The sequence below is a fragment of the Salmo salar genome, chromosome 02 (genome assembly GCF_965601325.2).
Source record: "Salmo salar chromosome 02, fSalSal1, whole genome shotgun sequence".
Taxonomy (NCBI): Eukaryota; Metazoa; Chordata; class Actinopteri; order Salmoniformes; family Salmonidae; genus Salmo; species Salmo salar.
In genome coordinates this window covers 82232694-82375065 of record NC_138292.1, presented here as the reverse complement: position 1 = coordinate 82375065, position 142372 = coordinate 82232694, and the positions used below count along the sequence as shown (strand labels likewise).

Here is a 142372-nt window from a genome sequence, read left to right as displayed (position 1 = left end):
CAGCCAGTTAACTGGTTAGAGGGGAACCTGTAGAACACAGCCAGTTAACTGGTTAGAGGGGAACCTGTAGAACACAGCCAGTTAACTGTTTAGAGGGGAACCTGTAGAACACAGCCAGTTAACTGGTTAGAGGGGAACCTGTAGAACACAGCCAGTTAACTGGTTAGAGGGGAACCTGTAGAACACAGCCAGTTAACTGGTTAAAGGGGAACCTGTAGAACACAGCCAGTTAACTGGTTAGAGGGGAACCTGTAGAACACAGCCAGTTAACTGGTTAGAGGGGAACCTGTAGAACACAGCCAGTTAACTGGTTAGAGGGGACACCTTTTTGTTAATTACTCCTATCGTCATCACATTGAAATCAAACTAACACTATTCAAAGGCCAGACGGAATCTGAGAATCATTTTTATTTCACTCGTTAGAAGAGAATTTGCTGAAGACAAGTCACCTACATTTTTGAAACGTGGGATTGAGATTCTGGAAGGCTGCTGAAACGCAGAAGGAAAACAAATCAGTTGCTTTTTGTTATTTAACTTGTTTAATTCTACATAGGAGTAGTATAGAAAGTGGTCACATAGTGACTGTGCAGCAGCCCGTTCATTACACTTCCCCAATAAGAGATCAAACACTTTTGTTAAACACATGATGCTTTGTGTAGCTGTAATCTTACTTCAGGAAACAACTTGCTGCATTTTGTCTTGTTCTCTGAAGAATAGGTAAAGTCAATCAATCGATCAAATGTATTTATAAAGTCCTTCTGACATCAGCTGATGTCACATGTTGCTGCACAGAAACCCAGCCTAAAACCCCAAACAGCAAGCAATGCAGGTGTAGAAGCACGGTGGCTAGGAAAAACTCCCTAGAAAGGCCAGAACCTAGGAAGAAACCTAGAGAGGAACCAGCCTATGAGGGGTGGCCAGTCCTCTTCTGGCTGTGCCAGGTGGAGATTATAACAGAACATGGCCAAGATATAGATGACCAGCAGGGTCAGATAATAATAATTATCATCGTTGTGATTAGTGATGCATTTACATCTGTCCCTCACCCCAAGATGTTCAAATGTTCATAGATGACCAGCAGGGTCAAAGTGAAGAAAAAGGAATGCCAAAGTTCATAGCAGCCATTTATTATAAAGGAGCTTTGTATTTAATCTTATTAAAAGTAAAATAAAGTGGTATGTATTAACATATGGATTCAATTTGAATTAAATAGAATTAAAACATTAACTCTTACTATAGCAATTATAAAATATTCTACATGATTTCATTTACAATATGAGCCCATGAAATAAGATACAAATAAGCAAAGTTCATCGCACATACATCACAGCTGTACTGCTTCTTTCCAGTGTGACTCCTACTAGTGTGTCTTACCAGAGAGCATGAGTGAGTGAAGTTCATACAACATACATCTCAGCTTTAGGGCTTCTCTCAAGAGTGAACGCGTCTGTGCTTAGTCAGGTTTGTTGACTGAGTGAAGCTCTTCCCACACTGGTCACAGCGGTATGGTTTCTCTCCGGTGTGTACTCTAATGTGTATTTTCAAATCACCTGGATGAGCGTATCTCTTCCCACATTGATCACAGCTGTAAGGCTTCTCACCTGTGTGTCTGCGCATGTGTACTTTCAGGGTGCTTCTTCGAGAAAAACTCATTCCACAGACAGAGCAATGAAAAGGTTTCTCTCCTGTGTGTGTACGCATGTGTTCATTCAGGGCCGTGGCATCTTTGCAGCTCTTCCCACATTGATCACAGCTGTAAGGTTTCTCTCCAGTGTGTAGACGCTTGTGAATAGTCAGGGCTCCCAAACGAGCAAAGCTCTCCCCACACTGATCACAGCTGTAAGGTTTCTCTCCAGTGTGTACACGCTTGTGTTTAGTCAGGGAATCCGAACAAGCAAAGCTCTTCCCACACAGACCACACCTGAAAGCTTTCTCTCCTGTGTGTACACGCTTGTGTTTAGTCAGGGAACCTGAACAAGCTAAGATCTTCCCACACAGACCACACCCGTAAGGGTTCTCTCCTTTGTGTGATCGCTCGTGCTCTATCAACTTTGCTGGTGTATAGAAGCTCTTCCCACAGTCTGAGCAGAGGTAGGGCTTCTCTCCTGAGTGTGTTAGCTTGTGTGCGGCCAAGCAGTTTGGCCGAGTGAAGCCCTTTCCACATTGATCACAACTATGAGGCTTCTCTCCAGTGTGTGTTAACTTGTGTTCAGTCAGGTAATCAGTTCGAGCAAAACTCTTCCCACATTGATCACAGCTATAAGGTTTCTCTCCTGTGTGTGTTCGCTTGTGTATAATCCGCTGTCCTGATGTACAGAAACTCTTCCCACATTGATCACAGCCATATGGTTTCTCTCCTGTGTGTATTCTCTGATGTCTCTTTAGGTCTCCTAAATGAGGGAAACTCTTCTCACATACATCACAGCTATAAGGTCGCTGGATCTCTTTCAACCCTGGAGCCTTCCCAGATGATAAGACCCTCCCACTGAGCGAACGACCATTTGGGTTGTCCCCTGTGAAACAAAGACATGAGATAAGGTTCCTCATTATGTACCAAAGTATTTAACAATTAACTCATGTTGAAGTATCTTCCCCACCCAACACAGATGAGCTGCTATACAACACTGAATAGTTACGTTTAGCAAATATGGGTCAATTAATAAATATTGACCAATCAATGAACTGTTACAGAAGCAGATTGTCTTCTAATACACACCATTCTTCTTACCTGAATCATCATCAGACTGGCTGTGCATCATGGGTACCCCAGTAGATTCTTCCTTTATCTTTCCTGTGTGGGTTCCCTCTCCACCTGCCTGACTTCTCCCGCTGCCTGCCTCGTTTCTCCCGCCGCCTGCCTCGTTTATTCCGCAGCCTGCCTCGTTTATTCCGCAGCCTGCCTCGTTTATTCCGCAGCCTGCCTCGTTTATTCTGCAGCCTGCCTCGTTTCTCCCGCCGCCTGCCTCGTTTCTCCCGCCGCCTGCCTCGTTTATTCTGCCGCCTGCCTCGTTTCTCCCGCCACCTGCCTCGTTTTTCTCTCTGCCTGTGTGGGTTTTCTGATGACTCGTCAGGTTTCCTGACTGAGCGAATCTCTTGGGTTTCTCGCTGGCGTGGGCACATATGTGCTTTGTCAATTCACCTGCATGAGTGTATCTCTTCCCACATTGATCACAGATGTAAGGCCTCTCTCCTGTGTGTGTACGCATGTGTTCATTCAGGGCTGTGGCATCTTTGCAGCTCCTCCCACATTGATCACAGCTGTAAGGTTTCTCTCCAGTGTGTAGACGCTTGTGAATAGTCAGGGCTCCCGAACGAGAAAATATTTTCCCACACAGACCACAGCTGTAAGGTTTCTCTCCTGAGTGTACACGCTTGTGAATAGTCAGGGGTCCAGAATGAGCAAAACTCTTCCCACAATGATCACAACTGTAAGATTTCTCTCCTGTGTGTACTCTTTGGTGTCTTTGTAGGTTTCCTGACTGAGTGAAACTCTTCTCACATACATCACAGCTATAAGTTCGCTGGATCACTTTCAACCCTGGAGCCTTCCCAGATGATAAGACCCTCCCACTGAGCGAACGACCATTTGGGTTGTCCCCTGTGAAACAAAGACATGAGTTAAGGTTCCTCACTATGTACCAAAGTACTTAACAATGAACTAGTGTTGAAGTATCTTCCCCATCCAACACAGATGAGCTGCTATACAACACTGAATAGTTACGTTTAGCAAATATGGGTCAATTAATAATTATTAATTAACTGTTACAGAAGCAGATGGTAGTCTAATATTTTTTGCTTCTTGACCCACCGATACAGATGTATTGAGTCACAACCAACCAATAAGGGTTGAGTGGTGAAAACACATATACATACACAGCCATGGAACTGAAAGAACATGTTGCAGTTTAAGATAATTTCCTACAATTCTACCCATTGTGACATGGCTAATGCTGTATTCCTATGCTCAAACATAACCTGATTGTCTAGGAGCTTTATCCCTTTCAAAGTTCTCATAGATTAGAGATATATATATATATATATATACACACACACACACACACACATAATTTGTTTCTACATATTCTATTTGGTTTCAGTCGTTTACACTGACAGCGCTCTTCCATCCCGGAAATCTATTTATAAAATGTATTTTTAAGCATTGCTATTTTCATCCTGTGACCCACATGGACCCCTGCCGCGACCCCATTCTTCTTACCCATTTCGTCATCATCAGACTGGCTGGGACTCATGGGTCCCACACTAGATTCTTCATGTATCTTTCTGATGTCATCTTTCAGTCGGAGTAACCAAGACATTCCCTGCTCCTCCGAATTGACTGAATCTGCATTTTCCCACATTTCCTCCATGATTTTACGGCGCAAAGAGCGATGGTGCTTTCCTTTAACTTGGGAGCCATCTATTCCACAGCGTTCACACAGGTAAAGTAAATTATCCTCGGATAGAGGGTGTAAACTCTGTTCGATTTCTTCCAACAATGCTTCCTTCTCTCCACTCATATTGTCCTGCTGGTGGGAACAATGACAATGCAGTCAATGGCAAGACAGCAGGAAGTCCATACACTTTAGATGACCTGTAGTAGAAGAAGAAAGCAGGAAGTCCATACACTTTAGATGACCTGTAGTAGAAGAAGAAAGCAGGAAGTCCATACACCTGTAATAGAAGAATGATACATCACAACACAGTATTAATACACAGTACGGCTGGGTATGAGGTTCTCATCTATCAACAGGTATATATGTAGTATACCCAAGATTGTGTTGGTTTGACTTTTAGAAGAGAGCAAATGGTAGGTGCTGCCACGGCTATTGTCCCAGTTTCATTGATTTCAATACAATATTGATGTGAGTGATTAATTTGTGCGCACTATAGATTACATTAGAAAAAGCTAATCAATTTCAGTCTGGAGTGACCGCTTGGTAAATGTTGGTGCGTGAGTAGTTAAGATACTTGTATTTTGTTAAATTGTGTAGTAACAAAATACAACTAATCTGAGCACAAGAGCGACACGTGTTTGTAAGGAGTCATTTGTATGTCTTGGTCTTCAACGTATCACGACTCATTTCAGCATATTGACGATGAATTTGGACATTTAAAACCGGTGTTTTGACACTTTGCTATCATTACAGGAAGCAGCAACAGTATAAAATGTCAACTTATTTTTTTCAACAGGATTCTACTTAAATCAGGTAAAAAAAAAAAAACTGCAATGATTTATTGACTTTGATGATATTAGTTAAATCGTGAAAATGTCATCTTGAGACACCTTCTCCAGAAGAAGAAAATAAAGAAAGTTGTAGGGAGGGCGAACGCACAGGCTGCTGTGTAGCCACTATGACAACTCTTTGTAGAACTCCTGGTTAAAATGGTTCAACTCTCTAAAATGGTTAAACTCTAAAATGGTTAGTTTCATTGAAGTACACCATCCAAAGTGTGATTAATAACTTCACCATGCTCAAAGGGATATTCAATGTCTGCTTGGGTTAGTCGAGGTAATATGTACATGTAGGTAGAAGTAAAGTGACTAATGCATAGATAAACAGTGAGTAGCAGCAGCACAAAAAAGGGGGTTAATACAAATAGTCCGGGTAGCCATTTGATGAACTGTTCAGGAGTCTTATGGCTTGGGGGTAGAAGCTGTTCAGCAGTCTTATGGCTTGGGGATAGAAGCTGTTCAGCAGTCTTATGGCTTGGGGATAGAAGCTGTTCAGCAGTCTAATGCCTTGGGGGGGTAGAAGCTGTTAAGGAGCCTTTTGGACCTAGACCTGGCGCTCCGGTACCGCTTGCCGTGCGGCAACCTCTGTAGCGCATTGCGGTCGGATGCAGGTCTCTGACCTCATCCCTATCAGCTGTCTCATCGTTGTCGGTGATCCGGCCTACCACCGTTGTGCCGTCTGCAAACTTAATGATGGTGTTGGAGTCGTGCTTGGCCACGCAATCGTGGGTGAACAACGAGTACAGGAGGGGACTAAGCACGCAACCCTGAGGGTCTACCATGTTGAGGATCAGCGTGGCAGATAGGTTGTTGCTTACCCTTACCACCTGTGGGTGGCCCGTCAGGAAGTTCAGGATCCAGTTCCAGAGGAGGTGTTTAGTCCCAAGGTCCTTAGCAATGAGCTTTGAGGGCACTATGGTGTTCAACACTGAGCTGTATGTGTTCCTTTTGTCCAGGTGTGAAAGGGCAGTGTGGTGCAATAGAGATTGCGTCATCTGTGGATCTGTTGGGGCAATACTTTCAAAGCTACAGACGTGAGTGCTACGGGTTGGTAGTCATTTAGGCAGGTTACCTTGGTGTTCTTGGGCACAGGGACTATAGTGGTCTGCTTGAAACGTGGAGGTACAGACTCGGTCAGGGACAGGTTGAAAATGTCAGTGAAGACAGTTGCCGTTTGTCAGCGCATGCTCTGCGTACACGTCCTGGTAATTCGTGTGGCCCTGCGGCCTTGTGAATGTTGAACTGTTTAAAGGTCTTACTGATATTGGCTACAGAGAGCGTGATCTACCAGTCATCCAGAACAGCTGGTGCTCTCATGCATGCTTCAGTTTTGCTTGCGCACATAGAAGTCTTTTAGCTCGTCTGGTAGGCCCGTGTCACTGGGCAGCTCGCAAATGAGCTTCCCTTTGTAATACGAGTGTTAGAGCCGGTGTAGTAGGATGAAATCTTAGTCCTGTATAGATGCTTTGCCTGTTTGATGGTTCGTCGGAGGGCATAGCGGGATTTCTTATAAGTGTCTGGATTAGTGTCCAGCTCCTTGAAAGCGGCAGCTCTAGCCTTTAGCTCATGCGGTTGTTCCCTGTAATCCATGGCTTCTGGTTGGGATATGTACGTACGGTCACTTTGGGGATGACGTCAACGATGCACTTATTGATGAAGCCGGTGACTGATGTGGTATACTCCTCAAAGCCATCAGGTGAATCCCGGAACATATTCCAATCCGTGTTAGCAAAACAGTCCTGTAGCTTTGCATATGCGTCATCTGACCACTTCTGTATTGAGCGAGTCACGGGTACTTCCTGCTTTAGTAGGATAGAATTATGGTCAGATTTGCCAAATGGAGGGCGAGCTTTGTATACGTCTCTGTGTGGAGTAAAGGTGGTCTAGAGTTTTTTCCCCCCTCTGGTTGCACATGTGACATGCTGGTATAAATTAAGTCAAACAGATTTGAGTTTCCCTGCATTAAAGTCCCCGACCACTAGGAGCACCAGTTCTGGATGAGGATTGCCTTGTTTGCTTATGGCCTTATACAGCTCATTGAGTGCGGTCTTAGTGCCAGCATTAGTTTGTGGTGGTAAATAGACAGCTACAAAAAAATGTAAATAAACTCTTGGTAAACAGTGTCGTCTACAGCTTATCATGAGGTACTCTATCTCAGTTGAGCAAAACCTTGAGACGTCTTTAATATCAGAGATCGCGCACCAGCTGTTATTGACAAATACACAGTCCACCACCCCTCGTCTTACTGGAGGTAGATGGTCTGTCTTGCCGATGCACGGAAAATCCAGCCAACTGTATATTATCCATGTCGTCATTCAGCCACGACTCAGTGAAGCGTAAGATATTACCGTGTTTAATGTCCCGTTGGTAGGATAGTCTCGAACAGAGCGCGTCCAGTTTATTCTCCAATGATTGCACGTTCGTCAATAGGACAAATGGTAGAGGCGGTTTACCCACTTGCCGAAGGACTCTCACAAGACACCCGGATCTGTGGCCCCTGGAACAGTAAGTCCTTTGCATACGACTCACCTCCAGTTCGAGGTGAGTAATCGCTGTTCTGATAAGTATAAGCACTTTATGGTCATAAGAGCTGGTGGCAGAAACAATATTTAGAAAATGTGTTAAACAAGCCGGAAGAAAAGACTACAAATGGTTAGTAGCCCATAAACGGAAGCCATCCCCTCCGGCGCCATCATTATAATTTTTTTAGGTAGTAAATTGTATCTTTAGGTTTTCAATATCACGAACTGTTCCTGCGTATTGGTTATGGAGTGACATTAAAACTGTTAATGTGTTATGACATTAGGCTATTTATCAAAATGTCTCGTGAACAGGAAGCAATGACAGCATACTTTTCAACGTACGTTTTATAACGTACTTTTTATCAAGTAAAAACTGCTGAATGATTCCAAAAACGTGATTTATTTATTTTGATGATAATCAGATATCTCCAAAACGGCTTTGTCTTGCTTATTTATAGCCAAATTAGGGAACTCTGAGATCTCGACTAATGACGTAATTTCAACATGGACGCAACCAAATCAACTACAAAAATCTTTGGTATTTTGGCAGGAATTCATAACGTCGTTTAAAGGCATTGACTGGAAAATAAAACCTTATGGTTGATTTGAGCTATTCAGATTTTAAAGGGAACAAACAGTATCAGGCTAACGTTAGCTAACATGCGCCGACGAGTAGTTGGGCGGGAACATAACTTCCGGGTGATAGTCGCACTGCCGTGTTTGTTTGCACTTAACAAAACTCTAATTAGTAACATTGTCGTCATAAATAGCTAGACTGCAAACAGTCGTCCTTGAGTGCACTGCAACTGGCCAACTCACCAGATTCCTTGTAGAAAATCCCGGCTAGCTTGCTAACGTATTTTTTCCACGCTAGCTATATCTATTCAATTAAGGCTAATGGTCCTTTACGACGTCCAAACAAAGTTATCCTGTGGCTGATGTATTTCGGAAATTCAGAGGAGGATACCTTGCTTAAAGGCTAGTACTAGCTCGACTCGTTCAGCTTCCATATTTAGCAGGGTAGAAACTTCCGCTTTGACTGGCGTTGTTATGGTCAGTCACACAGGCCAGAGAAATCGAGTATCGATTTAGAAGAATGGGTAGGAAAAATCTACTCTCTATTCTACACTTATACAGTGCCTTCAGAAAGTATTCACACCCTTTGACTTATTTAGTTGTCTTACAGCCTGAATTAAAAATTGATTAAATATATGTTTGTCTCACCCATCTATACACAATACCCCATCATGACCAAGTGAAAACATGTTTTTAGCAATTTTAGCTAATTGATTGAAAATTAAATACGGACATATCAAATTTACATAAGTATTCACACCCCAGAGTCAATGCTTTGTAGAAGCACCTTTGGTGGTGATTACAGCTTTGAGTCGTCTTGGGTATGTGTATATCAGCTTTGTGTCGTCTTGGGTATGTGTATATCAGCTTTGAGTCATCTTGGGTATGTGTGTATCAGCTTTGAGTCATCTTGGGTATGTGTGTATCAGCTTTGAGTCATCTTGGGTATGTGTGTATCAGCTTTGAGTCGTCTTGGGTATGTGTGTATCAGCTTTGAGTCGTCTTGGGTATGTGTGTATCAGCTTTGAGTCGTCTGGGTATGTCTGTATCAGCTTTGCACATCTGGATTTGGAGATTTTCTCCCTTTCTTCCTTGAATATCTTCTCAAGCTCTGTTAGGTTAGATGGGGCACAGCGTGAACAGCAATCTTCAAGTCTTTCCACTGATTTTCAATGGGATTCAAGTCTGGGCTTTGGCTGGGCTACTCAAGGACTTTTACATTCTTGTTCTGAAGCCATTCCAGCATTGCTTTCGCTGTATGCTTGGGTCATTGTCCTGTTGGAACGTAAATCTCCGCCCCAGCCTAATGTCGTTTGCACTCTGAAGCAAGTTCTCATCAAGGATTTGCCTGTATTTGGCTCCATTAATTGTCCCTCTATCCTCACCAGTCTTCCAGTCCCTGCTACTGAAAAGCATCCCCATAGCATGATGCTGCCACCACCATGCATCAAGGTATGGATGGTGTTAGACGGGTGATGAGCTATGCCTGGTTTTCGACATAGAGCTTGCATTCAGGCTGAAGAGTTACATGTTTGTCTCATCAGACCACATAATATTTTGACTTATGCTCTGAGTCTTTCAAGTGCCTTTTTGCAAACTCCAGGCCTGCTGTCATGTAACTTTTTTATTTTTCTCAGGAGTGGCTTCCATCTTCAGGAGTGGCTTCAATCTGGCCATTCTCCCATAAAGCCCAGATTGGTTGAAGTGCTGTAGAGACTGCTGTCCTTCTGTCAGGTTCTCCCATCCCAGCAAAGGAATTCTGTAGTTCTGTCAGAGTGGTCATTGGGTTCTCCGTCACCTCCCTACCCACATGGAAACTGGAGATATTTTTTTACATCACTGGTTAGAGGACAACCTGCAGAAGACAGGCGGACACATTTCAATGTGTTGCGTTTTGATTCAAGTGGGTCGCACATCACGATTAGTGTAACACTACACTTTTTTGTTCATCACTCCTATCAATTTCACCTTGAAATCAAAATAGCACTACTCAAAAGCCACACCGAATCTGAGAATAACTTTTACATCACTGGTTAGAAGATAATTATTTGAAGACAGTCATCTAAATTCTAGAATGTCGGATGGAGATTCTGGAAGGCTGCCTGAAACGGGGGAGGAAACAAATAAGTTGCTTTGGTATTTAACTTGTTTCATTTGACATAAGATATCAAAACCGCTAAGGGTTGGGAAAGTACAGTGCCTTCGGAAAGTATTCAGACCTATTGACTTCTTCCACATTTTATTACGTTACAGCCTTATTCTAAAATGGATTAAATAAAATAAAAAAAACAGCAATCTACACACAATACCCCATAATGACAAAGCAAAAAAAGGCTTTTAGAAATTTTTGCAAACAGAAATATCTTATTTACATAAGTATTCAGACCCTTTGCTATGAGACTCAGAATTGAGCTCAGATGCATCCTGTTTCCATTGATCATCCTTGAGATGTTTTTACAACTTGACTGGAGTCCACCTGTGGTAAATTCAATTGATTGGACATGATTTGGAAAGGCACACACGTCTATATAAGGTCCCACAGTTGGCAATACATTTCAGAGCAAAACCGAGCCATGAGGTCGAAGGAATTGCCCTTCTGCAGAGAAGAATGGGAGAAACTCCTCAAATACAGGTGTGCCAAGCTTGTAGCATCACACCCAAGACTCGATGGTGTGATCGCTGCCAAAGGTGCTTCAACAAAAGTACTGAGTAAAGGGTTTGAATACTTATGTAAATGTGATATTTCCGTTTTTTTTTAAGATATTAGCAAAAATGTCAAAAAAAATGGTTTTGCTTTGTCATTATTGGGCATTGTGTGTAGATTGATGAGGAAAAAAACTATTTAATCAATTTTAGAATAAGGCTGTAACATAACAAAATGTGGAAAAAGTCAAGGGGTCTGAATACTTTCGAAGGCACTGTATTTGAGTGATAGTTTATTGGTGTGTGGCCAGTGATTTTTTACAGTGTCCCGCATTATTCATAGCATTTGAGTTTGAAATTGACAGTAGCGTTCTAAGACCTGCAACCGCCAAGCGTACCAAAACCAAAGATATTGATCTGTTTTATTAAGCAATCGATTGTGTCATCGCGATAACTATAAACTTTTACATTAACAGCACCAATCTGAGGTAAAAATGATGTCTAATTAACCTAAATTCGATGTGATCAAAACGTGAGCTTGCGTAATGTAGTTGAAACGTATGGTGTCCATTTGGATCAAAACATCAAGGAAAGACAGCGCAATATAAAATAATCTAATATGTACAAATAAATCAACATTTCAATTTAGGATGATAATATTATGTTACCCACTTTACAGAAAACATCTATATCTCACGAGTTTAACCGTTTGCAGAGTAAAAAAAAAAAAATTGCTTCTATGCACAATTTAACAGAGCTCCCATAGTGACGGTGCAGCCCGTTCATTAGTCTTTCCCCAATAGGAGATACAAAACTATTGTGTGTCTACGTGGATGATGTTTCGTGTAGCTAATCTTACTTTAGGTTTAAAAAAATACATTTTTAGTTGTTCTCAGAAGAATAAGTTTAAAAAAAGAATGCCAAAGTTTATAGGAGCTTCGTATTTATTCTCATTAAAAACAAAAATACAGGGGCATGTATTAACTACAAGCACATATGCGTTCAATTTTAATTAAATTACAACATGAACTCTACCTATTGAATTACAACATGAAAACTCGACCTATAACATTGAATTACAACATGAAAACTGTACCTATAACATTGGCAAAGCATTCTACATTATAACATTATTTTAATTGACAATATGAACCCGTTTTGAAAGTGACTGTCTCTCAGTCATCTTAAGATGAAAGCACTAACAGTAGGTCGTAAAGTAAATATAACCCCTCAACATGCCATCAAACCAACACACAAAACTTACTCTTCTCTATTTTTACAAATGATTTGCCATTTGTCTTACAAGAAGCTAAAATTACTATGTATTGCTGACGACTGCAGACTCTACACATCAGCACCTACAGCCAGGGAGCTCACGGAGACTCTTAGCAAGGACTGACAGAATCAACTGGACTTAAATACATCTAAAAAGCATTGTATTTGGTTCAAACCATTCTCTTAGACCTAAACCTCAACTGGGGTGTGTATCCATTGAACAACTTGAAGTTATCACGGTCAAGTCATATTGACTAAGTCGTTGTTTAGATGGGGTGAAGTTATCACGGTCAAGTCATATTGACTAAGTTGTTGTGAAGATGGGGTGAAGTTATCATGGTCAAGTCATATTGACTAAGTTGTTGTGAAGATGGGGAGGGGTGTGTCTGTGTTTTTGACACAAAGATTAACTGTACTAGTTGTCCAGGCTCTGGTCTTGTCCCATCTTGATGACTGTCTGGTAATATGGTGCAGAAAAGAAAGACCTAGCAAACCTGGCTCAAAACAAAGCAGCACGCCTTGCCCTTTAACTACACACATATAACTAACATCAACAACATGGATGATAGTCTTTTATGGTTGAGGAGAAATTGACTACTTCTTGTCTTAAGAAATATTTGTGTGATGAAAACACCTAACCACTTGTATAATGTATTTGTATACACTTCAGGACAGACAAAGTGCCTTCAGAAAGTATTCAGACCCCTTGATTTATTCCACATTTTGTTACGTTACAGCCTTATTCTAAAATGGATTAAATTGTTTTCATCATCAATCTACACACAATACCCCATAATGACAAGGCAAAAAAACAGACTTTTTTCCAAATTGTTGCAAATTTATACAAATAAAATAAAAAACTGACATCACATTTACATAAGTATTCAGACCCTTTAATCAGTACTTTGTTGAAGCACCTTTGGCAGCGATTATAGCCTTGAGTTTTATTGGGTATGACGCTAACCTATATTTGGAGAGTTTCCCCCATTCTTCTCTGCAGATCCTCTCAAGCTCTGTCAGGTTGGATGGGGAGCGTCGCTGCACAGCTATTTTCAGGTCTCTCCAGAGATGTTAGATCGGGTTCAAGTCCGGTCTCTGGCTGGGCCACTCAAGGACATTCAGAGACTTGTCCCGAAGCCACTTCTGCGTTGTCTTGGCTGTGTGCTTAGGGTCATTGTCCTGTTGGAAGGTGAACCATGCCCCAGTCGGAGGTCCTAAGCAGGTTTTCATCAAGGATCTCTCCATTCATCTTTCCCTCGATTCTGACTAGTCTCCCAGTTCCTGCTGCTGAAAAACATCCCCACAGCATGATGCTTGTTTCTCATGGTCTAAGAGTCCTTTAGGTGCCTTTTGGCAAACTCTAAGCGGGCTGTCATGTGCCTCTAACTGAGGAGTGGCTTCCACCTGGACACTCTACCATAAAGGCCTGATTGGTGGAGTGCTGCAGAGATGGTTGTCCTTCTAGAAAGTTCTCCCATCTCCACAGAGGAACTGTGGAGCTCTGTCAGAGTGACCATCGTGTTCTTGGTCACCGCCCTGACCAAGGTCCTTCTCCCCCAGGGTCTGAATACTTCCCAAATACACTGTAGATACCCCACCAGACACACCAGTGAGTTTCTTCACAGTACCAAAACCGTGAAAAATGGGGATCCAAAATCCTGTAGCTAATGGGGATCTAATAAACTAAACTCACAGCAGACCACACATCTGTAATGTCTCTCTCCAGTGTGTGTTCGCTGATGCATCTTCAACTGTGAGTTTGTGTGTGTTCAGTCAGGTAATCCGCTCGAGCAAAACTTATCCCACATTGATCACAGCCCTCTCCCCTGTGTGTTAGCATGTGTCTAGTCAGTTGTACTGCCTGACGGAAAACTGTTTCCACATATAGCACAGAGGTATGGTTTCTCTCCTGAGATTTCAAAAAGCCTTATGTTGGTATAACTCTTTCCACACAGAGCATTGGAAAGGCTTCTCTCCAGTGTGTGTTAGCTTGTGTAAGCCGTGCGGCCCCCGTCTAAACGGGCGAAAGCGGTGATGGAGGAGCGCCCTTCTCAAATGTAACAGTAATCTGCATCGCTCGGTCAAGCCAGCATGGTGCATCGTCCAGAAACATACATATCTTTTCCATAAAATTGATGCTCAAATGAGTTTTCATTGAGAAGGCAGATAAAATGATTTTATCAAAAGCAATCACTTCTTGCTTTTGAAAACACAGAATCCTAGTCATTACTCCACAAGCTTAAATATATGTCACTTTTGTTTTGAGCCGACTTTGCCATGGGCTTTCCTGGTTCTAAAACGAATGCAATCACCTTTCACCAGATGCAAACACTTCGCACCGGGGCAACCCAGGCGAGATTATCGAATCCCCTCATTGATCAAAGCTTCTAAAAGATTTCTCTCCCGTGTGTGTTCTCTTGTGCCTTGTCAGTTGTACCGTTTGACGGAAACTCTTTCCACATATAGCACAAACATAAGGTTTCTCTCCTGTGTGAATTCTCTGGTGTATAGTCAGTGTTCCTAATGTAGTGAAACTCTTCCCACATTGATCACAGACATATGGTTTCTCTCCTGTATGTGTTCGTTTGTGTTCAGTCAGGGAACCAGCTTCAGCAAAACTCTTCTCACATTGATCACAGTTATATGGTTTCTCTCCTGTGTGTGTTCGCTTGTGTATAGTCAGTTGTCCTGACTGACGGAAACTCTTTTCACATACAGCACAGACATATGGTTTCTCTCCTGTGTGTATTCTATGGTGTATAGTCAGTGCTCCTAAGGTAGTGAAACTCTTCCCACATTGATCACAGACATAAGATTTCCTTCCTGTGTGTGTTCGCTTGTGTTCAGTCCTGGAATCAGCTCGAGCAAAACTCTTCCCACATTGATCACAGCGATAAGATTTCTCTCCAGTGTGTGTTAGCTTGTGTTTAGTCAGTTGCCCTGGCTGACGAAAACTCTTCCCACATTGATCACAGCCATATGGTTTCTCTCCTGTGTGTATTCTCTGGTGTCTCTTTAGGTCTCCTAAATGTGGGAAACTTTTCTCACATACATCACAGCTATAAGGTCGCTGGATCTCTTTCAATCCTCGAGCCTTCCCAGATGATAAGACCCTCCCACTGAGCGAGCGACCGTTAGGGTTGTCCCCTGTGAAACAAAGACATGAAGTTAAGGTTCCTCATATGTACCAAAGTATTTCACAATGAACTAGTGTTGAAGTATCTTCCCCACCCAACACAGATGAGCTACTATACAACACTGAATAGTTACGTTCAGCAAATATGGGTCAATTAATAAATATTGACCAATCAATGAACTGTTACTGAAGCAGATTGTCTTCTAATACACACACACCATTGTTCCTACTTGATGACATCGAATCTGAATCTCCCTCTCCATCGTTGTCCTCCACGTTCCATTCTTCGTCGCAGTCTGTAGCATCATCATCAGACTGGCTGGGACTCATGGGTGCCACAGTAGATTCTTCATGTATCTTTCTGATGTCATCTTTCAGTCGGAGTAACCAAGACATTCCCTGCTCCTCCGAATTGACTGAATCTGCATTTTCCCACATTTCCTCCATGATTTTACGTCTCAACGAGCGATGGTTCTTTCCTTTAACTTGGGAGCCATCTATTCCACAGCATTCACACAGGTATCGTAAATTATCCTCTGTTAGAGGATGTAAACTCTGTTCGATTTCTTCCAGCAATGCTTCCTTCTCTCCACTCATGTTGTCCTGCTGGTGGGAACAATGACAATGCAGTCAATGGCAAGACAGCAGGAAGTCCATACACTTTAGATGACCTGTAGTAGAAGAAGAAGACAGCAGGAAGTCCATACACTTTAGATGACCTGTAGTAGAAGAAGAAGACAGCAGGAAGTCCATACACTTTAGATGACCTGTAGTAGAAGAAGAAGACAGCAGGAAGTCCATACACTTTAGATGACCTGTAGTAGAAGAAGAAGAAGACAGCAGGAAGTCCATACACTTTAGATGACCTGTAGTAGAAGAAGAAGAAGACAGCAGGAAGTCCATACACTTTAGATGACCTGTAGTAGAAGAAGAAGAAGACAGCAGGAAGTCCATACACTTTAGATGACCTGTAGTAGAAGAAGAAGAAGACAGCAGGAAGTCCATACACTTTAGATGACCTGTAGTAGAAGAAGAAGAAGACAGCAGGAAGTCCATACACTTTAGATGACCTGTAGTAGAAGAAGAAGAAGACAGCAGGAAGTCCATACACTTTAGATGACCTGTAGTAGAAGAAGAAGAAGACAGCAGGAAGTCCATACACTTTAGATGACCTGTAGTAGAAGAAGAAGAAGACAACAGGAAGTCCATACACCTGTAGTAGAAGAAGACAGCAGGAAGTCCATACACCTGTAGTAGAAGAAGACAGCAGGAACACTTTAGTTGATAAATAACTACTACAGATTGTCATCTATCAACAGGTATGGAAGTATTCCCAAGTTCGTTGTGGTCGGTCTTTTTAGAAGAGGACAAACGGCAGATGTTTCTGCGGCTATTGTCCCATTTTCATTGATTTCGATGCGAGTGATTAATATGCGCGCTATTTATTACAGTAGAACAAACTAATCAATTTCAGTATGGAGTGACCGCTTGGTAAATATTGGTGCGTGAGCAGTTTTTAAAAGGTAGTATTTTAGCAAAATACAAGTAATCTGAAGTGTGATACGTGTATGTAGAGAGGAATTTATATGTCTTGGTCTTCAACAAAATCACAATTTATTTCAGCATATTGATGAATTTGGACATTTAAAACCTCTGATTAATTTACGAGACAGGGTCTATAAGGTTGGGGATACGGTCCAATGACTGTAGCCCACCTGCTAACACTTAGCCTGTTGTTTTATGGTACAATCATTTATTTTATTTCGCGTGCCGGGCCCGACATGAACGCTGGGCCCGTAAAAACGTGTCAGTCAGGCCAGTGGATCTCGCAAGTCACTCCCATGACAGGGCCAGTAACTTTTCCGCGCATTTTTGCGTTCCAGTTCAACATTTTCCTGCTCTGACGCAGTCTACACACGTAAATGTCATGCTATTTGTAGCTGAGCAATACGATTGGCCGTTCATTCAAGCACCACCATGCTCCCACGAGTCACAACTTCTGGAGCAGAGTACACAAGTTGATGCCTCCACACAGCACACACCAGCTGTCTTCTGGAGCTCTACATTGATCTGGTACTGGTACTCCCTGTATATAGCTGCTCATTGATCTGGTACTCCCTGTATATAGCTCCACATTGATCTGGTACTGGTACTCCCTGTATATAGCTCCACATTGATCTGGTACTCCATGTATATAGCTGCACATTGATCTGGTACTCCCTGTATATAGCTCCACATTGACCTGGTACTGGTACTCCCTGTATATATAGTGGGGGGAAAAAGTATTTGATCCCCTGCTGATTTTGTACGTTTGCCCACTGACAAAGAAAGGATCAGTCTATAATTTTAATGGTAAGTTTATTTGAACAGTGAGAAATAGTATAACAAACATTTCCAGAAAAACGCATGTCAAAAATATTATAAATTGGTTTGCATTTTAATGAGGGAAATAAGTATTTGACCCCCTCTCAATCAGAAAGATTTCTGGCTCCCAGGTGTCTTTTATACAGGTAACGAGCTGAGATTAGGAGCACACTCTTAAAGGGAGAGCTCCTAACTGCAGCTTGATACCTGTATAAAAGACACCTGTCCACAGAAGCAATCAATCAATCAGATTCCAAACTCTCCACCATGGCCAAGACCAGAGAGCTCTCCAAGGATGTCAGGGACAAGATTGTAGACCTACACAAGGCTGGAATGGGCTACAAGACCATCGCCAAGCAGCTTGGTGACAACAGTTGATGCGATTATTCGCAAATGGAAGAAACACAAAAGAACTGTCAATCTCCCTCGGCCTGGGGCTCCATGCAAGATCTCACCTCGTGGGGTTGCAATGATCATGAGAACGGTGAGGAATCAGCCCAGAACTACACGGGAGGATCTTGTCAATGATCTCAAGGCAGCTGGGACCATAGTCACCAAGAAAACAATTAGTAACACACTACGCCGTGAAGGACTGAAATCCTGCACCGCCCGCAAGGTCCCCCTGCTCAAGAATACATATACAGTGCCTTGCGAAAGTATTCGGCCCCCTTGAACTTTGACCTTTTCCCACATTTCAGGCTTCAAACATAAAGATATAAAACTATTTTTTTGTGAAGAATCAACAACAAGTGGGACACAATTATGAAGTGGAACGAAATTTATTGGATATTTCAAACTTTTTTAACAAATAAAAAACTGAAAAATTGGCCGTGCAAAATTATTCAGCCCCCTTAAGTTAATACTTTGTAGCGCCACCTTTTGCTGCGATTACAGCTGTAAGTCGCTTGGGGTATGTCTCTATCAGTTTTGCACATCGAGAGACTGAAATTTTTGCCCATTCCTCCTTGCAAAACAGCTCGAGCTCAGTGAGGTTGGATGGAGAGCGTTTGTGAACAGCAGTTTTCAGTTCTTTCCACAGATTCTCAATTGGATTCAGGTCTGGACTTTGACTTGGCCATTCTAACACCTGGATATGTTTATTTGTGAACCATTCCATTGTAGATTTTGCTTTATGTTTTGGATCATTGTCTTGTTGGAAGACAAATCTCCGTCCCAGTCTCAGGTCTTTTGCAGACTCCATCAGGTTCTCTTCCAGAATGGTCCTGTATTTGGCTCCATCCATCTTCCCATCAATTTTAACCATCTTCCCTGCCCCTGCTGAAGAAAAGCAGGCCCAAACCATGATGCTGCCACCACGTTTGACAGTGGGGATGGTGTGTTCAGGGTGATGAGCTGTGTTGCTTTTACGCCAAACATAACGTTTTGCATTGTTGCCAAAAAGTTTGATTTTGGTTTCATCTGACCAGAGCACCTTCTTCCACATGTTTGGTGTGTCTCCCAGGTGGCTAGTGGCAAACTTTAAACGACAGTTTTTATGGATATCTTTAAGAAATGGCTTTCTTCTTGCCACTCTTCCATAAAGGCCAGATTTGTGCAGTATACGACTGATTGTTGTCCTATGGACAGAGTCTCCCACCTCAGCTGTAGATCTCTGCAGTTCATCCAGAGTGATCATGGGCCTCTTGGCTGCATCTCTGATCAGTCTTCTCCTTGTATGAGCTGAAAGTTTAGAAGGACGGCCGGGTCTTCGTAGATTTGCAGTGGTCTGATACTCCTTCCATTTCAATATTATCCCTTGCACAGTGCTCCTTGGGATGTTTAAAGCTTGGGAAATCTTTTTGTATCCAAATCCGGCTTTAAACTTCTCCACAACAGTATCTTGGACCTGCCTGGTGTGTTCCTTGTTCTTTATGATGCTCTCTGCGCTTTAAACGGACCTCTGAGACTATCACAGAGCAGGTGCATTTATACGGAGACTTGATTACACACAGGTGGATTCTATTTATCGTCATTAGTCATTTAGGTCAACATTGGATCATTCAGAGATCCTCACTGAACTTCTGGAGAGAGTTTGCAGCACTGAAAGTAAAGGGGCTGAATAATTTTGCACGCCCAATTTTTCCGTTTTTTTATTTGTTAAAAAAGTTTGAAATATCCAATAAATTTCGTTCCACTTCATGATTGTGTCCCACTTGTTGTTGATTCTTCACAAAAAATTACAGTTTTATATCTTTATGTTTGAAGCCTGAAATGTGGCAAAAGGTCAAAGTTCAAGGGGGCCGAATACTTTCGCAAGGCACTGTACATGCCCATCTGAGGTTTGCCAATGAACATCTGAATGATTCAGAGGACAACTGGTGAAAGTGTTGTGGTCAGATGAGACCAAAATGGAGCTCTTTGGCATCAACTCAACTCGCCGTGTTTGGAGGAGGAGGAATGCTGCCTATGACCCCTAGAACACCATCTCCATCGTCAAACATGGAGGTGGAAACATTATGCTTTGGGGGTGTTTTTCTGCTAAGGGGACAGGACAATTTCACCGCATCAAAGGGACGATGGGACGGGGCCATGTACCATCAAATCTTGGGTGAGAACCTCCTTCCCTCAGCCAGGGCATTGAAAATGGGTCGTGGATGGGTATTCCAGCATGACAATGACCCAAAACACAAGGCCCAGGCAACAAAGGAGTGGCTCAAGAAGAAGCACATTAAGGTCCTGGAGTGGCCTAGCCAGTCTCCAGACCTTAATCCCATAGAAAATCTGTGGAGGGAGCTGAAGGTTCGAGTTGCCAAACGTCAGCCTCGAAACCTTAATGACTTGGAGAAGATCTGCAAAGAGGAGTGGGACAAAATCCCTCCTGAGATGTGTGCAAACCTGGTGGCCAACTACAAGAAACGTCTGACCTCTGTGATTGCCAACAAGGGTTTTGCCACCAAGTACTAAGTCATGTTTTGCAGAGGGGTCAAATATTTATTTCCCTCATTAAAATGCAAATCATTTTATAACCTTTTTGACATGCGTTTTTCTGGATTTTATTTGTTGTTATTCTGCCTCTCACTGTTCAAATAAACCTACCATTAAAATTATAGACTGATCATTTCTTTGTATGTGGGCAAACGTACAAAATCAGCAGGGGATCAAATACTCCCCCCCCCCCCCCCCACTGTAGCTCCACATTGATCTGGTACTGGTACTCCCTGTATATAGCTCCACATTGATCTGGTACTGGTACTCCCTGTATATAGCTCCACATTGATCTGGTACTGGTTCTCCCAGTATACAGCGCAATTCTGTATTTTATTTTATTACTCATGTTACTATTTTATTTTTAAAGTAAAGTCTACACCAGTTGTAATTGCCACGTGACAAATAAAATTTAAACACTGTAAAACGTGTGAAAAAATGTGATCAGTGTTATAAATTGAAAATCTAATCTGGCATTAAAAATGTGCCAGAGGCCACCAAAATACGATTTGTTTTCACAAAACAAGCTCTAATTCACCCCCCAAAATGATATTGATGATATTTAGTGAAATCGTGCAAATGAGTTTGTCTTGCTTAACATTAGCGTCTTGGGGCTATCAGTCTCCTGATCTAAAGAAGGGAACTCAGATCGACTAATTACGTAATTTCAACATTGCCGCAACCAAATCAATTACAGAAATCTGCTGCTATTTCTGCAGCTATTCAGAACGTAGTTTAAAGGCTGCGACATGAAAATTAAAACTAGGGTTGATTTGAGCTGATCATCTTTTTAAACAGGGCATTATCAGACTAGCTAACGTTCACCGACATAGTTGGGCGGGAACTTTCGGGTAATAGTCAGTCCCCACCCATTAGGCAGGATTAGGTGGCCGACAAGTGTGGCTAATTGATGAGGGCGGTATTTTCTGAGCTAAACTGAACAAGACGCACCTCCAACAACACATAACAGCTCACATAATTCTGCCCAAAAACAATGACAATTTCTCTCACCCAAGTGGTATATGGGGTATTTAGGTGAGCGCTGAAGTCACCCCATGATTAGCAGTGCCCGTTTTTGTTACACACTACCGGTCAAAAGTTTTAGAACACCTACTCATTCAAGGGTTTTTCTTTATTTTTACTATTTTCTACATTGTAGAATAATAGTGAAGACATCAAAACTCTGAAATAACACATATGGAATCATGTAGTAACCAAAAAAAGTGTGAATTTGCCAATCTTGGTGTTCTCTGGCAAATGCCAAACTTCCTGCACGGTGTTGGGCTGTAAGCACAACCCCCACCTGTGGACGTCGGGCCCTCATACCACCCTCATGGAGTCTGTTTCTGACCGTTTGAGCAGACACATGCACATTTGTGGCCTGCTGGAGGTCATTTGGCAGGGCTCTGGCAGTGCTCCTCCTGCTCCTCCTTGCACAAAGGCGGAGGTAGCGGTCCTGCTGCTGGGTTGTTGCCCTCCTACGGCCTCCTCCACGTCTCCTGATGTACTGGCCTGTCTCCTGGTAGCGCCTCCATGCTCTGGACACTACGCTGACAGACACAGCAAACCTTCTTGCCACAGCTCACATTGATGTGCCATCCTGGATGAGCTGCACTACCTGAGCCACTTGTGTGGGTTGTAGACTCCGTCTCATGCTACCACTAGAGTGAAAGCACCGCCAGCATTCAAAAGTGACCAAAACATCAGCCAGTTAGCATAGGAACTGAGAAGTGGTCTGTGGTCCCCACCTGCAGAACCACTCCTTTATTGGGGGTGTCTTGCTAATTGCCTATAATTTCCACCTGTTGTCTATTCCATTTCCACAACAGCATGTGCAATTTATTGTCAATCAGTGTTGCTTCCTAAGTGGACAGTTTGATTTCACAGAAGTGAGATTGACTTGGAGTTACATTGTGTTGTTTAAGTGTTCCCTTTATTTTTTTGAGCAGTGTATATTTGAGATTTGAGATTCTTCAAAGTAGCCACCCTTTGCACACTCTTGACATTCTCTCAACCAGCTTCACCTGGATTGCTTTTCCAACAGTCTTGAAGGAGTTCCCACATATGCGGAGCACTTGTTGGCTGCTTTTCCTTCACTCTGCAGTCCGACTCATCCCAAACCATCCTAATTTGGTTGAGGTCGGGGGATTGTGGAGGCCAGGTCATCTGATGTAGCACTCCATCACTCTCCTTCTTGGTCAACTAGCCCTTACACAGCCTGGAGGTGTGTTTGGTCATTATCCTGTTGAAAAACGAAAGATTGTCTAAGCCCGAACCAGATGGGATGGCGTATCGCTGCAGAATGCTGTGTTAGCCATGCTGGTTAAGTGTGCGTTGAATTCTAAATCACAAACATTGTCACCAGACAAGCACCCCCACACCTCCTCCTCCATGCTTTACGGTGGGAAATATACATGCAAATCATCCGTTCACCCACACCACGTCTCACAAAGACACTGCGGTTGGAACCAAAAATGTCCAATTTGGACTCCAGACCAAAAGAAAACATTTCCACCGGTCTAATGTCCATTGCTTGTGTTTCTTGGCCCAAGCAAGTCTCTTTATATTATTGGTGTCCTTTAGTAGTAGTTTCTTTGCAGCAATTCAACCATGAAGGCCTGATTCACACAGTCTCCTCTGAACAGTTGATGTTGAGATGTGTCTGTAACTCCGTGACGCATTTGTTTGGGCTGCAATTTCTGAGGCTGGTAACTCTAATGAACTTATCCTCTGCAGCAGAGGCAACTCTGGGTCTTCCATTCCTGTGGCGGTCCTCGAGAGCCAGTCTCATCAAAGTTCTTGAAGGTTAGTCAATATGGAAAATTTCATGTCTTAAAGTAATGATGGACAGTCGTTTCTCTTTGCTTCTTTGAGCTGTTCTTGCTATAATATGGACTTGTTATTTTACCAACTAGGGCTATCTTCTGTACACCCCCACCTTGTCACAACACAACTGATGGCTCAAACGCATTAAGAAGGAAAGAAATTCCACAAATTAACTTTTAACAAGGCACACCTGTTAATTGAAATGCATTCCAGGTGACTACCTCATGAAGCTGGTTGAGAGAATTCCAAGCGTGTGCAAAGCTGACATCAAGGAAAAGGGTGGCTATTTGAAGAATCTCAAATCTCAAATATATTTTGATTTGTTGAACACTTTCTGGTTACTACATGATTCCATATGTGTTATTTCATAGTTTTGATGTTTTCACTATTATTCTACAATGTAGAAAATAGTAAAAATAAAGAAAAACCCTGTAATGGGTAGGTGTCTCCAAACCTTTGACTGATACTGTATATAGATTGATTTTCTTATTTTCTTTAAAACAACAATACACAGACAATACAAATGGCCGCACACATCAGAGGGTCAGAAGGTGTTCTGGTCAGTGAGTGCTCATTCCCCCACTCGCCCTGAGACATCGACAAGGCCCCGCCCAGGCCCAAAGGGATTTTTCAAGCGTGGGACTTGGCACGCCCAGGCGGGCACGGAAGTGAGCGCACCCATAACTACCAGGACCAGCAGACACACCGCTCACAGCATGAATCTACCAGGACAAGCAGACACACCGCTCACAACATGAATCTACCAGGACCAGCAGACACACCGCTCACAGCATGAATCTACCAGGACCAGCAGACACACCGCTCACAGCATGAAACTACCGGGACCAGCAGACACACCGCTCACAGCATGAAACAAAAACACTAACCATAAATAGCTAAATGTCAAACATTTATACTGTACATTTGCGTTTATAATTTTTCCAACACTCATCAATTCCACCCTTCAGACAGCATCAGATCAACCCATCTTTCCCAGGAAATCATCATTCTACCATTTCCTCTCGCAATACATCCTTCCATTCTCCCATGGTGTCTCACTAGGGACTTCAACCCCGCCATCTGCAATATTTCTGACCAAACGTCCCCAAAAATAAACATTTAACCCAAGAGCACAATGATATTTCCTGTTGACTGACGGTGGTCCTTCAAGTCTCCCAGCTATATAGTGTGCAGGACCAACCACACCCTGATATTGTTCCTGAACCTGACTCCAGGAACTAGACACCTACTGGACAGTAGGGCTGGGCGATATATCAATTTCATTTGATTTATTCTAATGTATGTTTTTGCAAAAGATTACAAATGCCTGTATAGCAGAATCAAGTAATTTTTTTTTTTTTTATGAGCGTTTATGTCCGCTTGTTCTCATCTTGTCTTTTTGGTCCTTCTGTGCTGTGTGCACTTTCTCCATTTACATCAGATATCTGTATATAATGACGAAATGCTCATGTCTCTTCCCTAACAACAGGAGTTGTTGTCCCAAAGTGAAGGCAGGCAACAAGCTTAGGTTCAAAATAAGCACATAGAAACACATTGGGCTAATTTTGGCGAGTGAAACCTCTCTCTCGGCTTCTTTCTCCCAAGTCCCTACCACTCACAACAACAAAGATGAGAGATCACTTCTTCATCGCTGACAAGCAGTTTCAACTCGCTATTTGCATTTGAGGTTTGGTCTAACACTCAGTCATATGGACACTGAAACACATGGAGACATTATTTTACTGTAATAGAGGAGACGTTAACCTTTCGAACCAATCCCCGTTCATGTTTCAACTCCTCACATTTCAAGCAGAGCAGACTACTAAAACAGATGCCAAAATGCTCATTTTGTTACAAGCGCATTACAGTACCATGCACCGCTAGCAGCATTTTAGTCAAATAAAGACTGTTATACTGGCTGTTTAGTCTGTGTTTTATGAATGTGCAATAAGAATAAAACAATTATATAAGGAATTGGCAAATCTTTCTCATTCTGAGAAATAAGGTAGGCCACTTGGTTTCAACATGTGAACAAAGTGGACAGGCTAGCATGCTGTTCAAACAGCTGGAGACTGACTGAAAGCTGTGTTTTTATAACAATTCAACTGCTATGCCTTGTTAGCTAGCACAGATTCTAAACTTGAAATATAAATATGAGTTGGCTACTCACTAGCACGTGGGCTTGTGCTGGAGAGACTTTATGAGACCAGTGTTAATGTTCTATAATGCCTGCTACATTATTAGTGAATGTGCATTATGCATGGTTCTGGTTAAAGTTGTAGCAAAAAGGGCATTTGTATAGACAGACCTGAAAGCCAGATCAGTGATAGCATAAAAAAAGCAGGTACAACTATTTTATTAAATTATTAGTGGGTCTTTTCGTTGTGGAAGGAATATATTCAGCCTTGGTATAATTTCACAAGCTCTGAATTCATTCAATTATTTCTCACCGTTTTTAAATGCAGTGTATTTTACCTTTAAAATTGTACAACAAAGCTTATTTAGAGGATAACATTTTAAAATATCAAGATATATCGTGAGTCGCCCATAAATTTGAACATAAACGGAGATATGAGTATTGAGCCATATCACCCAGACGTAAAGGACAGTACCAAAGAGACACTATTGAGCCATATCACCCAGACGTAAAGGACAGTACCAAAGAGACACTATTGAGCAATACCACCCAGCCCTAAAGGACAGTACCAAAGAGACACGCTATTGAGCAATACCACCCAGCCCTAAAGGACAGTACCAAAGAGACAGGCTATTGAGCAATACTGCCCAGCCCTAAAGGACAGTACCAAAGTGACAGGCTGTTGAGCAATACTGCCCAGCCCTAAAGGACAGTACCAAAGAGACACGCTATTGAGCCAGACTGCCCACACCTAAAAGGACAGTACCAAAGAGACAGGCTATTGAGCCAGACTGCCCACACCTAAAAGGACAGTACCAAAGAGACAGGCTATTGAGCCATACCACCCAGCCCTAAAGGACAGGACCAAAGAGACATGCTATTGATTCTTTGTCCGCATGGCAGAGTCTGCACCGGTCTGTCTGTTCAATACCCCATATATACTGAGAATTATTTCTGGAGAGAATTTTATATTATAGCTTAAATTTAAAATAACGAATTGATGCATCTGTTTTGTTTAACAGCTCAAACCCGTTGCCATGGTATTGGGACATCGAAGATCTGTTTTATGCGGCTTAGTTGTCAACCCTCTTGACTGTAAGTGAAACATACATTTTATGATTTATAATGAGTCATTTTAAGTCATTTTTGATTCTTATTGGTGGCAGACAAACTAATTAATTATTTTCGCAAAATATTTAGCTGGTCCGTGCTTCTCCAGGGTGCTGTTGGAGAGATGCACCGCTATGGCGCTCCATCAACGTTCCGTCAAAAAATAATCTATGACAATGTCGTGAATCAGACACTTTTTACATCATGCATGCACGCTTCTCCGATCAAATAGCCTAAACAAAATTGAGGCAATAAAAAAAGCTATTCAGTGTGAATGACATTTTAACAAATACTACATCCTAAAAATCAGACCTGCTGTCCAGGAGTTTCACCCTGCGGGCTAAATCATGATAATCAGTGATTACAAGTTTATATTTCTTAATGGTTTTTGACGAACTGATCATAGCAAAAAAAATACAATAGTTCAGCATTTCCTGCTGTGTAAATACATTGACTCATTGCAAATAGGCTCACTGATAAAAAAAAATTGGGTAGCTGATATTCAGAGCTTAAACAGCCAACATGATTAGTCACGGGAATCAGGACTAATAACACAATGGAAATGTCTGTTTTACAAACGGTACCACTCAGACACTGACTACACTATTCTAGTTTTGCGGAGGGCGGCTTTTTTGTTGTTGTTGTCTCGTCTAGAGCGGCAGAACGGCCAGGACCGGGCCTGCACTGCCGTGTTTGTTCACGAACCACTAAACTGGAATTATTGACGATATCGTCATATCTAGACTGTCAACATTCGTCATTCTTAAGTGCATAAAACATTAATCCGCCTACAGCTGTTGTTGAACAGAAGCTAGCTATTTAACTCACCAAATTCCTTGTAGAAAAGCCAGCTAGCTAGCAAGCTAACGTAGTTAGCAAGTCCTCCTTTTTTTCCACGTGGAAAATGAGGTAGCTAGCTAGCTTTATCTCGTCAGTTTTGGCTAATGATCCTTTATGACTTTCAAACAAAGTTGTCCTGTGGCTGTTGCATTTTGGAGATTGAAAATATGATATATTTATAGTAGGCTACAAGCACGAACGTTTCAGCTACTCTCTTGCAAGGTAGCGACTTCCGCTTTGACTGGCGTTGTTGTTGTTCTTCTTCTACGGTATGATGGCGGTCCGCAAACAAGTGTCAGGTGCATGCCGCCACCTACTGTACGAGTGGTAAACGATAGAAGAAGGAAAAAACTCCGTTGTTGGAAAATAAACATTAAAAACCTATCCTACTCCGTCTGTCACAGTCCAATTCAAGTCACATCCTGACAACGGCTCAGCGGCCTGTAAGGACAGAACATTCTGTGACAGGATTTCTTGCAAGGCCTCGGCTGTAAACTCAGAGTCACAAAAGAGCGTTCTGTATGCACTAACAATGACTAAAATGTTCTCTGATTTCTTCTTTGTTATGTGCTGCGTAGTTTATGACGAGGCACTAAATGCTACAAAGGCCAACTTTTTCACGTGCAATATATCAGGATCCCTTGGTTGCCGAGAAACATTCACTGGTGCAGGCTCTATTACCATCGCGTCTTCAACGCCACTCACCCCTTCCACTCTTCTCACCGCCTCCAGATCGGAGACACACTGGACATCCCTCACTCTTGCCACCTCTGTCTCCTTCCCCCTAACGGGACAATCCGGGAAATGAAGGTGCATGTTCGCCACTTACAGTTGTAGCATTACCTCAGCTGGCATGCGATATTCTTCCCGTCTGCATACATTTGACACGTGACCAAATCTTTTTGCATTTATGACACTAGAGGGGTTTGTGCACAAAAGCTCTTACAGGATATTTCAAAAATCCTAACTTTACATGAGAAGGGAGAGACTTTTCAGCGAAGAACAGTAGTATGGATGAAGTCAATTTCCTTACTCCATCCACCATACCCGTCAATTGACATGAACCAATCACTTCACCTGCTTCCTCGGCTAGGTAGCCTAGTGCTTAGAGCGTTGGACTAGTAACCCGAAAGGTTGCAAGATCAAATCCCTGAGCTGACAAGGTAAAAATCTGTTGTTCTGCCCCTGAACAAGGCAGTTAACCCACTGTTCCTAGGCCGTCATTGAAAATAAGAATTTGTTCTTAACTGACTTGCCTGGTTAAATAAAGGTGAAATAAAAAAATATAATCTGCATTCGCCACCCTAGAGATAACCTCCTTGACAGGTGCCCTGCTTTGGAAATCAGTACACATTACATTCAAGTGTCTTTTTGAGGCGCAAAGCACGCTTCTTCTGCCCCAGCGGAAAAAATCTGAGTAAGCCCCAGGAGGACATTCCCCCATTGACCTACTAACGCTCTCTTCCAAATCTATCGAAAAGGCTCTGATCTTACATTTAGCCTCACCTCTACCCAGTGGAGCCCGAAGATCTATTGCATCACATTTTAGCGCCCTTTTTTGGCTATTTTATTTGGACACTATTGCATTTGGCAAAGTGTCAAATAAACAATATAGCTGGTTCATAAAAGCCAACTCACTGACCTAAAACAGGAGAAGCCTGTTACCTTTTTAGGAACATCTCTACCAAGAGAATTTAACAGGAACTGTGCTATTAACATAAGTAATGTACATGTATAAATTGCATGGGCATTAATGATAAGAATAAATAAAAGGGAGGACTGGGTGGTGGCAGAGCCATATTACTGTACTATAGAGTTGGTTCAATGCAGTTCTGTCTGAACGTTCTGAGAGCTCCACCTTCTCCATAGCTGAATAAAGGCACTCACATGGTAGCCCTTCTAAAACCTGGCCGAACTCTCTCTCTCTCTGTATATGCCTCAGGGTGGTGGTAGTTGATGATGTCATCTCTAACAGGTATCTAGTCTTCACATAGAATGATGTGGTTCTTTACAACAACGGTGTGATTCACATAGGAAATGTACAAGTATAAAATGCATGAATAATATTAGGTGTGGTACCAAGATTTAACTGTGACTGAACTGAGGAGTCAAAACAATAAATGGTCACGCACACTCCATGTAACTCAATGATTTTAATGAACCAATGTTTCTGTACACAGTGTCTTAAGTCATCTTAAAGCAGATAAAAGTATATGAGGCTATTTTATTCCATTTCTGACCACACCTCAATTTAAAAAGCCATTTTCTATCGAGGAAAAAAAAAAAGGTTAGTATTTAATCTATTAAAACTGAATTCAGAATCTGTAGAGCTGGATTCAGGCGCAGGTGCGGGAAAAGAGGTCAGTGGAATGCAGGACGCTGTGACGCCGTCATTGGCTCACATTCAACAAATCTGATCTAACTAAAGTGGATATATTCATCAAATCCGTCATATGATTTACGTAACAGGCCCACAAAGTGGTTACTTTAGTCCGATTTAGATATATTTGTCTGTTTCCTCTGCATAACATTTTTGAAGTTGTCCCTTTTCCTGTTTAGAAGAAGTAACTGCTAACTCCTGTTGTTATGAGCTTGTAGCATACACAAATCGCCGATGGCAGTCAAAGTCCTTTTGTTACTATAATGCAGTTGATTGGTGATGATGACATGAACATGTGTTGGGGGTTGACATCCATATAAGCATTATACTCCGATTTTTACCTCAACATATAGTGAGGGGACCATGAGGAGATTCGGGATCTTTCCCCCATGGCATCTTTCTCCCACCTGTGTCCATGGCATTTCTATTGTTTTGGTCGAGTTCCATCGATCTCTTTACCGCATATATATAACAGATAGGTGTCATAATTTCCTAGTGCTAGAGTCGTCCAGGAGCGGAACTTAGGACTTTTCTTTGTTTATAGAGGGTTCTGGAACTGATCCCAGGGAGGGAGATGGATCTGGAACTTTGTGCTGTTCAGAGTTTATCGAGGGTTCTGTTACTTTGGGCTGTTCAGATTTATTTGAGGGTTCTGGAACTGCTGCTGGGGAGGCAGATCTGTACACACTTCACCTGCTGCGTGTGATTTCTGGTGCACTTTCAGTGTTCCTGTTCTAGCAAAGCTCTTTCCACACTCTCCACAGATGTATGGCTTCTCTCCTGTGTGTGTTCGCATGTGATCTTTCAAGTGTTGTGAATGAGCAAATTTCTTCTCACACTGATCGCAGATATGAGGTTTCTCTCCAGTGTGTATTCGCAGGTGTGCTTTGAGTTGTTGTGAATGAGCGAATCTCTTCTCACACTGATCACAGACAAACGGCTTCTCTCCAGTGTGTGTTCTCATGTGTGATTTCAGGTGTTGTGGTTGAGTGAATTTCCTCTCACACTGATCACAGCTAAATGGCTTCTCTCCTGTGTGCGTTCGCAGGTGTTCTTTCAGGTGTTGCGAATGACCAAATTTCTTCCCACATTGATCACAGCCGTAAGGTTTCTCTCCAGTGTGCATTCTCTGGTGAACTTTCAACCTTCCTGATTCACGGAAGCTCTTCCCACACTGGTCACAACAGTACGGTTTTTCTCCTGTATGAGTCAGCTTATGTTTAATCAGGGTTCCTGACAGAGCGAAACTTTTCCCACATAGATCACAGCTATAAGGCTTCTCTCCCGTGTGTGTCCTCCGATGGTTAGCCAGGGTATGTGATTCAAAGAAACTCTTCCCACAATCCGCACAGCTATAAGGCTTCTCTCCTGCATGTTGTTTTCGCTTGTGCTTTGCCAGGGATCCCGGATTGACAAAGCTCTGCCCACACTGATCACAGACATACGGTTTCTCTCCTGTGTGCGAACGACGGTGGCTGGCCAGTAGTCCTAACTGAGAAAAGCTCTTCCCACACTTCTCACAGCTGTAGGGTTTCTCTCCAGTGTGTGTTCGCTGGTGTCGGATGAGATTGAAGGCTACGTTAAAAGTCTTCCCACATACATCACAGCTATGAGGTTTCTCTCCAGTGTGTGTTCTCAGATGAGTTGCCAGGCTTCCTGACTGAGTGAATGTCTTCCCACACTGATTACAGCTGTAAGGATTCTCTCCAGTGTGTGTTCGCTGAGTCACTTCCAACTGTCGAGGCTTCCCAGCTTCATGGCAGTCTGCAGCGTCCCCGTCACCATCAGACTGGCTGGGACTCGAGGACACGCTGCTCGATGCACTGGAGCTCATGGTTACATGTCTACCATCCTCCTGTATACCTCTGATGTCCTCTTTCAGTTGGAGTAACCAAGACGTTGAATCCTCATTTTCCCAGATTTCCTCCATGATTTGACGCCGCAGCGTGCGTTCACTGTTTTCTTTACCTTTGAACCGATCCTTGGAGCCTATTCCACAACGAACGCACAGGTAACATAAGTTGTCCTTGGTTAGAGTGTATAAACTCTGTTCCAGTCCATCCAACAGCTTGTCCCTCTTTCGACTCATGTTGTCCTGCTCATGTGGCAACAACAGCAATGCAGTCAATGGAAAGACAGCAGGAAGTCCATACACTTTAGATGACCTGTAATAGAAGACAGCAGGAAATAAATGAACTGTAAAAGACAGCAGGAAGTCCATACACTCTAGATGACCTGTAGTAGAAGAAGGATAGTGTCAAAATATATACATCCAATACTTCGATGCTTACTGATAACACGTTACCGATTGAATATTTCCACAGCATTTCAAGTTTTGATGTGAAACCAACATGCTGTTGTCATATCAATGAATGCTTTTAATGTATATTGTATGTTTATATAACATTTATATTTAGAGGCTATTGATCTCAACACTTTACACTCTAGCCCGTAAACGGGTTGAAAATGGCAGATTAGGTCACTGATAAGGGAAAACATTGGAACACAGTGGCTGTACAGTAACATTCTATACATGTCAGAGCTCAGAGCTGTATGAGATTCAACTGATAGACGCTCTAAAACGTGAGAACCACACACAACATGATCTCACCCACATCCCTCCTGCTAATTGGGACTTCTGCGCATTGTGTCGTCTGAGTAAGGGGAATGCTGTAGATCAAGAGGTCTCGATGTGTTCTGAGATGTTAAGGGTTAGAATAAATACCGCTCTGATGTCATTCATATAAGCATCTTGGAGATGCAGGGTGAAGATGGAGATGCAGGGCTGGGTTCCAAACAAGAAAACTACAAGTGCTTGCTTCAGTTCCTCAATGGCAAAGCTAGGAGAGCTTAAAAAAATAATAATTAAAGATGGCTCTTTCGTTGAGTCAAAGTGCATTGAAATTACTTAGTAAGTGTGCACACATTGAAGAGGTGTGTGTCCACTTGGAGACACCAGTTAGTCCTCTTACTGAAACCCTTGTCATTTTTGGGGTCTTAGTTGCACCTACCCTAGCCCTTGATCCTGACTCTCAGTTGCATTACACATAAGAGTAATTGGATGAAGGCATCTTCTGTACAGGGGAGTTTTGTTAATAGCCCTGATGCTTGGTCTGAACATTAACACACAACACTTACGGTAAGGTTTTGGATAGCATAAGGACCTTATCTTTCATATCAGCGAGAAATAATAAATAAAAATGTTTTTTTTTAAAAAAGGTTAAATTGATGCACACCTTTATAGGGTTTGTGTTCCCACACGGCCATATCTCCATGTTACAGCAGCGTGTTTACAGAAAACAGACGGAAGACAGCGTGGACTACATGCTCTAAGACGGAAGACGGAAGCCACAAACGTAACCGGTTAAAACAGTAAGTATTTCGCATTTGTGAAATTATTTTGATGTGATATGAAAGTCGAGAGATTTATGTTTCCAGAACCGTACCGCAATTGAGCGATTCACATTTATATGTAGTATTTGGCTCTTTTTGGCTTCCAGAGCCAATTCAATCTTTAAAAACAGAAGATGTAAGGTTCTTGGACTATTGAGTAACGTTAGACTCCTTTAGTCCAATACTGAGCTACACCTACCCCAAATTGAGCATGAATATTCTAATTATGTTCCTGAATGTATCCAGAGTATTTTAGGGTGTTATAAAGAGAGAACCATAGATGTTATTTATATAATACTATCTACTGTGTTCTGTGTAGCTATGTTCTAATCATATATTCTAATATCTAAAAAAAAAAAATGTCTGGAGGGAACCATTTTAAGGGAACGAATCTCATTTCGTGACGTAAATTTACTCAAATTGTCTCTAGAACATTACTATATCATACGTGTATAATAAAATAAAACATGTTGAGAAGCTTTGCTTGAATAAGACACAAATAAACCTTCCACTATTCTATAAAGACGCGTCCTGTAAAGTCATACATTTACCGCACATATTCATTGAGTTGGCGTTGCTTACTTAACTTACAGTTAGCTAACGATAGCATGCTAACTCACCAGCAGTAAAAGGCCAAGTCCAAAGTTTCCACGGGATGACCGTTACTTTCGTTGACGTTCAGATTGAATTGTCGTTACTCGGAGGTCAGTTTGTCGATGTACTTTATAGATCGAGTGTATGAAGTATGCCCAGCACAGAATATTTGGTGAAGAATCGCCAGAGTCGGCCGGAAGCGGAGTGACTTCCGCTTGCCTATGGCCACTTCTTCTTCTATGATATAATGGCGGTCCGCAAACCAACGTTAAAGGTGCATGCCGCCACCTACTGTGCTGGAGTGGGTGGTCAATCACGGTTTACAACATTTCTAAATCCTTCTACCTAACTCAGTATTTCTTGAGAAAAAAAAAGAGCCTACTAACTTCTAATAGACCCTCCCCCATCCCCCAAATCCCTTCCAACCTCAATGACCCTATACTTCAATCTCTTAAACACTCTCTTAAACACACTTACAACAATATAACAACACATACTCCACCGTTTCATCGACCATACACTCGAGACACAAACCATTCACATGCTTGCCAACCAGATGTAATGACAAGTTCAATGTACAATGTCCAAAGCACAATCGAGCAAACACCACCTCTTCCTTTACATCTTGGTCCACAACCTTTCTTTAGAGGGCATATAAATGCCAGCCCTTGGGCTCAGAGTTCCATCTCTTCTGCCACATATCTATCAAAATGGCTCTGATCTTACATTTGGCCTCATCTCTACCCAGTGGAACATTGATATCAATTATATCTCATTTCAAAACTCTTTTGGCTAACTGGTCTACAATTTCATTCCCTTCCACACCCGAATGTCCTGGGACCCAGCAGAATCTCACTAATACACCCATTCTCTCAATTCTCCATAATAACATTAATACCACCAATAGTAGGTCACTACTATTAGATTGACCAAATTATAAACTATTCAATACAGACAGAGAATCTGAGCATACTATAATTCATTGTTTTACACCGTATATTCAAAGGCATCTCACCTGCCTCCACTAGTAAGGCACAGATACAGATGTTGATTGTCTGGTCAAATCAACTGATCATGACCTGGGGCTGTATATCCACCGCCTATTTGTCAGAAGGTGAGTGTAGCTGGTGTCACGCCCTGACCGTAGAGAGCCTTTTTATTTCTCTATTTGGTTAGGTCAGGGTGTGATTTGGGTGGGCATTCTACCTTATTGTATTTCTATGTTAGCCTGATATGGTTCCCAATCAGAGGCAGCTGTCTTTCATTGTCTCTGATTGGGGATCATATTTAGGCAGCTTGTTCCCACTGGGTTTTTGTGGGATCTTGTTTTTGTATAGCTGCTTTTAAGCCTGCAGAACTTTACGTTCATTTTTGTATTTTGTTGTTTTGACGGTGTTCATTTTAATAAAGGAAAAAATGTTTGCCAACCACGCTGCACCTTGGTCTCCTTCTTACGACGGACGTAACAGCTGGTGCATGAAGTCAGGCGCAGGAGAGCAAAATGAGTGAGCAACGTACCTTACTCATAATCAAGGTAACAAATACACTTGACCAAATACGCACGGGTGAAAACGGCACCCGTCAAAAAACCAGCCATCATGAACCGACATGAACATAGAAACAATCAGGCACAAAAAAACATGGGGGAAACAGAGGGTTAAATACATGAACATGTAATTGGGGACTGAAAACCAGGTGTGTAGAAAACAAAGACAAAACCAATGGAAAATGAAAGGTGGATCAGCGACGGCTAGAAGACCGGCGACGTCGACCGCCGAATGCCACCCGAACAAGGAGAGGGACCGACTTCGGCGGAAGTTGTGACACTATTAAGGCTGAACACATCTCAAATCGACATCTAAAGAAGACTCGATAGTATCTCTTTTCTTATATACATTAGCATGAGCATTTAAAATCTCACACCTGTGTTGCTAATAAAATACAATTTTATTGGTCACATACACATGGTTAGCAGATGTTATTGCGAGTGTAGAAAAATGCTTGTGCTTCTAGCTCTGACAGTGCAGTAATATCTAACAATTCCACAACAAATACCTAATACAAACAAATCTAAGTAAGGAATAAAAATATATAAATATATGGATGAACAATGTTAGAGCAGCATAGGCAAGCTGCAATAGATAGCATAGAATACAGTATATACAAATGAGATGAGTAATGCAAGATATGTAAACATTATTAAAGTGGCATTATTAAAATGACTAGTGTTCCGTTTATTAAAGTGGCCAGTGATTTCAAGTCTGTATGTAGGCAGCAGCCTCTCTGTGCTAGTGATGGCTGTTTAACAGTCTGATGGCCTTGAGATAGAAGCTGTTTTTCAGTCTCTCGGTCCCAGCTTTGATGCACCTATACTGACCTCGCCTTCTGGATGGTAGCGGGGTGAACAGGTAGTGGCTCGGGTGGTTGTTGTCCTTGATGATCTTTTTGACCTTCCTGTGACATTGGGTGCTGTAGGCATCCTGGAGGGCAGGTAATTTGCCCCCGGTGATGCGTTGTGCAGACCTCACTACCCTCTGGAGAGCCCTGCGGTTGTGGGCAGTGCAGTTGCCGTACCAGGCGGTGATACAGCCGACAGGATGCTCTCAATTGTGCATCTGTAAAAGTTTGTGAGGGTTTTAGGTGACGACACATTTCTTCAGCCTCCTTTCTGTGTGGGTGGACTGTCTGTGTGGGTGGACCATTTCAGTTCGTCAGTGATATGTACGCAGAGGAACTTAACACTTTCCACCTTCTCCACTGCTGTCCTCTGCTATAAACGCTGCTGACAGCACAGGCACTTCGAGTGTTGAGAACGTGAAGAGGGTGAAGGTAGTGAAAAACTAAAGTAATGATGTGTCGGAAGTGGAAAGTTGTAATCATGTTTGATGCGACCACAGGGTCTCAACTACACCCTATTCGATTAACCAATGTCGTTAAGAGATAGGGGAAGTCACATTAGCCCGGTTCGTTGGTAATGGTAGACTGTTAATATTCTGTGCTGACCATGTTCAGCGAGGGAAGATTCTGAAAATGAAAACTCTCAATGGGAAGAAAATCACAAGTCATGTCCCTGGAGCTTCGGCTAGGCTGAGGTTGTGTATAACATTAGCAGTGTGGTTAGATTTAGGTTTTAAATCTGATTTTAAGAAGAGAATTGTAGAAATATGCAGTGTTTATGACTTTATGGCTGTGGTAACGGCCCATGCTATCTGGAATCCCTGGGACGTCCATACCACACTACAACATTGCAGTTGACATTTAAAATGGTAGTGGGTAGGTTTAAGGCTAGGGACATCCCAAGGATCCCAGATAGCACAAAGCATGTGGTAACTAGTGACGACTCTCCTCCTGCGGATCTGGTTGAAAATGCATAACATGGCGTGGCTATGTCACCTACGGTGGTTGCCATACAAACACATCCACCCACACTCATCATCATTGCAGCCAACCTGATAACAAATATGTTAAACCAATGACAGTTTGTGGGTCAACTTTTATTAGTCACAAAAGACATTGACAACATTGCGATAAGGATAATGGCAGATCTGTTGCTAGAGACTGGGTTAGGATTAGGCCGAAACATTTTATATAGTTTATTAGTAATAAACATTTAGGGTTAGGATTAGGCCTAAACATTTATATAGTTTATTAGTAATAAACACTTAGGGTTAGGATTAGGCCTAAACATATATAGTTTGTTAGTGATAAATATTTAAGGTTAGGGTTTGAAATAAACATTTATACAGTTGTGTCGTGCATAAGAACAGCCCTTAGCCGTGGTATATTGGCCATATACCACACCCCCTGGGCCTTATTGCTTAATTATAGACCTGTTCAATAGCACTACTTCAAAATAACACATTTCAAAACAGCTAATTTCACATTTAGAAAAAAGGTTTTCTACTAACTCAGATCTGATTCCAGATCTATTGAAGACTGCCCTCACAGATCACTGTCAAATCACAAAGCTCCAGCACAGAGATTGATGTCCTGATTAGTCAATTAATCATTCAACCATTCAATCAATAAAATAATCATTCAATATAGCCAATGAATGAGCTGGTGGAGCAGCAGAGCCACCGTGGCACTCCCAGCAGCCTGACAGGAAGCTCCTGTGGAGGGAAACAGACGTTAAACAACACCTTAAAAATCTGTTTCTAACACGCGCACACACACAGAAACACAAACAAACAAACACACCTCTAGCAGCACAGTCATGTAGGACCTCCACCTCCACTGTGTGATTGGCTTTTCCAATACAGTTCAAAGCCATGAGGGTGTAATTCCCAGCATCCTCTCTGCTCAGGTGTGTGGGCGGGGTCAGCACCTGTCCGTCTCTCAGCCAGGTGACCGATGGGAGGGGATTGCCTCTGACATCACAAGTTAGCCCCTCCCCCGCTCGCACCTGCAGCTTGGCAGAACAGCAGAACTCAGGAGCGACTGGGGGGGAGAGAAAGGATACGAAACTTCAGTGAAACAACCATATTATAATCATCATCATGACCTCATAATTACATCCCATCATTTGATACCGTCATCTTTACAACCATCATAGCCACAGTACTGATCTGTACAGGTAGACATTACCAATCAAGTCACGAATCACCAGATGGACTCACAGTGCACGGTGGTGTTGAGGCATTCTGATTCCATTACAGGAGGAGGTTGGGGTCCCTGTGGTCCCAGATCCAACATGGCTGAACAACACAACTGGGCCCCGTCATCAACACTAGTGGGGGAGAACTGCAGGGAAAAGCTCCCATTCACTGGTTCCCTAATGTCATTGTTCAGTTGTTGTGTGTATAACACTGTCTGTTCACCATTGGTAGAGAGTTTGAAGAAGGTCACTCTGAGGTGCTCAATTGGAGCGGTGTTCTGGACAACACAATGCAGAGAGTACTGATGCCCCTCAACCACGGGACCAGAGTGGTTTAAATATCTGATGGATACTCTGTCTGGAAGCTCTGTGGAGGAAGGGAAACACACACCCACCATTGAAATGAACAGAGTGTGTTTCTGGTCAGTTACTAACAGGTTTCTGGTCAGTGTGTTACTAACAGGTTTCTGGTCAGTGTGTTACTAACAGGTTTCTGGTCAGTGTGTCACTAACAGGTTTCTGGTCAGTGTGTCACTAACAGGTTTCTGGTCAGTGTGTCACTAACAGGTTTCTGGTCAGTGTGTCACTAACAGGTTTCTGGTCAGTGTGTCACTAACAGGTTTCTGGTCAGTGTGTTACTAACATGTTTCTGGTCAGTGTGTTACTAACAGGTTTCTGGTCAGTGTGTTATTAACAGGTTTCTGGTCAGTGTGTCACTAACAGGTTTCTGGTCAGTATGTTACTAACCGGTTTCTGGTCAGTGTGTTACTAACAGGTTTCTGGTCAGTGTGTTACTAACAGGTTTCTGGCCAGTGTGTCACTAACAGGTTTCTGGTCAGTTACTAACAGGTTTCTGGTCAGTGTGTTACTAACAGGTTTCTGGTCAGTGTGTTACTAACAGGTTTCTGGCCAGTGTGTCACTAACAGGTTTCTGGTCAGTTACTAACAGGTTTCTGGTCAGTGTGTTACTAACAGGTTTCTGGTCAGTGTGTCACTAACAGGTTTCTGGTCAGTGTGTCACTAACAGGTTTCTGGTCAGTGTGTACTAACAGGTTTCTGGTCAGTGTGTTACTGACAGGTTTCTGGTCAGTGTGTCACTAACAGGTTTCTGGTCAAGTGTGTTACTAACAGGTTTCTGGTCAGTGTGTTACTAACAGGTTTCTGGTCAGTGTGTTACTAACAGGTTTCTGGTCAGTGTGTCACTAACAGGTTTCTGGTCAATTACTAACAGGTTTCTGGTCAGTGTGTTACTAACAGGTTTCTGGTCAGTGTGTTACTAACAGGTTTCTGGTCAGTGTGTCACTAACAGGTTTCTGGTCAGTTACTAACAGGTTTCTGGTCAGTGTGTTACTAACAGGTTTCTGGTCAGTGTGTTACTAACAGGTTTCTGGTCAGTGTGTCACTAACAGGTTTCTGGTCAGTTACTAACAGGTTTCTGGTCAGTTACTAACAGGTTTCTGGTCAGTGTGTTACTAACAGGTTTCTGGTCAGTGTGTTACTAACAGGTTTCTGGTCAGTTACTAACAGGTTTCTAGTCAGTGTGTTACTAACAGGTTCCTGGTCAGTGTGTTACTAACAGGTTTCTGGTCAGTGTGTTACTAACAGGTTTCTGGTCAGTGTGTTACTAACAGGTTTCTGGTCAGTTACTAACAGGTTTCTAGTCAGTGTGTTACTAACAGGTTTCTGGTCAGTGTGTTACTAACAGGTTTCTGGTCAGTGTGTTACTAACAGGTTTCTGGTCAGTGTGTTACTAACAGGTTTCTGGTCAGTGTGTTACTAACAGGTTTCTGGTCAGTGTGTCACTAACAGGTTTCTGGTCAGTGTGTCACTAACAGGTTTCTGGTCAGTGTGTCACTAACAGGTTTCTGGTCAGTGTGTCACTAACAGGTTTCTGGTCAGTGTGTCACTAACAGGTTTCTGGTCAGTGTGTTACTAACATGTTTCTGGTCAGTGTGTTACTAACAGGTTTCTGGTCAGTGTGTTATTAACAGGTTTCTGGTCAGTGTGTCACTAACAGGTTTCTGGTCAGTATGTTACTAACCGGTTTCTGGTCAGTGTGTTACTAACAAGTTTCTGGTCAGTTACTAACAGGTTTCTGGTCAGTTACTAACAGGTTTCTGGTCAGTGTGTTACTAACAGGTTTCTGGTCAGTGTGTCACTAACAGGTTTCTGGTCAGTGTGTCACTAACAGGTTTCTGGTCAGTTACTAACAGGTTTCTGGTCAGTGTGTTACTAACAGGTTTCTGGTCAGTGTGTCACTAACAGGTTTCTGGTCAGTGTGTTACTAACAGGTTTCTGGTCAGTGTGTTACTAACAGGTTTCTGGTCAGTTACTAACAGGTTTCTGGTCAGTGTGTTACTAACAGGTTTCTGGTCAGTGTGTTACTAACAGGTTTCTGGTCAGTGTGTCACTAACAGGTTTCTGGTCAGTTACTAACAGGTTTCTGGTCAGTGTGTTACTAACAGGTTTCTGGTCAGTGTGTTACTAACAGGTTTCTGGTCAGTGTGTCACTAACAGGTTTCTGGTCAGTTACTAACAGGTTTCTGGTCAGTGTGTTACTAACAGGTTTCTGGTCAGTGTGTTACTAACAGGTTTCTGGTCAGTGTGTCACTAACAGGTTTCTGGTCAGTTACTAACAGGTTTCTGGTCAGTTACTAACAGGTTTCTGGTCAGTGTGTTACTAACAGGTTTCTGGTCAGTGTGTTACTAACAGGTTTCTGGTCAGTGTGCACTAACAGGTTTCTGGTCAGTGTGTTACTAACAGGTTTCTGGTCAGTGTGTTACTAACAGGTTTCTGGTCAGTGTGTTACTAACAGGTTTCTGGTCAGTGTGTTACTAACAGGTTTCTGGTCAGTTACTAACAGGTTTCTAGTCAGTGTGTTACTAACAGGTTTCTGGTCAGTGTGTTACTAACAGGTTTCTGGTCAGTGTGTTACTAACAGGTTTCTGGTCAGTGTGTTACTAACAGGTTTCTGGTCAGTGTGTTACTAACAGGTTTCTGGTCAGTGTGTTACTAACAGGTTTCTGGTCAGTGTGTTACTAACAGGTTTCTGGTCAGTGTGTTACTAACAGGTTTCTGGTCAGTGTGTTACTAACAGGTTTCTGGTCAGTTACTAACAGATTTCTGGTCAGTGTGTTACTAACAGGTTTCTGGTCAGTTACTAACAGGTTTCTGGTCAGTTTTTTACTAACAGGTTTCTGGTCAGTGTGTTACTAACAGGTTTCTGGTCAGTTACTAACAGGTTTCTGGTCAGTGTGTTACTAACAGGTTTCTGGTCAGTGTGTTACTAACAGGTTTCTGGTCAGTGTGTTACTAACAGGTTTCTGGTCAGTGTGTCACTAACAGGTTTCTGGTCAGTGTGTCACTAACAGGTTTCTGGTCAGTTACTAACAGGTTTCTGGTCAGTGTTACTAACAGGTTTCTGGTCAGTGTGTTACTAACAGGTTTCTGGTCAGTGTGTTACTAACAGGTTTCTGGTCAGTTACTAACAGGTTTCTGGTCAGTGTGTTACTAACATGGTTTCTGGTCAGTGTGTTACTAACAGGTTTCTGGTCAGTGTGTTACTAACAGGTTTCTGGTCAGTGTGTCACTAACAGGTTTCTGGTCAGTTTACTAACAGGTTTCTGGTCAGTGTGTTACTAACAGGTTTCTGGTCAGTGTGTCACTAACAGGTTTCTGGTCAGTTACTAACAGGTTTCTGGTCAGTGTGACTAACAGGTTTCTGGTCAGTGTGTTACTAACAGGTTTCTGGTCAGTGTGTTACTAACAGGTTTCTGGTCAGTGTGTTACTAACAGGTTTCTGGTCAGTGTGTTACTAACAGGTTTCTGGTCAGTGTGTTACTAACAGGTTTCTGGTCAGTTACTAACAGGTTTCTGGTCAGTGTGTTACTAACAGGTTTCTGGTCAGTGTGTTACTAACAGGTTTCTGGTCAGTGTGTTACTAACAGGTTTCTGGTCAGTTACTAACAGGTTTCTGGTCAGTTTTTTAGTAACAGGTTTCTGGTCAGTGTGTTACTAACAGGTTTCTGGTCAGTTACTAACAGGTTTCTGGTCAGTGTGTTACTAACAGGTTTCTGGTCAGTGTGTTACTAACAGGTTTCTGGTCAGTTACTAACAGGTTTCTGGTCAGTGTGTTACTAACAGGTTTCTGGTCAGTTGTTACTAACAGGTTTCTGGTCAGTGTGTTACTAACAGGTTTCTGGTCAGTTACTAACAGGTTTCTGGTCAGTTTTACTAACAGGTTTCTGGTCAGTGTGTTACTAACAGGTTTCTGGTCAGTTACTAACAGGTTTCTGGTCAGTGTGTTACTAACAGGTTTCTGGTCAGTGTGTTACTAACAGGTTTATGGTCAGTGTGTTATTAACAGGTTTCTGGTCAGTGTGTCACTAACAGGTTTCTGGTCAGTATGTTACTAACAGGTTTCTGGTCAGTGTGTTACTAACAAGTTTCTGGTCAGTTACTAACAGGTTTCTGGTCAGTTACTAACAGGTTTCTGGTCAGTGTGTTACTAACAGGTTTCTGGTCATTTACTAACAGGTTTCTGGTCAGTGTGTCACTAATACTAACAGGTTTCTAGTCAGTGTGTTACTAACAGGTTTCTGGTCAGTGTGTTACTAACAGGTTTCTGGTCAGTGTGTTACTAACAGGTTTCTGGTCAGTGTGTCACTAACAGGTTTCTGGTCAGTTACTAACAGGTTTCTGGTCAGTGTGTTACTAACAGGTTTCTGGTCAGTTACTAACAGATTTCTGGTCAGTGTGTTACTAACAGGTTTTTGGTCAGTTACTAACAGGTTTCTGGTCAGTTACTAACAGGTTTCTGGTCAGTGTTTTACTAACAGGATTCTGGTCAGTGTGTTACTAACAGGTTTCTGGTCAGTTACTAACAGGTTTCTGGTCAGTGTGTTACTAACAGGTTTCTGGTCAGTTACTAACAGGTTTCTAGTCAGTGTGTTACTAACAGGTTTCTGGTCAGTGTGTTACTAACAGGTTTCTGGTCAGTGTGTTACTAACAGGTTTCTGGTCAGTGTGTCACTAACAGGTTTCTGGTCAGTTACTAACAGGTTTCTGGTCAGTGTGTTACTAACAGGTTTCTGGTCAGTTACTAACAGATTTCTGGTCAGTGTGTTACTAACAGGTTTTTGGTCAGTTACTAACAGGTTTCTGGTCAGTTACTAACAGGTTTCTGGTCAGTGTTTTACTAACAGGATTCTGGTCAGTGTGTTACTAACAGGTTTCTGGTCAGTTACTAAGAGGTTTCTGGTCAGTTACTAACAGGTTTCTGGTCAGTTACTAACAGGTTTCTGGTCAGTTACTAACAGGTTTCTGGTCATTGTGTTACTAACAGGTTTCTGGTCAGTGTGTTACTAACAGGTTTCTGGTCAGTGTGTTATTAACAGGTTTCTGGTCAGTTACTAACAGGTTTCTGGTCAGTGTGTTACTAACAGGTTTCTGGTCAGTGTGTTACTAACAGGTTTCTGGTCAGTTACTAACAGGTTTCTGGTCAGTGTGTTACTAACAGATTTCTGGTCAGTGTGTCACTAACAGGTTTCTGGTCAGTTACTAACAGGTTTCTGGTCAGTTACTAACAGGTTTCTGGTCAGTGTGTTACTAACAGGTTTCTGGTCAGTGTGTTACTAACAGGTTTCTGTTCAGTTACTAACAGGTTTCTAGTCAGTGTGTTACTAACAGGTTTCTGGTCAGTGTGTTACTAACAGGTTTCTGGTCAGTGTGATACTAACAGGTTTCTGGTCAGTGTGTTACTAACAGGTTTCTGGTCAGTGTGTTACTAACAGGTTTCTGGTCAGTGTGTTACTAACAGGTTTCTGGTCAGTGTGTTACTAACAGGTTTCTGGTCAGTTACTAACAGGTTTCTGGTCAGTGTGTTACTAACAGGTTTCTGGTCAGTGTGTCACTAACAGGTTTCTGGTCAGTGTGTTACTAACAGGTTTCTGGTCAGTGTGTTACTAACAGGTTTCTGGTCAGTGTGTTACTAACAGGTTTCTGGTCAGTTACTAACAGGTTTCTAGTCAGTGTGTTACTAACAGGTTTCTGGTCAGTGTGTTACTAACAGGTTTCTGGTCAGTGTGTTACTAACAGGTTTCTGGTCAGTGTGTTACTAACAGGTTTCTGGTCAGTGTGTTACTAACAGGTTTCTGGTCAGTGTGTTACTAACAGGTTTCTGGTCAGTGTGTTACTAACAGGTTTCTGGTCAGTGTGTTACTAACAGGTTTCTGGTCAGTGTGTTACTAACAGGTTTCTGGTCAGTGTGTCACTAACAGGTTTCTGGTCAGTTACTAACAGGTTTCTGGTCAGTGTGTTACTAACAGGTTTCTGGTCAGTGTGTTACTAACAGGTTTCTGGTCAGTTACTAACAGGTTTCTGGTCAGTTACTAACAGGTTTCTGGTCAGTGTGTTACTAACAGGTTTCTGGTCAGTGTGTTACTAACAGGTTTCTGGTCAGTTACTAACAGATTTCTGGTCAGTGTGTTACTAACAGGTTTCTGGTCAGTTACTAACAGGTTTCTGGTCAGTTTTTTACTAACAGGTTTCTGGTCAGTGTGTTAATAACAGGTTTCTGGTCAGTTACTAACAGGTTTCTGGTCAGTGTGTTACTAACATGTTTCTGGTCAGTGTGTTACTAACAGGTTTCTGGTCAGTGTGTTATTAACAGGTTTCTGGTCAGTGTGTCACTAACAGGTTTCTGGTCAGTATGTTACTAACAGGTTTCTAGTCAGTGTGTTACTAACAAGTTTCTGGTCAGTTACTAACAGGTTTCTGGTCAGTTACTAACAGGTTTCTGGTCAGTGTGTTACTAACAGGTTTCTGGTCAGTTACTAACAGGTTTCTGGTCAGTGTGTCACTAACAGGTTTCTGGTCAGTTACTAAAAGGTTTCTGGTCAGTTACTAACAGGTTTCTGGTCAGTGTGTTACAAACAGGTTTCTGGTCAGTGTGTTACTAACAGGTTTCTGATCAGTTACTAACAGGTTTCTGGTCAGTGTGTTACTAACAGGTTTCTGGTCAGTTACTAACAGGTTTCTAGTCAGTGTGTTACTAACAGGTTTCTGGTCAGTGTGTTACTAACAGGTTTCTGGTCAGTGTGTTACTAACAGGTTTCTGGTCAGTGTGTCACTAACAGGTTTCTGGTCAGTTACTAACAGGTTTCTGGTCAGTGTGTTACTAACAGGTTTCTGGTCAGTTACTAACAGATTTCTGGTCAGTGTGTTACTAACAGGTTTTTGGTCAGTTACTAACAGGTTTCTGGTTAGTTACTAACAGGTTTCTGGTCAGTGTTTTACTAACAGGATTCTGGTCAGTGTGTTACTAACAGGTTTCTGGTCAGTTACTAAGAGGTTTCTGGTCAGTTACTAACAGGTTTCTGGTCAGTTACTAACAGGTTTCTGGTCAGTTACTAACAGGTTTCTGGTCATTGTGTTACTAACAGGTTTCTGGTCAGTGTGTTACTAACAGGTTTCTGGTCAGTGTGTTATTAACAGGTTTCTGGTCAGTTACTAACAGGTTTCTGGTCAGTGTGTTACTAACAGGTTTCTGGTCAGTGTGTTACTAACAGGTTTCTGGTCAGTTACTAACAGGTTTCTGGTCAGTGTGTTACTAACAGATTTCTGGTCAGTGTGTCACTAACAGGTTTCTGGTCAGTTACTAACAGGTTTCTGGTCAGTTACTAACAGGTTTCTGGTCAGTGTGTTACTAACAGGTTTCTGGTCAGTGTGTTACTAACAGGTTTCTGGTCAGTTACTAACAGGTTTCTGGTCAGTGTGTTACTAACAGGTTTCTGGTCAGTGTGTTACTAACAGGTTTCTGGTCAGTGTGTTACTAACAGGTTTCTGGTCAGTGTGTTACTAACAGGTTTCTGGTCAGTGTGTTACTAACAGGTTTCTGGTCAGTGTGTTACTAACAGGTTTCTGGTCAGTGTGTTACTAACAGGTTTCTGGTCAGTGTGTTACTAACAGGTTTCTGGTCAGTTACTAACAGGTTTCTGGTCAGTGTGTTACTAACAGGTTTCTGGTCAGTGTGTTACTAACAGGTTTCTGGTCAGTGTGTCACTAACAGGTTTCTGGTCAGTTACTAACAGGTTTCTGGTCAGTTACTAACAGGTTTCTGGTCAGTGTGTTACTAACAGGTTTCTGGTCAGTTACTAACAGGTTTCTGGTCAGTTACTAACAGGTTTCTGGTCAGTGTGTTACTAACAGGTTTCTGGTCAGTTACTAACAGGTTTCTGGTCAGTGTGTTACTAACAGGTTTCTGGTCAGTGTGTTACTAACAGGTTTCTGGTCAGTGTGTTACTAACAGGTTTCTGGTCAGTGTGTTACTAACAGGTTTCTGGTCAGTGTGTTACTAACAGGTTTCTGGTCAGTTACTAACAGGTTTCTGGTCAGTGTGTTACTAACAGGTTTCTGGTCAGTGTGTACTAACAGGTTTCTGGTCAGTTACTAACAGGTTTCTGGTCAGTGTGTTACTAACAGGTTTCTGGTCAGTGTGTTACTAACAGGTTTCTGGTCAGTTACTAACAGGTTTCTGGTCAGTGTGTTACTAACAGGTTTCTGGTCAGTTACTAACAGGTTTCTGGTCAGTGTGTTACTAACAGGTTTCTGGTCAGTGTGTTACTAACAGGTTTCTGGTCAGTGTGTTACTAACAGGTTTCTGGTCAGTGTGTTACTAACAGGTTTCTGGTCAGTTACTAACAGGTTTCTGGTCAGTGTGTTACTAACAGGTTTCTGGTCAGTGTGTTACTAACAGGTTTCTGGTCAGTTACTAACAGGTTTCTGGTCAGTGTGTTACTAACAGGTTTCTGGTCAGTGTGTTACTAACAGGTTTCTGGTCAGTTACTAACAGGTTTCTGGTCAGTTACTAACAGGTTTCTGGTCAGTTACTAACAGGTTTCTGGTCAGTGTGTTACTAACAGGTTTCTGGTCAGTTACTAACAGGTTTCTGGTCAGTGTGTTACTAACAGGTTTCTGGTCAGTGTGTTACTAACAGGTTTCTGGTCAGTGTGTTACTAACAGGTTTCTGGTCAGTTACTAACAGGTTTCTGGTCAGTGTGTTACTAACAGGTTTCTGGTCAGTGTGTTACTAACAGGTTTCTGGTCAGTGTGTTACTAACAGGTTTCTGGTCAGTTACTAACAGGTTTCTGGTCAGTGTGTTACTAACAGGTTTCTGGTCAGTGTGTTACTAACAGGTTTCTGGTCAGTGTGTTACTAACAGGTTTCTGGTCAGTGTGTTACTAACAGGTTTCTGGTCAGTGTGTTACTAACAGGTTTCTGGTCAGTTACTAACAGGTTTCTGGTCAGTGTGTACTAACAGGTTTCTGGTCAGTGTGTTACTAACAGGTTTCTGGTCAGTGTGTTACTAACAGGTTTCTGGTCAGTGTGTTACTAACAGGTTTCTGGTCAGTGTGTTACTAACAGGTTTCTGGTCAGTGTGTTACTAACAGGTTTCTGGTCAGTGTTTACTAACAGGTTTCTGGTCAGTGTGTTACTAACAGGTTTCTGGTCAGTTACTAACAGGTTTCTGGTCAGTGTGTTACTAACAGGTTTCTGGTCAGTGTGTCACTAACAGGTTTCTGGTCAGTTACTAACAGGTTTCTGGTCAGTGTGTTACTAACAGGTTTCTGGTCAGTGTGTTACTAACAGGTTTCTGGTCAGTGTGTTACTAACAGGTTTCTGGTCAGTTACTAACAGGTTTCTGGTCAGTGTGTTACTAACAGGTTTCTGGTCAGTGTGTTACTAACAGGTTTCTGGTCAGTTACTAACAGGTTTCTGGTCAGTGTGTTACTAACAGGTTTCTGGTCAGTGTGTACTAACAGGTTTCTGGTCAGTGTGTTACTAACAGGTTTCTGGTCAGTGTGTACTAACAGGTTTCTGGTCAGTTACTAACAGGTTTCTGGTCAGTGTACTAACAGGTTTCTGGTCAGTGTGTTACTAACAGGTTTCTGGTCAGTGTGTTACTAACAGGTTTCTGGTCAGTGTGTTACTAACAGGTTTCTGGTCAGTGTGTTACTAACAGGTTTCTGGTCAGTGTGTTACTAACAGGTTTCTGGTCAGTTACTAACAGGTTTCTGGTCAGTTACTAACAGGTTTCTGGTCAGTGTGTTACTAACAGGTTTCTGGTCAGTTACTAACAGGTTTCTGGTCAGTGTGTCACTAACAGGTTTCTGGTCAGTTACTAACAGGTTTCTGGTCAGTTACTAACAGGTTTCTGGTCAGTGTGTTACTAACAGGTTTCTGGTCAGTGTGTTACTAACAGGTTTCTGGTCAGTTACTAACAGGTTTCTGGTCAGTGTGTTACTAACAGGTTTCTGGTCAGTTACTAACAGGTTTCTGGTCAGTGTGTTACTAACAGGTTTCTGGTCAGTGTGTTACTAACAGGTTTCTGGTCAGTGTGTTACTAACAGGTTTCTGGTCAGTGTGTTACTAACAGGTTTCTGGTCAGTGTGTTACTAACAGGTTTCTGGTCAGTGTGTTACTAACAGGTTTCTGGTCAGGGACACGGTTTCTGGTCAGTTACTAACAGGTTTCTGGTCAGTGTGTTACTAACAGGTTTCTGGTCAGTGTGTTACTAACAGGTTTCTGGTCAGTGTGTTACTAACAGGTTTCTGGTCAGTGTGTTACTAACAGGTTTCTGGTCAGTTACTAACAGGTTTCTGGTCAGTGTGTTACTAACAGGTTTCTGGTCAGTGTGTTACTAACAGGTTTCTGGTCAGTGTGACTAACAGGTTTCTGGTCAGTGTGTTACTAACAGGTTTCTGGTCAGTGTGTTACTAACAGGTTTCTGGTCAGTGTGTTACTAACAGATTTCTGGTCAGTGTGTTACTAACAGGTTTCTGGTCAGTTACTAACAGGTTTCTGGTCAGTTACTAACAGGTTTCTGGTCAGTGTGTTACTAACAGGTTTCTGGTCAGTGTGTTACTAACAGGTTTCTGGTCAGTTACTAACAGGTTTCTAGTCAGTGTGTTACTAACAGGTTTCTGGTCAGTGTGTTACTAACAGGTTTCTGGTCAGTGTGTTACTAACAGGTTTCTGGTCAGTGTGTTACTAACAGGTTTCTGGTCAGTGTGTTACTAACAGGTTTCTGGTCAGTGTGTTACTAACAGGTTTCTGGTCAGTGTGTTACTAACAGGTTTCTGGTCAGTTACTAACAGGTTTCTGGTCAGTGTGTTACTAACAGGTTTCTGGTCAGTGTGTCACTAACAGGTTTCTGGTCAGTTACTAACAGGTTTCTGGTCAGTGTGTTACTAACAGGTTTCTGGTCAGTGTGTTACTAACAGGTTTCTGGTCAGTTACTAACAGGTTTCTGGTCAGTTACTAACAGGTTTCTGGTCAGTGTGTTACTAACAGATTTCTGGTCAGTGTGTTACTAACAGGTTTCTGGTCAGTTACTAACAGATTTCTGGTCAGTGTGTTACTAACAGGTTTCTGGTCAGTTACTAACAGGTTTCTGGTCAGTTTTTTACTAACAGGTTTCTGGTCAGTGTGTTAATAACAGGTTTCTGGTCAGTTACTAACAGGTTTCTGGTCAGTGTGTTACTAACATGTTTCTGGTCAGTGTGTTACTAACAGGTTTCTGGTCAGTGTGTTATTAACAGGTTTCTGGTCAGTGTGTCACTAACAGGTTTCTGGTCAGTATGTTACTAACAGGTTTCTAGTCAGTGTGTTACTAACAAGTTTCTGGTCAGTTACTAACAGGTTTCTGGTCAGTTACTAACAGGTTTCTGGTCAGTGTGTTACTAACAGGTTTCTGGTCAGTTACTAACAGGTTTCTGGTCAGTGTGTCACTAACAGGTTTCTGGTCAGTTACTAAAAGGTTTCTGGTCAGTTACTAACAGGTTTCTGGTCAGTGTGTTACAAACAGGTTTCTGGTCAGTGTGTTACTAACAGGTTTCTGATCAGTTACTAACAGGTTTCTGGTCAGTGTGTTACTAACAGGTTTCTGGTCAGTTACTAACAGGTTTCTAGTCAGTGTGTTACTAACAGGTTTCTGGTCAGTGTGTTACTAACAGGTTTCTGGTCAGTGTGTTACTAACAGGTTTCTGGTCAGTGTGTCACTAACAGGTTTCTGGTCAGTTACTAACAGGTTTCTGGTCAGTGTGTTACTAACAGGTTTCTGGTCAGTTACTAACAGATTTCTGGTCAGTGTGTTACTAACAGGTTTCTGGTCAGTGGTACTAACAGGTTTCTGGTCAGTTACTAACAGGTTTCTGGTCAGTGTTTTACTAACAGGATTCTGGTCAGTGTGTTACTAACAGGTTTCTGGTCAGTTACTAAGAGGTTTCTGGTCAGTTACTAACAGGTTTCTGGTCAGTTACTAACAGGTTTCTGGTCAGTTACTAACAGGTTTCTGGTCATTGTGTTACTAACAGGTTTCTGGTCAGTGTGTTACTAACAGGTTTCTGGTCAGTGTGTTATTAACAGGTTTCTGGTCAGTTACTAACAGGTTTCTGGTCAGTGTGTTACTAACAGGTTTCTGGTCAGTGTGTTACTAACAGGTTTCTGGTCAGTTACTAACAGGTTTCTGGTCAGTGTGTTACTAACAGATTTCTGGTCAGTGTGTCACTAACAGGTTTCTGGTCAGTTACTAACAGGTTTCTGGTCAGTTACTAACAGGTTTCTGGTCAGTGTGTTACTAACAGGTTTCTGGTCAGTGTGTTACTAACAGGTTTCTGGTCAGTGTGTTACTAACAGGTTTCTGGTCAGTGTGTTACTAACAGGTTTCTGGTCAGTGTGTTACTAACAGGTTTCTGGTCAGTGTGTTACTAACAGGTTTCTGGTCAGTGTGTTACTAACAGGTTTCTGGTCAGTGTGTACTAACAGGTTTCTGGTCAGTGTGTTACTAACAGGTTTCTGTCAGTGTGTTACTAACAGTTTCTGGTCAGTTACTAACAGGTTTCTGGTCAGTGTGTTACTAACAGGTTTCTGGTCAGTGTGTTACTAACAGGTTTCTGGTCAGTGTGTTACTAACAGGTTTCTGGTCAGTGTGTCACTAACAGGTTTCTGGTCAGTTACTAACAGGTTTCTGGTCAGTGTGTTACTAACAGGTTTCTGGTCAGTGTGTTACTAACAGGTTTCTGGTCAGTGTGTTACTAACAGGTTTCTGGTCAGTTACTAACAGGTTTCTGGTCAGTGTGTTACTAACAGGTTTCTGGTCAGTTACTAACAGGTTTCTGGTCAGTGTGTTACTAACAGGTTTCTGGTCAGTGTGACTAACAGGTTTCTGGTCAGTGTGTTACTAACAGGTTTCTGGTCAGTGTGTTACTAACAGGTTTCTGGTCAGTTACTAACAGGTTTCTGGTCAGTGTGTTACTAACAGGTTTCTGGTCAGTGTGTTACTAACAGGTTTCTGGTCAGTGTGTTACTAACAGGTTTCTGGTCAGTTACTAACAGGTTTCTGGTCAGTGTGTTACTAACAGGTTTCTGGTCAGTGTGTCACTAACAGGTTTCTGGTCAGTTACTAACAGGTTTCTGGTCAGTTACTAACAGGTTTCTGGTCAGTGTGTTACTAACAGGTTTCTGGTCAGTGTGTTACTAACAGGTTTCTGGTCAGTTACTAACAGGTTTCTGGTCAGTGTGTTACTAACAGGTTTCTGGTCAGTGTGTTACTAACAGGTTTCTGGTCAGTGTGTTACTAACAGGTTTCTGGTCAGTGTGTTACTAACAGGTTTCTGGTCAGTGTGTTACTAACAGGTTTCTGGTCAGTTACTAACAGGTTTCTGGTCAGTGTGTTACTAACAGGTTTCTGGTCAGTGTGTTACTAACAGGTTTCTGGTCAGTGTGTTACTAACAGGTTTCTGGTCAGTGTGTACTAACAGGTTTCTGGTCAGTGTGACTAACAGGTTTCTGGTCAGTTACTAACAGGTTTCTGGTCAGTGTGTTACTAACAGGTTTCTGGTCAGTGTGTACTAACAGGTTTCTGGTCAGTGTGTTACTAACAGGTTTCTGGTCAGTGTGTACTAACAGGTTTCTGGTCAGTGTGTTACTAACAGGTTTCTGGTCAGTGTGTTACTAACAGGTTTCTGGTCAGTTACTAACAGGTTTCTGGTCAGTTACTAACAGGTTTCTGGTCAGTTACTAACAGGTTTCTGGTCAGTGTGTTACTAACAGGTTTCTGGTCAGTGTGTTACTAACAGGTTTCTGGTCAGTTACTAACAGGTTTCTAGTCAGTGTGTTACTAACAGGTTTCTGGTCAGTGTGTTACTAACAGGTTTCTGGTCAGTGTGTTACTAACAGGTTTCTGGTCAGTGTGTTACTAACAGGTTTCTGGTCAGTGTGTTACTAACAGGTTTCTGGTCAGTGTGTTACTAACAGGTTTCTGGTCAGTGTGTTACTAACAGGTTTCTGGTCAGTGTGTTACTAACAGGTTTCTGGTCAGTGTGTACTAACAGGTTTCTGGTCAGTGTGTTACTAACAGGTTTCTGGTCAGTGTGTTACTAACAGGTTTCTGGTCAGTTACTAACAGGTTTCTGGTCAGTGTGTTACTAACAGGTTTCTGGTCAGTGTGTCACTAACAGGTTTCTGGTCAGTTACTAACAGGTTTCTGGTCAGTGTGTTACTAACAGGTTTCTGGTCAGTGTGTTACTAACAGGTTTCTGCAGTTACTAAAGTTTCTGGTCAGTTACTAACAGGTTTCTGGTCAGTTACTAACAGGTTTCTGGTCAGTGTGTTACTAACAGGTTTCTGGTCAGTGTGTTACTAACAGGTTTCTGGTCAGTTCTGGTCAGTGTGTTACTAACAGGTTTCTGGTCAGTTACTAACAGGTTTCTGGTCAGTGTGTTACTAACAGGTTTCTGGTCAGTGTGTTACTAACAGGTTTCTGGTCAGTTACTAACAGGTTTCTGGTCAGTGTGTTACTAACAGGTTTCTGGTCAGTGTGTTACTAACAGGTTTCTGGTCAGTTACTAACAGGTTTCTGGTCAGTTACTAACAGGTTTCTGGTCAGTGTGTTACTAACAGGTTTCTGGTCAGTGTGTTACTAACAGGTTTCTGGTCAGTTACTAACAGGTTTCTGGTCAGTGTGTTACTAACAGGTTTCTGGTCAGTGTGTTACTAACAGGTTTCTGGTCAGTGTGTTACTAACAGGTTTCTGGTCAGTGTGTTACTAACAGGTTTCTGGTCAGTGTGTACTAACAGGTTTCTGGTCAGTGTGTTACTAACAGGTTTCTGGTCAGTGTGTTACTAACAGGTTTCTGGTCAGTTACTAACAGGTTTCTGGTCAGTGTGTTACTAACAGGTTTCTGGTCAGTGTGACTAACAGGTTTCTGGTCAGTTACTAACAGGTTTCTGGTCAGTGTTTACTAACAGGCGGCAGCTAACAGGTTTCTGGTCAGTGTGTTACTAACAGGTTTCTGGTCAGTTACTAACAGGTTTCTGGTCAGTTACTAACAGGTTTCTGGTCAGTGTGTTACTAACAGGTTTCTGGTCAGTGTGTTACTAACAGGTTTCTGGTCAGTGTGTTACTAACAGGTTTCTGGTCAGTTACTAACAGGTTTCTGGTCAGTGTGTTACTAACAGGTTTCTGGTCAGTTACTAACAGGTTTCTGGTCAGTGTGTTACTAACAGGTTTCTGGTCAGTGTGTTACTAACAGGTTTCTGGTCAGTGTGTTACTAACAGGTTTCTGGTCAGTGTGTTACTAACAGGTTTCTGGTCAGTGTGTTACTAACAGGTTTCTGGTCAGTGTGTTACTAACAGGTTTCTGGTCAGTGTGTTACTAACAGGTTTCTGGTCAGTGTGTTACTAACAGGTTTCTGGTCAGTGTGTTACTAACAGGTTTCTGGTCAGTGTGTTACTAACAGGTTTCTGGTCAGTTACTAACAGGTTTCTGGTCAGTGTGTTACTAACAGGTTTCTGGTCAGTGTGTCACTAACAGGTTTCTGGTCAGTTACTAACAGGTTTCTGGTCAGTTACTAACAGGTTTCTGGTCAGTGTGTTACTAACAGGTTTCTGGTCAGTGTGTTACTAACAGGTTTCTGGTCAGTTACTAACAGGTTTCTGGTCAGTGTGTTACTAACAGGTTTCTGGTCAGTGTGTTACTAACAGGTTTCTGGTCAGTGTGTTACTAACAGGTTTCTGGTCAGTGTGTACTAACAGGTTTCTGGTCAGTGTGTTACTAACAGGTTTCTGGTCAGTGTGTTACTAACAGGTTTCTGGTCAGTGTGTTACTAACAGGTTTCTGGTCAGTGTGTTACTAACAGGTTTCTGGTCAGTTACTAACAGGTTTCTGGTCAGTGTGTTACTAACAGGTTTCTGGTCAGTGTGTTACTAACAGGTTTCTGGTCAGTGTGTTACTAACAGGTTTCTGGTCAGTGTGTTACTAACAGGTTTCTGGTCAGTTACTAACAGGTTTCTGGTCAGTTACTAACAGGTTTCTGGTCAGTGGTACTAACAGGTTTCTGGTCAGTGTGTTACTAACAGGTTTCTGGTCAGTGTGTTACTAACAGGTTTCTGGTCAGTTACTAACAGGTTTCTGGTCAGTGTGTTACTAACAGGTTTCTGGTCAGTCCGGTCGGTCGTACTAACAGGTTTCTGGTCAGTGTGTTACTAACAGGTTTCTGGTCAGTGTGTTACTAACAGGTTCTGGTCAGTTACTAACAGGTTTCTGGTCAGTTACTAACAGGTTTCTGGTCAGTGTGTTACTAACAGGTTTCTGGTCAGTGTGTCACTAACAGGTTTCTGGTCAGTTACTAACAGGTTTCTGGTCAGTTACTAACAGGTTTCTGGTCAGTGTGTTACTAACAGGTTTCTGGTCAGTGTGTTACTAACAGGTTTCTGGTCAGTGTTACTAACAGGTTTCTGGTCAGTGTGTTACTAACAGGTTTCTGGTCAGTGTGTTACTAACAGGTTTCTGGTCAGTGTGTTACTAACAGGTTTCTGGTCAGTGTGTTACTAACAGGTTTCTGGTCAGTGTGTTACTAACAGGTTTCTGGTCAGTGTGTCACTAACAGGTTTCTGGTCAGTTACTACCAGGTTTCTGGTCAGTGTGTTACTAACAGGTTTCTGGTCAGTTACTAACAGATTTCTGGTCAGTGTGTTACTAACAGGTTTCTGGTCAGTTACTAACAGGTTTCTGGTCAGTTTTTTACTAACAGGTTTCTGGTCAGTGTGTTACTAACAGGTTTCTGGTCAGTTACTAACAGGTTTCTGGTCAGTGTGTTACTAACATGTTTCTGGTCAGTGTGTTACTAACAGGTTTCTGGTCAGTGTGTTATTAACAGGTTTCTGGTCAGTGTGTCACTAACAGGTTTCTGGTCAGTATGTTACTAACAGGTTTCTGGTCAGTGTGTTACTAACAAGTTTCTGGTCAGTTACTAACAGGTTTCTGGTCAGTTACTAACAGGTTTCTGGTCAGTGTGTTACTAACAGGTTTCTGGTCAGTTACTAACAGGTTTCTGGTCAGTGTGTCACTAACAGGTTTCTGGTCAGTTACTAACAGGTTTCTGGTCAGTTACTAACAGGTTTCTGGTCAGTGTGTTACTAACAGGTTTCTGGTCAGTGTGTTACTAACAGGTTTCTGGTCAGTTACTAACAGGTTTCTGGTCAGTGTGTTACTAACAGGTTTCTGGTCAGTTACTAACAGGTTTCTGGTCAGTGTGTTACTAACAGGTTTCTGGTCAGTGTGTTACTAACAGGTTTCTGGTCAGTGTGTTACTAACAGGTTTCTGGTCAGTGTGTTACTAACAGGTTTCTGGTCAGTTACTAACAGGTTTCTGGTCAGTGTGTTACTAACAGGTTTCTGGTCAGTGTGTTACTAACAGGTTTCTGGTCAGTGTGTTACTAACAGGTTTCTGGTCAGTGTGTACTAACAGGTTTCTGGTCAGTTACTAACAGGTTTCTGGTCAGTTACTAACAGGTTTCTGGTCAGTGTGTTACTAACAGGTTTCTGGTCAGTGTGTTACTAACAGGTTTCTGGTCAGTTACTAACAGGTTTCTGGTCAGTGTGTACTAACAGGTTTCTGGTCAGTTACTAACAGGTTTCTGGTCAGTGTGTTACTAACAGGTTTCTGGTCAGTTACTAACAGGTTTCTGGTCAGTGTGTTACTAACAGGTTTCTGGTCAGTTACTAACAGGTTTCTGGTCAGTGTGTTACTAACAGGTTTCTGGTCAGTTACTAACAGGTTTCTGGTCAGTGTGTTACTAACAGGTTTCTGGTCAGTGTGTTACTAACAGGTTTCTGGTCAGTGTGTTACTAACAGGTTTCTGGTCAGTGTGTTACTAACAGGTTTCTGGTCAGTGTGTTACTAACAGGTTTCTGGTCAGTGTGTTACTAACAGGTTTCTGGTCAGTTACTAACAGGTTTCTGGTCAGTGTGTTACTAACAGGTTTCTGGTCAGTGTGTTACTAACAGGTTTCTGGTCAGTTACTAACAGGTTTCTGGTCAGTGTGTTACTAACAGGTTTCTGGTCAGTGTGTTACTAACAGGTTTCTGGTCAGTGTGTTACTAACAGGTTTCTGGTCAGTGTGTTACTAACAGGTTTCTGGTCAGTGTGTTACTAACAGGTTTCTGGTCAGTTACTAACAGGTTTCTGGTCAGTGTGTTACTAACAGGTTTCTGGTCAGTTACTAACAGGTTTCTGGTCAGTGTGTTACTAACAGGTTTCTGGTCAGTGTGTTACTAACAGGTTTCTGGTCAGTGTGTTACTAACAGGTTTCTGGTCAGTGTGTTACTAACAGGTTTCTGGTCAGTTACTAACAGGTTTCTGGTCAGTGTGTTACTAACAGGTTTCTGGTCAGTTACTAACAGGTTTCTGGTCAGTGTGTTACTAACAGGTTTCTGGTCAGTTACTAACAGGTTTCTGGTCAGTTACTAACAGGTTTCTGGTCAGTGTTTACTAACAGGTTTCTGGTCAGTGTGTTACTAACAGGTTTCTGGTCAGTGTGTTACTAACAGGTTTCTGGTCAGTTACTAACAGGTTTCTGGTCAGTGTGTTACTAACAGGTTTCTGGTCAGTGTGTTACTAACAGGTTTCTGGTCAGTGTGTTACTAACAGGTTTCTGGTCAGTGTGTTACTAACAGGTTTCTGGTCAGTTACTAACAGGTTTCTGGTCAGTGTGTTACTAACAGGTTTCTGGTCAGTTACTAACAGGTTTCTGGTCAGTGTGTTACTAACAGGTTTCTGGTCAGTGTGTTACTAACAGGTTTCTGGTCAGTGTGTTACTAACAGGTTTCTGGTCAGTGTGTTACTAACAGGTTTCTGGTCAGTGTGTTACTAACAGGTTTCTGGTCAGTGTGTACTAACAGGTTTCTGGTCAGTTACTAACAGGTTTCTGGTCAGTGTGTACTAACAGGTTTCTGGTCAGTTACTAACAGGTTTCTGGTCAGTGTGTTACTAACAGGTTTCTGGTCAGTTACTAACAGGTTTCTGGTCATTGTGTTACTAACAGGTTTCTGGTCAGTGTGTTACTAACAGGTTTCTGGTCAGTGTGTTACTAACAGGTTTCTGGTCAGTTACTAACAGGTTTCTGGTCAGTGTGTTACTAACAGGTTTCTGGTCAGTGTGTTACTAACAGGTTTCTGGTCAGTTACTAACAGGTTTCTGGTCAGTGTGTTACTAACAGGTTTCTGGTCAGTGTGTCACTAACAGGTTTCTGGTCAGTTACTAACAGGTTTCTGGTCAGTTACTAACAGGTTTCTGGTCAGTGTGTTACTAACAGGTTTCTGGTCAGTGTGTTACTAACAGGTTTCTGGTCAGTTACTAACAGGTTTCTGGTCAGTGTGTTACTAACAGGTTTCTGGTCAGTGTGTTACTAACAGGTTTCTGGTCAGTGTGTTACTAACAGGTTTCTGGTCAGTGTGTTACTAACAGGTTTCTGGTCAGTGTGTTACTAACAGGTTTCTGGTCAGTGTGTTACTAACAGGTTTCTGGTCAGTTACTAACAGGTTTCTGGTCAGTGTGTTACTAACAGGTTTCTGGTCAGTGTGTTACTAACAGGTTTCTGGTCAGTGTGTTACTAACAGGTTTCTGGTCAGTTACTAACAGGTTTCTGGTCAGTGTGTTACTAACAGGTTTCTGGTCAGTGTGTTACTAACAGGTTTCTGGTCAGTTACTAACAGGTTTCTGGTCAGTGTGTTACTAACAGGTTTCTGGTCAGTGTGTTACTAACAGGTTTCTGGTCAGTGTGTTACTAACAGGTTTCTGGTCAGTGTGTCACTAACAGGTTTCTGGTCAGTTACTAACAGGTTTCTGGTCAGTTACTAACAGGTTTCTGGTCAGTGTGTTACTAACAGGTTTCTGGTCAGTGTGTTACTAACAGGTTTCTGGTCAGTTACTAACAGGTTTCTGGTCAGTGTGTTACTAACAGGTTTCTGGTCAGTGTGTTACTAACAGGTTTCTGGTCAGTGTGTTACTAACAGGTTTCTGGTCAGTGTGTTACTAACAGGTTTCTGGTCAGTGTGTTACTAACAGGTTTCTGGTCAGTGTGTCACTAACAGGTTTCTGGTCAGTTACTAACAGGTTTCTGGTCAGTGTGTTACTAACAGGTTTCTGGTCAGTTACTAACAGATTTCTGGTCAGTGTGTTACTAACAGGTTTCTGGTCAGTTACTAACAGGTTTCTGGTCAGTGTTTTACTAACAGGTTTCTGGTCAGTGTGTTACTAACAGGTTTCTGGTCAGTTACTAACAGGTTTCTGGTCAGTGTGTTACTAACAGGTTTCTGGTCAGTGTGTTACTAACAGGTTTCTGGTCAGTGTGTTACTAACAGGTTTCTGGTCAGTGTGTCACTAACAGGTTTCTGGTCAGTGTGTTACTAACAGGTTTCTGGTCAGTGTGTTACTAACAGGTTTCTGGTCAGTTACTAACAGGTTTCTGGTCAGTTACTAACAGGTTTCTGGTCAGTGTGTTACTAACAGGTTTCTGGTCAGTTACTAACAGGTTTCTGGTCAGTGTGTCACTAACAGGTTTCTGGTCAGTTACTAACAGGTTTCTGGTCAGTTACTAACAGGTTTCTGGTCAGTGTGTTACTAACAGGTTTCTGGTCAGTGTGTTACTAACAGGTTTCTGGTCAGTTACTAACAGGTTTCTGGTCAGTGTGTTACTAACAGGTTTCTGGTCAGTGTGTTACTAACAGGTTTCTGGTCAGTGTGTTACTAACAGGTTTCTGGTCAGTGTGTTACTAACAGGTTTCTGGTCAGTGTGTTACTAACAGGTTTCTGGTCAGTGTGTTACTAACAGGTTTCTGGTCAGTTACTAACAGGTTTCTGGTCAGTGTGTTACTAACAGGTTTCTGGTCAGTTACTAACAGGTTTCTGGTCAGTGTGTTACTAACAGGTTTCTGGTCAGTTACTAACAGGTTTCTGGTCAGTTACTAACAGGTTTCTGGTCAGTGTGTTACTAACAGGTTTCTGGTCAGTGTGTTACTAACAGGTTTCTGGTCAGTTACTAACAGGTTTCTGGTCAGTGTGTTACTAACAGGTTTCTGGTCAGTTACTAACAGGTTTCTGGTCAGTTACTAACAGGTTTCTGGTCAGTGTGTTACTAACAGGTTTCTGGTCAGTGTGTTACTAACAGGTTTCTGGTCAGTTACTAACAGGTTTCTGGTCAGTGTGTTACTAACAGGTTTCTGGTCAGTGTGTTACTAACAGGTTTCTGGTCAGTTACTAACAGGTTTCTGGTCAGTGTGTTACTAACAGGTTTCTGGTCAGTGTGTTACTAACAGGTTTCTGGTCAGTGTGTTACTAACAGGTTTCTGGTCAGTTACTAACAGGTTTCTGGTCAGTGTGTTACTAACAGGTTTCTGGTCAGTGTGTTACTAACAGGTTTCTGGTCAGTTACTAACAGGTTTCTGGTCAGTGTGTTACTAACAGGTTTCTGGTCAGTGTGTTACTAACAGGTTTCTGGTCAGTGTGTTACTAACAGGTTTCTGGTCAGTGTGTTACTAACAGGTTTCTGGTCAGTGTGTTACTAACAGGTTTCTGGTCAGTGTGTTACTAACAGGTTTCTGGTCAGTGTGTTACTAACAGGTTTCTGGTCAGTTACTAACAGGTTTCTGGTCAGTGTGTTACTAACAGGTTTCTGGTCAGTGTGTTACTAACAGGTTTCTGGTCAGTGTGTTACTAACAGGTTTCTGGTCAGTGTGACTAACAGGTTTCTGGTCAGTGTGTTACTAACAGGTTTCTGGTCAGTTACTAACAGGTTTCTAGTCAGTGTGTTACTAACAGGTTTCTGGTCAGTGTGTTACTAACAGGTTTCTGGTCAGTGTGTTACTAACAGGTTTCTGGTCAGTGTGTCACTAACAGGTTTCTGGTCAGTTACTAACAGGTTTCTGGTCAGTGTGTTACTAACAGGTTTCTGGTCAGTTACTAACAGATTTCTGGTCAGTGTGTTACTAACAGGTTTTTGGTCAGTTACTAACAGGTTTCTGGTCAGTTACTAACAGGTTTCTGGTCAGTGTTTTACTAACAGGATTCTGGTCAGTGTGTTACTAACAGGTTTCTGGTCAGTTACTAAGAGGTTTCTGGTCAGTTACTAACAGGTTTCTGGTCAGTTACTAACAGGTTTCTGGTCAGTTACTAACAGGTTTCTGGTCATTGTGTTACTAACAGGTTTCTGGTCAGTGTGTTACTAACAGGTTTCTGGTCAGTGTGTTATTAACAGGTTTCTGGTCAGTTACTAACAGGTTTCTGGTCAGTGTGTTACTAACAGGTTTCTGGTCAGTGTGTTACTAACAGGTTTCTGGTCAGTTACTAACAGGTTTCTGGTCAGTGTGTTACTAACAGGTTTCTGGTCAGTGTGTCACTAACAGGTTTCTGGTCAGTTACTAACAGGTTTCTGGTCAGTTACTAACAGGTTTCTGGTCAGTGTGTTACTAACAGGTTTCTGGTCAGTGTGTTACTAACAGGTTTCTGGTCAGTTACTAACAGGTTTCTAGTCAGTGTGTTACTAACAGGTTTCTGGTCAGTGTGTTACTAACAGGTTTCTGGTCAGTGTGTTACTAACAGGTTTCTGGTCAGTGTGTTACTAACAGGTTTCTGGTCAGTGTGTTACTAACAGGTTTCTGGTCAGTGTGTTACTAACAGGTTTCTGGTCAGTGTGTTACTAACAGGTTTCTGGTCAGTGTGTTACTAACAGGTTTCTGGTCAGTTACTAACAGATTTCTGGTCAGTGTGTTACTAACAGGTTTCTGGTCAGTTACTAACAGGTTTCTGGTCAGTGTGTTACTAACAGGTTTCTGGTCAGTGTGTTACTAACAGGTTTCTGGTCAGTTACTAACAGGTTTCTGGTCAGTGTGTTACTAACAGGTTTCTGGTCAGTGTGTTACTAACAGGTTTCTGGTCAGTGTGTTACTAACAGGTTTCTGGTCAGTGTGTCACTAACAGGTTTCTGGTCAGTTACTAACAGGTTTCTGGTCAGTGTGTTACTAACAGGTTTCTGGTCAGTGTGTCACTAACAGGTTTCTGGTCAGTTACTAACAGGTTTCTGGTCAGTGTGTTACTAACAGGTTTCTGGTCAGTTACTAACAGGTTTCTGGTCAGTGTGTTACTAACAGGTTTCTGGTCAGTGTGTTACTAACAGGTTTCTGGTCAGTTACTAACAGGTTTCTGGTCAGTGTGTTACTAACAGGTTTCTGGTCAGTGTGTTACTAACAGGTTTCTGGTCAGTTACTAACAGGTTTCTGGTCAGTGTGTTACTAACAGGTTTCTGGTCAGTGTGTTACTAACAGGTTTCTGGTCAGTGTGTTACTAACAGGTTTCTGGTCAGTGTGTTACTAACAGGTTTCTGGTCAGTGTGTTACTAACAGGTTTCTGGTCAGTGTGTTACTAACAGGTTTCTGGTCAGTTACTAACAGGTTTCTGGTCAGTGTGTTACTAACAGGTTTCTGGTCAGTGTGTTACTAACAGGTTTCTGGTCAGTGTGTTACTAACAGGTTTCTGGTCAGTGTGTTACTAACAGGTTTCTGGTCAGTTACTAACAGGTTTCTGGTCAGTGTGTTACTAACAGGTTTCTGGTCAGTGTGTTACTAACAGGTTTCTGGTCAGTTACTAACAGGTTTCTGGTCAGTGTGTACTAACAGGTTTCTGGTCAGTTACTAACAGGTTTCTGGTCAGTTACTAACAGGTTTCTGGTCAGTTACTAACAGGTTTCTGGTCAGTGTGTTACTAACAGGTTTCTGGTCAGTTACTAACAGGTTTCTGGTCAGTGTGTTACTAACAGGTTTCTGGTCAGTGTGTTACTAACAGGTTTCTGGTCAGTGTGTTACTAACAGGTTTCTGGTCAGTGTGTTACTAACAGGTTTCTGGTCAGTGTGTACTAACAGGTTTCTGGTCAGTTACTAACAGGTTTCTGGTCAGTGTGTTACTAACAGGTTTCTGGTCAGTGTGACTAACAGGTTTCTGGTCAGTTACTAACAGGTTTCTGGTCAGTTACTAACAGGTTTCTGGTCAGTGTGTTACTAACAGGTTTCTGGTCAGTGTGTTACTAACAGGTTTCTGGTCAGTGTGTTACTAACAGGTTTCTGGTCAGTGTGTTACTAACAGGTTTCTGGTCAGTGTGTTACTAACAGGTTTCTGGTCAGTGTGTTACTAACAGGTTTCTGGTCAGTTACTAACAGGTTTCTGGTCAGTGTGTTACTAACAGGTTTCTGGTCAGTGTGTTACTAACAGGTTTCTGGTCAGTGTGTTACTAACAGGTTTCTGGTCAGTGTGTTACTAACAGGTTTCTGGTCAGTGTGTTACTAACAGGTTTCTGGTCAGTTACTAACAGGTTTCTGGTCAGTGTGTTACTAACAGGTTTCTGGTCAGTGTGTTACTAACAGGTTTCTGGTCAGTGTGTTACTAACAGGTTTCTGGTCAGTGTGTTACTAACAGGTTTCTGGTCAGTGTGTTACTAACAGGTTTCTGGTCAGTGTGTTACTAACAGGTTTCTGGTCAGTGTGTTACTAACAGGTTTCTGGTCAGTGTGTTACTAACAGGTTTCTGGTCAGTTACTAACAGGTTTCTGGTCAGTTACTAACAGGTTTCTGGTCAGTGTGTTACTAACAGGTTTCTGGTCAGTGTGTTACTAACAGGTTTCTGGTCAGTTACTAACAGGTTTCTGGTCAGTTACTAACAGGTTTCTGGTCAGTTACTAACAGGTTTCTGGTCAGTTACTAACAGGTTTCTGGTCAGTGTGTTACTAACAGGTTTCTGGTCAGTGTGTTACTAACAGGTTTCTGGTCAGTGTGTTACTAACAGGTTTCTGGTCAGTTACTAACAGGTTTCTGGTCAGTGTGTTACTAACAGGTTTCTGGTCAGTGTGTTACTAACAGGTTTCTGGTCAGTTACTAACAGGTTTCTGGTCAGTGTGTTACTAACAGGTTTCTGGTCAGTGTGTCACTAACAGGTTTCTGGTCAGTTACTAACAGGTTTCTGGTCAGTTACTAACAGGTTTCTGGTCAGTGTGTTACTAACAGGTTTCTGGTCAGTGTGTTACTAACAGGTTTCTGGTCAGTGTGTTACTAACAGGTTTCTGGTCAGTGTGTTACTAACAGGTTTCTGGTCAGTGTGTTACTAACAGGTTTCTGGTCAGTGTGTTACTAACAGGTTTCTGGTCAGTTACTAACAGGTTTCTGGTCAGTTACTAACAGGTTTCTGGTCAGTTACTAACAGGTTTCTGGTCAGTTACTAACAGGTTTCTGGTCATTGTGTTACTAACAGGTTTCTGGTCAGTGTGTTACTAACAGGTTTCTGGTCAGTGTGTTACTAACAGGTTTCTGGTCAGTTACTAACAGGTTTCTGGTCAGTGTGTTACTAACAGGTTTCTGGTCAGTGTGTTACTAACAGGTTTCTGGTCAGTTACTAACAGGTTTCTGGTCAGTGTGTTACTAACAGGTTTCTGGTCAGTGTGTCACTAACAGGTTTCTGGTCAGTTACTAACAGGTTTCTGGTCAGTTACTAACAGGTTTCTGGTCAGTGTGTTACTAACAGGTTTCTGGTCAGTGTGTTACTAACAGGTTTCTGGTCAGTTACTAACAGGTTTCTGGTCAGTGTGTTACTAACAGGTTTCTGGTCAGTGTGTTACTAACAGGTTTCTGGTCAGTGTGTTACTAACAGGTTTCTGGTCAGTGTGTTACTAACAGGTTTCTGGTCAGTGTGTTACTAACAGGTTTCTGGTCAGTGTGTTACTAACAGGTTTCTGGTCAGTTACTAACAGGTTTCTGGTCAGTGTGTTACTAACAGGTTTCTGGTCAGTGTGTACTAACAGGTTTCTGGTCAGTGTGTTACTAACAGGTTTCTGGTCAGTTACTAACAGGTTTCTGGTCAGTGTGTTACTAACAGGTTTCTGGTCAGTGTGTTACTAACAGGTTTCTGGTCAGTTACTAACAGGTTTCTGGTCAGTGTGTTACTAACAGGTTTCTGGTCAGTGTGTTACTAACAGGTTTCTGGTCAGTGTGTTACTAACAGGTTTCTGGTCAGTGTGTTACTAACAGGTTTCTGGTCAGGTTACTAACAGGTTTCTGGTCAGTGTGTTACTAACAGGTTTCTGGTCAGTGTGTTACTAACAGGTTTCTGGTCAGTGTGTTACTAACAGGTTTCTGGTCAGTTACTAACAGGTTTCTGGTCAGTGTGTTACTAACAGGTTTCTGGTCAGTGTGTTACTAACAGGTTTCTGGTCAGTGTGTTACTAACAGGTTTCTGGTCAGTTACTAACAGGTTTCTGGTCAGTGTGTTACTAACAGGTTTCTGGTCAGTGTGTTACTAACAGGTTTCTGGTCAGTTACTAACAGGTTTCTGGTCAGTGTGTTACTAACAGGTTTCTGGTCAGTGTGTTACTAACAGGTTTCTGGTCAGTGTGTTACTAACAGGTTTCTGGTCAGTTACTAACAGGTTTCTGGTCAGTGTGTTACTAACAGGTTTCTGGTCAGTGTGTACTAACAGGTTTCTGGTCAGTTACTAACAGGTTTCTGGTCAGTTACTAACAGGTTTCTGGTCAGTGTGTTACTAACAGGTTTCTGGTCAGTGTGTTACTAACAGGTTTCTGGTCAGTGTGTTACTAACAGGTTTCTGGTCAGTGTGTTACTAACAGGTTTCTGGTCAGTGTGTTACTAACAGGTTTCTGGTCAGTGTGTTACTAACAGGTTTCTGGTCAGTTACTAACAGGTTTCTGGTCAGTGTGTTACTAACAGGTTTCTGGTCAGTGTGTTACTAACAGGTTTCTGGTCAGTGTGTTACTAACAGGTTTCTGGTCAGTGTTACTAACAGGTTTCTGGTCAGTGTGTTACTAACAGGTTTCTGGTCAGTTACTAACAGGTTTCTGGTCAGTGTGTTACTAACAGGTTTCTGGTCAGTGTGTTACTAACAGGTTTCTGGTCAGTGTGTTACTAACAGGTTTCTGGTCAGTGTGTTACTAACAGGTTTCTGGTCAGTTACTAACAGGTTTCTGGTCAGTGTGTTACTAACAGGTTTCTGGTCAGTTACTAACAGGTTTCTGGTCAGTGTGTTACTAACAGGTTTCTGGTCAGTGTGTACTAACAGGTTTCTGGTCAGTTACTAACAGGTTTCTGGTCAGTGTGTTACTAACAGGTTTCTGGTCAGTGTGTTACTAACAGGTTTCTGGTCAGTTACTAACAGGTTTCTGGTCAGTGTGTTACTAACAGGTTTCTGGTCAGTTACTAACAGGTTTCTGGTCAGTTACTAACAGGTTTCTGGTCAGTGTGTTACTAACAGGTTTCTGGTCAGTGTGTTACTAACAGGTTTCTGGTCAGTGTGTTACTAACAGGTTTCTGGTCAGTGTGTTACTAACAGGTTTCTGGTCAGTGTGTTACTAACAGGTTTCTGGTCAGTGTGTTACTAACAGGTTTCTGGTCAGTGTGACTAACAGGTTTCTGGTCAGTGTGTTACTAACAGGTTTCTGGTCAGTGTGTTACTAACAGGTTTCTGGTCAGTTACTAACAGGTTTCTGGTCAGTTACTAACAGGTTTCTGGTCAGTGTGTTACTAACAGGTTTCTGGTCAGTGTGTTACTAACAGGTTTCTGGTCAGTTACTAACAGGTTTCTGGTCAGTGTGTTACTAACAGGTTTCTGGTCAGTGTGTTACTAACAGGTTTCTGGTCAGTGTGTTACTAACAGGTTTCTGGTCAGTGTGTTACTAACAGGTTTCTGGTCAGTGTGTTACTAACAGGTTTCTGGTCAGTGTGTTACTAACAGGTTTCTGGTCAGTGTGTTACTAACAGGTTTCTGGTCAGTGTGTTACTAACAGGTTTCTGGTCAGTGTGTTACTAACAGGTTTCTGGTCAGTGTGTTACTAACAGGTTTCTGGTCAGTTACTAACAGGTTTCTGGTCAGTGTGTTACTAACAGGTTTCTGGTCAGTGTGTTACTAACAGGTTTCTGGTCAGTTACTAACAGGTTTCTGGTCAGTGTGTTACTAACAGGTTTCTGGTCAGTTACTAACAGGTTTCTGGTCAGTGTGTTACTAACAGGTTTCTGGTCAGTGTGTTACTAACAGGTTTCTGGTCAGTGTGTTACTAACAGGTTTCTGGTCAGTTACTAACAGGTTTCTGGTCAGTGTGTTACTAACAGGTTTCTGGTCAGTGTGTTACTAACAGGTTTCTGGTCAGTTACTAACAGGTTTCTGGTCAGTGTGTTACTAACAGGTTTCTGGTCAGTGTGTTACTAACAGGTTTCTGGTCAGTTACTAACAGGTTTCTGGTCAGTTACTAACAGGTTTCTGGTCAGTGTGTTACTAACAGGTTTCTGGTCAGTGTGTTACTAACAGGTTTCTGGTCAGTTACTAACAGGTTTCTGGTCAGTTACTAACAGGTTTCTGGTCAGTGTGTTACTAACAGGTTTCTGGTCAGTGTGTTACTAACAGGTTTCTGGTCAGTTACTAAGAGGTTTCTGGTCAGTTACTAACAGGTTTCTGGTCAGTTACTAACAGGTTTCTGGTCAGTTACTAACAGGTTTCTGGTCATTGTGTTACTAACAGGTTTCTGGTCAGTGTGTTACTAACAGGTTTCTGGTCAGTGTGTTACTAACAGGTTTCTGGTCAGTTACTAACAGGTTTCTGGTCAGTGTGTTACTAACAGGTTTCTGGTCAGTGTGTTACTAACAGGTTTCTGGTCAGTTACTAACAGGTTTCTGGTCAGTGTGTTACTAACAGGTTTCTGGTCAGTGTGTCACTAACAGGTTTCTGGTCAGTTACTAACAGGTTTCTGGTCAGTTACTAACAGGTTTCTGGTCAGTGTGTTACTAACAGGTTTCTGGTCAGTGTGTTACTAACAGGTTTCTGGTCAGTTACTAACAGGTTTCTGGTCAGTGTGTTACTAACAGGTTTCTGGTCAGTGTGTTACTAACAGGTTTCTGGTCAGTGTGTTACTAACAGGTTTCTGGTCAGTGTGTTACTAACAGGTTTCTGGTCAGTGTGTTACTAACAGGTTTCTGGTCAGTGTGTTACTAACAGGTTTCTGGTCAGTTACTAACAGGTTTCTGGTCAGTGTGTTACTAACAGGTTTCTGGTCAGTGTGTTACTAACAGGTTTCTGGTCAGTGTGTTACTAACAGGTTTCTGGTCAGTTACTAACAGGTTTCTGGTCAGTGTGTTACTAACAGGTTTCTGGTCAGTGTGTTACTAACAGGTTTCTGGTCAGTTACTAACAGGTTTCTGGTCAGTGTGTTACTAACAGGTTTCTGGTCAGTGTGTTACTAACAGGTTTCTGGTCAGTGTGTTACTAACAGGTTTCTGGTCAGTGTGTTACTAACAGGTTTCTGGTCAGTGTGTTACTAACAGGTTTCTGGTCAGTGTGTTACTAACAGGTTTCTGGTCAGTGTGTTACTAACAGGTTTCTGGTCAGTGTGTTACTAACAGGTTTCTGGTCAGTGTGTTACTAACAGGTTTCTGGTCAGTTACTAACAGGTTTCTGGTCAGTGTGTTACTAACAGGTTTCTGGTCAGTGTGTTACTAACAGGTTTCTGGTCAGTGTGTTACTAACAGGTTTCTGGTCAGTTACTAACAGGTTTCTGGTCAGTGTGTTACTAACAGGTTTCTGGTCAGTGTGTTACTAACAGGTTTCTGGTCAGTGTGTTACTAACAGGTTTCTGGTCAGTTACTAACAGGTTTCTGGTCAGTGTGTTACTAACAGGTTTCTGGTCAGTGTGTTACTAACAGGTTTCTGGTCAGTGTGTTACTAACAGGTTTCTGGTCAGTGTGTTACTAACAGGTTTCTGGTCAGTGTGTTACTAACAGGTTTCTGGTCAGTGTGTTACTAACAGGTTTCTGGTCAGTGTGTTACTAACAGGTTTCTGGTCAGTGTGTTACTAACAGGTTTCTGGTCAGTGTGTACTAACAGGTTTCTGGTCAGTGTGTTACTAACAGGTTTCTGGTCAGTTACTAACAGGTTTCTGGTCAGTGTGTTACTAACAGGTTTCTGGTCAGTGTGTACTAACAGGTTTCTGGTCAGTGTGTTACTAACAGGTTTCTGGTCAGTGTGTTACTAACAGGTTTCTGGTCAGTGTGTTACTAACAGGTTTCTGGTCAGTGTGTACTAACAGGTTTCTGGTCAGTTACTAACAGGTTTCTGGTCAGTGTGTTACTAACAGGTTTCTGGTCAGTGTGTACTAACAGGTTTCTGGTCAGTGTGTTACTAACAGGTTTCTGGTCAGTTACTAACAGGTTTCTGGTCAGTTACTAACAGGTTTCTGGTCAGTGTGTTACTAACAGGTTTCTGGTCAGTGTGTTACTAACAGGTTTCTGGTCAGTTACTAACAGGTTTCTGGTCAGTTACTAACAGGTTTCTGGTCAGTTACTAACAGGTTTCTGGTCAGTTACTAACAGGTTTCTGGTCAGTGTGTTACTAACAGGTTTCTGGTCAGTGTGTTACTAACAGGTTTCTGGTCAGTGTGTTACTAACAGGTTTCTGGTCAGTGTGTTACTAACAGGTTTCTGGTCAGTGTGTTACTAACAGGTTTCTGGTCAGTGTGTTACTAACAGGTTTCTGGTCAGTTACTAACAGGTTTCTGGTCAGTGTGTTACTAACAGGTTTCTGGTCAGTGTGTTACTAACAGGTTTCTGGTCAGTTACTAACAGGTTTCTGGTCAGTGTGTTACTAACAGGTTTCTGGTCAGTGTGTTACTAACAGGTTTCTGGTCAGTGTGTTACTAACAGGTTTCTGGTCAGTTACTAACAGGTTTCTGGTCAGTGTGTTACTAACAGGTTTCTGGTCAGTGTGTTACTAACAGGTTTCTGGTCAGTGTGTTACTAACAGGTTTCTGGTCAGTGTGTTACTAACAGGTTTCTGGTCAGTGTGTTACTAACAGGTTTCTGGTCAGTGTGTTACTAACAGGTTTCTGGTCAGTTACTAACAGGTTTCTGGTCAGTTACTAACAGGTTTCTGGTCAGTGTGTTACTAACAGGTTTCTGGTCAGTGTGTTACTAACAGGTTTCTGGTCAGTGTGTTACTAACGAGGTTTCTGGTCAGTTACTAACAGGTTTCTGGTCAGTGTGTTACTAACAGGTTTCTGGTCAGTGTGTCACTAACAGGTTTCTGGTCAGTTACTAACAGGTTTCTGGTCATGTGTACTAACAGGTTTCTGGTCAGTGTGTTACTAACAGGTTTCTGGTCAGTGTGTTACTAACAGGTTTCTGGTCAGTTACTAACAGGTTTCTGGTCAGTGTGTTACTAACAGGTTTCTGGTCAGTGTGTTACTAACAGGTTTCTGGTCAGTGTGTTACTAACAGGTTTCTGGTCAGTGTGTTACTAACAGGTTTCTGGTCAGTGTGTTACTAACAGGTTTCTGGTCAGTGTGTTACTAACAGGTTTCTGGTCAGTGTGTTACTAACAGGTTTCTGGTCAGTGTGTTACTAACAGGTTTCTGGTCAGTGTGTTACTAACAGGTTTCTGGTCAGTGTGTTACTAACAGGTTTCTGGTCAGTTACTAACAGGTTTCTGGTCAGTGTGTTACTAACAGGTTTCTGGTCAGTGTGTTACTAACAGGTTTCTGGTCAGTGTGTTACTAACAGGTTTCTGGTCAGTGTGTTACTAACAGGTTTCTGGTCAGTGTGTTACTAACAGGTTTCTGGTCAGTTACTAACAGGTTTCTGGTCAGTGTGTTACTAACAGGTTTCTGGTCAGTGTGTTACTAACAGGTTTCTGGTCAGTGTACTAACAGGTTTCTGGTCAGTGTGTTACTAACAGGTTTCTGGTCAGTGTGTTACTAACAGGTTTCTGGTCAGTGTGTTACTAACAGGTTTCTGGTCAGTTACTAACAGGTTTCTGGTCAGTGTGTTACTAACAGGTTTCTGGTCAGTTACTAACAGGTTTCTGGTCAGTGTGTTACTAACAGGTTTCTGGTCAGTGTGTTACTAACAGGTTTCTGGTCAGTTACTAACAGGTTTCTGGTCAGTTACTAACAGGTTTCTGGTCAGTGTGTTACTAACAGGTTTCTGGTCAGTGTGACTAACAGGTTTCTGGTCAGTGTGTACTAACAGGTTTCTGGTCAGTGTGTTACTAACAGGTTTCTGGTCAGTGTGTTACTAACAGGTTTCTGGTCAGGTTACTAACAGGTTTCTGGTCAGTGTGTTACTAACAGGTTTCTGGTCAGTGTGTTACTAACAGGTTTCTGGTCAGTTACTAACAGGTTTCTGGTCAGTTACTAACAGGTTTCTGGTCAGTTACTAACAGGTTTCTGGTCAGTGTGTTACTAACAGGTTTCTGGTCAGTGTGTCACTAACAGGTTTCTGGTCAGTTACTACCAGGTTTCTGGTCAGTGTGTTACTAACAGGTTTCTGGTCAGTTACTAACAGATTTCTGGTCAGTGTGTTACTAACAGGTTTCTGGTCAGTTACTAACAGGTTTCTGGTCAGTGTGTTACTAACAGGTTTCTGGTCAGTGTGTTACTAACAGGTTTCTGGTCAGTTACTAACAGGTTTCTGGTCAGTGTGTTACTAACAGGTTTCTGGTCAGTGTGTTACTAACAGGTTTCTGGTCAGTGTGTTACTAACAGGTTTCTGGTCAGTGTGTTACTAACAGGTTTCTGGTCAGTGTGTTACTAACAGGTTTCTGGTCAGTGTGTTACTAACAGGTTTCTGGTCAGTGTTACTAACAGGTTTCTGGTCAGTGTGTTACTAACAGGTTTCTGGTCAGTGTGTTACTAACAGGTTTCTGGTCAGTTACTAACAGGTTTCTGGTCAGTGTGTTACTAACAGGTTTCTGGTCAGTGTGTTACTAACAGGTTTCTGGTCAGTTACTAACAGGTTTCTGGTCAGTGTACTAACAGGTTTCTGGTCAGTGTGTTACTAACAGGTTTCTGGTCAGTTACTAACAGGTTTCTGGTCAGTGTGTTACTAACAGGTTTCTGGTCAGTGTGTTACTAACAGGTTTCTGGTCAGTGTGTTACTAACAGGTTTCTGGTCAGTGTGTTACTAACAGGTTTCTGGTCAGTGTGTTACTAACAGGTTTCTGGTCAGTGTGTTACTAACAGGTTTCTGGTCAGTGTGTTACTAACAGGTTTCTGGTCAGTGTGTTACTAACAGGTTTCTGGTCAGTGTGTTACTAACAGGTTTCTGGTCAGTTACTAACAGGTTTCTGGTCAGTGTGTTACTAACAGGTTTCTGGTCAGTGTGTTACTAACAGGTTTCTGGTCAGTGTGACTAACAGGTTTCTGGTCAGTGTGTTACTAACAGGTTTCTGGTCAGTGTGTTACTAACAGGTTTCTGGTCAGTGTGTTACTAACAGGTTTCTGGTCAGTTACTAACAGGTTTCTGGTCAGTGTGTTACTAACAGGTTTCTGGTCAGGTTACTAACAGGTTTCTGGTCAGTTACTAACAGGTTTCTGGTCAGTGTGTTACTAACAGGTTTCTGGTCAGTGTGTTACTAACAGGTTTCTGGTCAGTTACTAACAGGTTTCTGGTCAGTGTGTTACTAACAGGTTTCTGGTCAGTGTGTTACTAACAGGTTTCTGGTCAGTTACTAACAGGTTTCTGGTCAGTGTGTTACTAACAGGTTTCTGGTCAGTGTGTTACTAACAGGTTTCTGGTCAGTGTGTTACTAACAGGTTTCTGGTCAGTGTGTTACTAACAGGTTTCTGGTCAGTGTGTTACTAACAGGTTTCTGGTCAGTGTGTTACTAACAGGTTTCTGGTCAGTGTGACTAACAGGTTTCTGGTCAGTGTGTTACTAACAGGTTTCTGGTCAGTGTGTTACTAACAGGTTTCTGGTCAGTTACTAACAGGTTTCTGGTCAGTGTGTTACTAACAGGTTTCTGGTCAGTGTGTTACTAACAGGTTTCTGGTCAGTTACTAACAGGTTTCTGGTCAGTGTGTTACTAACAGGTTTCTGGTCAGTGTGTTACTAACAGGTTTCTGGTCAGTGTGTTACTAACAGGTTTCTGGTCAGTGTGTTACTAACAGGTTTCTGGTCAGTGTGTTACTAACAGGTTTCTGGTCAGTGTGTTACTAACAGGTTTCTGGTCAGTTACTAACAGGTTTCTGGTCAGTGTGTTACTAACAGGTTTCTGGTCAGTGTGTTACTAACAGGTTTCTGGTCAGTGTTACTAACAGGTTTCTGGTCAGTTACTAACAGGTTTCTGGTCAGGTTACTAACAGGTTTCTGGTCAGTGTGTTACTAACAGGTTTCTGGTCAGTTACTAACAGGTTTCTGGTCAGTGTGTTACTAACAGGTTTCTGGTCAGTGTGTTACTAACAGGTTTCTGGTCAGTGTGTTACTAACAGGTTTCTGGTCAGTTACTAACAGGTTTCTGGTCAGTGTGTTACTAACAGGTTTCTGGTCAGTGTGTTACTAACAGGTTTCTGGTCAGTTACTAACAGGTTTCTGGTCAGTGTGTTACTAACAGGTTTCTGGTCAGTGTGTTACTAACAGGTTTCTGGTCAGTGTGTTACTAACAGGTTTCTGGTCAGTGTGTTACTAACAGGTTTCTGGTCAGTGTGTTACTAACAGGTTTCTGGTCAGTGTGTTACTAACAGGTTTCTGGTCAGTGTGTTACTAACAGGTTTCTGGTCAGTTACTAACAGGTTTCTGGTCAGTGTGTTACTAACAGGTTTCTGGTCAGTGTGTTACTAACAGGTTTCTGGTCAGTGTGTTACTAACAGGTTTCTGGTCAGTGTGTTACTAACAGGTTTCTGGTCAGTGTGTTACTAACAGGTTTCTGGTCAGTGTGTTACTAACAGGTTTCTGGTCAGTGTGTTACTAACAGGTTTCTGGTCAGTGTGTTACTAACAGGTTTCTGGTCAGTGTGTTACTAACAGGTTTCTGGTCAGTGTGTTACTAACAGGTTTCTGGTCAGTTACTAACAGGTTTCTGGTCAGTTACTAACAGGTTTCTGGTCAGTGTGTTACTAACAGGTTTCTGGTCAGTTACTAACAGGTTTCTGGTCAGTGTGTTACTAACAGGTTTCTGGTCAGTGTGTTACTAACAGGTTTCTGGTCAGTTACTAACAGGTTTCTGGTCAGTGTGTTACTAACAGGTTTCTGGTCAGTGTGTTACTAACAGGTTTCTGGTCAGTTACTAACAGGTTTCTGGTCAGTGTGTTACTAACAGGTTTCTGGTCAGTTACTAACAGGTTTCTAGTCAGTGTGTTACTAACAGGTTTCTGGTCAGTGTGTTACTAACAGGTTTCTGGTCAGTGTGTTACTAACAGGTTTCTGGTCAGTGTGTTACTAACAGGTTTCTGGTCAGTTACTAACAGGTTTCTGGTCAGTGTGTTACTAACAGGTTTCTGGTCAGTGTGTACTAACAGGTTTCTGGTCAGTGTGTTACTAACAGGTTTCTGGTCAGTTACTAACAGGTTTCTGGTCAGTTACTAACAGGTTTCTGGTCAGTGTGTTACTAACAGGTTTCTGGTCAGTGTGTTACTAACAGGTTTCTGGTCAGTGTGTTACTAACAGGTTTCTGGTCAGTGTGTTACTAACAGGTTTCTGGTCAGTGTGTTACTAACAGGTTTCTGGTCAGTGTGTTACTAACAGGTTTCTGGTCAGTTACTAACAGGTTTCTGGTCAGTTACTAACAGGTTTCTGGTCAGTGTGTTACTAACAGGTTTCTGGTCAGTGTGTTACTAACAGGTTTCTGGTCAGTGTGTTACTAACAGGTTTCTGGTCAGTTACTAACAGGTTTCTGGTCAGTGTGTTACTAACAGGTTTCTGGTCAGTGTGTTACTAACAGGTTTCTGGTCAGTGTGTTACTAACAGGTTTCTGGTCAGTTACTAACAGGTTTCTGGTCAGTGTGTTACTAACAGGTTTCTGGTCAGTGTGTTACTAACAGGTTTCTGGTCAGTGTGTTACTAACAGGTTTCTGGTCAGTGTGTTACTAACAGGTTTCTGGTCAGTGTGTTACTAACAGGTTTCTGGTCAGTGTGTTACTAACAGGTTTCTGGTCAGTTACTAACAGGTTTCTGGTCAGTGTGTTACTAACAGGTTTCTGGTCAGTGTGTTCTCAGGTTTCTAACAGGTTTCTGGTCAGTTACTAACAGGTTTCTGGTCAGTGTGTTACTAACAGGTTTCTGGTCAGTTACTAACAGGTTTCTGGTCAGTGTGTTACTAACAGGTTTCTGGTCAGTGTGTTACTAACAGGTTTCTGGTCAGTGTGTTACTAACAGGTTTCTGGTCAGTGTGTTACTAACAGGTTTCTGGTCAGTGTGTTACTAACAGGTTTCTGGTCAGTGTGTTACTAACAGGTTTCTGGTCAGTGTGTACTAACAGGTTTCTGGTCAGTTACTAACAGGTTTCTGGTCAGTGTGTTACTAACAGGTTTCTGGTCAGTGTGTTACTAACAGGTTTCTGGTCAGTTACTAACAGGTTTCTGGTCAGTGTGTTACTAACAGGTTTCTGGTCAGTGTGTACTAACAGGTTTCTGGTCAGTTACTAACAGGTTTCTGGTCAGTGTGTTACTAACAGGTTTCTGGTCAGTGTGTTACTAACAGGTTTCTGGTCAGTTACTAACAGGTTTCTGGTCAGTGTGTTACTAACAGGTTTCTGGTCAGTGTGTTACTAACAGGTTTCTGGTCAGTGTGTTACTAACAGGTTTCTGGTCAGTGTGTTACTAACAGGTTTCTGGTCAGTGTGTTACTAACAGGTTTCTGGTCAGTGTGTTACTAACAGGTTTCTGGTCAGTGTGTTACTAACAGGTTTCTGGTCAGTGTGTTACTAACAGGTTTCTGGTCAGTGTGTTACTAACAGGTTTCTGGTCAGTTACTAACAGGTTTCTGGTCAGTGTGTTACTAACAGGTTTCTGGTCAGTGTGTTACTAACAGGTTTCTGGTCAGTTACTAACAGGTTTCTGGTCAGTGTGTTACTAACAGGTTTCTGGTCAGTGTGTTACTAACAGGTTTCTGGTCAGTGTGTTACTAACAGGTTTCTGGTCAGTGTGTTACTAACAGGTTTCTGGTCAGTGTGTTACTAACAGGTTTCTGGTCAGTGTGTTACTAACAGGTTTCTGGTCAGTGTGTTACTAACAGGTTTCTGGTCAGTGTGTTACTAACAGGTTTCTGGTCAGTTACTAACAGGTTTCTGGTCAGTGTGTTACTAACAGGTTTCTGGTCAGTGTGTTACTAACAGGTTTCTGGTCAGTGTGTACTAACAGGTTTCTGGTCAGTGTGTACTAACAGGTTTCTGGTCAGTGTGTTACTAACAGGTTTCTGGTCAGTGTGTTACTAACAGGTTTCTGGTCAGTTACTAACAGGTTTCTGGTCAGTGTGTACTAACAGGTTTCTGGTCAGTTACTAACAGGTTTCTGGTCAGTTACTAACAGGTTTCTGGTCAGTGTGTTACTAACAGGTTTCTGGTCAGTGTGTTACTAACAGGTTTCTGGTCAGTTACTAACAGGTTTCTGGTCAGTTACTAACAGGTTTCTGGTCAGTTACTAACAGGTTTCTGGTCAGTTACTAACAGGTTTCTGGTCATGTGTTACTAACAGGTTTCTGGTCAGTGTGTTACTAACAGGTTTCTGGTCAGTGTGTACTAACAGGTTTCTGGTCAGTTACTAACAGGTTTCTGGTCAGTGTGTTACTAACAGGTTTCTGGTCAGTGTGTTACTAACAGGTTTCTGGTCAGTTACTAACAGGTTTCTGGTCAGTGTGTTACTAACAGGTTTCTGGTCAGTGTGTTACTAACAGGTTTCTGGTCAGTGTGTTACTAACAGGTTTCTGGTCAGTGTGTTACTAACAGGTTTCTGGTCAGTGTGTTACTAACAGGTTTCTGGTCAGTGTGTTACTAACAGGTTTCTGGTCAGTTACTAACAGGTTTCTGGTCAGTTACTAACAGGTTTCTGGTCAGTGTGTTACTAACAGGTTTCTGGTCAGTTACTAACGGTTTCTGTCAGTTACTAACAGGTTTCTGGTCAGTGTGTTACTAACAGGTTTCTGGTCAGTGTGTTACTAACAGGTTTCTGGTCAGTTACTAAGGTTTCTGGTCTACTAACAGGTTTCTGGTCAGTGTGTTACTAACAGGTTTCTGGTCAGTTACTAACAGGTTTCTGGTCAGTGTGTTACTAACAGGTTTCTGGTCAGTGTGTTACTAACAGGTTTCTGGTCAGTTACTAACAGGTTTCTGGTCAGTTACTAACAGGTTTCTGGTCAGTGTGTTACTAACAGGTTTCTGGTCAGTGGTTACTAACAGGTTTCTGGTCAGTGTGTTACTAACAGGTTTCTGGTCAGTGTGTTACTAACAGGTTTCTGGTCAGTGTGTTACTAACAGGTTTCTGGTCAGTGTGTTACTAACAGGTTTCTGGTCAGTGTGTTACTAACAGGTTTCTGGTCAGTGTGTTACTAACAGGTTTCTGGTCAGTGTGTTACTAACAGGTTTCTGGTCAGTGTGTTACTAACAGGTTTCTGGTCAGTTACTAACAGGTTTCTGGTCAGTGTGTTACTAACAGGTTTCTGGTCAGTGTGTTACTAACAGGTTTCTGGTCAGTGTGTTACTAACAGGTTTCTGGTCAGTGTGTTACTAACAGGTTTCTGGTCAGTGTGTTACTAACAGGTTTCTGGTCAGTGTGTTACTAACAGGTTTCTGGTCAGTGTGTTACTAACAGGTTTCTGGTCAGTGTGTTACTAACAGGTTTCTGGTCAGTTACTAACAGGTTTCTGGTCAGTTACTAACAGGTTTCTGGTCAGTGTGTTACTAACAGGTTTCTGGTCAGTGTGTTACTAACAGGTTTCTGGTCAGTGTGTTACTAACAGGTTTCTGGTCAGTTACTAACAGGTTTCTGGTCAGTGTGTTACTAACAGGTTTCTGGTCAGTGTGTTACTAACAGGTTTCTGGTCAGTGTGTTACTAACAGGTTTCTGGTCAGTGTGTTACTAACAGGTTTCTGGTCAGTGTGTTACTAACAGGTTTCTGGTCAGTGTGTTACTAACAGGTTTCTGGTCAGTTACTAACAGGTTTCTGGTCAGTGTGTTACTAACAGGTTTCTGGTCAGTGTGTTACTAACAGGTTTCTGGTCAGTGTGTTATTAACAGGTTTCTGGTCAGTGTGTCACTAACAGGTTTCTGGTCAGTATGTTACTAACAGGTTTCTGGTCAGTGTGTTACTAACAGGTTTCTGGTCAGTGTGTTACTAACAGGTTTCTGGTCAGTGTGTTACTAACAGGTTTCTGGTCAGTGTGTTACTAACAGGTTTCTGGTCAGTTACTAACAGGTTTCTAGTCAGTGTGTTACTAACAGGTTTCTGGTCAGTGTGTTACTAACAGGTTTCTGGTCAGTGTGTTACTAACAGGTTTCTGGTCAGTGTGTTACTAACAGGTTTCTGGTCAGTGTGTTACTAACAGGTTTCTGGTCAGTGTGTTACTAACAGGTTTCTGGTCAGTGTGTTACTAACAGGTTTCTGGTCAGTGTGTACTAACAGGTTTCTGGTCAGTTACTAACAGGTTTCTGGTCAGTGTGTTACTAACAGGTTTCTGGTCAGTGTGTTACTAACAGGTTTCTGGTCAGTGTGTTACTAACAGGTTTCTGGTCAGTGTGTTACTAACAGGTTTCTGGTCAGTGTGTTACTAACAGGTTTCTGGTCAGTGTGTTACTAACAGGTTTCTGGTCAGTTACTAACAGGTTTCTGGTCAGTGTGTTACTAACAGGTTTCTGGTCAGTTTACTAACAGGTTTCTGGTCAGTGTGTTACTAACAGGTTTCTGGTCAGTGTGTTACTAACAGGTTTCTGGTCAGTGTGTTACTAACAGGTTTCTGGTCAGTGTGTTACTAACAGGTTTCTGGTCAGTGTGTTACTAACAGGTTTCTGGTCAGTGTGTTACTAACAGGTTTCTGGTCAGTGTGTTACTAACAGGTTTCTGGTCAGTTACTAACAGGTTTCTGGTCAGTGTGTTACTAACAGGTTTCTGGTCAGTGTGTTACTAACAGGTTTCTGGTCAGTGTGTTACTAACAGGTTTCTGGTCAGTGTGTTACTAACAGGTTTCTGGTCAGTGTGTTACTAACAGGTTTCTGGTCAGTGTGTTACTAACAGGTTTCTGGTCAGTGTGTTACTAACAGGTTTCTGGTCAGTGTGTTACTAACAGGTTTCTGGTCAGTGTGTTACTAACAGGTTTCTGGTCAGTGTGTTACTAACAGGTTTCTGGTCAGTTACTAACAGGTTTCTGGTCAGTTACTAACAGGTTTCTGGTCAGTGTGTTACTAACAGGTTTCTGGTCAGTGTGTACTAACAGGTTTCTGGTCAGTGTGTTACTAACAGGTTTCTGGTCAGTGTGTACTAACAGGTTTCTGGTCAGTTACTAACAGGTTTCTGGTCAGTGTGTTACTAACAGGTTTCTGGTCAGTCTGTTACTAACAGGTTTCTGGTCAGTGTGTTACTAACAGGTTTCTGGTCAGTGTGTTACTAACAGGTTTCTGGTCAGTTACTAACAGGTTTCTGGTCAGTGTGTTACTAACAGGTTTCTGGTCAGTGTGTTACTAACAGGTTTCTGGTCAGTGTGTCACTAACAGGTTTCTGGTCAGTTACTACCAGGTTTCTGGTCAGTGTGTTACTAACAGGTTTCTGGTCAGTTACTAACAGGTTTCTGGTCATTGTGTTACTAACAGGTTTCTGGTCAGTGTGTTACTAACAGGTTTCTGGTCAGTGTGTCACTAACAGGTTTCTGGTCAGTGTGTCACTAACAGGTTTCTGGTCAGTTTTTTACTAACAGGTTTCTGGTCAGTGTGTTACTAACAGGTTTCTGGTCAGTTGGTCAGTTACTAACAGGTTTCTGGTCAGTTACTAACAGGTTTCTGGTCAGTTACTAACAGGTTTCTGGTCAGTTACTAACAGGTTTCTGGTCAGTGTGTTACTAACAGGTTTCTGGTCAGTGTGTTACTAACAGGTTTCTGGTCAGTGTGTTACTAACAGGTTTCTGGTCAGTGTGTTACTAACAGGTTTCTGGTCAGTGTGTTACTAACAGGTTTCTGGTCAGTGTGTTACTAACAAGTTTCTGGTCAGTTACTAACAGGTTTCTGGTCAGTTACTAACAGGTTTCTGGTCAGTGTGTTACTAACAGGTTTCTGGTCAGTTACTAACAGGTTTCTGGTCAGTGTGTCACTAACAGGTTTCTGGTCAGTTACTAAAAGGTTTCTGGTCAGTTACTAACAGGTTTCTGGTCAGTGTGTTACAAACAGGTTTCTGGTCAGTCTGTTACTAACAGGTTTCTGGTCAGTTACTAACAGGTTTCTGGTCAGTGTGTTACTAACAGGTTTCTGGTCAGTTACTAACAGGTTTCTGGTCAGTGTGTTACTAACATGTTTCTGGTCAGTGTGTTACTAACAGGTTTCTGGTCAGTGTGTTATTAACAGGTTTCTGGTCAGTGTGTCACTAACAGGTTTCTGGTCAGTATGTTACTAACAGGTTTCTGGTCAGTGTGTTACTAACAAGTTTCTGGTCAGTTACTAACAGGTTTCTGGTCAGTTACTAACAGGTTTCTGGTCAGTGTGTTACTAACAGGTTTCTGGTCAGTTACTAACAGGTTTCTAGTCAGTGTGTTACTAACAGGTTTCTGGTCAGTGTGTTACTAACAGGTTTCTGGTCAGTGTGTTACTAACAGGTTTCTGGTCAGTGTGTTACTAACAGGTTTCTGGTCAGTGTGTTACTAACAGGTTTCTGGTCAGTGTGTTACTAACAGGTTTCTGGTCAGTGTGTTACTAACAGGTTTCTGGTCAGTGTGTTACTAACAGGTTTCTGGTCAGTTACTAACAGGTTTCTGGTCAGTTACTAACAGGTTTCTGGTCAGTGTGTTACTAACAGGTTTCTGGTCAGTGTGTTACTAACAGGTTTCTGGTCAGTGTGTCACTAACAGGTTTCTGGTCAGTTACTAAAAGGTTTCTGGTCAGTTACTAACAGGTTTCTGGTCAGTGTGTTACAAACAGGTTTCTGGTCAGTCTGTTACTAACAGGTTTCTGGTCAGTGTGTTACTAACAGGTTTCTGGTCAGTGTGTTACTAACAGGTTTCTGGTCAGTGTTACTAACAGGTTTCTAGTCAGTGTGTTACTAACAGGTTTCTGGTCAGTGTGTTACTAACAGGTTTCTGGTCAGTGTGTTACTAACAGGTTTCTGGTCAGTGTGTTACTAACAGGTTTCTGGTCAGTGTGTTACTAACAGGTTTCTGGTCAGTTACTAACAGGTTTCTGGTCAGTGTGTTACTAACAGGTTTCTGGTCAGTGTGTTACTAACAGGTTTCTGGTCAGTGTGTACTAACAGGTTTCTGGTCAGTGTGTTACTAACAGGTTTCTGGTCAGTGTGTTACTAACAGGTTTCTGGTCAGTGTGTTACTAACAGGTTTCTGGTCAGTGTGTTACTAACAGGTTTCTGGTCAGTGTGTTACTAACAGGTTTCTGGTCAGTGTGTTACTAACAAGTTTCTGGTCAGTGTGTTACTAACAGGTTTCTGGTCAGTTACTAACAGGTTTCTGGTCAGTTACTAACAGGTTTCTGGTCAGTTACTAACAGGTTTCTGGTCAGTGTGTTACTAACAGGTTTCTGGTCAGTGTGTTACTAACAGGTTTCTGGTCAGTGTGTCACTAACAGGTTTCTGGTCAGTTACTACCAGGTTTCTGGTCAGTGTGTTACTAACAGGTTTCTGGTCAGTGTGTTACTAACAGGTTTCTGGTCAGTTACTAAAAGGTTTCTGGTCAGTTACTAACAGGTTTCTGGTCAGTGTGTTACTAACAGGTTTCTGGTCAGTGTGTTACTAACAGGTTTCTGGTCAGTGTGTTACTAACAGGTTTCTGGTCAGTGTGTTACTAACAGGTTTCTGGTCAGTGTGTTACTAACAGGTTTCTGGTCAGTGTGTTACTAACAGGTTTCTGGTCAGTGTGTCACTAACAGGTTTCTGGTCAGTTACTAACAGGTTTCTGGTCAGTGTGTTACTAACAGGTTTCTGGTCAGTGTGCACTAACAGGTTTCTGGTCAGTTACTAACAGGTTTCTGGTCAGTGTGTTACTAACAGGTTTCTGGTCAGTTACTAACAGGTTTCTGGTCAGTGTGTTACTAACAGGTTTCTGGTCAGTGTGTTACTAACAGGTTTCTGGTCAGTTACTAAAAGGTTTCTGGTCAGTGTGTTACTAACAGGTTTCTTGTCAGTTACTAACAGGTTTCTGGTCAGTTACTAACAGGTTTCTGGTCAGTGTGTTACTAACAGGTTTCTGGTCAGTGTGTTACTAACAGGTTTCTGGTCAGTGTGTTACTAACAGGTTTCTGGTCAGTGTGTTACTAACAGGTTTCTGGTCAGTGTGTTACTAACAGGTTTCTGGTCAGTTACCAACAGGTTTCTGGTCAGTGTGTTACTAACAGGTTTCTGGTCAGTGTGTTACTAACAGGTTTCTGGTCAGTTACTAACAGGTTTCTGGTCAGTGTGTTACTAACAGGTTTCTGATCAGTTACTAACAGATTTCTGGTCAGTGTGTTACTAACAGGTTTCTGGTCAGTTACTAACAGGTTTCTGGTCAGTGTTTTACTAACAGGTTTCTGGTCAGTGTGTTACTAACAGGTTTCTGGTCAGTTACTAAGAGGTTTCTGGTCAGTTACTAACAGGTTTCTGGTCAGTTACTAACAGGTTTCTGGTCAGTTACTAACAGGTTTCTGGTCATTGTGTTACTAACAGGTTTCTGGTCAGTGTGTTACTAACAGGTTTCTGGTCAGTGTGTTATTAACAGGTTTCTGGTCAGTTACTAACAGGTTTCTGGTCAGTGTGTTACTAACAGGTTTCTGGTCAGTGTGTTACTAACAGGTTTCTGGTCAGTGTGTTACTAACAGGTTTCTGGTCAGTGTGTTACTAACAGGTTTCTGGTCAGTGTGTTACTAACAGGTTTCTGGTCAGTTACTAACAGGTTTCTGGTCAGTGTGTTACTAACAGGTTTCTGGTCAGTGTGTTACTAACATGTTTCTGGTCAGTGTGTTACTAACAGGTTTCTGGTCAGTGTGTTACTAACAGGTTTCTGGTCAGTTACTAACAGGTTTCTGGTCAGTGTGTTACTAACAGGTTTCTGGTCAGTTACTAACAGGTTTCTGGTCAGTTACTAACAGGTTTCTGGTCAGTTACTATCTAGAAAAAAGAAACGCACACCTTTAAAGGCGAGGTGCTGGCTAGCGGAGTAGAACACTAGAAAATAAAGGAAAGCCGCACACTCTAAGAGCTCAGATGCAAAAATTTAATCACCAACGTTTCGACAGCGAAGCTGTCTTCATCAGGGTATCATCAAACACTGCGAGATGAGTCATTTATATAGTGTCAAGAGACACACAGGTGTTTGTAATCATGGCCAAGTATGGCCTAATATCATTGGTTAACTCAAATATTTAAAAAATGGCATACAAAGAACATACAAAAAGACAAACAAATGGATAGCATACGATCATAGCATTTGTAGTCTAAAATGTATCTAACAAACAATCACAATTATCACAAGAATGTCTTCAGATCAAAGTCTATGTTGAGACCGAAGGGAGCAAGGGTCTTTAAATTAAAGATCCAGGCAGCCTCTCGTTTCAACAATAAATTATCAAGGTCACCCCCTCTCCTCGGGAGGGTGACATGTTCAATACCAATATAACGCAGAGACGAAATCGGATGGTTTGCTTCCAAAAAGTGGGCCGCAACTGGGTAAGTTAAGTTTTTGCACCTAATGGTGCTACGATGCTCTGAGATACGTACTTTTAATTCACGCTTTGTTTTACCCACATAATTTTTACCACAAGGACAAGTTATAAGATAAATAACTGCCTTAGTGGAACACGTAATAACACCTTTAATTGGGATAGATTTCCCTGTTTGGGGGTGTTTGAAGGATCTACATTTATAAGTGCCATTACATTGAGCACAGCTATTACACTTGTAATTTCCATCCAGTATGGGCTCAAATAAACGTTGTTCAGGAATATCTTGGGGTGGTAAATCAGAGTGTACCAATTGGTCTCTGAGATTTCTTCCCCGCGAGAATACGACCAGGGGAAGATCAGAAAACACATTAACGAGACTATCATCATATTTCAGAATGTGCCAATGTTTGTGAACGATTCCTTTAATTTGTTCAGAGCACTTTGAATAGCGGGTAGTGAGAACGCAAGAATGCGTCTTTTTGCGAGACTGACCTTGAAAAAGGTCATGTCTCGTTTTGTTTTGAATTTTCTCAATGGCAATATTAATCTGATCATTGTTGTACCCCCTCTCCTTGAACTTATCCTGAGTCTCAGCCATATTTCTGTCGAAATCTGATTGTTTAACACAAATTCGTTTGATTCGACAGAATTGGCTGTAGGGCAAACTATTTTTCAAGGGCAGTGGGTGACAACTATCAGCCCTCAACAAACTGTTACGATCAGTAGGTTTCCTGTAAAGATCAGTGTATAAAACATTATCTTCACACACGATCAGAAGATCAAGAAAACTAATTTGACGTGTATCAGATTGCATAGTAAATCTCAAATGTTCAGAACAGGAGTTAAGGAAAGCATAAAACGCCTGGAGCAATTCTGCATCACCCCTCCATAGAACAAAAATATCGTCAATATACCGTTTCCAAATAATGATGTTAGGCAAGAAAACATTTTTGAGAGGGTTGAAAATGGATTGTTTCTCCATGTAACCCACATACAAATTAGCATAGTTAGGAGCCATGGGGGATCCCATAGCAGTACCCTTCGTCTGAATAAAGAAATCATTTAGAAACATGAAGTAGTTATGTGTGAGTACTATTTCAGCCAATGTTACAATGCAGGCACTGGAAGGTAGTTCATTAGGGTCACGTTGCAGAAGAAAATGTTCCATGGCTTCAATACCGCCCTCATGTGGAATATTTGTGTATAACGACTCAACATCAAAAGTAACTAACAAGGTGTTCTCAGGCAGAGGATCAAGAGATTCAATGATAGAGATCATACTGCTGGTGTCCTTTACAAAGGAGGGGAGCTGTTCTGCAAGTGGTCTAATAAAAAAATCCACAAAAGTAGATAGAGGGGCCGTTACTGCATCAATGCCCGCTACAATAGGGCGCCCTGGAGGGTTTGTAACATTCTTGTGTAATTTCTTGTGTAATCTCGCAGTGTTTGATGATACCCTGATGAAGACAGCTTCGCTGTCGAAATGTTGGTGATTAAATTTTTGCATCTGAGCTCTTAGAGTGTGCGGCTTTCCTTTATTTTCTGGTCAGTTACTAACAGGTTTCTGGTCAGTGTGTTACTAACAGGTTTCTGGTCAGTGTGTTACTAACAGGTTTCTGGTCAGTGTGTTACTAACAGGTTTTTGGTCAGTTACTAACAGGTTTCTGGTCAGTGTGTCACTAGCAGGTTTCTGCACAGACAAAAGATACTGGGAGACACGAGAGAGTCAGAGAGCAAACATAAGAGGGAAGTTACTCACTGTAAACAGTAATATTCAACACTCTGACACACTGGCCTCCCTCCTCAGACATCTCAAAGCATTGAGGCTTTATATTCCAGTCAGTCAGGCTGTCTACTCTCCAAGTCAGCTCTTTCACCTCAGGTCTAAAGACCTGAGATTCTCCCTGGCTCGTCTCCCAGCCCATAGAGCTGACCGTATCGGAGTTGCAGTTGGCCGAAGCAGGGGCTCCATATTTCACCACCAGCCCAGCAGGACTGACCACCAGGGAACAGGACTCACAGACGCCTGGAGAGAGAGACGGACGGGGGGAGGGAGGGGACAGATATTATGTCTGTGAGTGGAGAGCCTGGAAGTGTCAGGAAACCAACGCAAATACGCAAATAGGAAACTCCGTCTTGGTCCGAGGGTGACACTGATTTTGAAGTCAGGGCTACCTCATCAAAACAGCATAAGTCCAACTCACCTCCGGTACAGAAGCACGACTACACACACACACAGAGAGAGAGAGAGAGAGAGAGAGAGAGAGAGAGAGAGAGAGAGAGAGAGAGAGAGAGAGAGAGAGAGAGAGAGAGAGAGAGAGAGAGAGAGAGAGAGAGAGAGAGAGAGAGAGAGAGAGAGAGAGAGAGAGAGAGAGAGAGAGAGAGAGAGAGAGAGAGAGAGGCACACGCATGCACACACACTTAATTTCCAAAAATGAGGAGAGGAAAGGAGTTCCTGACAGGAAGGAAGGAGTCCCTGACCTAGCGAATCACCTTACTGTGACCATTTTTCAGCCAATTACCTCATTCCTCTCTAAGAACATTGTTCAGTGGTCCTCTGGGATATTATGATCTAATTTACTTTCACTGACATAGGAAAATCATGTACAGTCATGATAGCACTGTGTGTGTATTTGTTCAACCGCTGTCTCTATCTCTCTCAACCTCAATCTTAGTGTAATATAATCCTAAACATACGTGACATTAGACATCTGAAATCAAGTTTCAAAGTTTATTTGCCACGTGCAAAGCATACAACAGCTGTAAAACAGTACAGTGAAATTCTTACCTTGAGAGCTCTTTCCCATCAATGCAGTGATAATAATAATGATAATAAAACTAATGATATAGATAATAATGGAAAATAGAATTAAAAAAAATACAAGAAGTATAATATATGTTATTTTTCCTGGTGATCTAATTGTCACTGTTCTAAAGACGAAATCTCTTTCATGATCTACTGTTCTGTATCACGCCTCTCTCCCTCATTCACACACACACACACACACACACACACACACACACACACACACACACACACACACACACACACACACACACACACACACACACACACACACACACACACACACACACACACCACACACACACACACACACACACACACACACACTCACCTGGCTTCAGAATGAGGAGGAGGAGGAGAGTGTGTGTGTGCATGCTGTGTCTGTTTCTTCACTGAGAGATCAGTAGCTGCACATGCTCCCCTCAGAGTTCTCTTAGTAACTGAGACGAAGATAGCTGATCTCCTCCGATATGTGTGTGTCCAGCTCATTGTCCCTTTTCTTTAGTCTTTTGGGTTTGTCCTGTGACCAACCTGGGTGTTCCTACCGTTCTGACTACGAACGCGTTCCAAAAATGACACCCTATTCCCTATATAGTGCACTACTTTTAACCAGGGCCCTATTCCCTATATAGTGCACTACTTTTAACCAGAGTCCTATGGCCAATGGCACCCTATTCCCTATATAGTGCACTACTTTGGTGCACTACTTAGGGCGCAGGGTGACATTCAGGACGCAGGACCTGTGAGAGGAAGGAAGGGAGGAGAGAGTGCTAGTCTAAACACAATGTGGCTTAAGAAGGGTGGGCAGTACACACACCCTTTACAGCACACAGTACATACACACTAAAGTATCAGATACTATGTCTGATAATGAGTTGAATAGTAGGAGAACGCTACACACATACACACTAAAGTATCAGATACTATGTGTGATATGTGCTGCTTTGCATGATGTATTGTTGTCTCTACCTTCTTGCCCTTTGTGCTGTTGTCTGTGCCCAACAATGTTTGTACCCTGTTTTGTGCTGCTACTATGTTGTGTTGTCATGTCTTGCTGCCATGCTATGCTGTCGTCTTAGGTCTCTCTTTAGGTAGTGTTGTGTTGTTCTTGTCATGATGTGTGTTTTTGTCCTATATTTTTATGTAATTTCTTTTTCTTTTTAATCTCAGCCCCCATCCCCGCAGGAGGCCTTTTTTTAGGCCATCATTGTAAATAAGAATTTGTTCTTAACTGACTTGCCTAGTTAAATAAGGGTTAAATAGATAAATATGTCTGCTAGTGTGTTGAATAGTAGGCGATTCCAAAATAATAGGAGAAGGCTAAACACAGAGCTGATCATAAGTGGAGAAATACATGTTTGATAACCAGTATACGATAGGATTATAATTGTGCATATATTTCCAATCGTTTATTTCGCCTTCATTACCCATTTACACGCGGTTTACAGGACAGGACTCTTATGTTGAAGGATTTTCCCCCCAAATGACGTCACCCGGAAGTTATTACTAGCTGGCGTCAAGTAGTTTTCCACCGATATTCTCATCCAAACAAACAATTATTTCAGGTAGCTAGGAAATTCGTTTAAACGTGTTTTACATTTTCATTTTGAACTTTAATGAGTTATTTAAATAACGCACGTCTCAGACAAATTCTTGAGTCTTTTAGAGTGCGTGTTATCCTAGCTTGTAAGCTAGCTAACGTTACACTAGCCATTATCTTGGGTTGGAAAGTGACTGCAGCTAAATAGGTTGGTATCTTTCTAGCTAGCGAACACTTTGCATTGTGTTTTGTCCATAATATAGTATTTAGCTATTGCTGTTCGCTACGAAAAGTTATGCACTCGTATGTTGCTCTGGATAAGAGTATCTGCTAAATTACTCAAATGTAAAATGGCTAGCTTGCTTTGTTTACTACCACATCAGCGTACACACGTTTGCATTGCACCCCTTTACCAAATGTGGTATAACCTGTTTGTTTGTGAAACTCACCTTTTTATACCGCCTCTGGTTCTACTGGCCCACTTCTAGCCCACCATGTCTGAAACGAGTTCTGGCTGTGGCATTCCAGTCCAGAGAAGCTCACAGTCTGGTCCAGAGACTGTGTCAGTGAAGCTGGAGGACTGCGCCTCAGTGAAGCTGGAGGACTGCAGTCAAACACTGGAACTCAATGTGATTGTCAAAAAGGAGGAGAAGGGAGATGTTAAAGAAGAAAAGAGTGAAATCAAAGAAGATAAGGAAGAGGAGGAGAAGAGAGAGGTCCAAGTAGAAGAGGAGAGAAATGCTGATATGTCTCCTCCAGGTCAGTTAGGTTGGATGTGGGGTATGGAGAGATGTCAATGACAAAATAATACAGTTGACCTAAAATTTCCCAAGTGATTCCATACATTGAAACTAGTTAGGTGGAGTTTGCCTTCTCCCCCTCTCTCTCCCTGCAGCCTAGAACTGGAAAGCTACATAAAAGGGTCACGTGACATGGAAAAACAGATAAATGTAAAATTATAAAATTATTGTTTTGTACCCATATTTTTGGCACTAGACTACTTCCGTATATACTTCCATAATTTTTTTTTAACTGGTACCGGGCTACCTTCAGACGAGTCTTGTGGGCATCCTAGAACGAAACAAGTGTGTAGACCCAAGCTGTTCGGACACTACAGACAGAAGTTGGGCAGATCGGCGGTACCGACTTCAGGCGAGTTCCATGACACTTGTGAACTATCATGTTCATGAGAGTCTCATCTTTCCATAGTGGTCACAGTAATTTGTAGGCCAAACCGTTCCGACGTTTTTGTGAGAAAGACCAATTTTCGGGATGTCTCGTGGTCTGACAAACACCACTGTAGTTTGCCCACTTTCCACCACAGATGCAGAAGGCCACCATTGGCGGATGCAGTAGATTGAGACGCAGCCCATACAAAAAAAAACAACCTAGCAATCTATCTGAAATAGATGGATTTTGATGGAGATTTTTTTGTATTATGCAAGGGGGTTAAAGAGTATATGCATTGATTTTAATTGGACTCAATTGATCCTAAATGTGAAAAACCCTGTTAACAACTCATTGATTTATAAAATTCGGACTAATAACATCCATAAATATTTCTCTAGTGGAGTATTTGCATATGATCTCAGTGATCATTGTCCCGTAGTATGTTTTAGAGATACCAAACGGCAAAATACTAATCTTCGTTTAATTCAGAAGATGCATTTTAAAATGTTTTCTCAAGGGATTTTACATGACATGTTCAACTCTGATTTAGCCACTGACCATGTTTACATATAAACACCCATATCCCGTTATTATTCAGGATACTCAACTATTCTGTTTTTGAGTTGACGCATATAAATATCATATCCCGTTTTACAATAACCTGAAAAAAGCTTGTATCCCGGTTATGAGAAACCCGGATAAGATGCCAGGGATGAGTTGATCTAAGACAGGATACTGTGGCATGTAAACATCTCCTCCCGTATACTGTAGTTTTTGCGGTCTGTGCGGGCTCAGTTTCACATAATATGGGTGTTGTGTGATGCTGTTTTCATCAGCTTTTCAAACAAATCACTTCAAAAAGTAGGCTACCTGCGCAGTTAGATCCACCATAATAATTACCCTATAATTTAGCCAGCCATAATTCATTTACTACTGGCTACTTTCACCCCTAATTTAGACAAGTTTCTGCTTATAATTTCTGACATTTGTTAGGCCATATTATAATTTCTGATATTTGGTAGTCCATTTGTTTGTCAACTATAGTTTGATACATGCAGCTTCTCTTCTGTCATAACTTGTTGCCCCAGAAAACTAAATAAAGTAATGCTCACCAGAATAATGTCTTACATCGTTAGAATGAATGCATTAGTAATCTAGTTAACACCAGTAAAGTTGTCTGTTTCGGTTAGGGACCGGGGAGGAAACACCATAACTCCAAAACAGTGGAAAGATTGGTGCTATGCAAGATGTCCAAATGTCATCCGTTTTACCAGTTTTAAGGAAATGACAAGCTGAGAAAACGACGAAAGACTTCAGTGATGAGATCCTGAGGCCCATTGTCGTGCCATTTATCCACCGCCATCACCTCATGTTTCAGCATGATAATAAACGGCCCCATGTTGCAAGGATCTGTACACAATTCCTGGAAGCTGAAAATGTCCCAGTTCTTCCATGGCCTGCATACTCATTGAGCATGTTTGGAATGCTCTGGAGCGACGTGTATGACAGCGTGTAATGGTTGGAATGGAATAAATGGAACGTTATCAAACATATGGAAACCACAGGTTAGACTCCGTTCCCTGTATTCCATTCCAGCCATTACAAGGAGCCTGTCCTCCTATAGCTCCTCCCACCAGCCTCGACTGGTCACAGTTTTCCCCACGAGAGAGCACATGCACAGTTGTTACCCATCTCTGTTGTTGTTGCAGTCGGCCACATAAAATAACCGCAATCGTTTTAGGTGGGAAAGTACACATTTCCTGACTCAAAACCATTAGTAATTTTGATTTTTAAAAATAGCTGATTTGGCCATACGCTTTCAATAAATCAAAGAATCTGCCCACAATTCGCAGATTTCACAATCACTCTTTGACTGACAACGGAGCAGAGTTAGTCGTACAGAAAGACGAGTAACGTGACCCTTTTAGCAGCTTTCCAGTTCTAGACTGCAGGGAAAAAGAGGGGGAGAAGGCAAACTCCACCTAACTAGTTTCAATGTATGTAATCACTTGGGAAATTTGGTATTTTAGGTAAACTTCCCTTTTAACCTCATACATTCTGATAGGCGCTGTAATTGAATTGGGGAGATGCCTTTGTATTATTTGGTGTTTTAATCACACCTGAATTCTAAATAATCAATGCATTATTTTTTTACTTTTCTGATTGTAAACCCATATTACTTGCACATTCATCTTCTATCACTCCAGTGTTTAATTGCTAAATTGTAATTATTTCGCCACTATGGCCTATTTATTGCCTTACCTCCCTTACCTTACCTCATTTGCACACACTGTATATTTTTTCTATTGTGTTATTAACTGTATGTTTGTTTATTCCATGTGTAACTCTGTGTTGTTGTTTGTGTCGCACTGCTTTGCTATATCTTGGCCAGGTCGCAGTTGTAAATGAGAACTTGTTCTCAACTAGCCTACCTGGTTAAATAAATGTGAAAATAAATAAATAAAATCTGTTAATATATTCTCACAGGAGAGAGCTCCAACTCAGGCTCACTCAGCGAGCCCAGTACCACAGTATCAGGAAACCACCGACAACATAGAGGGAGGAACTCAAGACAGAAACATCACCACTGCATGGACTGCTTCACTAGTTTCTATGAGCCAGAGGAGTTGAGAAAACACACTTGTAAAGACCGCAGCCATGTTGCAACATGTCCTCCCAAACGGAAAAAGACTTCCAGCTCCTTCTCACCAATCCTCCCACCAGTCCTCCCACAATTTTCTTTCATCATCGTGTCAGCTAACGGGGATCCTAGTAAACATAAAGATATATGTGATGAGAGCTTGAACCAGGCCAGAAAACCAACATCAATCAGTAACCATGTGGATTTTCTCCTTACAAACCGTTACACTTTGTCGCAGGAGGAGAAACTCCAGATAAAAAGTCTCGGTCCCCACCAGCCACCTGATGTAGAAATAACACTTCCCCAACACAGAACAAAGGGAAAGGACCCGACCCGTTCATTCAACCCCTCGTGGTTCCATAAGAAATCGTGGCTGACGGCTAGCGTCTCCAAAAAAGCGCTTTACTGCTTCCCGTGCCTTTTATTCGGCAAAGAGGGCACTTGGTCAACGGTGGGTTTCAAGGACCTGAAGCACCTCTCCGAAAGGATTTCCAAACATGAGAGTTGTTGTACTCATCTGGAAAACGGCATGAAACTGGGATTTCTAGGGAAGACTAACGCCGCTGGTCAGCTGGTCAGCGTAAACCCAAGCTCCATTGAGATACACAACAGACAAACAGAGGAGAACAGGTACGTGCTGGGTAGAATGGTCAAATGCTACGTGCTGTGTGGGAGACACATGGCTGCCACGTGGCGGAGCGGCCGGGTCGAGTCGGACTCTCTAAACACATCCATGTTTAAGTGCGTCTTTGAGACGATGTGCGAGGGAGACTCGAGACTCCAGAGGCATTATGACGCTCACGGCTTCTTTAAGCACCCAAGAGGCTATGTACAAAACAAACTGTTTGACTGTATGCACGAGGTGTACAAAGAGGCGATTACCAAGGAGGTGTGGGCGGCTAGCTTCGTAGCGGTGCAGGTGGACGGCATGCCGTGGACAGGGGAGGTCTCCTCCAGGGTGACATTACCCCTAGCTACAGATCTAGGATCAGCATCTCCAATCCCAACCTTGACCATTAGTGTGGAAAATGCCATACTGGCCCAAGATCAGCTTCTTGGGCTAACAATCTACTCCTGTATGCCACAGCAGGTCTCTGTCGTGCTACGGTACATGCTTCCAGACAATACCATCACAGAGAGGTTTTGGGAGTTTGTGGACCTAAAGGATAAAACGGCCGCCGGTCTCACCAACGCAGTCAAGGACTCGCTGGAACCACTGAAACTGGAGCACAAGCTGATCGCTCAGACGTACGACGGGGTCGCGGCGGCAGCAGTGGACGGGGCCGACGTACGCGACCTGGAAACTCACCTGAAACACACCTATCCCAACGCTAACTTTGTGCACTGTTACGCTCACCCGCTACGTGTCACACTCCAGCAGATCTGCTCGGCGACAGCAACCCAACTCAAAGTGTTTTTTGTGGATTTGTCTTTGTTCGAGACCTTCTTCAAAGATCAGCCAAAGAGAGCTACAGCTGCAGGGTGGAACTGTGAGCGAGAAACGGTCAGTGTGGTTTGGGAGAATCGCGTTGCTCTTCAGAAGTGTGTGCAGGATATTAGGACACAGCCGGTGTGGGACCAGGACTCTATCAGAGAGGCTTATGGCCTGTCAGCCAAACTCGGGGACCCCACGTTCCTACAACTGCTGGAATTATTCTATTTGGTCATGCAAGAGGTGGATGTTCTCACTGTTAATATACTCAAAAGGGACATTGACGTGGCGGACATCGAACAGGCAGTTGATAGTTTCGAGAAGTACATTCAGGCCCAACAGGGGAGAGCTGAGGCCACAGCACACGTAGGCCCCACGTCGGACAACGACAAAAGAGACACAAAGAGAACTGCAGCGGTCATGAGGAAGGCATGTGACATCATCATCACACATGTGCATCACAGGTTTTCTCAAAGTAGTGACCATTTAATCGCAGCCAAACTGGTGAATCCCACGCTCTTCTCTAAGTTCGTAGGCTGTTTCCCGTGCTCAGCCCTACAGTGTGCTGCCAAGCTATGGCCGGTGGTTAACACTGGGAAGCTGAAAGATGAATTGACCTCTCTGTACCAACACACGGAGCTCCACAGGGGTACAACAGCGCTGTCTTTACTGAAAACAATCAGCGAACTCAACCTCCAGGATGTTTTGTCAGAGACAGTCTCTCTTCTCAAAATCATCATCACCACTCCCATGCAGACCGCTGAGTCTGATAGAAGGTTCCCCACTCTGAAAAGAATCCAGGCGTTGCCGTGTTCTCGGAACACCTCGGGATCCGCGGTCGCTTGGCAACAGAACAATGGCATGCTAAATGCACTGTCCATGCTCTCTGTCGAGAAGGACTTCATTCAAGGACTCAGGTCAGACTTTCACGACAAGGTCGTCGATAAATTTGTCCAAAATAAAACCTGCCCTGGAGCCTTCCTGTTTAAATGAGCAGTACAGCATCTGAGAAAAATCTGAGAAGGCTTGGGCTGTGTCTGTATATAGTATATACTGGGGGCTGTGTCTGTATATAGTATATACTGGGGGCTGTGTCTGTATATAGTATATACTGGGGCTGAGTGTCCCAATGGCGCACAATTCCCTCTGTAGTGCACTACATTTGACCATGGGCCTTATGGGCTATTCTATTGAATACAAAATAAGTCCATAGACTCCAGTAGAATTCAGTTGTAAATATTTTCTTTATACATAATTCAAATCAGTAGAAGGGCTGGTTTGTATTGACATTCTCGGTCTTCACGGGTCCAGATATCAGTCAAGTTGCTCTTCTGGATAATTAATAGGTCTTTATGTTGGCTAGGCCTTCTATAAGTCAATCATTTCACCTGATTAGCATAAAATATATATGCTATAGACTATGCAGAGCCCTGGTCGGGTCCATTCGGGTCTATCAGCTGTAGTTCCATAGACCCAAGATCCGATGACAATCAAGCAGGACCCACCCTGAACCGAGGGACAGGTTAGAATTTCAGACCAGAACGGCCCGGGTCTCGGGTATATTCGGGTATATTGGGTCCACCCGGACCTTGAAGACCTCTAATTGACATCCAAAGTTAATTAACAATATGTGTGTGTTGTAATGTCATGATCTGCTTGTAAACTGTGTAAAATGTCAACTATCCTTCAACTGAATTATAAATACAAACAGTTCCAACTGTCTGTGTGGCTCCTCTTCTTCATTAAAAGTGTATTATGTTGGTAGATTGTCTTTATCGGATGACAAGTCAGTATAGTAACATTATGATAATAAAGGATAACAGATGTTATACACTGTTGAAATAATATAACATCACACTGCTGATATAAATATAATGTAATGATACCTTGTCTTGTTTTGGTTGAGAAATCTACACTGAACAAAACTACAAATGCAACATGTAAAGTGTTGGTCCCATGATTCATGAGCTGAAATAAAAGATTCCCGAAATGTTCCATTAGCACAAAAATCGTATTTCTCAAAAATGTTGTGCACAAATGTGTTCCCTTTTAGTGAACATTTCTCCTTTGCCAAGATAATCCATCCAACTGACAGGAGTGGCATATCAAGAAGCTGATTAAACAGCGTGATCATTACACAAGTGCACCTTGTGCTGGGGACCATAAAAGGCCACTCTAAAATGTGTTGTTTTGTCACACAACACAATGCCACAGATGTCTCAAGTTTTGAGAGATTATGCAATTGGCATACTAACTGCAGGAATGTCCACCAGAGCTGTTGCCAGAGAATTTAATGTTAATTTCTCTACCATGGTTATCAACTGTACTGCAGGGATGGAACGTAAGTCGCAGAAAATTGAAGTTGTGGTGGCAGCTGGCAGAGAGGTATTTGGGTGTGTGAGACTTGACATCTGAAGAGTTACAGGGTGTGTTAAGTGGTGGTGTCCCATCCTTTCAGGTTGTTGACCTGAGGTAGGAGTAAATACATTTAAATAGTGGAGTAGGGTGGTGTTATTTAAAAAATATATATATTATTTTTTGTGAGTGAGTGTTATATGGTAGTTTTTTTCAAACAAAGTATAAGGAAGTTCTACTCCAGTCTAGTAGGTGGCGGTAATGCAACATGTATTGGATGCCAACCCCGTTACACCATATCGAAGAAGAAAACATATTTCCGCCAGAGGCCAGCAACACATGCACAACGATTAAACTGATACGACGCTCACAAACATTTTTTGCAGCATCTCATAATCCAGACCAAACGCACTCGGGAAGTGGATGAATTTCCGCTTGCTTCAACGAGACCTCACAATTTCATCAAGTTCTTCTCGGCTAAACAATTATCAACAGGACATCAGTTCAAGGTAACCTATTGCTAATTTCAAAAATGTTAAAAAATGCACGGTCTGTGAACTAACGCATTCCACGATTAAACGGCAGTGGTTGCCGCGGCCTGGCTTTGTTGTTCCCCAGCTAGTTAGCTACCTAGCTGTTAGCCACTCGTTAATTAGCTAGCTACACATCTCCCGTCCAACCCGTTTGTGTCGATAACTAACTAACAAACTAACTTAATTTCGGGGTAACGGTTGAAGTGACTTTTACTTAATAGTTAGCCAGCTGTCGTCTCATTGTGAGTAAATTGACTGTGGCGAGGAATTAGCTAACCGCCAGCTCATTGTTTAGCCACAGATGGCTTAACGAAATATGTTTTTATAACTACAGTAACGTTAATCTATCTAGCTAACGTTACTGTACGTAGCTACATTGGCTGGACTAACCGTTGCTAAATTATCTGGCTACCGGTTATGAAAACAGCGAATCCCTCACCCTTTTACCATAACATTTTCAAGCAAATTTAAAAAGAAATGTCTACAAAACTTGTAACAATTTTCGTGTTTCTATCAAAATAATGGCGCTGTGAAGCAGGCACACAAGCGTTTCGCTACACCCAAAATAACATCTGCTAAATATGTGTATGTGACCGATTTGAACAACAATTAAAAGTTCCGGGTTACGGATTTTTTGGGGAATCTTTCAGAATAAGAGTCTCGTTATGTATACTTAAGCAGTAAGGCCAGAGGAGGTGTGGTATATGGCAAGTATACCACAGTTAAGGGCTGTTCTTATGCGCAGCGCGGAGTGCTGCGCATAAGTGGTGGGAAAACACAAACTCGCAATAAAGAGCGAGGGGGAGAGAAAGAGATGGGAGGGGGCACAGCCAGAACCATGCATCGGTAATCCAAAAAATGTAGTATATCGCAAATCAATTTTTATTGGTCACATACACATGGTTAGCAGATGTTAATACCAGTGTAGCGAAATGCTTGTGCTTCTTGTTCCGACCGTGCAGTACTGTAGTTGCAATTTCTTGGCATGCAATGTCTCGCACAAGTTCACTAAAGTAGGGGCTATCCATGAGTAGACTGAGCTCTTCTACACACAGCAGACCGAAGACCAAACACTAGCGTTTTTCATAGTGAAGAGAAAGAGGAGCCAGCGAGTTAGGAGGATCGGGGCAGACAACCGTGCGCATAGGCTATATCTTGGTTATCTGTCTTGTCTAGCAATGCATCGTAAATTCACCAAAAGTATATATTAGGCTGTCAGTGACTATGGTTAACTTCTCTAGGGCCGGCGGGACGAAATCGTCCCACCTACGTAACAGCCAGTGGAATCCTGTGGCGCGTTATTCAAATACCTTATAAATGCTATTACTTCAATTTCTGACTATTTTACACCATTTTAAAGACAAGACTCTCGTTAATCTAACCACACTGTCCGATTTCAAAAAGGCTTTACAACGAAAGCAAAACATTAGATTATGTCAGCAGAGTACCAAGCCAGAAATAATCAGACACCCATTTTTCAAGCTAGCATATGTCACAAAAACCCAGAAGACAGCTAAATGCAGCACTAACCTTTGATGATCTTCATCAGATGACAACGCTAGGACATTATGTTATACAATACATGCATGTTTTGTTCAATCAAGTTCATATTTATATCAAAAACCAGCTTTTTACATTAGCATGTGACGTTCAGAGCTAGCATACCCCCCCCGGCAAACTTCCGGTGAATTTACTAAATTACTCACGATAAACTTTCACAAAAAGCATAACAATTATTTTAAGAATTATAGATACAGAACTCCTCTATGCACTCGATATGTCCGATTTTAAAATAGCTTTTCGGTGAAAGCACATTTTGCAATATTCTAAGTAGATAGCCCGGCATCACAGGGCTAGCTATTTAGACACCCAGCAAGTTTGGCACTCACCAAAGTCAGATTTACTATAAGAAAAATGTTATTACCTTTGGTGTTCTTCGTCAGAATGCACTCCCAGGACTTCTACTTCAATAACAAATGTTGGTTTGGTCCCAAATAATCCATTGTTATATCCAAATAGCGGCGTTTCGTTCGTTCGTTCAAGACACTATCCGAAAGGGTAAAGAAAGGTGACGAGCATGGCGCATTTCGTGACAAAAAAATTCTAAATATTCCATTACCGTACTTCGAAGCATGTCAACCGCTGTTTAAAATCCATTTTTATGCCATTTTTCTCGTAAAAAAGTGATAATATTCCGACCGGGAATCTGCATTTAGGTAAACAGACGAAAGAAAATAAAGCATGGGGTTGACTCGGGCACGCGCCTAAGCCCATTGTCCTCTGATCGGCCACTTGCCAAAAGCGTAAATGTGTTTCAGCCTGGGGCTGCCTCGATATCATTCAGCTTTTTCCCGGGCTCTGAGAGCCTATGGGAGCTGTAGGAAGTGTCACGTTACAGCAAAGATCCTCAGTCTTCAATAAAAAGAGCCAAGATGAACAACAACTTGTCAGACAGGCCACTTCCTGTATGGAATCTTCTCAGGTTTTTGCCTGCCATATGACTTCTGTTATACTCACAGACACCATTCAAACAGTTTTAGAAACTTTAGGGTGTTTTCTATCCAAAGCCAATAATTATATGCATATTCTAGTTACTGGGCAGGAGTAGTAACCAGATTAAATCGGGTATGTTTTTTATCCCGGCCGTGTCAATACTGCCCCCTACCCCCAACAGGTTAAGCTATTCTTCATGGTGCCAGTGTATTGAAGTTGAACATTGCCAAATGCATCAGTTTAATTAGCCCTAAATATGCAATAAAGTATTGCCTATAGCTTATTTAATGAAACCCTGGCTGTCTGTTGATGTCCTAGGTCAGGGCTCTCAACCCTGTTCCTGGAGAGCTACCTTTCTGTAGGTTTTTTGCTCCAACCCCAATTGTAACTATCCTGATCCAGCTTATCAAGCAGCTAATTATTGGATCACATGCGCTAGATTAGGGTTGAAGTGAAAACCTACAGGAGGGTAGCTCAACACGAACAGGGTTGGAGAGCCCTGTCCTAGGCAATAGATCTCAAAGCAGCGTCCCCCGCAAAAGTTCACTTATCATCCATAAACACAGTCAAGTGCAAATACGGTTCAGCAACTGGAGTCAGCAGGATTGGGGGCGTTGTAATATGGGTCCCGTGTGGCTCAGTCGATTCCCACGGGGGACCAGTACAGAATAAAAACATTTATGAAATGTATGCATTCACTACTGTAAGTTGCTCTGGATAAGAGCGTCTGCTAAATCACTAAAATGTAAGGACGTCTACCATAGATCAGCTACAATAATGAATAGTATCACATTTCATAAATTTTAAATATTATGGGAAGACCTATACATTTGGGAGCCAAGCACGAGTTATCAGTGTAGCCTGTTATCGTCTAGACGTGACGTTGAAATATCTTCACGCCTACAATAAAAAAAACAGGCTTCCGTCATAACTCCAATGTAAAAAAAATAAATAATAATATATATATATTATATATATATATATATATATATATATATATATATATATTAGAATTAGCAGGGGCAGTTTGGAAAGACTAATCCTATGTGAATAGTCCTCTGGAATAACGCACATGCTGGGATACTAATTAGAAAACCCTCATCTCTAGTAATACCTGTCAGAGTAGAGCTGTAACATGGGAAATAGTCTTATCAGTGTAGAGTGCTTTAACTAAGCAAGTCAGTTAAAAACAAATTCTTATTTAAAATGACGGCCTACCAAAAGGCCTCCTGCGACCACGGGAGCTGGGATTAAATTCATCCCATGGGATCCGTCTAGGCTGCGCACGGCAGATGTATCAGTGAAATATTCTAGTCCTACACATCACCTAGGCTTTTTATAGGCTGCGTTGATGAGCAAATGGCAGTATCCTGCTCATCTCAGTCCTCTAGAACGCAAATGTAGTCTTCCTAGTAGGACTGCAATAATGAGGTGGTGTGTGCTATCCATTTCAACGTGTTTTGGGAGTCGACTCCAACCACAGGGAGTCGACTCCAACCACAGGGAGTCGACTCCAACCACAGGGAGTCGACTCCAACCACAGGGAGTCGACTCCAACCACAGGGAGTCGACTCCAACCACAGGGAGTCGACTCCAACCACAGGGAGTCGACTCCAACCACAGGGAGTCGACTCCAACCACAGGGAGTCGACTCCAACCACAGGGAGTCGACTCCAACTCCTGAAGTTGTGCACAACTACCTGGACACAGCCCTTAGCCATGGTATATTGGTCATGGGCTCCTGAGTGGTGCAGCGGTCTAAGGCACTGCATCTCAGTGCTAGACGCGTCACTACAGACACCCTGGTTTTGAATCCAGCTGTATCACAATCATCCGTGATTGGGTGTCCCATAGTGCGGCGCACAATTGGCCCAGCGTCATCCGGGTTTGGCCGGTGTAGGCCGTCATTGTAAATAAGAATTTGTTCTTAACTGACTTGTCTAGTTAAATAAAGGTAAAAACAAAAACAAAAAACACCACAAACCCCCAAGGTGCCATATGCTATTATAAACTGGTTACCAAAGTAATTAGACCAGTAAAAATATTGGTCTTATCATGTGTGGTCCCGTGTGGCTCAGTTGGTAGAGCATGGTGTTTGCAACGCCAGGGTTGAGGGTTCGATTCCCACGGGGGACCAGTACGGGAATAAAAATGTATGAAATGTATGCTTTCACTACTGTAAGTCGCTCTGGATAAGAGCGTCTGCTAAATGACTAAAATGTAAAATCATACCCGCGGTGTACTTAAGGGATGATCAACGAGGGTTGTTTTCTATGGAAAATAAGGAATGACGTGGAAGGTGTTTTCCATGACACGCTAGTGGAGTAGAACTGATAAAACTGACCTATTTTCCAGAGAACGCATAGAGCCCTGCGTTGATTATCCCTTTAATACCATGGCTATAATTTAACACATTTGCAGGTAGAAATGTGTTCAACATCCACTAAAGAAGCTAGCAAGTTTACTACATAGCTACAGTAGCTGCTGTGGTAACCAAACATACTTGCTAGTTTAGCTAACCAAACCACCAGTCCTAGCTTGCTATTATTAAAATCGAATTCAACAATACCAATATTGTTTTCAAATGGACTTTTGCAGCTCAAACACAACTTGTAAAAATGAACTATAGCAATTTTATTCTGAGTTAATATTAAAGATGCCAATCGGTTTAAATCTACTTGTTTCATATTGGACATAAATATTGCACTGTACATAATCGATTGTGTGTCCATAAAACCAGGTTCCAGCCTACAAACTAAAGTCCATAGCATACAAAACGGAAGAGTTTGACCCAAAAGTTTGTGTCTAATATGAAGAAAAAACTATTGGATTTACGCTGATTGGCCACTTTAAGGCCCCCAAAAGGGGTGTTATCTCTGTGGATTTAAAAACTAAAGGTGCTCCTGAGTAGAATGGACCCCCCCCCCCCCTCACACTGTGACACAACGTACCGGCAATTATGTACGGTGCAATATGCATGTCCAATGTCAAAAATATACCGAACATTGTGCAATACGAATGGGCTAAATTAATAATGTTACTAATAAACATACTAAAATGTGTTTAAGTCAATTATCAGTTTCCAACAATGTAATCCAAAGATGTGCATATTTCACAAGATAAAATAATATTCTACTTCATTAAACTCGTCGGATCATTTTCCATAAATGGATGTTGATTTAACTTGTTTGAATGGTAAATTAATTATAGTATAAATAAATCCCTTTTGTGCATAACTATAGATAAATCCAACAGGAGAGTTTGAGTGATGAAAGTTGGACAGAGGATCTGTATGTAAAGGCGTCTGCATACTAGGTTCGGTTTGCTGCTAGCAGAACTCGGCTCGGCAAAGCAAACGTCTGTCTCGCGTACTACCTAGAAAAGACATTTGCTTGAAAAACTAGAAAACAGCGTCATTACCCTCTCAACACACTGAGGACACCCTGCTCTTTCCATGACATAGTGACCAGGCGAAAGCTATGAACCCTTTTTGGTGTCGGCTGTTAAATCCACTTCAATCAGTGTAGATGAAGGGGAGGAGACAAGTTAAAGAATCATTTTTAAGCCTTCAGACAATTGATACATGGATTGTGAATTGGTGCTATTCAGAGGGTGAATGGGCAAGACAAAATATTTAGGTGCCTTTTGAACGGGGTACCGGTTTGAGTGTGTCAAGAACTGCCACGCTGCTGGGTTATTCACGCTCAACAGTTTCCTGTGTGTATCAAGAATGGTCCACCACCCAATGTGTCAAGTTGGACATCCAGTCAACTTGACACAACTGTAGGAAGCATTGGAGTCAACAAATCAATTTTTATTGGTCACATACACATGGTTAGCAGATGTTATTGTGAGTGTCGCGAAATCCTTGTGCTTCTAGTTCCGACAGTGCAGCAATATCTAACAATTCCCTAACAACTACCTAATACACACATCTAAGTAAAGAGATGGAATATATAAATATATGGATGAGCAATGACTGAGCCGCATAGGCAAGATGCACTAGATGGTATAAAATACAGTATACACATATGAGATGAGTAATGCAAGATATGTGAACATTATTAAAGTGGCATTATTAAAGTGACTAGTGATCCATTTATTAAAGTGTCCAGGGTGACGGCTAAGGTGGAGGTGATATGATCCTTGACTATGGGGGTGGTAGTCAGTTAGTTCAATTACCTTTGCCTTCTTGGGTACAGGAACAATGGTGGCCATCTTGAAGCATGTGGGGACAGCAGACTGGGATAGGGAAAGATTGAATATGTCTGTAAACACACCAGCCAGCTGGTCTAAACTGACATTTTGCTTGTTTGATTGCCTTGCGGCGGGAATAACTACACCTTTTATATTCAGCCATATTCCCAGTCACCTTTCCATGGTTAAATGTGGTGGTTCGCGCTTTCAGTTTTGCGCGAATGCCACGGTTTCTGGTTGGAGTAGGTTTAAATAGTCAGTGGGTACAACATCTCCAATACACTTCCTGATAGACAAATACATTGATTCGGTGACTGAGTTTGTTATTCTCAGAGGCTACCCGGAACATATCCCAGTCCGCGTGATCAAAACAATCTTGAAGCGTGGAATCCGATTGGTTAGACTAGCGTTGAATAGTCCTTATCACGGGTACATCCTGTTTGAATTTCTGCCTATAGGAAAGGAGGAGCAAAATGGAGTCGTGATCAGATTTGCCGAAAGGAGGGCCTTGTATGCATCGAGCAGTGATCCAGTGTTTTGCCAGCGCGAGTGCTGCAATCAATGTGCTGATAGAATTTAGGTAGCCTTGTTCTCAAATTTGCTTTGTTAAAATCCCCAGCTACAATAAATGCTGCCTCAGGATATATGGTTTCCAGTTTGCATAAAGTCTGGTGAAGTTTCTTGAGGGCTGTCATGGTATTGTCTTGAGTTGGGGATCTACACGGCTGTGATAATAACCGACGAGAATTCTCTTGGGAGTTAATACGGTCTGCATTTGATTGTGAGGAATTCTAGGTCAGGTGAACAAAAGGACTTGAGTTCCTGTATGTTGTTACAATTACACCATGAGATGTTAATCATGAAACATACAACCCCACCTTTCTTCCCAGAGAGATGTTTATGAGCCAGCATCCCCGTGGAATGCTTTTGACATCTTGTGGAGTCCATGCTCTGACGAATTGAGGCTGTTCTGAGGGTGCAACTCAATATTATGACGGTGTTTCTGTTTGGTATACTCGGTGTGTACAGTAACACTTCCTCAAAATAGTCAAAATCAAGAAATATTTTATTAATTTGAGTTTTTTACTGAGGAGGTATTAGTCATGAAATTTTACATCTAACTAGGATGTTTGTAGCAGTATTTCTCAAGCGAAAAAATGTGCATTAAAATTAGTCTGTCGTTGAATGACGACAAACCTTCCCTACAGTTGACCAATCACACGCAGGGGCGTAGACTTTGTCTACTAAACTTCAGCTTGCCTCAAGAAACTTGTGCTCGAACAGCCAAAAGAAAAGGAAAAAACATACGAACACCAAAACGAACAAAAATGTCATCAAAATATATGGGCAAATTGTTTCTACTGGGAAGCATATGGTAAGCTTAAGGGATGGTTGATTGATCAAGAGCATGGTCTCTCCGCTGACCCAGTCAATCGGTTAACAGAACCAAGACGTTCTAAGGAAGGTCCAATACACTTTCTTGTTATTCAGAAAAGTTGGGTCTATCAATGACGTCCTGCGCGATGCGGAAGCTGTTGGCAAGTTAGGGACTTTGTTGCTGCATTTAGTTTGTAGACCCCTCGCTATTTTTATTGATTTTAGTCTAGCGACAAGTTCAGCTACTTTTTTTTAGGCGGCCATTGGGAAGTTTTCTATGGTTTTGATTAGGTGATATTACATTTTTGGACAATATCTGATATTTTCCTTGCCTTTAAAAAAAAAACGATACCATATATATAAAAAAAATAGCGGCCTTTTAAGCATTCTAGCACAGTTAAATAGTTGAAACACACACACTGACCAAAAAGTTATTTTGGGGGGCATTTACGTATGTCCCCATTACCAGTAAAACCTATTTCTTTCACTTGTGCTGTTTCGTTGTTATGGCTCAACCTGGATTTCATCATGCATGTCAAGCAGTGAAGTTTCAGCTCTGTCTGTCTGTGGCTTCTCTTCCTCGGTGTGCACTGTCACTGTGTCCGTTTCCATCTTGTCCAGCTGGCTAACATTTCACCTAAACCCTGTTTCTTGTCTGCATCGAAGTAGTAGCGGTCCTTATACCTAGCATCGAGCATGGTGGCGACACAGTAAAGAGGCTCAGTGAGAATGCCACCGACTCGCTTGTTCACAGCCTCTAGTAGAGTACTTTTCCAAGTTAACCCCACGGTCTGTTGGCATTTTTGTTGAGCAGGCATGAGAACCAGCACATTTTTGAGCATGCAATACGGCTTTCCTCAGTACAAAATCCTTGTCGACCCACTTTGCTGTAAGACTCGGAATGCTCATCGCTGGTCCAAATGTCAGTCGTGAAGCAAATAGCAGTGATACCCATAGCAAGTAGCTCATGGATGTGTGTTTCAACAATACTCCGATAGGGCAACATCTGAAAAATAGCACCTACTTGGTAGTAGTGTACCGGTGCTTGAGCAGTCGGGGAAAGCCTACATCATCCACGACAGAGAACGGTTGATTGTTAACCTCTCTCGGGTATGTGGGACGAAATCGTCCCACCTAGTCAACAGCCAGTGGAATCGAGTGGAGCGATATACAAAAACCTTAAATGCTATAACTTCAATTTCTCAAACATATGACTATTTTACACCATTTTAAAGACAAGACTCTCGTTAATCTAACCACATTGTCCGATTTCAAAAAGGCTTTACAACGAAAGCAAAACATTAGATTATGTCAGGAGAGTACCCAGCCAGAAATAATCACACACCCATTTTTCAAGCTAGCATATAATGTCACAAAAACCACAGCTAAATGCAGCACTAACCTTTGATCTTCATCAGATAACACTCCTAGGACATTATGTTATACAATACATGCATGTTTTGTTCAATCAAGTTCATATTTATATCAAAAAGCAGCTTTTTACATTAGCATGTGACGTTCAGAACTAGCAAACATACCGAAAACTCGGTGAATTTACTAAATTACTCACGATGAATGTTGACAAAAAAACATAATTATTTTAAGAATTATAGATACAGAACTCCTTTATACAATCACGGTGTCATATTTTAAAATAGCTTTTCGGCAAAAGCACATTTTGCAATATTCTGAGTAGATAGCTCGCCATCACAGGCTAGCTAATTTGACACCCACCAAGTTTGGCATTCACTAAACTCAGAATTACTATAAGAAAAATTGGATTACCTTTGCTGTTCTTCGTCAGAATGCACTCCCAGGACTTCTACTTCAACCACAAATGTTGTTTTGGTTCAAAATAATCCATAGTTATGTTCAAATATCCTCTGTTTTGTCCGTGTGTTCAGGTCCCTATCCGAACAGTGACGCGCGGACGCATGTCGTGACAAATTACATTACTGTACTTCGAAGCACGTCAAACGCTGTTTAAAATACATTTTAATGCGATTTTTTTTCTCGTAAAATAGCGATAATATTCCGACCGGGAGACGTTGTTTTCATTCAAAGACTGAAAGAAGAAAATGGTGTCTTCACATGCACGTGCGCACCCGTGTCATTGTTCTCAGATCGACCACATTCCAAATGCGCTACTGTTTTCCGCCCAGGGACTGCAGAGTCATCATTCCCCGTTCTGGCGCCTTCTGAGAGCCTATGGGAGCCTTAGAAAATGTCACGTTACAGCAGAGATCCTCTGTTTTCGATAAAGAGGCTATAGAAGGCCAAGAAATAGTCAGAGGGCACTTCCTGTATAGAATCTTCTCAGGTTTTGGCCTGCCATATGAGTTCTGTTATACTCAGACACCATTCAAACAGTTTTAGAAACTTTAGGGTGTTTTCTATCCAAATCAAACAATTATATGCATATTCTAGTTTCTGGGCAGGCGTAATAACCAGATTAAATCGGGTACGTTTTTTTTATCCGGACGTGAGAATTTCTGCCCCCTACCCAATAGAGGTTAAGGGCAGTGAATTCCATTATCTGGCTGTTAATGGATTTAGTCTTTGAGTAATCTCGCTGAAATGTTCTTACTCTTTAAAATTTTCCATTTTTAGTCATTTAGCAGACGCTCTTATCCAGAGTGTCTTACAGTAGTGAATGCATACATTTCATACTTTTTCCCCCCATACTGGTCCACCGTGGGAATCGAACCCACAACCCTGGCGTTGCAAACACCATGCTCTACCAATCGAGCCACACGGGACCATGACTGCTGGACTTGTTGACTGCTCCATCCACACAGCAGACATTGTGGGCTAGGTTAGGAATGCTGTGTTGCACGTGTAGCGCTATATTTGTTGTGGCGTCATTACGTCATCTACCTACGTTATATAGGTATGGACAGCTTTGACATCGGTTTTGCACGTTGGCGTTAAACTAGACATCGGGCCGATGCTGGCATTTTTAGCTAATATCGGCCGATTCCGATATGCTTACCTATTTTTATATCGTGCATCCCTAGTTTTGATAGCGTTTAGCGACTTTTCCCACTCAATTCTGCTGCAAAAGCTGTCTGTGTGACAGAAGTCACAGCAACGGCGCACACAGGCAGAGAAGCACAAGGGGAGGGTGTAAAAATGCTACATCGGGGACCAATAGCGATTCAACGGAAATAACTTCATAAAACAAAAATGTGACTTAACTGAAATCTAGGACTGTCTCCAACTAAAATAACAAATTAAAGTAAAAATCTTGGTTGACCCAGAGTTGTCTGTTGAACTTTTCCATGTATAGACACATCCTGTGTGTTTTAATCAAATCAACTATATTCATTTAGCTTGTCTGATGCTTTAAGCACACTGTTTTGATTAAATAATTAAGACACACAAATTACTAGTGGGAGTCCGACCAGCAATTGATTTGATTGTGGCGGGCTGGGCTCAGACTTGCTGTACTGTGTTTTAAAAAAGACTGCAAGTGACTCTGACTAGCAGCCGTTGTCTCTCCTCCCTGCTGCAGTGACCACCACAGAACATAGTGTTTATCGCGCTGTCCATGTTGCTTAAGCTGCAACATAATTTTAGCCAATTCTGACTGAACAGTAATGTTACCAAATCCCTCATTTGTTTAGGAAAAACATTCCCTATTCCCTTAACCTTAGCTCTCTTTATGTGAGACGTATGCATCGCATGCACGTGACCAATAGGGCCTGACCTATCGCATATCAGTCACAAAAATAAATTGGTTTATAACAAACTCCAAAAACCATAACTGCAAAAATGGATGCAGAGGATGTTTACTGGTTGCTCAGCAGGTAAAGGGGAAGTCAGATGTGTGGAATAAATGTGACTGGTTGTGGAAAATACTGGAGATGAAGGTAAGGAGCAAGCATTGCGTGCATATTATGTCATGCCAAACAGGTGCTGTATACGTTACAATACCATTTTTCTGACCGTTTGGAACAATGTTAACACAATACATTATAAGCGTACCAGAGTCCTGTAATGTTTTTTTGTCAAGCCTTTATTACAGCAAAGAAAAGTCACATTCATTTGTGAATGCAATTACCCGAAATGGAACGATTTATTTATTGTTCAAGCTAATTATTCAAGGCTCGCTTTATTTTATTTTAACAAACTAAAATGCTTGATTGCATTTCAAATCATGAATGACTTGTATGCTGGGTAGCCTTGTTTGAGTAGCCTCGTTTCACTGCCAAAAATGTTATTAAACCATGTAGTGTTCAGCGAAATTACAACACAATGTCAAATACAGGTAAATAATTAACATCCAATCACATTAACAGTTACTCTCTAGCGGGAAACCTTCACTCTTGCGCAGATATTTAAAAATGAAACATGACAACTTGAAAAATAAGCCACAGGAGTTTGAGTGAGAATAAAGACAATTTTTGAGTAGTAAGACATGTATAAAAGCAACAGATACCATTAATAAGAAGGGTCTAGAAGCGTCTTATATGGTGAGCTACCGAGTGGCTAGGACAGACAAGCCCCATACTATTGTAGAGGATTTAATTCTTCCTGCTGATGGAACAATGCTGGGGGAAAAGGCCCTAAAAAACTATACAGACAATGGCTCCATCAAACAACACTATTTCATGGCGCATCAGTGACATGGCAGATGTTTTGAAACAATTACTGCTTCGCATATAAGCCAGTGAATTATATGCGTTACAGCTGGATGAGTCAGCGGGCGTGGCACAGCTCCTGGTATGTCTGTTACGTTTATGGGGCTCTTGGCAAATCGCGCTGTTAAGACACTGATGCCCTTTGCAACCACGTACCTATGTGAGAGTGGATTCTCAGCCCTCACTAGCATAAGAACTAAATACAGGCACAAACTGTGTGTGGAAAATGATTTAAGACTGAGACTCTCCAATACAACCCAACATTGCAGAGTTATGTGCATCATTTCAAGCACACCCTTCTCCTTAACGATTAAGGTTTTATATGTAAGATGGTTAAATAAAGAGCAAAATTATTGATTATTATTTGTGCCCTGGTCCTATAAGAGCTCTTTGTCACTTCCCACGAGCCGAGTTGTGACGACAACGCACTCATTCTTATGTTTAACATTTTTTTATTGTGTGTGTGTGTGGCAGGCTTACAATGATGTCAAAAAACATTTGAGAGTGCGCTGACCCTGGTGCTAGAGGGGGTATGCAGTTGGAGGTTGAATGTTTGAAGGGGTACGGGGATTATAAAAAGTTTGGGAGCCACAATGGAATTGTCCACTCAGACAGGTGCGAATCAGATAGGAGTCTTTGTACACCATGAGGTACAGTGCATTCCAAAATTATTCAGGCCTCTTGACTTTTCCCACATTTTGTTACGTTACAGCCGCATTCTAAAATGGATCAAATACTTTTTGCCCCGCATAAAACTACAGACAATACCCAATGACAAAGCAAAACATGTTTTTAGATATTTTTGCCAATTTATTAAAAATAAAACATACCTTATTTACTTAACCTCTCTGGGATCGTTCGGGACGTGAGCTTCCCACCTCGCCAACAGCCAGTGAAATTGCAGGGGCCCAAATTCAAACAATAGAAATGTCATTAAAATTCCTCTAACATACAAGTATTATACACCATTTTAAAGAAACTTCTTGTTAATCCAGCTAGTGTCCGATTTTCAAAAAGTCTTTACGGCGAAAGCACACCATACGATTATGTTAGGTCAGTGCCTAGCCACAGAAAACCATACAGCCATTTTCCAAAGAAGGAGAGGTGTCACAAAAGTCAGAAATAGCGTTACAATTAATCACTAACCTTTGATCTTCACCGGATGGCACTCCCAGGACTCCATGTTAGACAAATGTGTTTTCTTCGATGAAGTTCATCTTTATGTCCAAAAACCTCATTTGAAATTGGGGTGTTATGTTCAAAAATGCATTGTCTCAAACAAACATCCGGTGACATTGCAGAGAGCCACATCAAGTAACAGAAATACTCATGAACATTGATGAAAGATACAAGTGTTATACATAAACCTCTTGTTAATCCAGCCGCTGTGTCCGATTTCAAAAAGGCTTTAGGGCAAAAGCACACCATGCGATTATGTTAGGTCAGCGCCTAACCACAGAGAACCATACAGCCATTTTCCAACCAAGGAGGGGTGCAGTGGCGGTTCTAGACCATTTCAACTGGGGGGGGGGGGGGGGGGGGGGGCAAGCTGGGGCCAGTTGTACTGTTAGAGGGGCCAGTTACATTAGACGTTGTTGTCATATCGTTTTCTTCACTGCATTGCAGGCAAAAGACCATGTTCATAATCATCATTGTTGCCACTGTCTAAGAACGGATGTAAAAAAAGAAAAATAGCCAAAATTTGCACATTTATTTCATACTCCACATTTAGGGGTGCCACAAGGGGGTCCAAAATTGTTGTCACAGGGGCACTGCCCCCCCCCCCCCAGAACCGCTAGTGGAGAGGTGTCATAAAAGTCAGAAATAGCGTTAAAATTAATCACTTACCTTTGATCTTCATCTGATGGCACTCCCAGGTCTCCATGTTAGACAACAAATGTTCATTTTTTTGTTTGCACGTTTAGTCCAGTAATCCAAATGCACAAAGTCCAGACAGTCTAAAAAGTTCCATTAAAGTTCGTAGAAACATGTCAAAAGATGTATATAATCAATCTTTAGGATGTTTTTATCATAAATCTTGAATAATATTCCAACCGGACAATTCCGTTGTCATTAGAAAGGAAAGAGAATGAGCGTCGTGCTCATGTGTGAGACTAATGTCTTTCAGCTTGACCACTTGTTGAAACAGCTCTTATTCTCTCCCCTTTCACAATAGAAGCCTGAAACAACGTTCTAAAGACTGTTGACATCTACTGGAAGCCTTAGGAAGTGCAATCTGATCCCACAGACACAGGATACTGGACAGGCATTCACTTAAACTACAAACTTTAGAATTCCCACTTCCTGGTTGGATTTCTCTCAGGTTTTCGCCTGCCATATGAGTTCTGTTATACTCAGACATTATTTTAACAGTTTTGGAAACTTTAGAGTATTTTCTATCCAAATCTACCAATTATATGCATATCCTAGCTTCTGGGCCTGAGTAGCAGGCAGTTTAGTTTGGGCATGCTTTTCATCCAAAATTCCGAATGCTGCCCCCTATCCTAGTGAAGTTATGTATTCAGACCCTTTCCTATGAGACTAGAAATTGAGCTGAAGTGCATCCTGATTCCATTGATCATGCTTGATGTTTCTACAACATGATTGGAGTCCACCTGTGGTAAATTCAATTGATTGGACGTGATTTGGAAAGACACACACCAGTTTATATAAGGTCCCACAGTTGACAGTGCATGTCAGAGCAAAAACCAAGCCATGAGGTTGAAGGAATTGTCTGTAGAGCTCCGAGACAGGATTGTGTCGAGGCACAGATCAGGGGAAGGGTACCAAAACATTTCTGCAGCATTGAAGGTCCCCAAGAACACAGTGGCCTCCATCATTCTTAAATGGAAGAAGATTGGAACCACCAAGACTCTACCTAGAGCTGGCCGCTCGGCCAAACTGAGCAATCAGGGGAGAAGGGCCTCGGTCAGGGAGGTGACCAAGAACCCGATGGTCACTCTGACAAAGCTCCAGAGTTCCTCTGTGGAGATGGTTGTCATTCCCTAAGGTTCTCCCATCTCTGCAGCACTCCACCAATCAAGCCTTTATGGTAGAGTGGCCAGATGGAAGCCACTCCTCAGTAAAAGGTACATGACAGCCCGCTTGGAGTTTGCCAAAAGGCACCTAAAGAACTCTGATCAAACCAGATTGGCTGGTCTGATGAAACCAAAATTAAACTATTTGGCCTGAATGCCAAGCGTCATGTCGGGAGGAAACTAGCCACTGCTCATCACCTGGCCAGTACCATCCCTACGGGGAAGCGTGGTGACAGCATCATGCTGTGGGCATGTTTTTCAGTGGAATTATGTCAAAATAGTGGTGGCAACTTCCTCTGGAGGGGTCCTTTTAACTTACATTTGCTCGGAAGAGGTGGTTTTGTCTATCTATTGTGCTCTAGTGTGCCTAAAGTTGGATTAAATCATTTTACAGTGCACTTGTCACCAATTCTTTTTTTATTTTTATGGAAAAAGTGTTCCTGTATGGTTAGCTAGCTTAGATACATTTTTGTCTTTTCCAGAGCTATACCACGATCTAGGTTTGAAAGTCTCACACTGAACTCTTTTGGTCTCCTCTTTTTTTTAGATCTACCCAGTCTACCATGTCTGAACCAAGTTCTGGTTGTGGTGTTCCAGCCCAGAGATGCTCCCAGCGGGGTCCAGAGATGCTGTCAGTGAAGCTGGGTGACTGCAGTCAAACAGTGGAACTCAATGTGATTGTCAAAGAGGAGGAGGAGGAGAGAGAAATCAACGAGGAGGAAGAGCGAGAGGATGACAGGGACTCGGTTGACTCAGGTAAATTCAAGCTAACAACCTCTTTGGTTCAGAGAGTTGAAGGACCCAAAATAGATATTGATTTTCTGGTTCATTAAGAAATGTAAACTTATATGTTTTTGGTTAAGTCAATTAGACCATGCCAATCATATCTTTTTTTAAAAGTTGTTATTTCTGAATATTTAGGCAAGTTAGCTGGCTAACTCATTGATTCTGGTTTGTCGTATACCCCTCAGTATGTGTAAGAGGTGAGGCGAGTGCCAAAACAAAAATGACTACCTACCATTTTGACAATGGCATTATCTATGTGTAATGCAACAAGCCCATCGCAAAGTATTTACTTCAATACTCTGTTAATTCTAATGACTGAATCCTGCATTATTTAACTTAAATACTTTGTTTCTGTCTTTCTTACCCTATATCTGTTAATATTCTTACAGGAGAGCGCCCCAACCCAGACTCAGTCAACAAGCCCATTTCCACAGCATTAGTACTACCTGGTTGTGGGAGTTACCCTTGTCCTCAATGTGGAAAGTGTTTCAGTTCCTCAACTAATCTAAAGAATCATCAAAGAGTACACACTGGAGAGAAACATTTTGACTGCTCAGCATGTGGGAAGAGTTTCAGTGAGAAAGTCAACCTTAAGAGACATGAGAGAGTACATAGTGGAGAGAAGCCTTACCACGGCACCACATGTGGGAAGAGCTTCAATCATTCAGGAAGCCTTAAGAAACATCAGCGACTACATACATGGGAGAAACCTTACCATTGCTCTCTTTGTGGGAAGTGTTTCAGTCGAGCAGGAGACCTGAAAACTCATAAGAAATCACACAGTGGAAAGAAGCCTACCTGTACTTTCAATGTGATTGTAAAAGAGGAGGAGGAGGAGGAGGATGATGATGATGAGAAGGAAATTGATAAAGAAAAGCGGGAAGTGGAGGAAAATAGTGTTGTAGTTGACCCACGTACATCAAGACTACCTAGTCGTGGGATTTACCCCTGCCCTCAATGTGGAAAGAGTTTCAGTTCCTCGGGTAATCTAAAGAATCACCAGTGTGTACACACTGGAGAGAAACCATTCCACAGTGCCACATGTGGGAAGAGTTTCAGTGTAAAAGTCAACCTCACGAGGCATGAGATGGTACATAGTGGAGAGAAGCCTTACCACTGCACCAAATGTGGGAAGAGCTTCAATCATTCTGGAAGCCTTACACATAAGAGAGTACATACAGGGGAGAAGCCTTACCATTGCTCTCTGTGTGGGGAGGGATTCACTCAGCTAAGAAGTCTTAAAAGTCATGAGAGAATTTCCATTGGAGGGAAGCCTGCCTGTGCTTTCAATGTAATTGTCCAAGAGGAGGACGAGGGAGAAAAGAAAGAAGTTGAGGATAAGGGGGACAAAAGTGGTGTAGTAGACAGTGCATGTCAGAGCAAAAAACGAGGCATGAGGTCGAAGGAATTGTCTGTAGAGCTCCGAGACAGGATTGTGTCGAGGCACAGATCAGGGGAAGGGTACCAAAAAATTTCTGCAGCATTGAAGGTCCCCAAGAACACAGTGGCCTCCATTATTCTTAAATGGAAGAAGTTTGGAACCACCAAGACTCTTCCTAGAGCTGGCCGCCCGCCCAAACTGAGCAATTTGGGGAGAAGGGCCTTGGTCAGGGAGGTGACCAAGAACCCGATGGTCACTCTGACAAAGCTCCAGAGTTCCTCTGTGGAGATGGTTGTCCTTCTTGAAGGTTCTCCCATCTCTGCAGCACTCCACCAATCAGGCCTTTATGGGAGAGTGGCCAGACGGAAGCCACTCCTCAGTAAAAGGAACATGACAGCCCGCTTGGAGTTTGCCAAAAGGCACCTAAAGGACTCTCAGACCACGAGAAACAAGATTCTCTGGTCTGATGAAACCAAGATTGAACTCTTTGGCCTGAATGCCAAGCGTCACATCACCACCCCTATGGTGAAGCATGGTGGTGGCAGCATCATGCTGTGGGGATGTTTTTCAGCTGCAGGGACTGGGAGACTAGTCAGGATCGAGGGAGAGATGAATGGAGAAAAGTACAGAGAGATCCTTGATGAAAACCTGCTCCAGAGTGCTCAGGACCTTAGGCTGGGTCAAAGGTTCACCTTCCAACAGGACAACGACCCTAAGCACACAGCAAAGACAACACAGGAGTGGCTTCGGGACAAGTCTCTGAATGTCCTTGAGTGGCCCAACCAGAGCCCGGACTTGAACCCGATCGAAAATCTCTGGAGAGACCTGAAAATAGCTGTGCGGCGACGCTCCCCATCCAACCTGGCAGAGCTTGAGAGAATCTGCAGAGAAGAATGGGAGAAATTCCCCAAATACAGGTGTGCCAAGCTTGTAGCTTCATACCCAAGAAGGCTCGAGGCTGTAATCGCTGCCAAAGGTGCTTCAACAAAGTACTGAGTAAAGGGTCTGAATACTTATGTAAATGTGTTTTAAATAAATTTGCTAGAATTTCTAAAAACCTGTTTTTGCTTTGTCATTATGGGATATTGTATGTAGAGTGATGAAAAAAAACAATTTTATCCATTTTAGAATAAGACTGGAATGTAACAAAATGTGGAAAAAGTGAAGGGGTCGGAATACTTTCTGAATTCGCTGTATATGAAGCTGCCACTTCATTAAAGCCGTTAGATGCAGTTTATCATAGCGCACTGCTCTTTATTACGGCAGACAGTTTCAGTACTCATCACTGCATTCTCTACCAGCAAGTTGGTTGGCCCTTTGTCACGTAGGTAAATAAATTGCTATGTTTTCATTTATAAAGCCCTTTTACAAAAAGTCTCACTGTACCTAACCTGTTAACCATCCCGGAGACCGGGTGTGGTAAACTCTGGAAACTCCTTTTGGTCTCTACTGAGTTAGGTACATCAGCTTTTTGTTCTACAAATAAGGTGCAAGAAAACTATCTTCAAAATGTTGTTAAATTTGATGTTTTTATGCCGCTATGGGCAATTCAGGAAGCTGATTTGAGGACCTTATAATTAACTGATGAATATTTATTTCTGCTTGCATTTTGTATTTATACTGGGGGGGAAATTATTTACGCAACATGCAACAATTTCTAAGATATTACTGAGTTACAGTTCATATAAGGAAATCGGTAAATTGAAATAAATTCATTAGGCCCTAATCTACCTGAACAATGTAATAGTCCGGTGGCCATTTTATTAATTGTTCAGCGGTCTTATGGCACGGGGGTAGAAGCTGTTAAGGGGCCTTTTGGTCCTAGACTTGGCGCTCCGGTACTGCTTGTGCGGTAGAAGAGAAAAGTCTTTCCTCTGACACTGCCTAGTATAGAGGTCCTGGATTGCAGGAAGCTTGGCCCCAGTGATGTACTGGGCCGTACCCACTACCCTCTGTAGTGTCTTACGGTCAGATGCCGAGCGATTACCATACCAGGCGGTGATGCAACCGGTCAGGATGCTCTCTGGTGCAGCTGTAGAACTTTTTGAGGATCTGGTGACCCATGCCAAATCTTTTCAGTCTCCTGAGGGGGAAAAGGTTTGGTTGTGCCCTCTTCGTGACTGTCTTGGTGTGTTTGGACCATGATAGTTTGTTGGTGATGTGGACACCAAGGAACTTGAAACTCTCGACCCGCTCCACTACAGCCCCATTGATGTTAATGGGGGCCTGTTCGACCCGCCTTTTCCTGTAGTCCACAATCAGCTCCTTTGTCTAGGTCACATTGAGGGAGAGGTTGTCCTGGCACCACACTGCCAGTTCTCTGACCACCTCCCTATAAGCTGTCTCATCGTTGTCGGTGATCAGGCCTACCACTGTTGTCGTCAGCAAACTTGGAGTCGTATTTGGCCAGGGAGTACAGGAGGAAACTAAATACACACCCCATGAGGGGGCCCCAGTGTTGAGGATCAGCGTGGCAGATGTTGTTGCCTGCCCTTACCACCTGGGGGTGGCCCGTCAGGAAGTCCAGGATCCAGTTGCAGAGGGAGGTGTTTAGCCCCAGGGTCCTTAGCTTAGTGATGAGCTTTGAGGGCACTATGGTGTTGAACGCTGAGCTGTAGTCAATGAATAGCATTCTCACATAGGTGTTCCTTTTGTCCAGGTGGGAAAGGGCAGTGTGGAGTGCGATTTGAGATTGCGTTATCTGGGGATCTGTTGGGGCGGTATGCAAACTGGAGTGGGTCTAGGGCAGTGGTTCCCAAACTTTTTACAGTCCCGTACCCCTTCAAACATTCAACCTCCAGCTGCGTACCCCCACTAGCACCAGGGTCACTCTCAAATGTTGTTTTTTGTCATTATTGTAAGCCTGCCACACACTATACAGCACTTTTTTTTTTTTAAGAATGAGTGTGTTTTATTTTTTTTACAACCCGGCTTGTGGGAAGTGACAAAGAGCTCTTATAGGACCAGGGCACAACTAATAATATAACAATAATCAATCATTTTTCTCTTTATTTAACCATCTTACATATGAAGCCTTATTTGTTTATCAAACTGAATAACTCACCACAGGTTAATGAGAAGGGTGTTCTTGAGTGGATGCACATAACTCTGCAATGTTGGGTTGTATTGGAGAGGCTCAGTCTTAAATAATTTTCCACAGTTTGTGCCTGTATTTAGTTCTCATGCTAGTGAGGGCCGAGAATCCACTCTCACATAGGTACGTGGTTGCAAAGGGCATCCGTGTCTTAACAGCTCGATTTGCCAAGGCAGGATACTCTGAGCGCAGCCCAATCCAGAAATCTAGCAGTGCCTTCTGATTTCAAATTCAATTTAACAGAACCACTTATTGCAATTTCGATGAGGCTCTCTTGTTCAGATATCGGTAACTGGACTGGAGGCAGGGCATGAAAGGGATAACGAATCCAGTTTGCATCATCCGTTTCGGGAAAGTACCTGTGTAATTGCGCACCCAACTCAGGTGCTTTGCTAAATCACATTTGACATTGTCCGTAAGCTTGAGTTTTCACACAAAAAATCATACAATGATGGAAAGACCTGTGTGTTCTTGTTAATGCAGACAGAGAAGAGCTCCAACTTCTTAGCCTCAATTTTGTCCCGCACTTGCGGAGAGTTCCTGTAATCCTAGATTCAGATCATTCAGGTGAGAAAAAACATCTCCCAGATAGGCCAGTGGTGTGAGAAACTCGTCATCATGCAAGCGGTCAGACAAGTGATTATGGTCAGTAAAAACTTTAAGCTCATCTCTCAAATAAACGTGTCAACACTGCCCCTTGATAACCACCGCACTTCTGTATGTTGTAAAAGCATTACATGGTAGCTGCCCGTATCATTGCATAGTGCATAAAATACACAAGTTCAGGGGCCTTTAACTAAATTTAAAAAAAAAAAATCTGTAGTGTCAAACGTATTTCAAGCTGTCAGGCATTCCCCCCTGGCAGCAAGAGCCTCTCAGTGAATGCTGCAGTGTACCCAAGTGGCGTCGGGTGCAACTGCTTGCACGCGCGTTACCAAGCCACTATGTCTCCCTGTCGTGGCTTTTGCGCCGTCAGTACAGATACCAACATGAGCAGCAGCTACGTTTGGCTACACACGGACCGTTAGTGGAATTACCGCGAGAGAGCAGCGGTTAATGTGATGTTAATTATTTGACTTGGCTACCTGTATTTGACATTTTGTTATTTCGCTGAACACTCGATGGTTTAATTGTATTTTTGGCAGTGAAACGAGGCTCCTCGGGCGAGGGGGGAAAAAATATAAATGTACTGTTTATTAATGTGAATCACATTTGTAATACCTGGTCTACGGTATGCTGTTGTGAGCCATGACCAGCCTTTCAAAGCACTAAATGGCACTTCATGGCTACTGTCTAATGCCTCTTCTTCGTTGAAAGTGTATTTTGTTGGTAGATTGTATTTATCGTTGACAAGTCAGTATAGTAACATTATGATAATAAATAAGGATAACAGATGCTATACACTGTAATAATATAACATCACACTGCAGATAGAATGTAATGATAGCTGTCTTGTTTTGGTTGAAAGCTATTTGCATTAGTTTTGCCTGACTTCTTTCCGTCAGAGGCCGGTAAAACATGCACAATGACACCGCTGATACAACGCTCACGAACATTTCCTGCAGCATCTCATAATCCAGACCAAACTCACTCGGAAAGTGGATACATTTTCCCCGCTTGCTCTACGAGACCTAACCATTTCCTGAAGTTCTTTTCAGCCAAACATTAGCTACAGGAAATCAGTTCCAGGTAACCTATTACTAATTTCTAACACTTTTTTTCTTTTAAATTCTGCTTGTAGCACGGTCTGTAAACCAACGCATCCAATGATGAAACGGCAGTGGTTGCCGCGGCCTGGCTTTGTTGTTATCCCAGCTAGCTAGCCGTTAGCCAGTTAGCTAGCTACACATCTCCCGTTCGTGTAGCTAGCTAACATGCAAACTTTTTTATTTCAGGGTCACGATTGAAGTGTGACATTTATTTAATAGTTAGCCAGCTGTCGACTCATCGTGAGTAAAATGACTGTAGCGAGGAATTGGCTAGCTAGCTAACCGGCTGCTCATTGTTTAGCCACAAATATTTGTGTTATAACTAACCTATCTCGGTAGCTAGCTAGAAAAATTAGGACTAACCGTTGCTAAACTACCCGGCTACCGGTTTATGCAAACAGTTAATCCCCTGAACAAACCTACAGTGTCATTGCGCAAAATGGTACACAGCATCATCTGGCTATGTGTGTAACGAAGATCAACCTTCAGCTACCATTTCTGCCAAGCCGTCCACGCATACACTTATGCATACGTTCGATAAATTCAACGTATGCACCACACAGAACGCACTGCAAAGCAAAGCAAACGCATTGTTCCGTTAAATTAATTAATGTACTTCTGGTGCACCAAAATGCAATGATGGTGGTGACGTGATCAAGGCGTAACCATTTTTCCATAACGTTTTCAAAGCAAATTAAGAAGGAATGTCTAGATAAGACTCAAAATTCGGGTTTCCATCAAAATAATAAGGCCAAAGATTTGTTATAACTAAACCAATATAAACCACAGCCTGTCGTTTCAAATGGGAACAGATTATAATGGGCAGAATAAGCACGAGCTAGCGAGATCCTATTGACCCGTTCTAGCACATATCTGCATATTTCCGTTAGGGAACCCTACTCTGTGAAATGCGCAGTAACTCAATTGGACGTTCACTCCTACATAAAAAAAAAAAAACTTGGTCAACTCTGTTCATAACAGATTATAGTTTTGGGAACAGAACTGTATTGAGAGAAAATGTTTAACGATAGAGACAATTTGCAGAATGTAGGTCAAAATCCATCTTGTTCCATCTTCTCCCACTGCCCGCCAGTGGGCTTGAGTTGAACCACCAAGCCGATGCTTCATATTTATACATCCAGTGAAATATCTGTCTCGTTGTTCTTTCTATGACGTAGGCAAGAATAACTAAGTATTTCCAGGTCATGGATCTTCTATGGTATAATGGCGTTCTCAACAATTAGATGTGCATTCCGCCACCACCTGTGGGGTGGATGATAAGGATCCGGGTATTATTATATAATAGTTTGCATAAAAGAAATTTGCTTAACAAAATCAACCTACTTTCCTGTAAAAATAAAATAAAAATAATACTAAAGAAGAAAAAAAGGTCACTAAACTTCTAAACAGGTTCAGAAGACTCCTGTGAGGACGGGACATTTCCTAGCGACAATAGTCCTTGCAGTGCTTCTGCCGTGAAGTCTCGGAGACCCGATAACATATCTGCTGCAGATATAATGATATCCAGCTTCTTGGACTTCTTAGACACTTGTGCTGTACAATTAATCACTGTGGCTATAAATGCCCACAATCCACTTTCTTTACAATAAGTGTATCCAGATAACTCGATTTGACTTAAAACACTAGCGACTGGTTGCAATGCATCCACCACCATATCTTCAACACTCTTGCCCCTTCGGCTCTCTTCATCATCTCCACATAGGAGATCCACTGTACAGCCCTGATCCTTGACACCTCGACCTCCCTAACAGGACATTCAAGGAAGTAGGATCCCCACCACAGTTGCAACATTTTTCATTCACAGATTCTTTAATACCATACTTCTCCCATCTGCAAACATTTGACCATATCCTTTACAATTCCCACACTATAATGGTTTGGACATAAATGCTCTCACCGCATACCTCACAATACCAAGCTTCACATATTCAGGTAGAGTCTCATCAAACAACAATAATATCGACAGGCTTTTCTCCTTCCTTCCATTCACCATACGGGTCAGGTGACGTGCACTGACCACTCCTGGGACTCGTCATCTATATCCAATGAGACTCCAGCTATAACTCCTTTGGCAGGCGCCTTACTCCGAAGATCAATACAGGTTACTTCTGACGTAGGCACCTTTCCCACTGCTTTCTTCACAGTCCTCAGTATTAAAAATGGAATTCCCAAATGAACCTCCTTGTCCAAAAAATGCAGTACAATAAGAAATGCCTTATTGGACCGGTCCTTGTCTTCTACTACAACTTTTGCCCGTTTTGATCCATTCTTTGATTTCACAATTTTCCATTCATTGTCACACACTTCACTTGTCACGCTTTCAGATCCAAGCACAGTCGCCATTTCCGTCAACTCGCTTCTTTGACCGGTTGTCATCATGGATCTTTTGGAATCCTTCAGAATAAGAGTCCCGTCATGTTTACCAAACATTATTGATAAACTGACAAGATGCGTCTCTCCGCCCTAATAATGGGAGTGTTTGTCCGTAAAACGTCTGTCTAGCTCTCTGAATTGGTGGCCTCTTCTCATTATTGTAATCCGTTTTTGAATATTTGAGGGTTGTTTAAGTCATAATGACTTAAACATTTATTTGATCAAATACATCTAGTGTAGCAGTTAAGTCATTGCTTTTTTTGTTGACCAAATTCGACTCACTCTCATTGACCTCCATACAAAACCTGCTTGGTGGTCGAAATGAGAAACGCCACCTGCTGGAGGGAGACAGATTTGCAGCCGAGTTGGGCCTCTCTCTTCCTCTCTGGGTATACTTTGTAAATTAATAATTAGTGCTGAATTATCGATATATTTTATACTTGTTATCATATATAAAATATTTCATTATTCTTTAAGATATTATGGGATTTTTTTTTTAAAAAAATATTTTTTTCAATGCTAAATGTTCAATAGTGTTGTTTGTGTGTGTACTCTTATCTTCTGTACGTTGTGCTGCAGTAAAAGGTCCATTCTACTCAGGAGCACTTTTAGTTTCCAAGTCCACTGAGTTTACACCCAGAGGAGCATCGCTGCTCATTTTGCGGCCCTTAGTGGCCAATCAGCTTTAATCCACTTGTTTGTCATATTGGACATAAATATTGCACCGTACATAATCGATTGTGTGTCTATAAAACCAGGGTCCAGTCTACTCACTAGAGTCTATAGCATACAAAACAGATGAGTTTGAACACAAAGTTTGTGTCCAATATGAAAAATCTATTGGATTTAGGCTGATTGGCTACTCTTTAAGGGATGCAAAATGAGCAGCGACGCTCCTCTGGGTGTAAACTCTGTGATGATAAGAAGTAGCCACCGTTGCAAATACAGCTATTCAGGAAATTCATGAGCTGGAATATATCGATAGTTCTGACTACGGAAGCAGATTATTAACACATTTTAGCTGAAGATCATTAGTTTAATTATGGTGAAGAAAATGTTCAGCAGCCTAATGGCTTGGGGGTAGAAGCTGTTCCAGAGCCTTTTGGTGCCAAACTTGGTATTCCGGTACTGTTGGCCGTGCGGTAGCAGAGATGACTTGGGTGGCTGGAGTCTTTGATAATTTTTCGGGCCTTCCTCTGACACCGCCTGGTATAGAGGTCCTGGATGGCAGGGAGCTCGGCCCCAGTGATATACTGGGCCGTACGCAGTACCCTTTGTAGTGCCTTGCAGTCGGATGCCAAGCAGTTGCCATACCAAGCGGTGATGCAGCCAGTCAAGATGCTCTCAGTGGTGCAGCTGTAGAATGTTTTGAGGATCTGAGGGCCCCATGCCAAATCTTTTCAGCCTCCTGAGGGGGAAGAGGCATGGTCGTGCCTTCGTCACGACTGTGTTGGTGTGTTTGGACCATGATAGTTCCTTAGTGATGTGAACACAGAGGAACTTGAAGCTCTCGACCCCTCCCCTACAGACCCGTCAATGTGAATGGGGGCGTGTTCGGCCCTTCCTTTCCTGTAGTCCACTGTCAGCGCCTTTGCCTTGCTGACGTTGAGGGAGAGGTTGTTGTCCTGGCACCACGCTGTGTGTTGTCGGCAAACTTAATGGTGACTCGCCTAGCTGTATAGGGCCATAAGCAAACAAGAAAATGCTCATCCAGAGTTGGCACACCTAGTGGCCGGTGATCAGTTTTACCTCATTTCTACCAGCATGTCACCTGTGCAAAACTCTAAATCACCTTTACTACACACACACACACACAGAGAGACATACAAAGCTCTGCCTCGCTGTCCGTTTGGCAAATCATCCTCCTGATTCCTGCTTACAAGCAAAAACTCAAACAGGAAGTACCAGTGACTCGCTCAATACAGAAGTGGTCCGATGAAGCGGATGATAAGCTACACGACTGTTTTTCTAGCACAGACTGGAATATGTTCCGGTAATCATCTGATGGCATTGAGGAGTTTACCACATCAGTTACCGGCTTCATTAATAAGTGCATCGACGATGTTGTCCCCACAGTGACTGTACGTACATATCCCAACCAGAAGCCATGGATTACAAGCAACATCTGCACTGAGCTAAAGGCTAGAGCTGCCGCTTTCAAGGAGCGGGACACTAATCTGTACGCTTATAAGAAACCCTGCTATGCCCTCCGACAAACCATAAAACAGGCAAAGCGTTAAAACAGGATCAAGTTTGAATCCTACTACACTGGGTCTGTCGCTCGTTGGATGTGGCAGCGCTTACAAACTATCACAGATTACAAAGCGAAACCCAGCCACGAGCTGCCCAGTGACACAAGCGTACCAGAAGAGCTAAATGCCTTCTATGCTCACTTTGAGGCAAGCAACACTGAACCATGCATGAAAGCATCAGCTTTTCCAGACAACTGTGTGATCACGCTCTCCATAGCTGATGTGAGTAAGACCTTTCAAATAAGTTAACATTCACAAGGCCACAGGGCCAGACGGATTACTAGGACGCATACGCAGAGCATGCGCTGACCAGCTGGCAAGTGTCTTCACTGACATTTTCTCCCTGACCCAGTCTGTAATACCTACGTGTTTCAAGCAGACCACCATAGTCCTTGTGCCCAAGAATGCCAAGGTAACCTGTCTAAATGACTGCCACCACGTAGGACTCACATCTCTAGGCTGGTCATGGCTCACATCAACACCATCACCCCAGACACCCTGGTCTCACTCCAATTCACATACTGCCTCAACAGTTCCACAAATGACCAATCGCTATTGCACTCCACACTGACCTTTCCCACCTGGACAAAAGGAACGTGAGAATGCTGTTCATTGACTACAGCTCAGTGTTCAACACCATAGTGCCCTCCAAGCTCATCGCTAAACTAAGGGCCCTGGGATTAAACACCTCCCTCTGCAACTGGATCGTGGACTTCCTGACGGGCCTCCCATTTATCTGACAATCTAAGGTTGATTATCTACAAGGTTATGGTTGAATGACTGTTTTAATATTTCACCAACTTGTGTTATTGGTTACTGAGTGTGAAATACTTTCTTACACCTTGCTGAATTTTGAATGTGGTTTTGGGAAAGCTACTTTTTTATTATTGAGTGTTTTAATGCTGATGGTTTGATAAAACAGTCCACTGCTCTTTAATTATTTTGAGTGTTACCAGTGGGAAGCTATATCACAGTGAGTGATTGTATACATTGACTATTAAAGACACCATACTGTTGCTCTTGTTTTGTTGTGTTGACAATCATCTCTCAACACTATACCACTGCTCCTAGTGGATGAACATTGTTCATCATTCTTACACTTCATATGAACGGATGGAATTAAACCAAACATTTCTAAACTACTTTTAACAATTAAGACTGAAAATGATACAAAAACACATTGACTTGAAGAACGGTGCAGATACAAAGTTTGGTAACAGAATGATGGTTTGTGCTGTTTGTGGAAATTGTTAGAAGTAGGCCTTGTGCATAGAGTTGTATGGTTTGTTTAACCTTATAGAATGTTCAGTGGAAATAGTCCTTGTGCTCCCATGGAGTTGTATGGTTTGTTTAACTTTGCATTCATTGGTTTTTCATACATTTTTAAAGTGACAACTCTGTGTCTCAGCATCACTCTGTTACCTTGGAATTGCCCCTAATCTATTCAACTTGAATAGCCAGGCGATTTTGTGGTAAGAAAATGCTTGTGTTGCTTATAGGCGAATGTTTGAATAGGCTACTGAGGATGGGGTGGTAATTTCAATCACTGAGTGTATCAGATATTAGTAATGAATTTGAACTGAATATGCTTGTACTCAAAAGCCAGTGGTTTTCTTTACTTATAGCTTAATCTGACTGGCTGTTACCGTCATTTCTATATTTATTTTATGGAAAATGGGTTCCTGCTGGACGGGATGTGTGGTTAGCTGGCTTAGATACACTTTTGTTGTCTTTTCTGGAGCTATACCACGATCTAGGTTTGTGAAAATCACCCTGAACTCTTTCGGTCTCCTCTTTTTTAGATCCACCTCCAGCCTACCATGTCTGAACCAGGTTGTGGTGTTCCAGCCCAGAGAAGCTCACAGCGGGGTCCAGAGTTGCTGTCAGTGAAGCTGGGGGACTGCAATCAAACAGTGGAACTCAATGTGATTGTCAAAGACGAGGAGGAGGAGAGAGAAATCAATGAGGGGGAGGCGGAAGCGCGAGAGGAGGACAGGGACTCTGTTCACTCAGGTAAATTCAGGCTAACATCCACTTTGGTTCAGAGAGTTGAACAACCCAAAATAACCATTGATTTTCTGGTTCATTAACTTCTTGGGGCTATGTGGGACGCTAGCGTGCCACCCGTGGTGCACCCTATCAACAGCAGGTGCATTTCAAGAGCGGCAAATTTGAAACCAAATAAATGTCAAAATTCACATTTTTCAAACATACAACTATCTTACACCCTTTGAAAGATAAACATCTCCTTAATCTAACCACGTTGTCCGATTTCAAAAAGGTTTTACGGCGAAAGCATAAAGTTAGATTATGTTAGGAGAGTACATTGACAATAGCTGTGTGTAATGTTTTGTCAATTCAAAGACAGGGTCACCAAAACCATAAAACCAGCTAAAATGATGCACTAACCTTTTACAATCTCCATCAGATGACACTCCTAGGACATTATGTTAGACAATGCATGCATTTTTAGTTCTATCAAGTTCATATTTATATCCAAAAACAGCGTTTTACTATGGCATTGATGTTGAGGAAATCGTTTCCCTCCAATAACCGGCAGTCAAGTCAGCACCACAAATTAAATAATTAAAATTAGAAAACATTGGTAAAATATTATATTGTCATTTAAAGAATTATAGATTTACATCTCTTGAACGCAATCAACTTGCCAGATTTAAAAATAACCTTACTGGGAAATCACACTTTGCAATAATCTGAGCACTGCGCCCAGAAAAATACGCTTTGCTATACAGACAAACGGCCATGTTGGAGAGATCGAAAATACTATGTAAATAATCCATTACCTTTGATTCTCTTCATCAGATGTCACTTCCAGGAATCCCAGGTCCATAACGAATGTAGTTTTGTTCAAAAAAGCTTATCATTTATGTCCAAAAAGCTCCGTGTTGTTAGCACATGATCTAAGCCAGCCGGACTTCTCGTCATGAACGAGGGGAAAAAATATATTTACGTTCGTTCAAACATGTCAAACGTTGTATAGCATAAATCATTAGTGCCTTTTTTAACCAGAACATGAATAATATTCAAGGTGGACGAATGCATTCTCTTTTATAACGTATTGGAACGAGGGTACCCAACATGAACTCGCGCGCCAGAGTCTAATCGGCCATCACTGTTCCAAGGCTCTTGTTCGGTCAGATCTCACAGTAAAAGACTCAAAACACTTTGTAAAGGCTGGTGACATCTAGTGGAAGCAATAGGAAGTGCCAAAACATTAATCAACCCCTGTGTGTTTCAATGGCATAGGCTTAAAGGTAATTCAACACATCAGGTATCCACTTCCTGTCAGAAAATGTCTCAGGGTTTTGCCTGCCAAATGAGTTCTGTTATACTCACAGACACCATTCAAACAGTTTTAGAAACTTTAGGGGGTTTTCTATCCATATATAATAAGTATATCCATATTCTAGTTACTGGGTAGGATTAGTAACCAGATTAAATCGGGTACGTTTTTTTATCCAGCCGTGAAAATACTGCCCCCTAGCCCCAACAGGTTAAGAAATGTAAACATATGTTTTTGGATGTTGAATAAAATGTTAATTCTGAATATTTAGGCAAGTTAGCTGGCTAACTCATTGATTCTGCTTTGTAGTATACCCCTCAGACTTCTTTATGTGTAAGAGGTAATGCGAGTGCCCCAAAAAAATGGCTACCGACCATTGCCGATATCATAACCGCCATCGATAAAAGACAGTACTGTGCAGCCGTCTTCATCGACCTGACCAAGGCTTTCGACTCTGTCAATCACCGTATTCTTATCGGCAGACTCAATAGCTTTGGTTTCTCAAATGACTGCCTCGCCTGGTTCACCAACTACTTCGCAGATAGAGTTCAGTGTGTCAAATCGGAGGACCTGTTGTCCGGACCTCTGGCAGTCTCTATGGGGGTATCACAGGGTTCAATTCTTGGGCCGACTCTTTTCTCTGTATATATCAGTGACGTCGCTCTTGCTGCGGGTGATTCCCTGATCCACCTCTATGCAAAGGACACCATTCTGTATACATCTGGCCCTTCTTTGGACACTGTGTTAACTAACCTCCAGACGAGCTTCAATGCCATACAACTCTCCTTCCGTGGCCTCCAACTGCTCTTAAACGCTAGTAAAACCAAATGCATGCTTTTCAACCGTTCGCTGCCCGCACCCGCCCGCCCAACTAGCATCACTCCTCTGGACGGTTCTGACCTAGAATACGTGGACAACTAGGTATCTGGCTAGACTGTAAACTCTCCTTCCAGACTCATATCAAACATCTCCAATCCAAAATCAAATCTCGAATCGGCTTTCTATTTCGCAACAAAGCCTCCTTCACTCACGCCGCCAAACTTACCCTAGTAAAACTGACTATCCTACCGATCCTCGACTTCAGCGACGTCATCTACAAAATAGCTTCCAATACTCTACTCAGCAAACTGGATGCAGTCTATCACAGTGCCATCCGTTTTGTTACCAAAGCCCCTTATACCACCCACCACTGCGACCTGTATGCTCTAGTCGGCTGGCCCTCGCTACATATTTGTCGCCAGACCCACTGGCTCCAGGTCATCTATAAATCAATGCTAGGTAAAGCTCCACCTTACCTCAGTTCACTGGTCACGATAACAACACCCACCCGTAGCACGTGCTCCAGCAGGTATATCTCACTGGTCATCCCCAAAGCCAGCACTTCCTTTGGCCACCTTTCCTTCCAGTTCTCTGCTACCAGTGACTAGAACGAAATGCAAAAATCGCTGAAGCTGGAGACTTAAATTTCCCTCACTAACTTTAAACATCAGCTATCTGAGCAGCTAACCGATCGCTGCAGCTGTACATAGTCCATCTGTTAATAGCCCACCCAATCTACTTACCTCATCCACCTATTGTTTTTATTTACTTTTCTGCTCTTTTGCACACCAGTATCACTACTTGCACATCATCTGCTCATCTATCACTCCAGTGTTAATCTGCTTAATTGTTATTACTCTGCTACTATGGCCTATTTATTGCCTTACCTCCTCATGCCATTTGCACGCAGTGTATATAGACTTTTTTTTCCTATTGTGTTATTGACTGTACGCTTGTTTATTCCATGTGTAACTCTGTGTTGTTGTTTGTCGCACTGCTTTGCTTAATCTTGGCCAGGTTGCATTTGTAAATGAGAACTTGTTCTCAACTAGCTTACCTGGTTAAATAAAGGTTAAATAAAAAAATTAAAAATTGCGCAATGCATTGTAATTTGACAATGGCATTATCTATGTGCAATGCAACAAGCCCCTTGCAAAGTATTATTTCAATACTCTGTTAATCCTACATTGTTAAACTTAAAGCCTTTGTTCCTCTGTCTGTTTCTTAACCTATATCTGTTCATATTCTTACAGGAGAGATCCCCAACCCAGACTCAGTCAATGAGCCCACTTCCACAGAATCAATACTACCACCTGGTTGTGGGAGTTACCCCTGTCCTCAATGTGAGAAGAGTTTCAGTTCCTCAACTAACCTGAAGAATCATCAAAGAGTACACACTGGAGAAAAACCTTTTGACTGCTCAGCATGTGGGAAGAGTTTCAGTGAGAAAGTAAACCTTAAGAGACACGAGAGAGTACATAGTGGAGAGAAGCCTTACCACTGCACCCAATGTGGGAAGAGCTTCAATCATTCTGGAAGCCTTAAGGAACATGAGAGAATACATACAGGGGAGAAGCCTTACCACTGCTCTCTGTGTGGAAAGAGTTTTCGTGTCGCAGGAGGCCTAAAGAATCATCAGAGATCACACAGTGGAGAGAAGCCTTATCACTGCACTCAGTGTGGGGAGGGATTCACTCAGCTAAGAAGTCTTAAAAGTCATGAGAGAATACCCATTGGAGGGAAGCCTGCCTGTGCTTTCAATGTAATTGTCCAAGAGGAGGAGGGTGAGAGGGACATCAATATGGAGGAAAAGAGAGAAGTTGAGGGAGAGGAGGACAAAAGTGGTGTAGTAGACAGTGCATGTCAGGGCAAAAACCAAGCCATGAGGTCGAAGGAATTGTCCGTAGAGCTCCGAGACAGGATTGTGTCGAGGCACAGATCTGGGGAAGGGTACCAAAAAATTTCTGCAGCATTGAAGGTCCCCAAGAACACAGTGGCCTCCATCATTCTTAAATGGAAGAAGTTTGGAACCACCAAGACTCTTCCTAGAGCTGGCCGCCCGGCAAAACTGAGCAATCGGGGAGAAGGGCCTTGGTCAGGGAGGTGACAAGAACGTTATGGTAACCGTATTACTGCCACACTGGGGGTCATGATGGCAGTCAAATTCCACGTGACCGTTTAGTCACAGTAATTAGGCTTCTCCAAGCGCTGATGCAGCTGATGGTTATTAGTAGCCTACCAAACTTGCTTAACTGCCTAGTACTCAGCATTCTAATCTCTAATCACTCTGGGATCAATGCAAATGTAATCCAAAAGCTAATCAAACACTTCATGATAATGGTCCATTCTAAATCAAAACTAATTTCACACAGTTATTATTTAGTAGATGTAAAGACAACATTAAATCAAGAATAGTCTGATAGGTGACTATTAGCTTGTGAATGATATACTGTCACTTGTGAATGATGCACTGTCACTTGTGGATAATGCCCAGCTCGTGCAGTAAGGCAAGAAACAGCGTTTGCCTTTTTGTTTGTGTGACTTTTTCAAATCATAGTCGCACACCTCATGAAGCCCAGCCCATAGGCCTATATGTTTTCATAAGGTTTGTATCACAACTAAAGTAGCGAAATAACTTCTTATAATTAAGCACATTAATTTGCTTTATAACTGGTGGAGAGCCTAACTGGCATACATAGGCTGCCCGTGACTTTCAAGTTTGGGGAAGATCATTTTCACCAATAAAAATGCACCTTTTTGTAAAAAAGCATTACATGCATAATGGCATTTGCTGTCGCTTCGAGAAGTGTTTTCCCGCTAATTGATTTCATTTTTGTAACATTGGCTCTTATAGCCTACTGCCGTTTGTGCATTCCTACGCTCATAATGTGGCGAAATAGCCTAATAGTTGAACATTTTTAAGCTAAGCGTTCTGAGCTGTTGCATCAGCCTCAAGTGGTTGTATTAATTTGGGATCAATCGCATCCCACAACTGTCCCAGAGTATGTTTGGAATATTTATTTCTTGCACAGAAGGACAAATTGACCAATAGAATAGGTCAACTTTTGTACTATGGGGGATAGTAGATTGACATAGGCAATTGCTTTTGCTGTTTGTTAGGCCTACTCATCTTGTTGGTTGACGTAAAGTAGGCTAAATGTGGACCGTTCTAAGTTCTTCAATATGCGCCTCGGAATTCTAAAAAGAGGGGCTTGCGCAATTCCGTCCCCCGATGTATCGGTCTTCACTTGTAGCCTAGTTCTCAGCTGAAATTCTTGTGAGAAGGACCAGATCACGTGACGGGCGTTTGCTAATAAGAATTGAGATATCCGAGAGAGCCATGTAAGAGAGGTGCTTCGGCGCACGGCAGCTGGGAGAAGGGAATTATAATTGTTATATTCAGCCCAAGGGCACCATGATGCATTACGGCCACACAAGGGGGGACGTCGCCGGGAAATTCGAGGCTTGATGAGAATATCAAGTGCTTGTCAAAATTTTGAATGAGAGACTGATGAAGTGTGTGCAGCTTGCAACTATTTTCAAATCGGCATTAGAGTCCCATCATGCAGGCTTAGAATGTATTAAAAATCAGAACATATATCCCAACGTTTGTATCACAACTAAACTTGCTTAAGCTGTGTTCAATTGTATTCGTCATACTATAAAATAATTTAAAAAATAATGACACGGAATTCTAAGCAAATCTTGTCTGCTAAATGAACTAGTGTAGCCCACAGCCATATCAGGACCTAACATAAGGACAACTTTTACAGAGTATGGTATTCTGTTCTTCTGAAATAGACTACATTTTATTCATATCATGTTTCTTTAGACCTGTCTAAAATAAATAATGGATTTATTGTGATGTAGGCTATGTTAAATGGATGTATTAGACTTTTTAAAATGTAGTTGTTCCAAAGGTCTACATCAGTGGCTTGTAGGCTATGTGTGGAAGCCAGGAGATGCGAAATGTGTTTGTTAATTAACGATCAATTACCATATGACTGGCAGTTATTTGCTTGACAATCACCGGCTGACAAAATTTCATGACCACCACAGCCCTAACTCTGACAGAGCTCCAGAGTTCCTCTGTGGAGATGGGAGAACCTTCCAGAAGGACAACCATCTCTGCAGCATTCAGGCCTTTATGGTAGAATGGCCAGACGCAATCAGGCCGTTATGGTAGAATGGCCAGACGCAAGGCACTCCTCAGTAAAACGCACATGACAGCCCACTTGGAGTTTGCCAAAAGGCACCTAAAGGACTCTCAGACCATGAGAAACAAGATTCTCTAGTCTGATGAAAGGAAACCAGGCACCGCTCATCACCTGGCCAATACCATCCCTATGGTGAAGCATGGTGGTGGCAGCATGATGCTGCAGGAGGGACTGGGAGACTAGTCAGGATCGAGGGAAGATGAATGGAGCAACATATAGAGATCCTTGATGAAAACCTGCTGCAGAGTGCTCAGGACCTCAAACTGGGGTGAAGGTTCACCTTCCAACAAAACCACAACCCTAAGCACACAGCCAAGAGAACGCAGGAGTGGCTTCGGGACAAGTCTCTGAATGTCCTTGAGTGGCCCAGCCAAAAGTCCGGACATGAACCCGGTTGAACATCTCTGGGGAGACCTGAAAATAGCTGTACAGAGACGCTCCCCATCCAACCTGACAGAGCTTGAGAGGATCTGCTGAGAAGAATGGGAGAACCTCCGTAAATACAGGTGTGTCAAGCGTGTAGCGTCATACCCAAGAAGATTTGAGGCTGTAATCGCTGCCAAAGGTGCTTCAACAAAGTACTGAGTAAAGGGTCTGAATACTTATGTAAATGTGATATTTCAGTTTTTATTTGTAATAAATTAGCAAAAATGTCTAAACTATTTTTGTTTTGTCATTATGGATTAGAGTATTGTGTGTAGATTGATGAGGGGGGGAAAACGATTGAATCCATTTTAGAATAAGGCTGTAATGTAACAAAATGTTTAAAAAGTGAAGTTGTCTGAATACCTTCCAAATGCACTGTATGTAGACAGGTGTGCCTTTCCAAATCATGTCCAATCAATCAAGTTGTAAAAACATCTCAAGGATGATCAATGGAAACAGGAGGCACCTGAGCTCAATTTCAAGTCTCATAGGAAAGGGTCTGGAAACGTATGTAAATTAGGTATTTCCATTTATTTATTTTTTTATCCATTTGCAAAGGTTTCTAAAAACCTGTTTTCGCTTTGTCTTTATGGTGTATTATTGTGTCTAAATTGCTAGGAATTGTTTTATTTATCCACTTTAGAACAAGGCTGTAACATAACAATGCAGTTAGATGCAGTTTATCATAGCGCACTGCTCTTTATTACGGCAGACAGTTTCTGTACTCATCACTGCATTCTCTACCAGCAAGTTGGTTGGCCCTTTGTCACGTAGGTAAATAAATTGCTATGTTTTCATTTATAAAGCCCTTTTACAAAAAGTCTCACTGTACCTAACCTGTTTACCACACCCGGTCTCTGGGAAATTATTAACGCAACATGCAACAATTTCTAAGATTTTGCTGAGTTACAGTTCATATAAGAAAATCGGTAAATTGAAATAAATTCCTTAGGCCCTAATCTATGGATTTCACATGACTGGGAACTGGAAGATGCTGTCGAACATCCCAAACATGCTCAATGGGTGATATGTCTGAGAATGCAGGCCATGGCAGAACTGAGACATTTTCAGTTTCCAGGAATTGTGTATATGTAGCGGTCTTTATATGTACCACAGAAGAAAAACCAAGAAATGAAGACCGACACCACAGCTGTCTATTTTGGGCTTTTACATAGATCTGCAATGGTATTATGACAAGACAGGAATACATCAGTCTCCAAGGCACCATCTGACAAGTTGTTCTTTCTCTACATCTCCCATAATGCAATGCTAACATACGTCGGTAGCTCAGCAAACCATCTGCATCACAGAAAGACATGCTAGCTAGCAACTGCAATACTTTTCAGCACTCTGTAAAACGATATCAATAACGATAAAACTCTGAAAGTTACATAGTTTCAATAGTCTCACACTCCCATATAACAATACCCATAGCATTACCATTGGAATGCTTAAATCTATTTAAATTCATGGACTTCTACACAGGAGTAATCTGCGACACATACCTTTCTCAGTGTTTTCTCAGACTGAGGAGAACGGGAATTACGGGTAGTGCCAGGGTGTTAGTAAGTGACGTAAGCACCCAGATGAAATAAAATACATTTCATGACATAAAAATAGATGTTAATATCAACCTCTACAGGATTGGTGGGTCCCCCTCGGGACGGTTGAGCTAACGTAGGCTAATGCGATTAGCATGAGGTTTTAAGTAACAAGACAATTTGCCAGGACATAGACATATCTGATATTGGCAGAAAGCTGAATTTCTAGTTAATCTAACTGCACTGTCCAATTTACAGTAGCTATTACAGTGAAAGAATACCATGCTATTGTTTGAGGAGAGTGCACAGTTAGGAACTTTAAAAGTCATTAATAAACCAATTAGGCACATTTGGGCAGTCTTGATACATTTTTAACATAAATGCAATGGTTCATTGGATCAGTCTAAACCTTTGCACCTACACTGCTGCCATCTAGTGTTCAAAATCTAAATTGTGCCTGGGCTGGAATAATACATTATGGCCTTTCTCTTGCATTTCAAAGATGATGGTACAAAAACATTTTGTGTGTATTATCATTTACCAGATCTAATTTGTTATATTCTCCTACATTCATTTCACGTTTCCACAAACTTCAAAGTGTTTCCTTTCAAATGGTATCAAGAATATGCATATCCTTGCTTCAGGCCCTGAGCTACAGGTAGTTAGATTTGGGTATGTCATTTTAGGTAAAACATTTTTAAAAAGGGTCCAGAGATTTTCTTTAATATCATCCAGCTACTGAAGCTACTTCCTTAACATTAACAGACAGTACTACTGTAGCTACTTCCTTAACATTAACAGGTAGTACTAGTAGTTCAACAAATGAAATAGAAACCAAAAGTAAAGTTCCTGACTCCTCCTTCAGTCTGAATTTGGAACATTCCTGTTCAAGGACTTGGGCCACTGACCCTTAACCTGGATGTTATTTTCTGCGTTGTGTACTATTCTAATAATTTGAAGTTTGATGGAATAACCATTTTAACTCTCCTACATACAGATCCTTGCGACATGGGGCCGTGCATTATCATGCTGAAACATGAGGTGATGGCCGACGGATGAATGGCTCAGCAATGGGCCTTGGGATCTCGTCACGGTATCTCTGAGCATTCAAATTGCCATCTATAAAATGCAATTTTGTTCATTGTCTGTAGCTTATGCCTGCCCGTACCATAACCCCAATGCTAACATGGGGCACTCTGTTTACAACGTTGACATCAGCAAACCGCTCATCCACATGACACCATACACGTGGTCTGCGGTTGTGAGTCTGTTTGGACCAGGCTGTTTGGGCATACTGCCAAATTCTCTAAAACGACATTGGTGGCTTATGGTATAGAAATGAGCATTCGTTTCTCTGGCAACAGCTCTGGTGGACATTCCTGCAGTCATCATGCCAATTGCACGGTACCTCAAAACAGTGGCCTTTTATTGTCCACAGCACAAGGTTCACCTCTGTAATGATCATGCTGTTTAATCTGATTCTTGATATTCCACACCTGTCAGGTAGATGGATTATCTTGGCAAAAGAGAAATGCTCACTAACAGGGATGTAAACAAATTTGTGCACACATTTTGAGAGAAATAAGCTTTTAGTGCTTATGGAAAATTTCTGTGATCTTTTATTTCAGCTCATGAATCATGGGACCAACATTTTACACGTTGCATTTATTTTTGTTCAGTGTATGTTGGCTAGACCTTCTATAAATCAATAATTTCACCATATTAGCGTAAAAATAAATATAGACTATGCAGAGCCGTTGGTCCATTCGGGTCTATCAGCTGTAGTTCCATAGACCCGAGATCCGATGACAATCAAGCAGGACCCACCCTGACCCGAGGGACAAGTTAGAATTTCAGACCAGAACGGCCCGGGTCTCAGCTATATTGGGTCCACCCGGACCTTGAAGACCTCTAATTGACATCCAAAGTTAACGATATGAGTGTGTTGTTATGTCATGATTTACTTGTAAACTGTAAAATGTTGCCAACTATCCTTCAACTGAATTATAAATACAAACAGTTCCAACTGTCTGTGGCTCCTCTTCTTCATTAAAAGTGTATTATGTTGGAAGATTGTCTTTATCGATGACAAGTCAATTTATTATCACCATGTTACTATACTAAGGATAACAGATGCTATACACTGACTGCACTGTTGTAAATAATATAACATCACACTGCAGATAGAAATCTAATGTAATGATAGCTGTCTTGTTTTGGTTTTGGTTGTTTTGGGGCGACAAGTAGCCGAAAGGTTGCTGGTTCGAATCCCTGAGCTGAAAAGGTACAAATCTGTCGTTCTGCCCCTGAACAAGGCAGTTAACCCACTGGTCCCCGGTATGCCGTCATTGTAAATAAGAAGTTGTTCTTAATTGACTTTCCTAGTTAAATAAAGGTCAAAACAAATATATATATTTGCATTTGTTTGGCCTGACTTCTGTCTGTCAAAGAGGCTAGCAAAACATGCACAAACACTACGCTGGTTCGACGCTCACGAACAGTTCCTGCCGCATCTCATAATCCAGACCAAACGCACTCGGAAAGTGGATACGTTTCACCCGCTTGCTCAACTAGACCTCACCATTTCCAATTCTTTTCAGCCAAACAATTAGCTACAGGAAATCAGTTCCAGGTAACCTGTTGCTAATTTCTAACATTTTTAAAATGATGCTTGTAGCACGGTCTGTAAACCAACATATTCCATGATGAAACGGCAGTGGTTGCCGCGGCCTGGCTTTGTTGTTATCTCAGCTAGTTAGCCGTTAGCCAGTTAGCTCCCAACACATCTCCCGTCCAACCCGTGAGTGTAGTTAGCTAGCTAACTTTATTTCAGGGTCACGATTGAAGTGTGACTTTTATTTCATAGTTAGCCAGCTGTCGTGTCGTCGTGAGTAAAATGACTGTATCGAGGAATTAGCTAACCGGCTGCTCATTGTTTAGCCACAGATAGGTTAGTTATAAAACATATTTGGTTTAACTATCTCGGTAACGTTAGTTAGCTAGCAAAATTTGCAGGACTAACCGTTGCTAAACTTCCGGGCTACTGGTTTATGCAAACAGGTAATCCCTTGAACAAACCTATAGTGTCATTGCGCAAAATGGTACACAGCATCATCTGGCTATGTGTGTAACGAAAGATCAACCTTCAGCTACCATTTCTGCCAAGCCGTCCACGTATGCACTTATGCATGCGTTCGATAAATTCGACGCAGTGATGGAAAAAAATACCCAATTGTCACACTTGGAGTAAAAGTAAAGATATCTTAATAGAAAATGACTCAAGTAAAAGTCACCCAGTAAAATACTACTTGAGTAAACGTCTAAAAGTATTTGGTTTAAAATATACTTAAGTATCAAAAGTAAATGTAATGCTAAAATGTACAAATTCCTTATATTAAGCAAACCAGACGGCACGAATGTATTTTTATTTTTATTTTTGCGGATAGTCAGGGACACACCCCAACACTCAGACATAATTTAAAAACGAAGCATTTGTGTTTAGTGAATCCACCAGATTAGGTAGGAGGGATGACCAGGGATGTTCTCTTGATAAGTGTGTGAATTGGACCATTTTCCTGTCCTGCTAAGCATTTAAAATGTAATCAGTACTTTTGGGTGTCAGGGAAACTGTATGGAGTATATAGTACATACTTTTCTTTAGAAATTTAGTTTAGTAAAAGTTGTCGAAAATATAAATATTGTAACGACCCTGGGTTTATAAGCGCGGATATCGACTCTGCCGCTTGAGAAGGCTTTTGCGGCACAATTAAGAAAGAATGTTTCCATCAAAATAATGCATCTGTGAAGCAGGGAAAAGTAAGTATTTCGGGGTTACGGATCTTCTTCTATGGTATAATGGCGTTCTCAACAATTGGATGTGCATTCCACCACCTACTGTGGGGTGGATAATAAGGATCCTAAAAAGGAAATAATGTGGGTAATATTTATTTATTTTTTCATACAAACTATCAAAAAAGAAATTAACTAAACAAAATCAACCTGCTTTTCTGTAAAAAAAAATTAATAATAATAATTCTAATCAGGTCCCTAAACAGGCTCAGAAGACTTCTGTGAGGACGGGACATTTCCTAGCGACAATAGTCCTTGCAGTGCTTCTGCCGTGAAGTCTCGGAGACCCGAAAACATATCTGCTGCAGATATAATGATATCCAGCTTCTTGGACTTGTAAGACACTTGTGCTGTACAATTAATCACTGTGGCTATAAATGCCACAAAATCCACTTTCTTTACAATGAGTGTATCCAGATAACTTGATTGTCTTAAAACACTAGCAGTTGGTTGCAATGCCTCCCCCGCCATATCTTCAACACTGTTTCCTCTTCCCCCTTCAACTCTCTTCACTGCCTCCACATAGGAGATCCCTAACACAGTTGCAATATTTTCCATTCACAGATTCTTCAATACCATACTTCTCCCATCTGCAAACATTTGACACATGACCATATCCTTTACAATTCCCACCACTGTTAACGGTTTGGACCCAAACTCTCTCACTGGCATACCTGACAAAACCAAAGCTTACATGTTCAGGTCTCCTCAAACAATAATATCGACAGGCTTTTCTCCTTCCTTCCATTCACCATACGGGTCAGGTGACGTGCACTGACCACTCCTGGGACTCGTCATCTATATCCAATGAGACTCCAGCTATAACTCCTTTGGCAGGCGCCTTACTCCGAAGATCAATACAGGTTACTTCTGACAGATCTAGTGCAAACTTGTTCATCGACACAATTAACCAAAACAAGGCCGATTCTAGTCACCTTGATTGAATCCACCTTTCCCACTGCTTTCTTTACAGTCCTTGATATTACAAATGGATTCCCAAATGAACCTCCTTGTCCAAAAAATGCAGTCCAATAAGAAGTGCGTTATTGGACCGGTCCTTGTCTTCTACTACAACTTTTGTGCGTTTTGTTCCATTCTTTGATTTCACTAGTTTCCATTCGTTGTCACACACTTCACTTGTCACACTTTCAGATTCAAGCACAGTCGCCATTTCCGTCAACTCGCTTCTTGGACCTCCGTCGCAGATCTTTTTGGAATCCTTCAGAATAAGAGTCCCGTCATGTACAATGCATTCAGAAAGTATTCAGACCCCTTGACTTTTTCAACAACAAAAAAATTACGTTACTACCTTATTATAATATTGATTTAAATATTTTTTTTACTCGTCAATTTACACAAAATACCCTATAAAGACAAAGCAAAAACAGGTTTTTAGATTTTTTTGGCAAATTTATAAAAATAAGAAAACTGAAATATCACAATTTATAGACCCTTTCCTATGAGACTCGAAATTGAACTCAGGTGCATCCTGTTTCCATTGATCATCCTTGAGATGTTTCTACAACTTGATATATTGGACATGATTTGGAAAGACACACACCTATCTATATACAGTGCATTCAGAAAGTATTCAGACCCCTTCACTTTTTAAACATTTTGTTACGTTACAACCTTATTCTAAAATGGATTCAATTGTTTTTTTCCCTCATCAATCTACACACAACACCCAATAATGACAAAGCAAAAATAGTTTTTTAGAAATGTTTGCTAATTTATTACAAATAAAAAACTGAAATATCACATTTACATACAATACCAGTCAAAAGTTTTGACACACCTACTCATTCAAGGGTTTTTCTTTATTTTGACTATTTTCTACATTGTAGAATAATAGGGAAGACATAAAAACGATGAAATAACACATATGGAATCATGTAGTAACCAAAAAAGTGTTAAATGAATGCTTTTCCAACAGTCTTCAAGGAGTTCCCAAATATATATTTTACATTTTAGGTTCTTCAAAGTAGCCACCCTTTGCCTTGTTGACAGTTTTGTACTCTCTTGGCATTCTCTCAAACAGCTGAGCACTTGTTTGCTGCTTTTCCTTCACTCTGCGGTCCAACTCATCCCAAACCATCTTAATTTGGTTGAGGTTGGGTGATTGTGGAGACCAGGTCATCTGATGCAGTACTCCATCACTCTCCTTTTTGGTCAAATAGCCCTTACACAGTCTGGGGGTGTGTTTTGGGTCATTGTCCTGTTGAAAAGCAAGTGATAGTCCCGCTAAGCGAAATCCAGATGGGATGGGATGGCGTATCGCTGCAGAATGCTGTGGTAGCCATGCTGGTTAAGTGTGCCTTGAATTCTAAATAAATCACTGACAATGTCACCAGCAAAGCACCATCACACCACCTCCTCCATGCTTCAAGGTAGGAACCACACATGCGGAGATAATCCGTTCACCACCTCTCTAATTCACCTACTCTGCCTCTCATAAAGACACAGCGGTTGGAACCAGAAATCTCTCATTTGGACTCATCAGACCAAAGGAGAGATTTTTACCGGTGTAATGTCGATTGCTCGTATTTCTTGGCCCAAGCAAGTCTCTTCTTCTTATTGGTGTACTTTAGTAGTGGTTTCTTTGCAGCAATTTGACCATGAAGGCCTGATTCACGCAGTCTCCTCTGAACAGTTGATGTTGAGATGTGTCTGTAACTTGAACTCTGTGAAGCATTTATCTGGGCTGCAATTGCTGAGGCTGGTAACTCTCAAACTTATCCTCTGTAGCAGAGGTAACTCTGGATCTTCCTTTCCTGTGGCGGTCCTCATGAGAGCCAGTTTCATCATAGCGCTTGATGGTTTTTGCGACTGCACTTGAAGAAACTTTCAAAGTTCTTGAAATTTTCCGTATTGACTGACCTTCATGTCTTAAAGTAATAATGGACTGTCGTTTCTCTTTGCTTATTTGAGCTGTTCTTGGCATTAAAAAAAACTTGGTCTTATACCAAATAGGGCTATCTTCTGTATACCACCCCTACCTTGTCACAACACCAGTGATTGGCTCAAACGCATCAAGAAGGAAAGAAATTCCACAAATTAACTTTTAACAAGGCACACATGTTAATTGAAATGCTTTCCAGCTTTCCAGGTGACTACCTCATGAAGCTGATTGAGAGAATGCCAAGAGTATGCAAAGCTGTAATCAAGGCAAAGGGTGGCTACTTTGAAGAATCTGAAATATAAAATAGATTTTGAATTGTTGAACACTTTTTTTCTCATTACTACATGATTCGATATGTGTTATTTCATTTCATACAATATAGAAAATAATAAAATAAAGAAAAGCCCTGGAATGAGTAGCTGTGGCCAAACTTTTGACTGGCACTGTAAGTATTGAGACCCTTTATTCAGTACTTTGCTGAAACACCTTTGGCAGTGATTACAGCCTTGAGTCTTCTTGGGTATGAGGCTACAAGCTTGGCACACTTCTATTTCGGGAGTTTCTCCCATTCTTCTCTGCAGATCCTGTCAAGTTCTATCAGGTTGGATGGGGAGTGTGACTGCACTGCTATTTTCAGGTCTCTCCAGAGATGTTCAATCGGGTTCAAGTCCAGGCTCAGGCTGGGTCCACTCAAGGACATTCAGAGACTTGTCCCGAAGCCACTCCTGTGTTGTCTTGGCTGTGTGCTTCGCCCCAGTCTTATGTCTTGAGCGCTCTGGAGCAGGTTTTCATCAAGGATCTCTGTACTTTGCTCCGTTCATCTATCCCTCGATCCTGACTAGTCTCCCAGTCCCTGCCACTGAAAAACATCCCCATAGTATGATGCTGCCACCTCCATGCTTTACCGTAGGGATGGTGCCTGGTCTCCTCCAGATGTGACGCTTGGCATTCAGGTCAAAGAGTTCAATCTTGGTTTCATCAGACCAGAGAATCTTGTTTGGTCTGAGAGTCCTTTTTGCAAACTCCAAGTGGGCTGTCATGTACATTTTACTGAGGAGTGGCTTCCGTCTGGACACTCTACCATAAAGGCTTGATTGATGGAGTGCTGCAGAGATGGTTGTCCTTCTGGAAGGTTCTCCCATCTCCACAGAGGAACTCTAGAGCTCTGTCAGAGTGACCATCGGATTACTGGTCACCTCCCAGACAAAGGCCCTTCTTCCCAGATTGTTCAAATTGGTCGAGCGGCCAGCTCTAGGAAGAGTCTTGGTGGTTCCAAACTTCTTCTTGGGAACCTTCAATGCTGCAGAAATGTTTTGGTACCCTTCTATAGTTCTGTGCCTCGACACAATCCTGTCTCGGAACCCTACGGACAATTCCTTCGACCTCATGGCTTGTTTATTGCTCTGTCATGCACTGTCAACTGTGGGACCTCATATATAGAGAGGTGTGTGCCTTTCCAAATCATGTCCAGTCAAGTTGTAGAAACATTACAAGGACGATCAATGGAAACAAGATGCACCTGAGCTCAATTTTGAGTCTCATAGCAAAGGGTCTTATGTAAATATTTTTTTTTTTTTCATTTGCAAAATAAATTTGACCTGTTTTCACTTTGTAATTATGGGGTGTTATGTGGGGTATTGTGTGTAGATTGATGAGGGAAAAAAATGTATATAATCCATTTTAGAATGTGTAACGTTCTAGGGGTCTGAATATTTTCTGAATGCACTGTATACCAAACATTATGGAATCCTTCAGAATAAGTGACCCGTCGTGTATACCAAACATTATGGAATCCTTCAGAATAAGAGTCCCGTCGTGTATACCAAACATTATGGATATACTGAGAGGATACATGTCTCTCCGCCCTAATTATGGGAGTGGTTGTCCACAAAGTGGCACAGTGGGCTGTCTAGCTCCTGCCTATCCTTTCTTTGG

At 42.1% G+C, this 142372-nt stretch overlaps 8 protein-coding genes across 10 annotated transcripts in view; 4 read left to right on the top strand and 4 right to left on the bottom strand.

Moving 5' to 3' along the window:
• Positions 1-601: 601 nt before the first annotated feature.
• LOC106564037 (uncharacterized) lies at positions 602-8817 on the bottom strand. Its single transcript, XM_082968711.1, has 4 exons — positions 8575-8817; positions 4217-4671; positions 2729-3598; positions 602-2513 (listed from the first exon to the last, which is right to left on the bottom strand). The coding sequence occupies exons 2-4, from the start codon at positions 4515-4517 to the stop codon at positions 1432-1434; spliced, it is 2253 nt and encodes a 750-aa protein (XP_082824837.1). The 5' UTR covers positions 4518-4671; positions 8575-8817; the 3' UTR covers positions 602-1431.
• Positions 8818-11900: 3083 nt separating this feature from the next.
• Positions 11901-27861, bottom strand: LOC106564046 (uncharacterized). 2 transcript variants are annotated; one of them, XM_045710991.2, is made up of 3 exons: positions 27576-27861; positions 15604-15988; positions 11901-15396 (listed from the first exon to the last, which is right to left on the bottom strand). In XM_045710991.2, exons 2-3 carry the CDS (start codon positions 15980-15982, stop codon positions 14621-14623), a joined length of 1155 nt encoding a protein of 384 aa, XP_045566947.2. In that variant the 5' UTR covers positions 15983-15988; positions 27576-27861; the 3' UTR covers positions 11901-14620. The 2 variants fall into 2 exon arrangements, with proteins under 2 accessions (XP_045566947.2, XP_013985500.3); XM_014130025.3 differs by having other exon boundaries at positions 15604-15991; positions 27576-27855.
• Positions 27862-29721: 1860 nt separating this feature from the next.
• On the bottom strand, positions 29722-34169 carry LOC123723882 (uncharacterized). Its single transcript, XM_045710985.2, has 2 exons — positions 33981-34169; positions 29722-32132 (listed from the first exon to the last, which is right to left on the bottom strand). The coding sequence occupies exon 2, from the start codon at positions 32054-32056 to the stop codon at positions 30587-30589; it is 1470 nt and encodes a 489-aa protein (XP_045566941.1). The 5' UTR covers positions 32057-32132; positions 33981-34169; the 3' UTR covers positions 29722-30586.
• Positions 34170-37433: 3264 nt separating this feature from the next.
• Positions 37434-86872, bottom strand: LOC106598717 (vascular cell adhesion protein 1). The gene is made up of 5 exons (XM_045710977.2): positions 86676-86872; positions 85298-85564; positions 38574-38918; positions 38155-38394; positions 37434-38066 (listed from the first exon to the last, which is right to left on the bottom strand). Exons 1-5 carry the CDS (start codon positions 86716-86718, stop codon positions 37993-37995), a joined length of 969 nt encoding a protein of 322 aa, XP_045566933.1. The 5' UTR covers positions 86719-86872; the 3' UTR covers positions 37434-37992.
• A 970-nt stretch (positions 86873-87842) lies between these two features.
• LOC106594773 (uncharacterized) lies at positions 87843-94849 on the top strand. 2 transcript variants are annotated; one of them, XM_014186170.3, is made up of 3 exons: positions 87843-87909; positions 88373-88643; positions 91542-94849. In XM_014186170.3, exons 2-3 carry the CDS (start codon positions 88379-88381, stop codon positions 94118-94120), a joined length of 2844 nt encoding a protein of 947 aa, XP_014041645.3. In that variant the 5' UTR covers positions 87843-87909; positions 88373-88378; the 3' UTR covers positions 94121-94849. The 2 variants fall into 2 exon arrangements, with proteins under 2 accessions (XP_014041645.3, XP_014041639.3); XM_014186164.3 differs by having other exon boundaries at positions 87845-88092.
• A 958-nt stretch (positions 94850-95807) lies between these two features.
• On the top strand, positions 95808-114987 carry LOC106594703 (uncharacterized). The gene is made up of 3 exons (XM_045713338.2): positions 95808-95991; positions 112311-112519; positions 112939-114987. The coding sequence occupies exons 1-3, from the start codon at positions 95906-95908 to the stop codon at positions 114924-114926; spliced, it is 2283 nt and encodes a 760-aa protein (XP_045569294.2). The 5' UTR covers positions 95808-95905; the 3' UTR covers positions 114927-114987.
• Positions 114988-118375: 3388 nt separating this feature from the next.
• Positions 118376-132381, top strand: LOC106594712 (uncharacterized). The gene is made up of 3 exons (XM_014186109.3): positions 118376-118713; positions 125182-125392; positions 128756-132381. The coding sequence occupies exons 2-3, from the start codon at positions 125200-125202 to the stop codon at positions 129607-129609; spliced, it is 1047 nt and encodes a 348-aa protein (XP_014041584.2). The 5' UTR covers positions 118376-118713; positions 125182-125199; the 3' UTR covers positions 129610-132381.
• Positions 132382-136206: 3825 nt separating this feature from the next.
• LOC145850152 (uncharacterized) overlaps positions 136207-142372 on the top strand; it is a 15070-nt gene continuing 8904 nt past the window's right edge. Inside the window, exon 1 of the mRNA XM_082967603.1 lies at positions 136207-136318. The gene's annotated coding sequence lies outside the window, so the exon portion shown is untranslated. The remainder of the gene's footprint in view (positions 136319-142372) is intronic.

Excerpts from the sequence above, each read along its gene's own strand:
- LOC106594703 (XM_045713338.2), top strand. The coding sequence starts at position 95,906 with ATGAATTTCCGCTTGCTTCAACGAGACCTCACAATTTCATCAAGTTCT. Across the intron at positions 95,992-112,310 it reads CAACAGGACATCAGTTCAAG|ATCTACCCAGTCTACCATGT; the intron begins GTAACCTATTGC and ends TCTTTTTTTTAG. Across the intron at positions 112,520-112,938 it reads CAGGGACTCGGTTGACTCAG|GAGAGCGCCCCAACCCAGAC; the intron begins GTAAATTCAAGC and ends ATATTCTTACAG.
- LOC123723882 (XM_045710985.2), bottom strand. The coding sequence starts at position 32,056 with ATGAGTCGAAAGAGGGACAAGCTGTTGGATGGACTGGAACAGAGTTTA.
- LOC106594773 (XM_014186170.3), top strand. The coding sequence starts at position 88,379 with ATGTCTGAAACGAGTTCTGGCTGTGGCATTCCAGTCCAGAGAAGCTCA. Across the intron at positions 88,644-91,541 it reads TGCTGATATGTCTCCTCCAG|GAGAGAGCTCCAACTCAGGC; the intron begins GTCAGTTAGGTT and ends ATATTCTCACAG.
- LOC106594712 (XM_014186109.3), top strand. The coding sequence starts at position 125,200 with ATGTCTGAACCAGGTTGTGGTGTTCCAGCCCAGAGAAGCTCACAGCGG. Across the intron at positions 125,393-128,755 it reads CAGGGACTCTGTTCACTCAG|GAGAGATCCCCAACCCAGAC; the intron begins GTAAATTCAGGC and ends ATATTCTTACAG.
- LOC106598717 (XM_045710977.2), bottom strand. The coding sequence starts at position 86,718 with ATGCACACACACACTCTCCTCCTCCTCCTCATTCTGAAGCCAG. Across the intron at positions 38,395-38,573 it reads CCTCAACACCACCGTGCACT|TCGCTCCTGAGTTCTGCTGT; the intron begins GTGAGTCCATCT and ends TCTCCCCCCCAG. Across the intron at positions 38,067-38,154 it reads ACATGACTGTGCTGCTAGAG|GAGCTTCCTGTCAGGCTGCT; the intron begins GTGTGTTTGTTT and ends TTCCCTCCACAG.
- LOC106564037 (XM_082968711.1), bottom strand. The coding sequence starts at position 4,517 with ATGAGTGGAGAGAAGGAAGCATTGTTGGAAGAAATCGAACAGAGTTTA. Across the intron at positions 3,599-4,216 it reads GTCTGATGATGACGAAATGG|GGGACAACCCAAATGGTCGT; the intron begins GTAAGAAGAATG and ends TTTGTTTCACAG. Across the intron at positions 2,514-2,728 it reads CCAGTCTGATGATGATTCAG|GGGACAACCCAAATGGTCGT; the intron begins GTAAGAAGAATG and ends TTTGTTTCACAG.
- LOC106564046 (XM_045710991.2), bottom strand. The coding sequence starts at position 15,982 with ATGAGTGGAGAGAAGGAAGCATTGCTGGAAGAAATCGAACAGAGTTTA. Across the intron at positions 15,397-15,603 it reads GTCATCAAGTAGGAACAATG|GGGACAACCCTAACGGTCGC; the intron begins GTGTGTGTGTAT and ends TTTGTTTCACAG.